Source organism: Lepidochelys olivacea (assembly GCF_965140295.1).
Source record: "Lepidochelys olivacea isolate rLepOli2 genome assembly, chromosome: 21".
NCBI lineage: Eukaryota > Metazoa > Chordata > Testudines > Cheloniidae > Lepidochelys > Lepidochelys olivacea.
Window position 1 is genome coordinate 6,272,983 of NC_140431.1, and position 127,845 is coordinate 6,400,827.

A 127,845-nucleotide genomic window follows, 5' to 3' on the forward strand; every position below is an offset into this window, starting at 1 on the left:
AAAGAGTACTTGTGGCACCTTAGAGACTAACCAATTTATTTGAGCATGAGCTTTCGTGAGCTACAGCTCACAATGACATATACTCAAGGCCTGATTCTGCTCATGCTTACATTGGTGTAAATGAGAAGTAACGCCATTCACTACAATGGAATCAGAGCCTGCATAAAACTGGCATAAGTGAGAAGAGAATCAGGCTCTCAGTTCTTTATTTATGAGTGATAGTGGGCTGGATTCCGCTCTCGGTTGCTCCAGGATACGTCTGGCGTGGAGAGAGCTCAGGCCGTTTAGTTAGGTGACTAACATCAGTCACTCAGGTTTGAACATTTTGGCTTTAATGAGCTCCCCAAGCAGCAGGGCAGTCGTCAGGAGTAGAATACAAAAAGCCAGACTCATGCTGCGCTGCTATAGCCACACTCAGTTATTGGTCTACCCAGGCTGCAAGTTCTTCTTTCCTTATTCCAAAGCCTTCTCTCTTTCTCTCTCCCCCACATTCAAGTATGTCAGGCTATGCTATGGCTCAGACCCATTGACAGGACTAGACTGAGCTTAGCGAGCTGCTGAGATTCTCTCAGTGTTTCTTGCCCAACGTCCACAGCAATGCAATGTGTTCCACCTCTGTTGGCTTCAGTGATCGTCTCTCTGTTTATGGTCACTGTCAGGTGAGGGTATTTTCAGGTCCAGAGTTCTTAGGCCTGTCAGCCTTTCGCAGTTAGGAAAGTAGGAGGGGAAAGGGATGGAAAGAGATCTCCAAGGGAAGAGAAATGAACAATGGTGAAACTTCAGGAAAATCAAGGAAAATCTGAAATGGGCTCAGCTGCAAAGCAAAGATTCCAGGTAAGCCCCTTTTCCCAAACCGCTGCAACCTCCAGACCGGCCACGTGACACTCATCTATTCTTCTGAGCTATCATTCCTGCCGACGAACTTATTAAACGTAATGCATTTTCTTTGAGAGAGACAGCAGCCTTACCCCACACTGTAACCTAGCCCCCTCAAGGACCAGGTACTAAGCTACAAGCCTGGCTCGCATGACTTCTAATCCCACCTCTTCTGCTTAGTGCTGTTAATATTTCTGTGCCCTTCACAAACCTTATTCAGCATTCGCACACTGCTACCTTAGGGGAGGCAATTATCATGCACCTATCTTACGTATAAGATAACTGAGAGAATGCACAAGGTCAATTCAGGTGCAGCTGGGAATAGAACATTGATCACGAATACAACAAATTCAAGTCGCGTCCACTTTGGAACAGACAGCCCAAATTTTGCACTTGTATAACACATGCTAATACGGTGAGGATCTTTGAGGACGTCCATACTGCAGTTAAACAGCCGGGGCTGGTAGGGGTCAGCTGGCTCAGGCTCACGAGGCTTGGGTTGCGGGGCTGTAAACTGTGGAGACATTTGGGCTTGGGCTGCAGCCCGAGCTCTGGGACCCTGCGACAGGGTTGAATCCTGTAATAATGGGCATGGTCCTTTAGCTGAAGTGTTAGACCATGTCTCTATGTACCGCAGCTGTACCAATCCAGTTGCGCCACTGCGGCGTGTCTGGTGAAGACTATCTATGCGGATGGGAGAGAGCTCTCTCCTTGGCATAAAAAACCTACCTCCGCGAGCAGCGTAAGCATAATCAGCATCAGCTTCTCCTGCCGACATAGCGCTGAGCACACGAACCCTTATGTCGGTGTCATTTATGTTGCTCAGGGAGGTGGAATATTCACGCCCCCGAGCGACATAAGTTTTGCCGACATAGGCTGTAGTGTAGACATAGCCATAGAGACGGATGGTTTTAGATCCAGACATCCCACGTCCTCTCCCTGCAGACATTCCCCACAAGGATCAAACTGTATTTGGCAATGGTGTCTCTAACTGCAAACCCACTCTCTGCTCCCAGACCCAGAAAAAGAACCCAGGAACCTTGAGCCCCAGAATGCTAGTGTGAGTTTTCAAATAGTTGTGTAAGACACTGGAAGCCTGGGTGTCCTGTCTCCCTGTATGGATCGACCCTCATGGAGCATAATGGTGTGCATTCCCACCAATTGCCCCCCGAGCTGAAGTAGATGAGGACTATCCTCCAGGACCAAAGCCCTGCATTCAAATGCTGCTGCTGACCCATGTGAGAGATGTATACATAGGATAATGTGACCACCCTGCTATAATGGATGAAATTATTTTATATTGCAAAACATATTTGGAGTCACATGTGGAGGATGTGTTCATAGCAGTCTGTTGTATTTTTAGTGTTTTATTTTGGGGAGTTGTCCCTTTAAAGAATAGGGTGGAGCACCAGTAATTATAGGGTTTGTCTGAAGGAGAAGTGTGGGAAATTTTGCCTGTGTGTGCAGAGAGTGGCAGACCCTGCCTGTAAGCTCCAAAGAGGTCAGAGCTTGATTTAATAAACATACCTTTCCAGAAAGCAAGGCTCATTCTCAAAAGGGTATCACTGGTAAAGCTAGATGCCTCGGGACATTGTTAAGGAGCAGCAGACCCTCGCACCTGTATGAATCCAGCCTAGCTCACTAGGGCTTAAAAGTTGTTCCCATCTACTAAATGTTTGGTGGCACTGATGAGATGAGTTTGATAGGTCTCACCACCACGCTTTGCATTAATTGACAGACTCAGTGGACAGGCCAGGAACTGCCCTTGTCAACAACAGAGGAAGTGCCCCTATGGATCAGGGCTGAGCCCTGCTGACAGTGTGTGTGTGGGAACTGGGAAACCTGCCCTGTAGATAAACAGAGGGCTCCCTGTACAAGGACTGTCAAGTGAATGCCTTTCACCAGCACTAAAATCCAGTCCCTTAAATAATTTGCTTCAAGCGTCCTGCTGGAGCTGCATGAAACTGGAGAGCTGGGAGCCTCTTTGCATGCTTTGCAAAGATAAATATATCTTCTTACTATATGTTTCATTCTATGCATCCGATGAAGTGAGCTGTAGCCCACGAAAGCTTATGTTCAAATAAATTTGTTAGTCTCTAACGTGCCACAAGTCCTCCTGTTCTCTTTGCATGCTGTCTTTTATTCTGGTGCTGTAAATAATCCAACTGTTTTCTCCCAGGACTTTCTGTTCCTCATTCCTACACGGGTAAAGCTTTTGACCCTTGTGCCAGCTTGCGAGATCAGACCACGCGGCACTGCAGTGAAAACAAGGTTATCTAGGACACCTTCAGCTTAAAGATTTGGGGTTCTTTGTCTGCTGGGAAAGAGAGAAGGGGTTTGATTCTCCAGTTCCCTCCATCATTGTGCCATCATTTACCCCACTGCGAAGTGAATGGCCAATGCACATCAAAGCTACCAGATCAGAATGGCAGCAATACAGCAGCCAACCTTGCCATCTTGTTGCCCTGGCAATTACATGCAAAGGTGCAGGATGGGTCCCAAGGTGAGGGATGTGGCATGGTGGGTAGGGGTATTTGGCTGTTGTTTTTCAAACTGAGATGATCAAAGCAGGAAATGGCTAGAGCATCATGAAAGATTAGATGAAATAAAAGGATAAGGAAGGACTTTCCCTGAAACAATGGGTCTTCTGTGGAGAGCTGGAACCTTCAGCCACGCTCTTGGGAAGTCTCATGTAACCAAGTCACAGACAGGCCAGTCGTTTTACAGGAGGCAGAGTATGGCCACATACCCCTGCCCTGCAGGAAGTCTGTGTGGGGAGGGAGAATATAGTGCTAGCTGCTTAACTCTTCTCTGCACTAGAAGATGGAATATACAAATTGTCCACGGGAGTCAGCAACAAATGTAGCTACAGGAGGGTCAAATGTGGTTTGTTTGCAACTGGACGCAAGGCCTAAATGGGCAACATCCTCAGCCGGTGTCAACAGCGGAGTTCCACTGAAGCCTACGGAGTGATGCTGAGGTTCTGGCCCAATGTGTTGAGTCCTGTTTCACAAAGGTCTTCATTGGCAGGTTCATCCCTCTTTTCTTTTCTCTGCAAAGGTCTGCACGGGCACATGCAATGTGACCAGGAGCTGAAAATTCACCCACCCAGTTACATCTGCGGCAGTGTATACAACCAATGCTCAAATTTACCCCCTCCTCTCCAACCCATCAATGTCCAGGGTGTGGGGCTCTGACTGGAATGTCTCCTAATCACCGGCATTAAATCACCCCATCTTCAGACTTACAAATGTTAATGCTGAAGCATCAAAATGCCTCTGTGTGTTTGTGCATAGCGTGTCAGATCCCAGAGCCCCTGCTGCATGAATGAGATAATAGCAGATACTTTGAAAGGGAGCAGCTCTGCTAAGAAAGAAAAGGAGTTTTCACAAACACTTTGGGTCACTTTGCTTTCCTGGTTCCTGTCCAAGAAGTATAATTCTTGGGCTAAAAGGAGACTACGGTAAGCAGGTGGATCACTGCAGGGTGGCTCCGAACATTAGGTGGGCAGTGGCTAGGAGAAGCAAATTAGCTTCCAGTCACAATCAATGATGAGCCTATGACAGCTTGTCCTGAGGATGCTCCTAATTTATTGACTGGTCCCTTAATGTCCTGCTGGAGGATGATGAGGGCAGAGACCTCTAGAAGCGCAGAACCTCTTCTTATAATACAGGACAAGAATTGGGTCTGAACTGATCCCCAGGATCAGACCCCTCGCCATGCAAGTTTCAGAAACCCAGTATGGAACTCATTTTGCCCCCTTCTCTTTATAATGGAATGGATTATTATAACTTTTGATCAGAGCACCCTTGCTATTTGGGGTGTCAACAACTCCCTCCAGGCATGGATCGAATTTTGGTTTGTAATGGGTCTAACCCACACCCAAATGTCAACGCTCATGAGCTTTGGCATGTTTGGAATCCAGATGTTCATTTTGCCTGGAGGAATCATCTCTGCACAACAAACCAAAATGAAACCCCAGAAGCAAAACTAGAGCTGCAGAAAGGGGAAGCATCTAGGATCCCTGGAGGCTGCAGGACACCTGCCAGGATCAGCAACTCCATACAAATAAGCCCACCATGCATCCCCATGTGCTCCTGTCCCCTCCATCCCAAGGCAGCCGTTCTCCCTCCCTTCTGTAAGTCATAGCCATGAACTCCAGGGCAGGTTTCCCATGGTTCTTAACAATAAATTAGTACTGAATTATTACCACAAAGAGTGCAATCCATCCACTAATATTAATCACTTGTAAACAAACCCACATAGCCCCTGCTTGGTGTTGTTATCACGGCAGGTGATAAAGAGCTGCAAAACATGCACAATCAGGGTCGTGAAGTTCAAGCCAGAGCAGCCCCATTTCCTCTTTCCCATCTTTTCAGTGTTCACTGACATCTTGCAAAGCTTCCTGCACACAGATTGCTCTCTCTGTCTCTCATATGCACACACACGTGAACGTGTGCACACTCTCTCTCTCTCTCTCTCCATCCCAGCCAGCTCTGAATGGAGTGGAATCTGGCAGCTGTTTCACAGCACCGCAGTGTAGGACAGGAAGTACAGGCAAAAGCAGTATCCAGCTGGGGCTGGGGAGAGGGGGAACTGAAGGCAGAATCATAGCTACTTGAGCCAGAGGTCGGCAGTGTGGCACCTACTCTTGCAAGAAGTGGCAAAAGATCTTCAGTAGCCATATGGGGCCTGATCCTGTAGGGGACTGAGCACCTCACAGGATCACGCCCACCAGGACTTCGATGTAATGCCTCATGCAGGGGGAAACAGCCATACTTCCGGAACAGAAGTTCCAATCGCTTGGAGGATTGCCTCTGCCTGTTGCTTCCTCCCTTTGAGTTTGGATCTCCACTAGCTATTGCTTCCTGGGTTCTTTCTGTGGAGACTAAGCCCCAGTTTGCAGCTTTCCACTGATGCTCTCAATAACCTGGGTTTTGTCCTTGACACCACCACCCTCATGCCACAAAGACCAGTGACTTGTTTCTGTTTAGAAAGGCTGCTCTATTGCACACCCTGCTGGGGAGATCTTGGAAGAAGCAAATGTTCCATCTACAGAGCACATCTGAGATTGCCCTCAAAGCAGATGTCCTGCAAAGCACCTAGCACCAAGAGCAGCCATGGGTAGGTTTTACAGGGTTTTGCTTCCTGTATCCTGTGTGCTGTCCTCATTCAGATTGTTCCATACCCAGAACAAGGCCGAGCGGATTGTGGCTCTGTGCATATATGACCCCTGAACTAGTGGGTCTCTAGGAAGTTACACAGGTAGAAAAGGGCTGAGGGTGCCACTGGAAAACTTCCCCTAGGGCAGGTTATTCCATACTTGTCTGCTACAAGGTTCCTTACATCTTTCTCCAAGGTACGTAGGACTGGTCATCGTTGGAGGCAGGATAACAGGCGGCTGGAGGGGCCCTTGGTTGGACTGGCACATGTGCCAATTGCTCAGAGCCCGCTAGCTTTGCTGCCGGGTCACTAAAACTGTTCAGATTTTGAATCTGAATATAATTAATCTTTAAAAAGTCTTATTCCATCTGCCAAAGCTCAGCAAAGAGGCCTCTGGGCCCGCCGTCCACTTCCTGCTATGCCCGCCGGGAGCCCGTACGAGCTCACACAGCAGCATGGCCTGACACAAAAAGCGCACCGTGCAAAGGGGCAGAAACGATGGCAGGTTCCTTGGCTGGAATCGATTAGGCTTCACGTGCTGCTGCCATTGCTTTAGTGGTGCAGTGGTGCCCTCCACTTTGCAATGAGCCAACCCTGGCTATCGGGTTCCACTTTCTGGGTACGTTGCAAACCAGCTGGATTTTTTGCCACGTCTAAACCCAGCGCAGGGGCTCCTCCTCAGTGTCCGGGTTGGCCCCACGCGTGCCGCCTATACTCCGCTCAGTGCATTCAGGAGGATCCATGGCGCTCCATTCCCTGTAAAGCAGGGGCTTTACAGGGCAGAGAGAGCATCCTAGGATTGCCAGCTTTGGTTGGATGTATCCCTGGAGGTGTCAGCCCATGACATACTCTTTAATTAAAGATTAATCTTTAATTCTGGAGACTCCAGGACAATCCTGGAGGGTTGGCAAGCCTAATGCATCCAGTTTTGCCAACTGTTGGTATGCCTCCATTGCATCACATGTCGGCATACCAACAGTTGGCAACACTGGATGCATCAGGGTTGCCAACCCTCCAGGATTGTCCGGGAGTCTCCAGAATTAAAGACAGGTTTCAGAGTAGCAGCCGTGTTAGTCTGTATTCGCAAAAAGAACAGGAGGACTTGTGGCCCCTTAGAGACGAACCAATTTATCTGAGCATAAGCTTTCATCAGATGCATCTCATGAAGTGAGCTGTAGCTCACGAAAGCTTATGCTCAGATAAATTGGTTCGTCTCTACGGTGCCAGAATTAAAGATTAATGGCATCTGCACTGCGTCACATGTTGATGTATCTGAGCGCGCGCCAAGCGCGCTACTCCAGTGACAATCGCAATGAAGTCCCAGCAGCACAGCAGCAGGGGTTGTGCAGACCTGCCTGGGACACGGGGTATACACCTGAGTGGCTGGCCCCTGCTGCTGTGGGTGGCTTCACCGCCATTCTTCTGGGAGCTGGCTAGATCAAAGCTTGCTTGGGTAGGTCTCCACATGCTGCAGTCACACCTCTAATAGACCTACTCTGCGAACGCTGGGCCCAAAAGGTTTACAAATCGAGTGGGATCATGATTAGAAGGGAGGCATGGGATGGCCAGGACTCCTGGGTCCTATTTCCGACTTGGCCACTGACCTTGGGCAAGTCATCGCCCCCCTCTGAGCCTCCGGTTCTCCTCCCACTCTTTCGTCTGTCTAGATGGCGAGCAGGGTCTTGGTGGAGACCTTTAGGTGCCACCATCACGCAAATGATACTACTCATGGATTTCAGGGGGCAAATCATCATCCCTGCTGCTGAAGGGAGCAGGGCTAGAACCACATTGAGCTGTTGAGCCTGGAATGGTTTTGCCCACGGCCCCCACGGGGTTCCTGTTTCTGAGGGCTCCCTATGCTCATTAATATCAAGCTGCCCTTTTAAAAGAAAGTGATAGAGGTAATTAATGATATTTACAGAACAATTGGGCAATGATTGCCTCTGTCTCTCAGAAGGCAATGAATCACCCCTGGCTTCCACTTATCGGCTGGACTGGCAGGATGTTTCTTTAGCTCACTTTGGACACTGTGATTAGCTTCCTGAATTAATGATGGCTAATGGTGAGAAACTGATGTTGTCTATGGGGCCTGTGATTTGGAATAAACAAGGCATCAGAATTCTTTCCCCAGGGAATCTCAGGGCAAGTTAATTGCTGGGAACTTGGCATAAAGTGTCATATCTCTTCCCTTTCTACCGGTCCTCATCCTCATCCCTCTCTCTGCTCTCTGTCACCCCAGCCCGGCTCTCTCCATCCCTCCCCATCCTCCTTGCCCCCTGCACCTCCCTTTCTTTCATCTCACTCAGTTTGTCCTCTTACCCGTTCTCTGCGTGCACCTGGGGAAACATGAGTCTTGCACGCTATTGAGCTCACAGGTGGGCAGCACATATCAGAATGGCCATCCATGTTGGGTCCCTCCTTATCTCCCGGCACCGAGCGTCCAGGCTCTGTGGGTCACGCTTGCAGAGGGCTGGGTGTGGCCGAGCACCAAAGAGCTGGGCATTGACTGCGCCAGAGTCATTTCTTGAAAAGCCTCTCAAGCTCTCATCCTGAGAGTGGGCTTTAAGAACACTCGTAAGGCTGAACTCCACTTTGAAACCTTCCTCAGCCATGATGCCTACAGGCCGTGGGCATTGGTGAGGCAGCTGGCCAGCCAGAACGTCTATTTTCCTGCTTAATTCTGTTCGTTTGGTTACCTCACCCTCCAACCCTCCCCAGCCCATCTGTCTCTTTCGTCCACCTGTCACGTCCTGCCTGGCACCTGGACTGCCAGCCCCGTGAGGCAGGCACTATCTTCATAGATTCCAGTGCCAGAAGGGACCATTGTGATCATCTAGCCCAACCTCCTGTGTAGCACAGGGCAGAGACCTGCCCCACAATAATTTCTAGAGCAGAGCATTTAGAAAAACATCCTGTCTGGATTTTAAACATCCTCCCACCCTGACCTGTGGACTGTGGACTGTCCCAGCTTTTCATTCACAAAGGGAGAAGGGGCTGCTTTTCCTTCTGATGTCCCTCATTCGTTTTACCACCAAACACTTCCCTGTGACGCCCCCCACCAGCAGCCGTGTCTCAGATGTTCATTTTGAATAAATAATCCACGAAAGGGCAGGGGAGGGAATGTCTCTCCTCTCAATGCCCAAATGCCTGAGCCTACCTGGCCTCATTTCTATGCCAACAACCACTATTGCTCCTCCCTCCCCTCAGCCCTGGAGAATCTCCATTTGCCATCAAGAGTAGGGTGCACATCACCCCATCTCCACTGGAACAAGTATATCGATTCCTTTAGCCTCAGAGACACTGAGATGTCCCCACAAAGGCACCTCCTGTTGCTCCCTTGATCTGCAGAGGCTGGTATCCCTTAGGCCGAGCAGGGCTGGGGCCAGCACAATCTCCGCTCCCCTTGCTGCTGGGGGAGGATCTGGTACTTGTCTGGACAGTGCCTCACACAATGGGGCCCGGAGCCTGGACTGGGTGTTGCTAGGGGCTACCATAATACAAAGAAATAATAATGCTCCTCATCCACTCATCCCACAACCCATCCTGAGGGAGTGCAGAGGCTGGAAGGCAAGGGAATTGCAACCACGTTTCTCCTCTGGAGAAGAGAACTCCATGAACATGCCCCAATCCCAGCTGGAGTCCTCCCCACCAACACACTCTCCACACTGGTATCTTTCTTCTGGCTTTTCAAACTTGACAACAGCTCGGCTGCAGGTGTACAGTGACTGCTGCCTCTCATGCTGACTGTTGTTTCCTGGTGCTCCCCCACCTGACGATGTCCGTGTGTTGCCTGTTGTCTGATACTTAGATTTTATGTTCCTGGAGGCAGGCTGTTCGGTGTTTCTACAGCGGCTAGCACAATGGGCTCCTGGGCTACAATAATATAAATAAGTAATAAATAATTTTTATAAATATTTTTAAAATCTTAAGGGTTGGATCCTCTGAGGTGCTGGTCACCTTCAAAGAGACATGGGAGCTTAGCACCTTACAAGATTGGACCCAACCTCTGGACCATATGGAAACAGACCAATGGATTACAGCTTGATCGCCACTCTCCATCAGTATCCCATGGTGGGTGCACTTGAGGATGTTGTAAAACTCTCCTTTTGCACTTGCGTGTGCAGTTCTGTACAATGGGAGAGTGGATGAACATTCCCTCCTGACCCTCCATGGTGATCATGCCCTGAAGCAATGAGGATTGATGGCCCTGGACAGCTTTACTGTCACAATAACATCACTCCGATGTGATTCTTACTCACACGACAGTCTCTCAATCTCTTCTCCAGGCAGAGCCCCAACAGTGTGGGGAAGCTCAGTGCTCACCGCCTAACAGACCAGCCGCAGCTTACTCTGTCCTCTCCACCCCTCTCATCCCTTTGAACATGGAAATAAGAAAGCAACCGCTTTCCCCTGCCAATCCTTAGTTCAAAGCCCAACCTCTGGGAGTCCAGGACCTGGCACAATGTACTCCATTGTCCTTGTCCGATGCTGAGAGGCAGCCAGAACACAAAGACAGGCTGGAGTCACTGTCCAGTGCGCCAGGAAACTGTAGCCTCGGTCAACAAAAGCATCTTCTCCCCACAATGGGAGTCTGAATGCTGGGGGGACCCGGGGGGACACTCAATATGTTCTATTGTCTCCGAGGGCCCAGGTGTATTGAGGGAATTGTACAATGGGATCAAACAGCCTAATTCTGAACTGGGGAGGCTAAAAAAGCTGTCCTTCTTCAGATCTCTCCTTATCTCCCTTGCTATCTCCTGGGCTTAGCCTGGGTGTACTTGCTTGCAGTCACTTCGTAACAAGCCCAGCAAGCCAATCAGAAGCCAAGCACAGCCCTCAGTCCCCTTGACTGAGGTGAGTTATAAATGACTCACTGGTTTATATTTGAGCACAGTCCTCTGCACACCTCTACCTGGGGAGCAACTCTCTGCCGGGGCTTTCTTGACACATTTGCAGCTCACCTAGCAGAATTAGCCCTTTCTTCCCTCCAGCAAAGGTGAAGGTAAGTCCCTGCTCCCAACAATAGCGCTCTTTGTCTGGGTGGGCGTGGGGGATTCGCACTGTGGTTGCACAGCCACGGGGTGTGAATTTCAATATTTGGAGACCTGGTTGTTGAATGATTTTTTCCCCCCCAAAGGTATTTACCACAGCAGATATGCCAAGGAATTAGCAACAGCAAAGATCAAGGGGCTTGAGTTATGAAGAAAGGCTACAAGAGCCAAATCTGGGAATTAATTATTATGAGATCAAACCCTGCAGTCCTTACTCAGACGAACTCCTGCTGAGATCGGTGGCAATTTGCCTGAGCATGGAGAGTTACTAGTAACTACAGAGCCTGTGGGTCTGGTCTGTTACTGGTGTTTGTGTTGCACCCATTCAGTCTATGGTGCTTTGCAGGCAAGTCCCTGCCCCAAGGAGTTTGCAACCTAAATCATACTTTGTGATGTCCCCCTCCCGCCGCCCCCTCAGTTTGTAAGGTGGAGTTTGCATAGCTTGGCTAAGGAATAAATAGCAGGAGCATGTGGGAGAGGGCATATAAAAGTCTGTCCCGGCCTAATATACCAAGGAGGAAGGGGCAATTATTTAAGGTGGGATGAAATTAAGAAGAAATTTTAGGCTAGAAATCTGAAGGTGCTTCCTACCAGAGATGTGTTAGATTGAGGGATAGTGTCCAAATGGAAGCAGTGGGATTTCCATGGCTTGGGAGTTTTAAATCTAGACTGGACCAAGCCTTAGGATCTGTGTGATAAGCAATAGTCCTGCCCTGCATGGGCCCTAATTGCGGTACCAATTCTCAATACTCTGATCAGTGGAACTCTTGTGCTGATTCTGCCTCTGTGTGCCGCTAAAATCCATCCACTTCTGACTTGTGCATCGGCTGAGAACCTTGGGACAGGTTCTCCCCTGGCATGGTCCCTGAAGAGGCTCTTACCTCCACTGTTATTTACTGGTCAGCAGAAAGTGCTTTCAAGAGCTTGCTGGTATGGGCGGAGATGGATTTTTGCCTAGGTTCAAACCCTGGATGGAGAGAAATGCCCTCCTCTGCCCTTACTGTTGGGAACGATGGACTAGGTGACCCATAAGGTGTTTTCCCTTCTCTCATATCAGATTCCCGGGGGGAGGGAATGTGTCTGTGTACATGAGAGAGCGCTAAGCAGGCAACTTGGATAAGAGTGTTCTCAGGTGCTGCAGGAATGCTGCAGTCTGCAAACTTCCTAATTCCTGAGACTTTCCTTTGCCCGTGTGCTCTTCAAAGGACAATAGTAGTCTCGGTGCTCTGGGAACATATAGCCAGAGGGGGCTATTGGGGAGCAGACTTCCCCCCTTACCTCTCTATTCTTTTCAAGTCATTTCTCAGTCCTTTCCCGCAGAGCTATGGAGATGCTGCCTCCATACGGGGATGGGGAGCTGTGATGGAAAACTTTCCAAGGGCCAAACGCTGATGTTGTTGAGATCAGTGGCAAGACTCCCATTGACTCCAGCCACATCGGGATTTGCCCCTAAAAGCGTTCCTAAACTGGGTGATTTTGTAGAATCTAGCAGCCACCCACCTGACAGCTCTTGAGAAAAGAGAGGCCCCCAGGGGTTCTTATAGCATTTCAACCCTGTAGCCTGCTGAGGGGCTGCTGACCTTGCTCCAGATCAGCTCTGACTGCACCAAGTCAAGGGGCTGGCCTGGCCCTTGGAAGCCAGGCTGATGCTGGTGGTGGAGATGTTATTTTTGGTGGTCTGGGGGAATGAGTGCATGGGCTTCCCACTGGAGACGTATCAGCCTCACCACTGTTACTGGCCCCCTAGCTGGCTGTCTCAGCAGAGAGGCTAAGGATCGTAGAGGACCTGGAGACTCCACTCCTCTCCAAGCCCTAGAGATGCCTCCTGGGGGGGTCAGGACGGAGGCCCCGTGGGATGGGGAAAGCAGCACTCTGCTGTATCTGTGTGGTGGCCACGGACAGAGGGTGTCAGTCTCCAGTGCTGGCACCCTGGCACCTGCACTGAATTGTTCTGACGCAATAAGTGTATTGTTCTTCTGCACTGGAGCAGCGCTGCATTGGAGCCGGCAGAGCTGCTCATTTTTTATTCCTTGCACCCCAAAGCTGTTCCTTCCTAACATGCCTACCAGCTTCCCCTTCTTCCCATAATTAAACTCGGACGAGAAGCAGCTGAAAAGTTGGGGCAGGGCTGAGAGCAAGTGGGTTATTTAAACAAATCAGAGAAAGACTCGGCTAAATTCTGGTCTCATTTGTAAGATAGTCAATCCAGAGTAACTCCAAGGACTCGAAAGGAGTTACTCCGGATTTACACCAGAGACCAGAATGTGGCCAAGGAAGTGAAAGCATTTTCTTTCATAACCCCCCTTGTCAACCAAATGCTTTGGCTTCACCTGCAGTAACTGGCAGATGTCTGCAGCTCTCATTATCATGGTTACCAAGTGCACAGCTAGTGTGGTTTGAAACGCCTGTGAAGTGGTGCAACAAATATTGGCACTGGCCCAAGGGTAGCAGCGAGAGTGCTGAGCCTGAGCTCCTGCCCAGTGCTTGCTCGGGTTTGTTCCCTCCACCCCCCGCCCCCCCACCCCCGCTCCGAAGGACCATCTGCCTATGGAAATCATCAATTAACACGCCCAAATATTTAAACCAAAAGAAACCATTGTTTCAAAACCTAGCTGCTGTGTAGCAAAGGGGCCAGACGATGGCCACTGGACTCCTTCCTTTGGGCTGTAGGGACTGAGAGTGAACATGTGAGAAAATACGGGCTATTGAGGGTTGAGGTGTGGAGCAGGGCATATAGATGTTCCACCTCTGCCACTGTGACCTAACCCTGTAGGGTTTTGTACCCACCACCGTGGTATCTGAGCACCTCCTACAGAAAATGAAACCCAGGGACTTCAGGGAGTGTTTGGCACCTCTTCCTTTTTTGGGGTCAAACCACTGCTTGGGATCAAGCTTTTTATCTGTAGCTGATCTATCTTCACTCCTCCTTATGGCACTTATTATATGGCCAGTTTTTCAAAGTGCGCAGCCCCTAGGGTGACCAGATAGCAAGTGTGAAAAATCAGGACAGGGAGATGAGTGTGTGTGTGTGTATGTGTGTAGGGCTAATAGTATCCCATGAGACAAAGCCCCTAATTCCAGGATGTCTAACAGCTCCCAATCACTCCCACTGGGCACTTTAAAATGTGGCCACTCATGTCTCCGTTCTGGTCTAAATGTAAGACGTTTTCCCAGCAGAATTATGTTAGTTGGGGGGTGGATTTTTACCTGTACAGCTATTCCAGTAAAAGTCCGAGCATAGGCACAGTTTTACCAGTATAAGGTGCTGTGTATTGGTATGATTGATTTGGCATGACCAAATCAAAATCAACTCTACTGTTAAAAGCACTTTTATACAGGTAAAACTATGTCTGCACTCGGGGGGTGGAGATGGGGGTTGAGGTTCTGCTTTGACTACGCTGGCATAATAAAAGCAGCAAAACTTTTAAGTGCCTAAGCACTGAAATCTCTGGGTTTCAAAAGGACTGGAGATGGAAGTGAACAAACCTGTGGATTTTAGAAAATTTCCTAGGTAAACTCATTGGGGTCGGGAGGACATGATTAGGAGAGGCTGGGGAAGTGGTCGTGGTAGGGGATACTGGGATACAAAGGTGAGTGCAGTAGAAATAGAAAAAGACTAAGTTTTTTGAGGCAGGGACTTTTTACTATGTACGTACAGCCCCTAGCATCATGGGGCCCTCATCCTGACTGAGTCCTCTAGGTGGTACTAGAATGCAAATAGTGAATACCAGCAGGAGCAGGAAGGTGGAGTGAGTTTGATCAGCATTCCTTGGAGTGAGTGAATTACACAACATTCTGAAACAACTTGCATTGGTTTAGAACAGACTCCTCTTTCCCCTGGATCCTGTGTGATCGGCTCACCAGAGGAGAGGCTAAATGAAGTGAAGGGGAAATAAAGGATGAGTAGTGTGGTATGTTGAAAACTGTGTTTAAATAACAAGCTATCCCTTTAAATGTAAGGAGTTTCCTGATCCTGGTTGCAGGCTCAGGGACCTCTGTAGGGAAGTGTGCAGTCTGGGCCTTCTGCAGAAAGTCCAATCTGCAAAAAAGCCAGTGTAGAGCAAGGTGGGGTGAGAGGTGCCTCTCTACCTTAGGGAGCAGTCTGCTTGGTCTCTGCATTTGATTGTTTGTGTGTTAGATTTCTGAATTCTAAGAAATAAAATAATGTTATGTTGCAACCTTTCAGAAAGAGTATCTAACTTTCTGTGTGCATGCCATGAACCTAACAGCTGGGTGTTAAGAGGGGTGAGATTATGTTTAATTTGGGAAAGAGAACTTGCCACTATGGGAGTGTCATAGAAATACACTTAGCACTGGATTCTCAGTTGGGGTAAACCTACATAACCCTGTTGACTTCCATGGAGTTGCACTAATTTACACCAGCTGAGGATCTGGCGCTTAGTCTTCACAAAAAATTCCCTGCCATTTCAATGGTTTCTGTTTAATTCCCACAGGGGAAAAGCAGGACGTGACCCGACATGATTTTAGCAGGTTTGGTTTGTTTAAAGTTTCTTCAGCTCCGTCACATTCCCTTCTCCAGAGTCACTCCCAAAGCACATTGAGAAAACATCACAGGGATCTCAACTGCATGACATGCTTGGTTCCCTTGTCCATCCTTGTGGCCTCCAGGGCATCCCTACAGTGCTGCTGGCTCTGACAGAGGCATTGAGGCTCATCCACTTCCATACTCCACTTGCAGCTGCGTTTGTAGCATTGCTTGCTGGGCCTCTTAAGGTATCTATATAGGAGTGACCAGAACGGCTGCAGGCAGCACTGCAAGGTGGGATGGAGAAGGGTCCAATGAGCTAGTGCAGTTGCAATGCTTGTGGTTTCCCATGTGCACTGGGAACCAACATGGTTAGAAGACAGCACTGGTTCACGTGGACTAAACCAATAGACTTAATCCTGGGTATTGCACCCAAAGCTTTACACCTGTGATGGGCATTTATGGGTACATGAGGTTTTGCAGACATTGCTTGAACAGCCTTGAATATGCAATGGTTTGTTGTAAAACTTCCTCATCTAGTGTAGACTCAGAGGCAAAAGACATTTTTAATGAAGCTTAATCTAAGGTTTGGAGACCCTGAACTTATTGAGATGTTAAGGAATCAGGGAGAAAACCACGGGAGGAGGCAGTGAGACACATCATGTGTAAAAAAGTCATCTGTAAATGATTTGCATTTTCTCCCTAAACATAACTGGCCAAATTCCTCCCTTGTGGAGTTCCACTGAAGACCCTTCACTTACTCCAGGAGTGAATTTGGCCCGATTTTAAACAAGATACAACCCAACTGCTCTCAGAGAAAGTGAATTTCCCACCCAGTTTTGCTAGTTTTGACTCATGCGCCCTGGATCTGAAGTTTCCCTCTTGCTCCAACTCTGTCAGCACCAAACAGTTGTTTCGTGCTGTTGGATCCTATCCACACTGAGCGGAAACTTCAATGTGACTTTCTCTCCCCAGACACAGCTATCAGCAGTGCCGGGACAAGAGATAAGGAGCTGGGATTCCTGGCAGTGAGGCAGGCGCTAGGAGAAAAGTTTGTGCTTGGCACACCTGGAGTGGTTTGAAACTGGCAGGACACGAGTTAACCAATCAGGAGCTCACAGGGCACCATGCAACATTGCAACTCAGCTGATACTTTGTGCTTGTCTGACCTTATGGAACAATTTATTTTGCCTGTTCCATGCCCTTGCTGTGAAACAGTTCTGCCCCAATTCTGTGTGTGCTCAGAATTCTATGCCCTGGCTTAAGGATTCGGAGCGTGCCTTTACTTTTCACTCTGTAGGCCCAGATTACCAAGTGCTCGTCACTAGTAATCAAGGCCGTATTTCCCACTGCACTGCACTTAGCACCCAGCAGTGCCCTCTGAAACACTGATGGGCCTGGCTTCTCAAAAGAGCTCTGCACTCAAGGTGTTTCCACCATGCGGAGGCTCCTGAGAAACTGGCCACTTGTTTTGGTGCCTAAACAGAAATGGAGTTCTTTGGAGAATCTGGCCTCTAGTTAAGAAAATGATCATTGGCAGCACAGCATTTCACTGGCTTTGGGATCCCATCCCTGTAGATTACTTGCATTGTCTCTGGCCAGCGTTTTGCCACTGTGACGAAGGCAAAACGCTATCTTGGGTATGTCTCCACATGCCCACCTCCATGTTACTCCTTCTCCACCACGACAGCTGGCTTACTCTTTCGTTCACTGCACAATCAAGTGACTCCTGCTCTTTACTTCTGAAATCTCAAAGGTTTAGCCTGTTGTTTGATCTAGGGCAAGGCCATTGATAAGCCAACTCAAGAACTTGACTCTCTCTGAGATGCTGACATCATCGGCCTGTTTGTTCAAGATGAATTTAATCATGAGAATATTATTTTTTTCACGTTTGCCAGCACTTTCGCTCAGCAGGAGGACTTCACTAAAGAGCTGTGGTATAGTCAGCAGATTCGGTCCCTCTGATGGCATGGCAGGCACACTGCTCAGAAACCAACCAGATTGAGAAATAAAGTTTCACATACCTGAAACTTAGGCCAGGGTCACTGGAGTTTATGATCTTTTGCTGCAACTTGATTTGGGTTTTCTAATAAGGCATAGGGGATTGAGAATCTGGAGTGAGCCCGGGTGGGGGTGACTTACAGAATCTGGAGTCAAGCCAGGAGTAACTCTGTATCCAGAACAAGCTGTAGGGGACTGAGAACTTGGAGTGAACCTGGGGTGGGAGGGAGAACTGGAAATCTGGAGGGACAGGGCTTCTGGGGTGAGCCTAGATGAGCTGGCAATCTGGAACAAGCCCAGCAGGGAGTGACTGGGAATCTCGAGTGAGTCTGGAGTGACTGGGCTTCCAGAATGAGCTATAGGAAGCTGGGAATCTGGATCAAGTCCAAGGGTGCAGGGATTAAAAATCTAGAATGAGCGTGGAGGGAATGAACTTGAAATTTGGGTCCAGTCTGGGGCTGTGTTTAGGGTGAGCCTGAGCCAAGTCTCAAATGACCCTGTCTTCATAATGGAAAAAACAAGAAAGGGGATGCCAGTCAAAGTGCTGACACCTGCAGGGTTCTGAACCCAGTGACCAATGATACCAGAAGGGAAGGTCTCCTTGCACGTGGTCACACCACTGCAGCCCCACTCCTTGCCCTGTCATGTAAGCCAGGCAGGGTCAGTTTGGATAGAGACCTACCTAGTGTCTGGGAGAAATGGTCTTGGTTATGCAGAAAGTGACACTCTTCTGAGTCAGCACTGACCCACGGCCAAGCCTGGTATTAGAGAGCCCAGCGCTGTTGGAGGTGCTGCATTTTGGATGATGGGTGCAATCTAGGTCTGGCTCCATGTGATCATTAGAATTTTTGTGGCACATGTCACCATATGAGGGTTGTCAACCTCAGGTTCTTGGCAAAATTTCCATTCGCACCATCATACTGCTGACCTATATTCCCACAGCCATTTCAGCTGCCTGCATTATCCTTCGATTCCTGCCCCGGACCTCTGTGCTATGTTACTGCACATTGTTAAAATCTTCCAGACTCCACCCCAGAGGTGGCTACCTCTCAGCTAACAGTGACATCATTCCTCTGGGCATACACTTATGGGTGAAATCCTGGCTCCAACAGGGCCAGGATTTCACCCAGTATGTTTAGGACCTGATCCTGAGCAGTGCTGAGCCTGAGGGGCGAAGGCTATAGGAGTTGAGCGTGTTTGGCACCTCTCCGGCTTAGTCCTCTGGTGTGTAACACACTTGGGATGATATTTTCGGGTTTGACTAGGCAGGTGACACCATTGCCAGGTATGTAGAAGGCGCATCTGCACAAACTAGCCCTGTTGCTGTGGTGTCAGTCACTGGTCTCCATTAGTCACTGGTCCCTCTCTATCAGAATGGAAAATGCTTTGGGGTCTAGTATAGATGGGAGCAAGCCATGGTCGATACTCATTCCAGGCAATCTGTTAGGCTCCTGGTTTTATCAGATGCGTGTTCCACAATAGTCAGTATAGGTTGGGCCAGAAGTGTCCAGAGAAAGAAAAAGTTAAATGATTGCAAAAACCCCCAACTGTACTCAATAATCGTCCTGCCTGGGGTGAAATATTTCAAAGAAAGCTGGGCTGCCTGGAAGATGCTGTCTGACTGAGATTGTCTAGTCCCATCTACACCTCCAGCTCTGTTCTTATGAGCGTGAACCTTTGTCTCTGGAGAAAGCCTGGAGGGAAAGCACAGTTTAGGAGGCTGGGACAGCAAACTCCCATAGGAGTGTGTAACTGCTCTGTACAAAGCTAGAGCCTGCAGCCATATGACCTTGGGCTCAGATCTCATCAGCTCTCAGGGCTGGACCTGGAGACCTCTAAAGATATATCTACGCTGCAATCAGAGATGCGATTGCAGCACATGGAGACATACCTGAGTGTCAGGATCCCAACAAGGGCAGTCAGGCCAAGGGTCAGAGTAGGGTCAAACCCGAGGCTGGGAGTAGCAGAGGACTTGCGTAGTCAGGTTCCAGGCTAGGGCAGATACCAAGGATCAGAGTCCAAGTCAGGGTGCAGGTCAGAAGGCAAAATGAAAATCAAACCAAGATCAAAGCCAGGATTTGCACAGGGAGCAAGGATGGTCATGGCAGCCACAAATGACCTTTGGGTTTATATCGAGTGGGGAGCCAGTGATGAGCCTTGGGGCTCCTGCCTGTCAGACCCCTTGACACAGGACTTTCCATGGGCTATGTCCACAGCAGGTCATGAGCATCAGTGTGCAAGCTAGTTACAGCTGCTACTGGGTGCCTAGTAGTCCTACAGGGCCTGGGTTCTGGATCTGTGGAGTCGTACACTCAGCTAGCTTTAATCCAGCTCGTTTAGGTACCACATATGCAGGCTCTCCTAGCCTAAACTGGGAGGGCTTCACTCCCACGTTGCCATGGCTTTACTACTATTGTTATTCCAGCTAGCTAGATCAAAGCTTTCTTGGGTACGTGTCCACATGCTGCAACCTCGCCTCTGATTACAGGGTAGACATGCACTAAAGGGAAACCACTCTTTCCCCTGAGTCACAACTGAGCCAGGGCCTGGGAATGGGGCTATACCACTGGGATTCCATCTTTCAAATAATGGAAGACCACAGTCCTCGCCTCACATAGGCCCGGTCTACGCTAGACACGTTTGCTAGTAGTAATGGCAGATGGGGCATGATTTCTTTTATGACATTCTGCTACCAGCAAACGCCCTGGTGTAGATGCAGTTGGACAGGCAGAAAAAAGTCCTTTTGCCAGTATAGCTGATTTCATTTGCACAACTGTTATAAGTTATACAGGCAGAAGAGCTCTTTTTCTGGTATAAACTGCGTCTACACTAGAAAGCTTTGACAGGATAGCCATACTGATACAGCTGTACCAGCAAACCCTTTCTAGTGTAGACAAGGCCCTCGTCCCTGAAGATCCCTTGGGGCTGTTCACAAGAGATGGGGTGTTGCTGGTTGTGCTCTGACCACATTTTGAGGGTGGTAATTAACATTCTGTCTCCCTAAAATCACCCCATGTCTTCAGCTGGATATAGTAGCCTCCGCTTCCCATCCCAGACTGGTGTGTAGTGCTGATGTGCTCTGCTGAACTGCTGCCATCTTCTGCCCTGCATTTCAGTGGTCCATGTAGCAATCCTCATATACAGCCTCTAAAGCACCTCGCAGACTCTAATGATTCCCTTTTCCTGACTAGCTTTTGCCCCAGGCCATGTGCCCTTGTGTTCAGGTATTTTAGGAACAGTGTCTCTCCAGATCTGTGGCCCGGATATCACATTGTTTTAATCCACCTCAAGACATGCCCAGACAGAAAGATTTTTCTCCTGGCCTATCAGACAGCAATCCCAGTCCTACCACCCTGATTCACCCAGATTGCTCCCTTTTGGCAGTCACATGAGATAATCTAGTTCTGTTCTGAACCCAGACTGGGCTACAATGCAGAAAATACACAGAAAGTACAAATAGCCAGATTCATCCACTGACTTCAGTGGGCTACCCCGGGGATGAATTGGGCCCAAAACATTTAACATTAACTGCATCACTCCCAGACTGAGGGTATGTCTACACTGCAATTCAAGCTGTGATGGGGCTAGCGGTATCGGCGCTGGCGTGGCTGAAAATTAGCAGTGTAGATGCGGCGGCATGAGATTCAGAGCAGGCTCGCAAGGCGATCACGTGCCCAAGTTCCCCGGTGTATTTGTACAGCCCATGCTGCCATGTCTCCACTGCTAATTTAGTGAAAGCTAGAGCAGGTATGTCAGGTTTCAGAGCAGCAGCCGTGTTAGTCTGTAGCCACAAAAAGAACAGGAGGACTTGTGGCACCTTAAAGATGAACAAATTTATTAGAGCATGAGCTTTCGTGGGCTACAGCTCACTTCATTGGATGCATAGAATGGAACATACAGTAAGAAGATATATATATACATACAGAGAAGGTGGAAGTTGCCATACAAACTGTGAGAGGCAAGCAGGTATGTCTAACCAAGCTGCAATCACGCCTCAGATTGCAGTGCTGACAATATACTCAATGCAGCCAGCACATAGCTTTTCCTCTGGAAACCTTTATTCCTTCTCTCTGACCACCCCCTTCCCTCAGGCTTTCTCCGAGGATGGGCTCAATGTCATGTCGGCCTTTGTCTACACAGGGAAATTGACTGGAAGAGCTATTGTAGCAGTTCCTTATTGCCTGCATGGCCCTATTTTCAGACGTTTTGCTTCCTGTCACCCCAGACAACATGGAAGATGCCACTTTGGAGCAAAAAATGGCATCCTCCAGGCAGCGTGACCTTGCACACACTGCACGTGTGAGGTTATGCTGAGCAGAGCAAAATGGTGTCCTCCACGCACTCAGGATAGTCGCAACTGCATCCGTTGAATTGCATGACCCTCCGAGGTGTCACGACCCATCGTACGAGAACCCCTGAGATATTTCTATCATTGCACTATTCTGGAATTGAGTGATTTTTATTCTGGAACCGCGTATTCTTATCGGGAGCTAGTCTGGAATAGTTTTTTCAGCTATTAATATTCTGTTCAATTTCCCCATGCAAACAAGGCCTTCATCCTAGTTTACACTGGAAGCTCTGGATATTCCTGGGCCCAGTAGAAAACAATTTTGAGACAGACATAAGGAGAATTTGTTATTCAAGTACTCCCAGAATTTTGGATGTAAAATGGCACTTGGTTCTAAACTAAAATGCAGCCAATGCACTATCCAAAACCAGTTTGGATTTAGCTGATACACAGATGGGTCAACTCCAGAACCTTCTACTTGATTTCCTCTAAAATTTAGAGTTCTGGTAAAACAGGATCTGGATAAAAACCTACTCTGGTTTTGGTTCCATAAGGCCAAAATATCCACTGTCAAGGTTTTGCACAATCAAAACCTGACCCTCTTGTGCCCAATCTCTTGAAACAAAGATCCGGGTGTAAATCTACGTGGCTACATTGACGTCAATGGAGCTATAGCCGAGATTCTGCAGAATTCACACCTTTCAGCGATGTGCAGTTAATTTCTTGATAACTATTCCCTGAAATCCCAGTTGCTTTCCCATCCCCGACGTGTGTGATGGGCAATGACTTTCTTAAATAAATGTCAGACAAAAATAATTATCCACATCCTTGTTTCAAATGTATGCATTCCCCCTCCTCACCCTCAGACTCATCAGCTCATAATGGTTCTCCCCTTTCCTCTGGTGGCTTTGTTTACACTAAAGTGAGCCATGGGGAGTTTATTATCTTCCCCGGGCGACACCTAGATATTGCATAGGGCTGGTCAAACAGGACTGTTCGGCATCATTTTCATACAAATAGGTCAACAACTGTTACATCTCTGTGTGAGAGAAAATTGTTCCCAGCTTCTGGCAGGAATCAAGTATTACCCCACAGCTCTGAGCAGGACAGAATAGCAACTCTAAATGCAAATATGAAACACCAAGGGTGTTATGTTTGTAGATGAATTAATGAGGCGCTGTAGCTGGAACCTCTTGGATGAAAGCTGCTCCGTACCGGTAATGTTAATATTTCCCACTGCACAATGCTTCACAGACATGCTAATTAATCCTCCCAGCAGTGCTATGATGTATCACTAACCCCATTTTATGCATGGTGAAACTGAGGCATGGAAAGATCAGGTGACTTTCCCAAGCCCAAACAGTAAGTCATTGGCAGAGCCAAGATTAGAACTGTACTTCCTGACACCCAATCCGGTGCACATTCCTTTAGATCACATTGCCTCGCTTATGAGTTTCACTATAAAACAGGTGACAAAAAATCCATTTAGTCCAAGAGGTGGTGACCCAGCCTGGAAACAGACAATCTCTTGCTGCAGAAGCCTGCTTGTGAAGTGGAAAGAAGACATTTAGGAGACAGAATACTCAGAGGAAATCCTAAATGTCTGGATGAAGGAGGCTAGACCAAGTCTCTCTTCTTCTTCTCCTAAAACTTCACTTGGTGGCCAGATCTGCTCACGCTGATTCCTTTCTTCTCCTTTGTCTTATCTCGGAAGGATTTGAAGGACACCGAGATGAACCAAGCCCGACCTCGCTATGTTGTCGACCGGGCTGCGTATTCTGTCAACTTCTTCGATGAAGAGTTTGAGAAGAAAAAGAGAAGTTATCCACTTGGGGAAAAAGTCAAGAACCTTTTCAGGTAATGTGGAATGCTACTGAGTCGCCTTCGGAGCCTGTTGCCAGGTCAGATTTGGCTCAGCAGTGCGGTGTTTGAGGGGGTGGAGACAGGGGAAGGAGCGAATGCGAACCCTGAGATCAATGCAACATTTCCATTAAAAAAAATTCCAGGGGAAACATGTTTTTAAGCAAATAAATGGTCTCCTGTGGCATTTTACAACCCGGGCATTGTAGCATGGGGGAAGCAATGACAAGCTGTTAGCAATTTTCTAGTCAATTTCATAATTAGTAGAGAGATTTTTTTCAAAAGCATGAAGGGCAGTAGGCAACCAGCTGCCCCTGAAGCAGCCCACGACTATGGAGGTTTGATTCACACACACACAAAGGCTCTATCATTCAGCTCTGGCTGCATAAAAGGACCTGGAAATAATCAGAAATGGCCCCTTGAAAATACCCCCACGTGTATGGGGGCTCCTCAGCTGGCATAGACCTAGTGTAAGGGCTCTGCCCCGCCCTGTTATCAGCTCCCAGCATAGGGAGTGAATCAGAAGCAAGGCTGGAGTGCAAGGCATTATGGCTAGTCCTTGCTTCCCGGGGTCTAGTGTAGGCCAGCCTTAAGGCTGCTTTCACTTACATTGGGTGCAGGGCCCTGCCTCAGAATATGGGGAGTGCAAAATTGGCTTAAAGCCACTTTAACACTCTTCCAACATGTATAGAGTCCTGGCCCTGCCCCCAGGACAGCAATGGACTAACTGAGAGTCAGGCCCAGCAAGCTAATAGCTAACTGAGCACAGATATTTGGAGTGGAAAGATTTCTGTACTCTGAAATCAAGATGGGCGGCTGTTTGAGGTGCTCTCTGGGCTTTGGATAGGCAAAGCCATAGGCTAGAGAGCCTTTGTTAAACTCGACACATTGATGCCTGTGAGGCTGTGGCTGTTCCCATGTTGACTTTAGTTTTGGGTGGCATCCAGGTGCTTTTTAAGTGGAGAGAGCTTTTCAATAAGCCCCAGGAATAACTGCTCTCTCTCTCTCTCACTTCGCCGAAGTACAGAACAGCACCACCCCAGGGAGAAAATGCAATCACAGCCGCTGGAGATTAATACATCTGAGATAACCAGCGCTGAGTAATGAATATATATTTGATTGGGTTTGCACTGTAATTGAAAGGTAAATGGAGTTTATGGTTTTCACTTCAAATGAATCAGTCTACAGTCAGAAATGAAGGCAGCCTGGCTGTGCTCAGAAGAATGCTTTTGCTTTGCATTTATATAGAAAGCATCTTTCACCCAAGTATCTCAAAGGGCTTTGCAGACATTAACTGAGGAAGCCTGTGCATGTGTTGTTAGATCCATAGGACTGATAGGTAAGCTGAGCTTCACTGACATGCTTAAAGCCTTATAATGAGTCAGTGGCAGAAAGGAGAACAGAACCTAGAGAAACCCTGTGTAGAGAAACCCTGAAAGTCCTATGTTCTAACCACTGAAGAAAGATACTGCCTGAGATCCCTGAACAGTTCAGGGGATGTAGATATAAGATCTTACTTTAATTTCAATAGCGGATATGTGTCTAAATCCCTGTGATTGCTTTGGAAACTTCACCTGCTCTTTCTAAAGTAGAAACCCTGTCCAACCATGCATTCTAGGGTAATATACAGATCCTAGAGATCCACTTCCCTTTTCCAACATGTGTGATGTTCAGCCTATGCTAATAACCAGTGGCATGGTTGTCCACTGAATGCATCCAATGAAGTGAGCTGTAGCTCACGAAAGCTTATGCTCAAATAAATTTGTTGGTCTCGAAGGTGTCACAAGTACTCCTTTTCTTTTCGTGTGAAACATACACAGAATGTTGCCACATCAGACTGGTGATGCTTCTCACACCCAGATTGGCTTTGTATCTGCTCCACACTAGTGTAAATGGCTTCCCAAGGCAAGAGGCAATGAAAATCAGGACCATTGTCCTTAGCATAGGAAACCTCGTAGTGAGGGGAAATGCTTCTTATCGGGACCCTCCTTCCTTACTTGTGTTCATTTCCTCTCTAGATGTTCATCATCCAGGTTCAAAGTCATCATCTACAGTCTGTTTCCAATACTCGTTTGGCTCCCTAAATATAAAATTAAAGACTACATTGTGCCCGATGTCCTTGGGGGAATCAGTGCGGGGACCATTCAAGTGCCACAAGGTGAGACCAGGTTTCCTTTCTCCAGTGGGGGTTAGGAAGTAACTTCCCCCCATGAGCAGCTGGGAGGAGAGAACATTCCCACCTTGCTCCAATTAAAGTTCGGACACGCTGTCGATGGCTGATTTTATCCCCTTCCTGGGGTTTGGCTTTATTAGTAACAAAAGAACATAAACCCTCAGCCAAAGCTTTCTCCTCAAAGCTGGCTCGTCCTGGTTTTCCCTGCAGAGCCCCCCTGGCTCTGCCCCTAGTTGCCTCTCGCCAGAGGGTCACATCTCGTATCCTGGGAGAGTTAACACGCTGCATTTACCACAAAGACCCCGCAGCACTGACACAGCAGCTTTGTGCAGATTTTTAGCTTCTGCTAACAGGATGAGTCGCTACTCGAAGAGTCCTGCACCCCTATGAAGGCTCATAGACCCTGCTGCCTTGGTGCAGTAGCCCACTCCATAAATGTCCCGTCTGGGTTTTCTTGCATCTTCCCCTGGAGCATTTAGTACATTGCCAAAGACAGGCTGCCGAACTAGCTGGGCCACTGTTCTGTGCCAGGAGGGGAATTCCCAGGGCCCGCAGCTGTAACTGAGATGGAAGATCTGAAGTCAATTTCACTTGCATTTTTCAGGGATGGCCTTTGCACTGCTTGCCAATCTGCCTCCCATCAATGGACTCTACTCCTCCTTCTTCCCTTTGATACCCTACTTCATCTTAGGTGGCGTCCACCAGATGGTCCCAGGTAAGTTCCCCTTTTTAGTTCTGAAATTTGAATGTCTGTACATTCCAACTACGTTCATTGCCCAAGGGCACATCCTCCAGCTGTACCATATCTCCTGACAGGGCGCTGTTTTACCAAGCCTCCTCTCTGGTGCATTAGTCAATGTCCTGGATCCCTGGTGCCTGCTGTATAGCATTGCGCCATGCGCTGATAAACCACTGCCGTGTTCTGCTACAGAACTGACTGCATTGCAGTGGTGGGTGATTCCCAATTTACGTTAACGCTTTTCAGGATGGGATGCTTGTATACATGTAAGTCACCTGTTACTCTTTTGTCCTGTAGGCACCTTTGCTGTCATCAGCATTATCGTTGGGAGCGTCTGCCATGATCTGGCTCCTGAGTCCGATTTCGAATACTTTAACCATACCACCAATGAGATAAACATCAACAACACAGCCATGGAGGCAGCCAGACTGGAGATTTCCGCCACATTAGCTTGTCTGACAGCCATCATACAAGTAAGGACATCTTGGCACTAACACTGCAGTGTCCACTGTCTGAGCTAAGCCTAACCCTCCCCCTTGTATGAGGTTGGATTTTGTCATTTGTACACCCTCAAGGAAGGGGATGGCAGTGCCAGCAAGTGCAACAATTGGGACTGTTTCCAAGTAGATGATACCTGGAAACAAAAGGTTTGAAAGCGTCCTGTGGTCCTGGCTCCCACTTCAGAAACACTGGACCTCAGACACTATAGTGATTCCTACACTATAATAGGGATCTGGATAGATGGACCCATCCTATATTAAAGTTTCTGAACAAGAAAGAGACACATTGAGGTCTCTGTTCTTTTTCCATGATCAGCAGCTCATAGCAATTGCAGGTGTGTTTTTACTCCAAAGACACTTTCATGGGAGCACATGGGGTAGTAGAAAATTAAGCACGTGGCAATGCCCATAGGAGGCATGGTGTGTGCTAGACACATGGTCTGTATTTCCACTGCCTATGTTCAGAGAGGGCGTCTTGCTCATGGTGCAGGGCTGGGGGGAGGACGCAGTTGCCAGCGTGGTGCAAAGCTCACCCTGTGCACTCTCCCAATCCTGTGTGCAGAGCTAGTCACTGGTTAGAGCACTCGCTAGGTGACACTAGCGGACCCAAGGGAACACAATGGCATCCCAGCCACACTTCCCCAGCCTCTATGTTGGCTCTTTGCCACCAGAGAATGCTCCCAGCCTGGCATGACTCTCCCTGGGCTAGTTAGACTGGCTCTGTGTCCAGACCGCCCCAGTGCCCCGTGCCAAGTGGCTGCCCTGCCAAGGGGCCAGCCTGGCACGTGCAGCAGTTCTCCATTAATGATCTGTGTGATGGCCCCTGCAGACGGGGTCTAGGCTGTTTCTAGTACGTTTACACTGTGATGTGTGTGTCCATCCATCCTTAGATCTGTCTGGGATTTGTGCAGTTTGGCTTTGTTGCCATCTACCTCTCGGAATCCTTCATCCGGGGCTTCATGACTGCAGCAGGGCTCCAGATCCTCATCTCGGTGCTCAAATATGTCTTTGGCTTGACGATCACAGCCTACACTGGGCCCTTGGCCATCGTTTATGTAAGTGAGCTCGCTGGGGTAGGGGCCTTCTCTCCACACCTTGGCCCAGGGGCTAGCATGCTGCAGACACTGCGTCAGCAAATACATGGGGACATTACTTAATGAATCCTAAATCAAATGAGCAGAGGGCTGAGAGAGTGTAAGCACATGGCAGTCTGCTCCATTTCCAGCACTCTCAGCTTGTACCCAGGGTGCCTTGTGCCGCTACTGTAATAAATAAAGCCACAATCAAACCTGAGCCCTGATAGTTTTTAATTATTACCATTGATGGGTCTTGAGGGAGTTTTGGAAGGAATATTAGCCCTCCTGCTTCAGGGCATGAGCCAGTCTCTAGCTGTTAGAGGTCAGGGGGAAACTACCTGTGGGTGCAGGTTATCCCATAAATATGACCTCTTGTGCCTTTGATCTATCTGGTATTGGCCACTGTCAGAGATCGGACACTGAACTAGATGGTCCCCTGGTCTGGTCCAGTCTGGCAGTTCTTCTGAGACAAGGTTCGGTTCATTGAAGGCAACACTGCTGGATTGACCTTAACCTGTTTAGGTTTGGAAACACAGAATCAGCTTAGTCAGCAGAGAGTCGGGCATGTCAGAGCGTCCCTGGGGCCAATGCAGGAAAATCCAAACCTGCAATCCCTAGAGACGCTGCTTGATTTTTAGTATTCCAATGAAGACAGGTATTCTGTTTGGGTTTAAACATTTCCCAGCATTCTTTGCAAGTCAGGCACTGCAGTACTGAGGAAGTGGATAAGAATTAGGGACTAGAAAAAAAAAAAGAGACCCATAGGGCTTGATCCACATTTCATCTCCCTCTGATTAAGGCAATGGAGTGACAATGGCATAAGACTGCTAAGAGAGGGGAATCCAGCCCTGGTGAGCCTATTTTTGCTGTCCCAGATGAGCAAAACAACACAAAAAAGGATGCAATCGGCACTAACAATGAAAAACAAATGAGCGTTTTTTCGATTGCTTTGAGTTTCAATAATCAAAGATGTAATTAGGGGTATAGGGAAGGGCACTGAATGTTTTTAAATATATAGGGCCAGATCCTCAACGGCTATGAATGGGGTAGCTGCATTGAAATCAGTGGAGATGTGCTTCTTTTCGCAAACTGAGGAGATGGCCCTGCCCCTCTATGGAGCTGATCCATAGTCCTTTCCATTGACTTCAGTGGGTCCTATGCACCTGGAAGTTTGACTGCTTAACTGAAGTAGCCAGACACAGAAGCAGGCTGTCTTGGGATTTCTGGTGCTTGTTTCATTTCCCAGTGCCTGTTTCATATGCTCAGAGCAGGGGTGCTGGAACAAGTACAGTGTGGGTCCAGAGAGCCATTGAACCAAACTATGATGGAAACCACTTCAAACCAGAGGGTGCAGCAGCATCCCCCCGGCACCGCTAGTTCCAGCACCTGTGGCTCAGAGATGTCCATGGGGAGGCCAGAGTGGGCTGGGGGGGGCGGGGTGTTCTCTGCTTTGCCCACTGGAATTCCAAGTAGCCCTTCTCAACATTTTGCCGACTGCTGTCCCTTCTCCCCCCTCTAGACATTTATTGATATTTGCAAAAATCTCCCCAAGACCAATGTGGCCTCCTTGATCTTCGCCCTGATCAGCACTGTGCTCCTGATTATTGTGAAAGAGCTCAATATGAAATACATGAAGAAGATCCGGGTGCCCATCCCCATGGAGATCGTCATAGTAAGTGACACCCGAGTTCCGTCGTCCTCTGTCCATTAGAGAGGAAACAATCATTCCCTGAAAGAGCCTTTTCCCCTCATCTCTTCCCAGCCTTTGCAGGAAGGTGCATCTTTAGGACAGGCAGGGGAAGGGCCTAGATTCCAAAGCACCCTTGCTTTGACACCTGGTGAGGCATGATGTCGGACTCAGGACACCTGCCTGGCTTGGATGCTTGGGGAAGCAGGAGGCACTGGCAGCGTCACTCTAATTAGAGTTTTTGGTTTTGGTTCAGGTGGGGCTCATACCACTGAGCCCAATGCCTGCTTCACATGGTCGTTTACACCAGGACAAAGTGGGTGTAGAGCACTACACTTCTGATTTGCCTGCATTTTACACCCACCCTGCGCTCACTTTGCCCAGCTGCACAATTCAAGGGCAACGGGAAATCGGGGCTCCTGGGTTTGGCTTCAGTTTCAGAAATGCAGCAGCTCCCAAACCTCAGAGAGAAGCTGCTGACCCCACTGAATTTCATGTCAGAATGAGGGTTGGGCCTGAGACAGAACATTTGGCTCAGGGACCCCCAAATCCCAGGTGTGTGTGTGATGGATTTAGTTATCCAGTTGTGGTTCACCTCTAAATGAAACCATGACAAACTATACATCTCCCCAGCCCACACAGAGCCACAGCGGGCTAGGTTCATATTTGCAGAGGCCTTGCCAGATGTATTCCTGCTGTGAGCTCTCTCTAAACTATATACGGGCTAAGTCTCCCCACAGACCATGTGTAGAATGGCCACAAGCTTCCATGAGGGAGCGAGTGTTAGTGAGATTTTAGGACAGGAAACTAGGGGTCAGGAACCTTGGGTTCTATTCCTCACACTATCCCAGCTCACTGCTATTACAGGGCTCTGTCTCAGTTCTCCAAAATGGGGATGACGTGACTGATCAACCTTGTCCTGTGTGACTCCAGTAATACGCATCAAGGGCTTGGATAACCTGTGATGAAAGGGGATAGGGAAGCCCAAGTATTTTTATATCCTCAAGAGGAGGAGAACCCCCCAAACCTTTGTTTCTTCCTCGTATATTGGACTGTCAGTGCATTCCTTTTAATGTCTATGGGTGGAAACTGATCTGTGACATAAATGGACATAACTCCCACTGAAGCAGATGGACGTTTCTCCCACTTGATCCAGGGCTGAATTTGGTTTTACAGGACTCGTTCTCAGCTGTAGTAGGCATTAGCCACTATCTCACCATCCTGCACAGCTAGGTCAGTGCAACGCTGCGTATGGGTCTGACAATGCTGCTTCCACTTACGGCTCCTTCACTCTCTGTGATTTCAGGTCATAGTAGCTACTGCGGTGTCCGGCTGCTTGAACATGCCTGAGAAATACAACATGCCAATCGTTGGGAAGATTAAGATGGGGTAAGTGCGCGTGCAGGCCTGATTCCATTTCCAAGTGCTGATTCTCTCTGGACCAGTGATAGTCCCCTACCCACCCATGCTGCAATCTGGGAAACAACCCCCACAGGAGTGAGGGATAATGAAGGACACTGACTGCCGAAATGGAGAACTCAGTGAAAGGGACACCATTTTATTACTGCCTTCATCTCTTCCTCTCCCCAAATCTGACCCTCGCCCCGTTTATTGAGGTTCCTCCGTAGCTCTCCCTGAGCGATTGCCTTGTCCCCAGCAAAACCTATGCCCCTAACAAACAGCCGCATGCAGAAGGGCACCACTGGGCACTACAAGAGGGTAGAGAGGGGTTCCACTGTGGCTCAGGTTCTGCACAAGGCAGGAGCTGAATGTCTCCAGTGGGGTATGTACAGTGACCGCACGAAACTTGGGTTCGCTTCCCAGCTCTACCCAGCCTCCCTGAGTGAGCTTGGGCAAATCATTTGATCTTTCCAGGCCTTGGTTTCCCATCTGTGAAATGTAAAATCGTCCCTTCCTTTGTTCGTCTGATACTTTGTGTCTGTACAGCGCCCAACACAATGGAGACACAGCTTCTGCTGGGGCCACTAGGCGTTACCATAATAAAAGTTACTTGTAACAAGTCATAACAACGACAGCAGGGAGCAACTGGTATCCAAAGAGGGCACTAATTTGCCAGAGCAATTGTCAATCCTCTTACAATATCCTAGGATAAGGACTAACCCCAGGCTGTAGCAATTGTCCTGCAGCGCTGCACTCAGATACCATTGTGCTGGGTGAGGCATAAGAACGAAAATAGAACAGAATCTAGGGCAGGTTGGAGTGGAAAATGTCTCCTAATCCTTCTTTCTTTACCTGAGTCAATGCTTAAGTGGATTATAAAGAGCAGCATATAATTACCAAGCTATAATTGTGTAAAGCATAAAATACTGCGCTGCACAATCTTATAATTACAAGGGACACACAGCACCAATCCTGTGTCAAAATAATAAACAAGGCTAGAGCCGGGATGGTATCTAGGATATTATTCAGCACGTGCAAAGCACAGTAAATTCTGTAAGCCTGGGGATCACACTGGCACTAGTGTTCTTTGTCGACATATATGCCATTTAGGTTCAACTGAAATGTTGTGTTTCAATTATTATATCAGAGAGACAAGGTGGGAGGTAATATCTTTTCTTGGACCAACTTCTGTTGGTGAGAGAGACAATTTTTGAGGCACACCGCTCCTTTTTCTTCCGTCCTGAAACAGAGCTCTGTGTAACCTTAAAGGCTTGTCTCTCTCTCTCCAACAGAAGTTGGACCAAGAAAAAATATGACCTCACCCACCTTGTCTCTCTAATATCCTGGGACCAACACAGCTACAACAACACTGCATATTGTACTATATCATATAAAATAAAAGTAAAAATGGAAAAGTTGTTTCAAAATGCGAAAGTCAAAACATTGTTTCAACCTTATCAAAACAAATCGTTCTGATCTTTTTTCAAAATGAAATTTCATCGAAATTGCCTCATTTCTGTGAAATGTTTTGATTTAGTCAAATTTTCTGACTCTTCCACTGGAAAATTTTTGATGAGCTCTAATTCTTTGGTGTTGGTGATGCAGTTCCTGGCACTCCTCCCTCGGTCGGTTCTGAGCCAATGGCTCTGCTCGGCACTAGAGGGGGCTGTGTGGCTTGGAGGTGCAATTTTTCAGATTATAGATAGAGCAAAAGATGTGGTCATAGAATATCAGGGTTGGAAGGGACCTCAGGAGGTCATCTAGTCCAACCCCCTGCTCAAAGCAGGACCAATCCCCAATTTTTGCCCCAGATTTCTAAATGGCCCCCTCAAGGATTGAACTCACAACCCAGGGTTTAGCAGGCCAATGTTCAAGCCACTGAGCTATCCCTCCCACTTGGGGTCATTTAAAATCCTCTGGCACTTTTTGCAAAAGCCCAGCAACCTGACCAAATCCATGCTGAAGTCCACTGACCTAAATTTCCCCCGCAGTTTCATTTGGATATGTCATTCTTCACTCGTCTTCCTGAACAGCTGTGCAGTGCTGCTGTGCACCATTAAACAGCTGCTGTGTTCCTCCCAGAGGTGGCTGCATTTTAGTAGTGGGTGAAGTGAATCCTGTATATATAAAGCCAAATCCTGGTCCACAGGCTCCATCTCTAAACACCTGTGTCCTGACAGCTTTCTCCTCTATTCTTTGGCTGCAGCTTCCCAGTCCCCACACTCCCACTGGTGAGCAAGTGGAAAGATATGATTGGCACTGCTTTCTCACTTGCCATTGTGGGCTATGTGATCAACCTGGCCATGGGACGGACCCTGGGAACCAAACATGGCTATGACGTGGACCCCAACCAGGTAACCTTTATTTAAAAGGATATAGTCAAGATGCTGCTGGGTATAATGGATGTGAAAGTGGAAGCCTATTTAATAAGTTGGGAGCTTTAAAACACACTCTGTTTCTTTGAAATTTGTGTCTTTCTCTCCTGCGCTCAAACTTGCCTAGTGGTAGGGGTGCTCATAGAATCATAGAATCATAGAATATCAGGGTTGGAAGGGACCCCAGAAGGTCATCTAGTCCAACCCCCTGCTCAAAGCAGGACCAATTCCCAGTTAAATCATCCCAGCCAGGGCTTTGTCAAGCCTGACCTTAAAAACCTCTAAGGAAGGAGATTCTACCACCTCCCTAGGTAACGCATTCCAGTGTTTCACCACCCTCTTAGTGAAAAAGTTTTTCCTAATATCCAATCTAAACCTCCCCCACTGCAACTTGAGTCTGGGGCTCAGTATCCTGGTTTCATAGAATATCAGGGTTGGAAGGGACCTCAGGGACCTGGTTTGTTGTTGTCGGTAGATTATCTGTGTGCTAGAGGGAGATTGTACAGGACTGGGGGGAGTTTTGGGTGTGATCCCCTGCTTTGCTTTCTCTCCACAGCAGCCCCACCTCTTTCTTTCCTTCTGCCCAACTGACCGCATTGGGAGGCCTCCTTTCCCAGGCACTCTAACATCTGTGCTCCCTGCTCTGCTCGAGACCCATGCAAGGAAACAGTTGCACATGCTACCGAAGGCAGACCCCTGATCAGCACACGGCTCTCTGTTCCAGCTGTGCGTTTCAGGCAGAGTGCGAAGGAGGGGAAGATTATGCCTGTCTGACTCATGCAGAAGGCACCCTTGTAAAGATTTTAGGGCATTTGGGATTCCAAACTTTTTTTTATTCCTCGTTTTCCCTCCTTTTTAAAATGCCTCCGCAGCTGGTCGGAGACACAAATTAAGGCAGGATCTTTGGGAACTGGGTCCAGCTATCAGCCTCAGTGCAGGACTGAATCATCCAGAAGTGGTGAAACAGCTGGGAAAGGGACCTAGGCAGACCAATGACACCAGAGGAATGGGGTTTGATCTGGAAAGGAGGACCAGCAACCTCAGTCTGTAGCACAATAAAAGAAAATGTCTTTAAGATACTGTTTTAGTGGTACCTCAAACCCATCAGGCTAAAAAATACATATAGATTGAACAGGGATAAATGTTGGGGAAACTTCAGTGAAAGAGGAGATGTTATATATATACGGTGCACATGTCCAGTCGTTAGAGAGTACTGGGATGCAAGCTGGCTCTCTGTTACCAAATGAACCTTTGGTAATTCTCCTAGGGCTTCCCAGCACAAATGGTTAAATGAGAGGAAATGAAGAATTAATCTCTCATCTGCTAATAGCTGCGTGGCTGCTGAGGCCTGCCTTGGAACCGTAGAGGAATGGTTCAAAAACTATGGGAGGTTGTGGTTATGGAAACACTTCAATTACGTACGTAGGAAATAGACAGAGGACCGATAGATACTTAGATATTTGGTTACCTTTTATTCAATATTCAAAGTACATCCACCTGCAAAAAAATACTAGCACCTGTCCAGTTTTTTGAGTATTAATAAAATCGCTAGAGACGACATGTTATAGGTGTTGTAATGATGCTCACTCTGTAATATGGTAATACCCTGTGAAACAGAAAAATCTGATGACTATATCCCTGTATAATGTCTCTTTCAACAAAAGCTACTGGCTATGATGATCGTTTTGTTTCTGATGTTTGCTTGGCAAGGATTTGCCAACTTGTTAAAACTTCCTAAAGACATAGTTTTTAAAGAGAAATCCAGCTGGTCTCTTGTTGCCAGGCACTGGCTGGAGTTGATTTGTCATCATGGGCATAACTTAGGGAATCCAGCGATGCCTCTGGGATGAGAAGGAGCAATCCTCTGGGTGAGGATGGTGGGTGGGGAGGAGGGGCAGGAATGAAGCTGTGTGCAGGGCGGAGCTAAGAGGAGGAGAATCCCTGTGACCTACTTCTCTCACCTTCCTTTAATTGTGGCTAGAAGAAACTAAGGGAGCTGGCACAAGAGTGGTGCTTCCTTCCTCCTCTGACAAACACCTTCCTCTTCTCTCCACAGGAAATGCTTGCCCTGGGCTGCAGTAACTTCTTTGGATCCTTTTTCAAAATCCATGTGATCTGCTGTGCTCTGTCTGTAACCCTAGCTGTGGACGGGGCTGGAGGAAAATCTCAGGTTATTACTTTCTTCTTCCTGGTGCCAAATTTCGCACTATCAACCCTGATGACACCTCCACGATTAACCTATAGACCCCCACAGAGGGGGCACCTGAATGTGTTGGGTGGAGCCATTCTCTGCTAAAATTCAGAGCCAGAGATTCAGACTTCACTGTTGCTAATCCAGAGTAATTCCACTGACTTTAGCAAAGTCACTCCAGATTGACACTGAGAGCAGAATTTGAACCTGACATCTGTTTTTCTGAGGGCCTAGCTGGCTCACATGATTAATGATAATCATAGAGCTGTTACTCCCCAGAGTGCCAGCTGGAATCCAGACTGGGTCTCTACCTCACGGGAAGTTGTTACCATCTGATGGATGTCTCCAATGGCCTCTGTATGGGATGAGTTTGGTGAATCTCAACCCATTTTCCAGTGAGCAAGGGTCTACATCACTAAAACTACACTCCTGATTGGCTGCCGTGATGACAGACTCAGCAGAGAGGTCAAGGACACATGGGCCACCGAGACGGAACTTCTCTCTCTCCCACAGAGGGGTGTCCCTCCTGGTCAGGGTTGGGGCACATTAGTGCTGGCACTTTTGCTGCCCATGCTGTGTAGCAAGCACCTGTTGATCTTGAAGGTTGTTCAGTGTAGGCAGCTCCCTGGGACTGCACTGGGCATTGTGGGTGCTCAGCACCTCCCAGGATCGGGCAGAAGGGAAGCACTTTGTTTCCAGTGCTGCTAATCCATGAGATTTCACTCATACTAAATGCATTCAGTTTGAAAGCTCTTCTTCTCCATGCCAGTAGTTTCACTATTTAGCTGTTTTTGTTTCATCTGGCGCCAACAACAGTAACTTTTAATGGGGGCCTGTCACAGGGACAAGTCATGGGCAAAAGCATAGAGCTCAAGTGAACTGAGGGGCAGAGAGATTAGGTATCATGCCCCAGCCCTCACTGCGAATCAGTGGCAGGACTAAGATAATACCCCAGAATCCTGAGCTCCATCCCGCTGCTCAAGCCATTAGATCTGTAATTGCTTCACTTAATTGGTCCCCAGTTTAAGGAATCACATAAGGTTTAAAATGCCAGGTTACCTCTGTAATTATTCTTTTTGTTTCCTCAGATGGCAAGTTTCTTTGTAGCACTGGTGGTTATGATAACCATGCTGGCTTTGGGAATCTACCTCGACCCCCTTCCAAAGGTAAAACCACAAGCAACCAGGAGGGTCATGGAGGGTGGGGGGCATGTAAGTAGGGACACTGGGGAATCGGTCACCCCTCTGTTCTGGACTGCTCCATTTCCTGTGTCATCTATGTCCAGTCAAACCAGGTCAGCCTTCCTTGCTGTTTGTAAATCAAAGAGCAGTCACATGAAGCTGCATGTAGCTCTAATAAACAACACTCCCCTCCCCACTCCTCCTCCCCATCCCATGAAACTCACTTGATCTGGGGTTTTCTCAAAATCAGGTCCACTGAGTGAATCTGGATCAAGTGTCAAGAGAATCTGAGCTAATTCCTGGTTTCAGCACAAATACAAGTGAAAGGCTTGGAGTGAACTTGGAGTTTAGAAATTAGGTTTATTAAAACTTGAAACCCAGAGGGAGCAAAGTGATGGGATTGGGACAGTGCTTAATTTGTGCCAGAGCTTGCCAGGGTTGAGCCCCGGCACCTCTAGGCTGGGCAGTTCATAGCCCCAGCACCTCTGGGCTTGCTGCATTAGTTATGAATGTAAAAAAATTGTTTGAGCCCTGGCACCTCTTTCATTACAAATTAAGCACTGAGTTCAGGGAAGTATTAGACAATGCTGCCTTTTTCTTCCTGTCATTTTGACTTCAGTTATGTATGTCCAGATGGGGGATGCCCTATGAATAAATTATTTACTATTGTAACATTGTGATTATTTAGTAACTAAGTATGGGCTGTGAAATCTGGCCCAAAGTTCCCCAGGCCTCTGGGGTTTTGGATTCAGAGTGTTGGTTTGGTCCATTTATTTAGACTGAAGCCAAGCTGCTCCAGTGTTGGGTGTGTTCAGAACAAGGTATTTGGATCAGGACTGTCTCTAATAATAATGACATTTTGTTGGTATTAATTATTTATGATTATTGGTACTACAATAGCACCTACCAGCCCTAATCATGTACTGGGATTCCCCTGTGCTCGGCGCTGTACAAACACAGAACAAAAAGATGGTCCCTGTCCTCTGCATAAAGCCCAGGTAAACTGAGCCATCCCATAGCATAGTTTCATAGTGTGAAGGCGCCACATCCACACTGATTCTCAGCAGGAGAAAGGGAACTGGTGGGGATAAAATAAATTATTTTGGATCCAGATTCAACCATGATCTTTGTTAGCTTCACCACCGATTGCTAAACCCTCATCCCTGCCCCCTGGGAAACTGGCAGCCAGACCTGAGAGCAGGAGATATTTGCAACAAGCAGTTTCCCCTTGAGCAATAACACTTTCATGTGTCCTGTCTTGGATACTGTCTCCTTGGCAGGCTGTGCTGGGAGCCCTGATAGCAGTCAACCTGAAAAACTCCCTCAAGCAGCTGGCTGACCCCTTCTACCTGTGGAAGAAAAGCAAGCTGGACTGTGTGAGTACCCCACTGCGAGAGACCTGGGGGAGAAGGAGCAGAATCTGATTACGTTTTTCAATGGGGGTGAAACTCACCCCCGCGTGGTGGGGGCAGCCCAAGACATAGGCACCACCACTTGAGCGCTCAAAGCAGGGCTTAAATAGGATTTAAGAAGCGCATAGGCCTCACGCTGGCCCCATGCAGAAGGGTGAGTTTCACCCTATAAGCACAATAATGCCTCCAACTCAGTGCTAGTCAGCATTTAGCTTGATGATCCCAAGTAAGGTGCAATGTAGAATGTGTCTGGTCTAGTCAAGCATGGTCGCACTTGACGCATGTAATGCAGAGATATGAACTATTACCTGCTCTAGTTAAATGCCAATCAACCTTAAGAGCCTGTTTGTCAAGAACAAGCCAAACCGGCCCTACTCAATATCTCCGAGTCATGACTTAAAAACTCAGCCAATAGCCCTCCAGGGGAAGGAGAGGCCATCATGAAAGATAAGAATCCCAGGCACTGGTTGACATATAAACCCAATCTGAGAGCATGGGGGAGACAGAAAGGAATTTGGAAATGTCTGACAATTAAAGATTTTGTTTGAACAGGACTTATGCTGGTGGGTGGTATCTGTGCAAACTGGGCCAAAATAGCCTGCCAAATCCCAAGGAAGCTGCTTTATCAGAGAAACAAGGAATCCAAAAGGACTGACTTGAGTCATCAGACAGCTTTCCTAAAATACTGTTCAAACAGGTGCTGGAGAGGAGATGGGTGATGATTCCAGGCAGGGCCTTTTAAAGCAGTGTGAATAGTTCAATCCATTACATGAATGCACCACATAACAATGCATTAACAAAGTGTCTGAGCTACAACGGGCTGATCTATATTTCAAAGCAGTCCCAGAAGACCTCTGGGTTAGGAGTGTGATTTGGTTTTGCATACTAAGGCCTGGTCTATGCCTAAAAGTTGGTTCGACCGAACCACATGGCTCAGGCCTGTGAAACACATTGCACCTTGTGCAATGTAGATGCAGCTGTAGAATGTACTCATTCTCTACACCAGTCCTGACTTGGACTCTTCATACATTCCATGGGTGGCGTACCCGAGCCCACTTATCCACTGACACTTTTAAAACTCCCACACCCCAATCTGGATCTATGCTGGTTATGTGGTATGTATGTACCTCGTGAACCTTGTAGCTGATACTTGCAATCCCCCGTAACCCAAGCCCGACCCCAGACGTACAGAACCTTCCCTCTTAACTTGTGTAAATTTGATTTTAAACATTAACTTTAATAACAATTTTAATTCTTTTGTCAACATAGCTACCACCTGTCGAGTGGATTTACTGCAGTGATGGAAAAACCCCTTCCATCATGGTAGCAACTGTCTACCCTATGGTGCATCTGTGCCGCTGTGGCACTTATAGGGTAGACATATTCATAGTTATTCCAGTAAAAGCTCTAGTGTGGATGCAGTTCTATTGGCATAAAGGTGACTTACACCTGTATAGCTTATTTAAATGCCTGAACTGAAATAAGCTATACCAGTATAAGCACTTTTTTATACTGGTATAATTGCACCCACACTATGGCATAGTTAAAACAGCAAAACCTTTAAGCACAGGCAAGCCCAAACTCTCTGTCTTGACTAGTCAAAAAGGTACGTTTCTAAACTGAGTGAGCTCACTTGACTTGAAACACCACTTTAGCAGCTAGTTTAGACACAATTTAACTCTTTTAAAATGGTGCCAGCTAGTTTTATTGTAGCCTAGAGGAGAACCCAAAGATTTGTCTTGACTATGAAAAGTATTTGAGTTTCGGTTGGCCTTAGCCAACCTGTTCACTAAACTCAATTTAAACCAGACCATTTTTCCTAGTCAAGACAAATTCGAGTCATATTACCTAACCCGGTTTTTAAAACACCTGTTTTCACCTTAGTCCATACAGACCCAAAGGTTGGATCCATCTGTGATCTTCCATAAAGTTCAAGAGGCTTGGATCCAATTTTTGAGTTCAGATCCATCTTACTGACATAGGTCCAAGATGTGATATCTTCTGGATCAGATAATAAAGCAGGGCTCTGGTCTCCTGTGGTCAAGAAAGGTTGCACTCCTCTTTTTTGTAACACAAGGAGTGTTGATCCCAGTATCCTAGCCAAATTTCAGTTAGGTTAATTGCATTCTGCTGACCTAAATTTTCCTTGGAATTTCAATTGGCTTCAGTGACCTTCTCCACTTCCTGTCCTAAACTGTTGTCACAACGTTGCTATGTGATACCAGATAGCTGTCATGCTTCACCTCAGAGCAGGCCACATGGATCACTGTTCAGGTATCACATAGTTTATAAAGGGCTTATGAGGAGGGGAAGTCACTGATAAAGTGAAAGGTTTGGGTTCTGCTTCTTTCTTCTCTCTCTTATACCAGAGTAAATCTGGGATTTGAATTCAGTGGCGTTACCCTGGTGTGAATGAAATCAGAATCAGGCCTATTATTCCTGTTGTGGGTGGGATGAGGATTCTAAAATGCGTCTCAAAGGACATTGCTTCGGCATCAGTTACATATCTAGGTCTTTTATACCAGCTGTGAAAAAATGTTTTCAAGTAGATTCACATCTCTACTAAAAGACTATCAGCAGCAGGGGCTTTCAGAAAGGCGTGAATAAGTTATACATTAGAAAAGGGCCTAAGCAGCAAAAGTCCTGTCTTGACTAGTCAGAAAGGTAGTGAGTGAAACTGAGTGAGCTAGTCTGGGTATTGAGGGGTATCTGAAGTACTGTACAAATGTTCTGACACCTTTCTAAAGCTGAGGAACTTGAGTTTATGGCATTTGTGCCTCAGTGTCCCAAGAACAGACACTGCACATGAAAACTTTTCTCGTGCACCAAACAGCAATTTATAACTAGAAAAGGGTCTAAGCTGCAAAATTTAGATTTAGGTTTTTTAATCCCCAGGCCATAGGTATTTTGGTTCTGGTCCAGCTGTCCTTGCAAACACTTCATCAGAGTGCCCACTGCCTGTGGCACAGAGCAATGACCTGCCATTCTCGTCTTCCCACAGTTGGTCTGGGTGGTGAGTTTCCTGTCAGCTTTCTTCTTGGGCCTGCCGTTCGGACTCGCTGTCGGCGTGGGATTTTCTGTGCTGGTGGTGGTTTTCCACACTCAGTTGTAAGTAGCATCTCGGTGAAAAGCTGCAATATGGCAGTGCAACTGCAGAACATTTTCCAGTTACAAAACAACCTGGGGGTTCTTTGTATCAATGGCCCTCGAGCTAGATTTTCAAAGGAGGATCTGAGAGGGGGCCCTGGGAAAATGCAGGCTCCAAACCCCAAATGCAGGCTCCAAATCTCAATGTGCAAGCAGGAATGTCAGTTGTTAATTACTGCCTGGTTTCTATTTCTGATCACAGTAACTCAGGTGCCTACTCCAAAGCGGGTGTATTTACCCGCTGCTATTTACCCTGCCCAGAAAAACACCAGCTCCATGTGCCCTTCCTTAAGGAATCCACTGCTCATAAAGGGTGAAATCCACCCCGTGCAGAGCCTGGCACAAAGCCTATGCACTACTTACTCCCCTCAGCATAGGCCTGAACTTGTGCATCGGCCTACAGCTGACCCTCCGCACAGAAGTGAATTTCAGCCAAAGAACAGAGCAGTCTTGTGAATTAACCTTGCTCTCACCAGTACTGAACACAATGAGGCACCCAGTCTTGCATGAGCCTCTAGCTGTTTCCATAATATAAATAAACAATAATCCTAGCGTGCTGCACACTTGCATGGCAGCAAGAGATGCAGCATTTTTCTTTCCCGTCTTAAATTTAATCTATCTGTTGTATTTTTTTCCCCTAGTCGTAATGGCTCTGCCCTGGGTCAGGTAACTTCCACTGACATTTACAAGAACCCCAAAACCTACAATAAGGTAAGTGTGGAAGCTAAAATCCCCCAACCAAAAATGCAAGCCCCCCCCCCGCCCCCCGTTTCTCATTCCTGCATCACTCGACGAATAAGTGATTCAAAGGGGCTGTAGGCTCTGTTACACTCTCTCCTGATTCAGCTCAGTGGGGTTATTTGCTTCTTATTTTCAGGAGCCATAACAGTAGATCTGCTCTTTCTGGTGGAGGCCTTTGTGATCATTTACTACCTGCCTGTCTCATTTTAAGCAGAAGGCCCCCATATTTGCCACCCATCTGCCTCACCTGCAGGGCTGGTTCTTTGGTTATATTATTACTCCATGGTAAAGTAGAGGGGGCTGGCAGTTGTGTCTAGAGTTGTGCAAATAACTGATTTTCAGTTCACTGGCAATTCCCGGAAATAATTGCTTTGGGTCGAGCAAAAGGTTTCCTTTCCATTTTGTCCATTTTTAAGCATTTTTGATTTTTAATAAAAACGTAAAGAAATTTTGAAACAAAAAGTCATTTGGAGTCAAAAAAATTGAAAGGTTTTGTTTTGAAAATGTCAACATGAAATGTTTTGATTTTTTTTCTGAATTTTTTGTTCTAAGTATTTGTTTGTTTTTGTCCAGCCAAAACAATTTGGCGAAATGGACATGGATTTGTGAAATGTTTTGGTGTCGCCAAATCTGGATTTATCACCAAAAAAAGACTCAGGCAAAAATTTTCAGCCAGCTCTAGTTGTGTTCCCCACAGATAAGCATTTATCGAAGGTTACCTGAGGTTTCTTTGCCAGATCTATTCACCGCACCTCTATTTTCTCTTGTTGCAAAAACCAACAAGCCCGTGCAAAGGCTTGAGTTGTTGTGCATAGTCTGAACTCTGATGTCTGTTGCAGGTCCATGAACTTGATGGGATTAAAATTGTGACCTACTGCTCCCCACTGTACTTTGCCAACTCAGAGATATTCAGGGAGAAGGTTATAGCGAAGGTAAGAAAACCCTAGCCAGCTTCTGTTTGCAGAGATGATGGAAAGCACTAATTGGTTCCAAAAATATGTGGCTTTCAGCCTCTGATCTGACTGCCCAAAGCCAGCACGGCCTGGGAGCCCCATGGGGGATTGTGTGTTCAGTTTCTGAGAGCAGAGACCATGACACTCAGCTAGGAAGGGAGCTCAGCTGAGGCCTCTGCAGATAAGAAGCATTGCAGGGTGTGGTCAACAGCAGACTACCTCCCAGCATAGCAACATGATCTCCATTTCCCTGGCTTAGCTGTCCAGTCATGTCACAAACACTCAGGAGTTTTAATTAATGTTTCCCCTGCAGGGGCCTGCTTTATTAAGTCCTTCAGGTTCCATAACATAAGCAATTCATTTGCCCTCTCAGGTACCAGCAGTTCCTTTCCCAATCAGCAGGGTTTCATAAATAATCCCTTCTACCCTTCCAGGGCATAGTCCTTTTCTTCCCTGGTCAGTGAGTCTCTCTACAGCCCTCCTCTGATGCACCCTCCTGGCTGCTGTCATGTGACTTTTGGTGTGTGCCAACTGCAATGGAATTCCACTGTTACTATCACATCTCATATACTACATGCTGGGTAACAACATGAGACGGTTCCATGCTTGTGAAACTAAACCGGCTCTTTATTAAAAGAACTATTTCCAGAGGTGCTGCAATGGCCACTAGCATTCTAGCCCTGTGCACACAGACTGACTTCCCGCTGCCTCCTCCAAACTCTTCCCTCCTCCTGCAACCTGTGCTCCTCCATCCAAGTTTTGTGCAGGTTGCTATAAGAGCTTGGGACTTTAGCCGCTATGGGTATGTCTACACTGCAGCCTTCCAGCCCAGCTGGACAGACTCACACTAGCAGGACTCAAGCTAGCATGCTAAAAGTAGCAGTGTGAACATAGCAGCTGAGGCAGAGATTCACCTTGAAACAGAGAGTGTGTAAGCTGGGGGCACAATAGGTCCCATTTCAGCCCCTCTATTCCTGCTGCCTTCATATTCTGTGCTCCTGAGAAGGGAAGTGTTGTTGGACCATGTGCTAGCATGGGCAGTGGTCAGTTTCCCCTTCCGTTTTTCATATATGGATACAAGGCTCTTGAGCTCACGACACTGACAGATGAGCTACATAAGCAAACCCAACTCACTATCTCTCCTTCTCCACAGACTGGGGTAGACCCTGGCAAAGTGTACTTAGCCAGAAAAAAATACGTGAAACACCAGGAGAAGAAGGCGGCATCACAAAAAACAACGAAGCTGCAAAAATTGTTCTTCAGGAACAAGAAGGTAACTCACTCTGGGTTCCTTTGATTGCTGTATGGCCTCATGTACGTCCTTGTGTCCAATCTCTCCGGGGCACTTCCCCCATCCCTCTCTTTCCTATAGCGCGTGCTACAGTGACCTACACAAAGGGCCAAACCATGCTCACACCAAACTTAGGGGCAAAAGTCCCACTGAGTTCAGTAGAAACAGAATTCAGCTCAATTTGCCCAGAGTGACTAGATCGGGAATGACCAGCCTGGGAGCCCATGGCTTGTAACTGTAGGGAAAGATCACCCGTTAGTGATCTGGTCTCCTCTTCATGTTGTGGCTAGTGAATCCAAAATGACATCCATGATGGAAGGGGGTGAATATGGGCACAGTGTGTCCAGTCTTGATTATTAAAATGTATGTGAATATATAAGCAAAGTAGATATAGCCCTTAGGAATTATTTGGCAAGCTGCCGAAGTGGCCTCCCCTGTTTGAACACAGCTGGTCGAGGTAATTAGTACCTGGGATGACAACTTAGAGGATCCAGGAAGGAGAGGCTGTATCAGCCCTGGCTGCGCCTCCACATTGTTCTTCTACTGACTGGATCCTGAGGGCTTTCTCCATCTCACCCCATGGCTGCTCTTTTCATGGTCAGGGAAGCTGTCAAATGTCCTGTTGCCTGCTAGGTACGAATGGGCCAAGTGGGAGTGGGGGTGGCTCGGTGGCTGGAATGCAGCCTGCAGTTTGAGACATTGACAATGTTTGACAAACTGGTTGATCCTTTGGGCGCAGTCAAAAAGAAGCTCACGCCTGCTGTAACTCCACTGAAACTAGCCTGATGGACGTCTTTCTAAAATACATGCTGTAGCTCAAACGCAAAATTTGGGCTGGATGCTGGCCTCAGGAGGTAGGTTGAGAGCACTGATAATCGCATCCTGACCTGGTTGCCTTTGTTTGGCTGCAGACCTTGTCAGTGCAAGAGCTCCAGAAAGATTTTGAAAGCACCTCTCCGACGGACACCAACAACAACCAAACGACTGCCAATGGCACCAGCATCTCCTACATCCCATTCCACCCCCCCACAAACAATGCCAGGCAGGTCAATACCTCAAGTGAGCTGGGCAGCATCTCGAGCCATCGAGGCAGCACTTGCAGCGTCAGCCCAGTTGCAAACATCGACCCGATGATCACAGCACCGCCCTACGTCAGCTTCCACACCGTTATCTTGGACATGAGTGGAGTGTGCTTTGTGGATCTGATGGGCACAAAAGCTCTGGGGAAGGTTAGTTCTCTGCCACTAATTCAGCATGTGAATCCTTGGGCAAGTCACTTCTTTGCAACTCTGTTTCCCTGCCATGCAATGGGGATAAAGATGCTTCTTTTTCAAGTGATGGTCCGTATTGTAGTCCATTGTGGGTTCATGTGTGTTAGGGTTACCAGATAGCAACTGTGAAAAAATGGGACAGAGGGTGGAGCGTAATAGGCACCTATATAAGAAAAAGTCCCAAAAAATGGGACTGTCCCTTTAAAAATGGGACATCTGGTCACCCTACCGTGTTTGCACCATGTGCCCGGAGCCAGAGAGAAGGAATACAGTGGACTACAGATATAGACCACACATACTGAAAACCTCCCGTTACAGGGCCTCACTTATTATTATCTTCCTCACTTATTATTATCTTCCTCACTTACAGCTTGTGAGGGTGTATGAATTAGCATCTGCAAAGTGGATGCAGAGCCTTAGATTAAAGGCCTTATATAAGTCCAAAGCATCTCTAAATATTATTGTTTCTTATTATCCTCTCTCTCCTTCTTCCCATCCAGCTGTGTTCCAGCTATCAGAAGATTGGGATTAAAGTCTTCCTGGCAAACGTACATGGTAAGCATCCAAGCATAGCACATTTCTTTGTGCTCTTTCCCCAGTTTCTCAGACACAGGCGTAGTGGTGATATAGTTTTTATATTGAATCAATGGAAAGGGTGGGATGAAACTGCAGAGAACCAAAGAAGTTTTCAGTTATCTAGTCCTCTCCTGTGACTAGTACAGGATTTTTCCCTACAATATATTCCCCAGTGCTACTATGAAATCTCCTAAGTGATGAGGTTTCTGGCACATGCCACTCCACACTGATTATTTTAGGAAGCGGGATTTCGTAGCTCAGGGCCGTTGAGAATAAAGCAAGCGTGTAGCAAGAAGAAAGGGTTTACAGAGCTATTTCATTCCACAAAGGCAAAATGAAAAAGGGGATGGTTTTCTTTGTGATTGAGGCTTTTGGATGTTTTCCACTTGGAAACATTTATTTCAGGCCCCATTGTGTTCTCTTTGGAGCTTAATGGCTGTGGCTAATGGTTATAAACATGCAAGTTTATTGTCCCACAATAGGACAGGATTATACTTAGACTTTCCTGGGCTTCATTGTTCTCTGTAATAATGTGTAATTGACATGTCAGAGCAAATCAGAACAGATGGGACAGAAAAAAGGGGGGGAATATAGACTGGAAAAGGTCTGCGTTTGGTGTGTATAAATGTAGGCATTTTATCTGGGATTGGATATAGACATCGTACCTCCATAGTTTGCACCTAAGAATACATATATATGCAGTAAATCTGTCTCTCTTCTCCCTTCCTTGCTCTCTTCCAACCACCCTGTCCATTGGACTACTGACCTGCCTCACCCCAGGACAAAAATTCTGCCAGAATCCTCCCATCCCAAAATCATGGAAAACTGCCTGTCCAAGTCAGACCCTTCTCCACTGCTGCCCCCATGACCCGCTGAAAACCCTCCCTGGGATGCCAGCACAATCACCTTCCTCCTGCTCAGCCCAGCAAACCATCTTATTTCAGTCACGACCTCAGAAACCAACCATAGCACAAAATTCTGCCCTCATTTACACATCTGCAAGCGCATCAGCAGCAGTGGGCCCTCCGGCTTTAAATGGGATGCCAGTAATGCACAGGCTTTGGCAGGCACTCTGCTCTGTGTAGGGGTGAATTCCCAACCATTTCCTTTCTGATCTGGTCGGCGTCTGCCCACCGGAATTGCTACAGGTTCAGGAACTCTCCGTCAGCCCCATTTACTTTCAAACAACTCCTCCTTCAGTCCGTTTCTCTTTGCTCATAGCGTCTTTTCTCCTTCTGCAGCCCAGGTGTACCATGACATTAGCACAGGCGGAGTCTTCGAAGAAGAGGGCCTGGACCCAAGTCACATCTTCTTGACCATCCACGATGCTGTTCTGTTTGCGCTGGCAAATGCCAAAGGAGTCTTCCGTCCTCCTGGTTTAGAAGAGGTACGCCTTGGGTTTTCCACCAGGTTGCAGAACCGCAGGGCTGCATTCTGCCCTCAGCTACACACATGCATACACATGAGAGGATAAGAGCCTACTACCGTTATTCCATTAGCTCAAGTGGCAGAGACCCAAGCGTATAGACCAGACACCCATATGGGGGTCACTGTCCAACCCTGTTGAAGTCAAAAGCATTGCACAGGTGTAACTGGGAGCAGGATTTTGCTCAACATTTGATTACCAACGGGGAGGCATAGATTCAAACAAGGGCCGAGATCAGCCCATAGAAACTAGAGGCAGAACATGTCCACCTCCCCAGGAAGTGACTACCAGTGGGAGGGACAAGGAAAGTGACATGCAGCAGTGTGGCACGTGCTGTAAATACAGGGGTGACATAGGTTATTTAGTAAGATACCAGCTGGTTATTGCATAGTAACTCGAATGGAAACAATGGCCAGGCTGCCGAGTTTATCTCATGATAACATGTTAAAACATCCAGACTTGCCACTATGCGTGTGCGCAAACAGCAGCTCAGCCAGGGGAAATACGCTATCGAGAGACATTCCCCTTTGGAAACCCTGCTTCCCTTTGGGTCCTTTCTCCCAGTGTATTTCTACTGCCACCCGAGGGTTGGGTGGGAGTGGGTGAGGCAGCATTCTAAAGAGCCGCAAAGGGACTGCAGGACTCCATGGGAGCCTGGAAGGAAGAAGAAGAATTAATATGATGACCCTGGGAACTCTTCTTCCCCTCACTGTCAGTCACCACAGACTCCCTTTCTGGTCATCCACGTTATTATTTACATTGCAGTAGCTGTTAGAAATCGGGTCCCCAATGTGCTAGGTGCCGTATACGCACATACTAAAAGACAGTCCCTGCCCCCAAAGAGTTAGCAACCTAAATAGACAGTCAGACACGGGGTTGGAGAGGAAACAAAGGCACAGAGAGATGAAGTGTTATGGGCACGGCAACAGTGGCAGAAAGAGAACTCAGGCCTCCTGAATCCCAGTCTAGTGCACTATCCACTAGCTTATGCTGTCTCCTGAAAAACACAAAAATTATGTGCTTTTTTAGCTCCCAGCACAAGGGCAAAACCTTCCTAAAACAATGTACGCCACTGAATCATGGATCGTGCAGTAATGAGGCATTCAGTGGGTGCGCACAATAAGTGCACCTTACACCCCAAGGGAAGTAGCAAGCAAAGCAACCGATAGGATGGGGTATGTTCGGGGAGGGGTGGGGTGCTGGAGAGTCTTTTAGGGTGACCATACATCCCGTTTTGGCCGGGACAGTTCCTTTTTTAAGCCCTGTCCCAGTCGTCCTGACTTTCTTTTCCAAAAGGCGGAATTTGTCCTGTTTGCTCTTGCTGACTTGATCCGTTGGCAAGAGCAAACAGGACAAAGGCCCACTTTGTCAACAAACTGGGGTGCGAAGGAATGGGGGGGTGGGGGGTGAAGGGGCGATGCCAGCCCTGCACAGTGTCCCATTTTACTTTGGGAAATATGGTCACCCGAGCACTGGCCTGGGGAAAGGTGCAAGGCCTGTCTGATCGGGGAAAGTGTGCTCGATATCTGTTAGCAATAGCCATATTGAAAGGGCCAAATCCTCAGCTGGTGTAAATTAGCACTGAAGTCAGTTGAGCAATGCCAGTTCACACCAGCTGAGGATCTGGCTCATACTTTATTCCTCTATTTCTGCTCCCTGACATCCCGTGATGCTTGCAGGAAGGGAATGTGTCTTTTTTTCTGGCTACTCAGCGATGTCCCAGGGAACCGCGGGGCAGTTGGAATTTTAAGTATAGCATCTGCGGTGCTGGTGAGGGCATCAGCCGCACTCATGGATAGACACTGAGCTGTGCAATCATCAGACACCACAGTGATGAATGCTTGTGTATGAACCACACAGGCAGAGTGGCGCACACAGCTTTAAGTGACCGCTTCCAAACACCAGTCTTGCAGTTCACTGTTCCCTGAACAAGGGAACTGGGGTCTGACCTCTCCCTTGCCTACACTGTAACTAGCTGCTCACAGCCCTGGGCTGCTCCCTGCCCACTTATTTGCATTGCTACACCTGATAAGACTTCTGCAGCCCCAACCTTGGGCTGACACTAGGCAAGCGCTTATCACGGCTGCACAGCAATTATTTGCTTTTTAAGAGATTTGCTGAAGGTGAAACCACCTGGATCCCACTGAGATTGAGGACAAGGAAACAACTGACTCTTTTTCAGTTTTGTTTTTTGAATCTAAATGTCGGGGCGGGCAGGGGGGTGTCTTACAGGGTCCCGGTTAACACAGTTGGGCCCCAGATTCCAGGTACTTTACTTTAAAGAGGTAGTTTCACACTGGAACAAATGTGGGTGTTTTTTTTTAAAGAAGAGCCAAAAGGCAATAGGTCTGATTCTCATTTACATTAATACCTCTTTATACCACTTTCACAGCCAAAAGGGGCCACAAAGAGGCTGTGAATGTAAATGTAATGCCAAAGTGGTGTAGTTCAGCCCTTGTGTAAATGCAAATCAGGACCAATACACTTGCCCAATCATTTTCTATATCCACTTTACTGGTTTTGGGTCTGATGTTTTGGTCCAGACCCATATCCAATAACAATTCGTGCTTCCAAATTGTACAGGGCAACTTCACAGGCTGTTCTTGGGTTAGCTACAGTTTTATCCTTTTCAGTCCTGTGCCTGCTAATCATTGATTTTGACTTCTTCCCATGCAGAGACCAAGTCAGACAGAGCTCTCCATCTATGATGAATCTGTGGATGAAAGCAGTGCAGAATTCAAGAACTTGGAGGAGGTGAGGAATAGGACCAGGAATCACTTTGTATTGTGGTAGCACCCAGCTGCCCCAACTAAGACTGATGCCCCATTATGCTGGGAGCTGTACATATACATAATAAGCCCCTGCCCCATAGAGCTTAGAACACTATAGATGAGACAGACCAAGGGTGGGTGAGAGGGAGCGGTGTTATGCAGTTTGCAGATGGGAGGCTGAGGCACAGAATGATGAAGTGAGAGGCCTAAGGTCACACAGGGAGGTCAGACTGTGGCAGCAGCAGGAACTGAGCCCGGATCTCCTGACTCCCAGTCTAGTGCTTAACTACAAGACTGTCCTTCCTCTGAAGAGAGACTCATTTGACTTTTGCTGCTGCATCTGCTGCTTTTTATCTGTCGTGTGCCTGGAGGCTGGTGGGCTATCAGTCCTCAGGCTTAAATGCAGAAGCTTGAGGGCTGGGGAGGACAGGAAGAAACCCTCACTCTGCATGGTATGGTATTACACACTGTGGTGGATGGTTTATGTCTTCCTCTGAAACATCGCGCACTGGCCAGTGTCACAGGATACTCGGTTAGATGGGCTGTTGATCGATTCCAGTACAGGGACTCCTGGGTTCATACTGGAGATGGGCCTGTGGTACAAAGTTCAGATCCTGAAGGCCTCCAAAGTTTGGAGAGTGTGGAGCATGAGGCCTATCACTAGATCTCGGTCCAAGTACTCAGCTGGTGTAGATCAGCATAGCTCCATTGACTTTTATGGGGCTGCACTGTTTGCATCCATTCAGGGCCTAGCCTGAGAAAGACAGTCATTGAAAAATTGACCCTTTCAGCCTATTAAGGAACAATGCAAAGGAAACCCTATGAACCAGGTAGCCACAATGCCAATAACCTTCCCTCTTGCGGTGTAAAGCTCAAGAGGAAATGAAGAAGGTGTAAAGCTGGATACAGAAATGGAGATCAAGTGCAGTGGCTATGCGGTTGGACACCAACATGTGAAAGTCATTGGTACCATTCTAACCAAACCCATCTTGTTGTCCCTTTAGGAGATGTTTGGAACCATGTTCCGTTCGGAGGCCCAGACAGCGCTGTAAGTGCCTGGGGGAATGTTAAAGTGCTGGCAAAGCCTCCAGAACTGACTATTCTCACGTATTCCTTTATGAAGAAGTTTCCCCTGTCTGAGTGGTGCGCAGAACAGCCTTTCTGTGCTTCCAGCCCGGGGTAGCAGTGAGGTTGTGAGGCAAGGGGCCGTCACACCTCTCCTCCTGACATCCTCTCTCCTCCTTCCCTCTGTGTGTGGAATTCAGAGCAATGGACTCTTGGAGCAGGTAGCAGAACACAACAGAAGCAGGAACTCAGGAAATAACGTTCATCTACACGTAGAAGAGCAGCAACTTAATTTAATGGCAAGTGCCTCCAGGCAGAAGGATTATTAATATCCGTCATCGCTGTCAACCCTATCTCTGTCCCTCCTCCTCAAGAACCCACTCACACACCCAGCCATAAGGGTTGCATAACACAGGCATCACCTTTGTTTTCCTTCCTTTTTCCAAGGAGGTGACATATAAGGAAATTTACAAGCCTTTCCTGGCTTTGATTCATAACCACAAGTAACCCTCTCAAGATGCAGTGACGCAGGTTTGCAAGGTGATAATATTTTAAAATGTGCACTGACCTTTTGGGAATCTGCACGCTGAATTTAAGCTTGTGAATTTCTTGGGGTTGCTGCCCAAAGCCACCTCTGTATTCTCTATTACCCTACAGGCCCTCCTGCGCTGTCCTGTCTATTACCAGGTACCATTTACTGAGCCAGTGCTGTGTTTTCTATTACCCTAAAATCCTTGGTACCACTGCATGGGAGTAATGCTGCATTCTATATTACATGCTCAGGCTATTTTTGGGTATTAGCCACCCTCAGCTCACATGACCAAGAGCTCCTGCCAGCTCTAGTGGGAGCTATATTCACACACTGGCCTTCCCAACAGTTTGGGTAGTTAAAATAAAGCTTATTCAAAGCACTGGCAGAATTAGGGCCTGATTCAAAGCCTACTGAAGTCAAGGAGAATCTTGCCTTTTACTTTAACAGGCTTTAGGTCAGGCCTTTAATCTGGGAACATCATGAGAGCAAGTATTCCTGTGGTATTTTGATGCTTCCTCTTCCTAGTCTCAGTATCTGGACATTGCTAAAAAGTTCAGTTTAGATTCAGCTCTAGAAATAGGTAAGTGTTTCAGGGTGAGCAGGTTTTCTTAACCAGTGTGCCCATCCCTAGCAAATTCAGGGACAGGGAGAGAGAGACCCTTCAGCTCAGTGCATACATCCAATGGTTCTTGATGATGCTAAAACTCAGGAGCAGTATAATTAAAGATTGAGCATATTTTGGGTATGCCAGGAGTCAACAGCTCTTGTGATACCCAGCACTAACCTCTCCAAGCTTGGAGCTTCAAGCTGAAGAGATTTTAGGTAATCACCTAAGTGACAAGAGAAAGCTCATCTGCTGAGATTGCTACGGTGTCTGGTCCCTCATGCGCTATGTGAATTTGAATAAAAATCACCACAAACTGATGCTACCAGGACAATCTACCTCTCGGGCAAACAAGCCTGACTCGATAACCGATAGACAGATGATATCTTTTAATTTTTTTTTAAAAAACCCTAATACTTTTATATATAAAAGTGTGAGTGATGCTAATAACTATTGCTATTTTAGTTTTCTGTTATAGTTCCTTCCTTTCATCTCCATATTGATTCTCTGAAGCCTATGACTAGAGGAAATGCATTTAAAGTATATGTAAACGCTGAAAAATACAGTATGTTGAGGATTAAAGGGACACTTATTCGTACATTTAGGCCCCAAATTCAGGTTTTGTGAAAAGCAATTTTGCAAAAATTATGATGAGCAGAATTTTTTCTATGACATTTTTAAAGTTCTGATGAAAGCAGTTTTTTGTCTGGATTTTAAATCTTCCGCTGTGGTGTTTCCAGCCTTGGGATAAAGCATAAGGGCCAGAAAATGAAACTGCTTAGAAGCAAATGTGAAACTGACTCGTCTGTTTTTCAGGAATAAAATATAGATAATGGCCTTAATAATGCAAAGGAAATTTGCTTTTAAAAAGTTATTTCTGTTCTAATAACCTAAAATGTCAATAACGCTTTTGTGTTTTACTATATGGTTTTAAATCTGTTTAATTCATAAAACACTCTTAAACCACCCTGATAAAAGGGTCTTTGAGATAACATTATCGGGGAAAGAAAATGCAGCTGTACTGTGGCTCCCAGATAAATGATGCCCCACTTGCAATGAAAATAGAGCTGCATGACTCATCCAGGCTCGACAAACATTCCATGTTATAACATCAGAGCTGCCTGGGTTTTGTGTGGCACCTCATTAATTAAGTCACTACTGCTCAACCTCAGTCTCTGATTACATGGTGCAGGAGAAAATTATTAAACAAATAGAAGTACAGTTTTCTTTAGTTGGGAGAACACTAAAAAAAGGTTACTTCTCACTCTGACCTTAGTGAGACAATCACAATTTTGCTGGGACTGTCATGTCCTACAAGCTAAGATCAGAATAAACAAAAAGCTTGGTGCAATGGAACAAGGGGCTTTTTCATTATAATAAAAGCTCTGTGGTGACCTCGCTTTAAATTAGTGATATTCCTAATTGCAATTCAGGAATCAGAGTGTGTCTGCTAAAAGTTCAGTTCACCGTCCCACAGGCCTGACAGCCAAAGTATCAGTTCAAATACAGGAAACCTCAGAGCAACAGATCCCTGTGCAAAGTATGTATTGTTTCCTTTGCAGTTCCCAGCAGCATGATGGATGGGATGTCAAGAATGATGCCATGAAAGTAGTGGCAATAATTACATACTCTGCCACCTTGAAGTCTCAGGTAGAGGGATACTTGGTTTCTGTAGCCCAGTGCCAATTCTGGTGACAAATGCAGCCCTCAGCAGCTGACAGATGGTATTTTTGAAGGCATAACTCCTGTCACCATTTTGCTACTGAGTAGCACAAATGTTTTAGATGCAGAACCCTGACAAGTCTATGGGTCCCAGAACATTAGTTTCAAAGGCGACATTCACTAATCTGAACAAAACAGAATGACAAGTTAGCATGACTTGCATTTCTCTTTCAAAGGTTCTATGTGGCCAGCTCAGAAAGCTTCATTTCCAGGGTATCTTGACCAGGGAACTAGAGAAACTCAGAAAGAGAGTCCATTGGGGGTGTTAAATTCTAAACTTCCAATGACCTTTTATGTCTCTGAAAGTCTAGTGATATTAATATGTAATTACTTTGAAGCCTTATTTGATACTTGCATGATGCATAACAAGCTCAAAATGTTTGTGTAATTTATTTAATTTAATATTGGTTTGGTTCTTCTTTTTTTGATAATAAACAATATGTGACAGATCATATGCTTTATCTACTGATTTGGGAGTACAGTTTCCCAGAACCCTTATGCCAATTCTACTTGGTACTATGGTGATAAAAGCTTTAGGCATGCCTACAGTTAATGTATTTTACCAGTGCTGTCCTTGTTTCTGTATGCTTCTACACCTTTGCAGAATTAATTACTCGTATAGAATCCATGCTACACCACTCTCTTATATAAATCACATGGCTATTTATCAGCAAAGGGTGCTCCTTTTCCTCAACAGTGCTCTCATTTTAGAAATAGTGTTAATGCTATTGCTGGATTTCCTGGTCTGCTGTCCCCAGCAAGAGGTACACTGCAATTGCGCTTATGTGAATGTGAACTGAGTTTTGTTAGAGAACAGATCTTGCCCTCCTGCTGCTAATGGCAGCAACAAACACAATGCATGTAATATGACTTATGCATACGAAATTTATACACTTCTATGGTGGTGTTCACTTGCAGATCCTGGTGTCTATTAAACAGTGTGATTAATTAAGCTTCAAAGCATCCTGGGGGAGTAGGTCTGATGACCATTTTACGCATGGGGATACTCAGGCGAAGTGATTTGCCTGAGGTCACAAAGGGAGCCAGCAGACACAGACCCAGCCCCTGTGGTGGGCCCCACACTCTGCCGGGGCTGGGAGCAGGCCCCAAGAGCCCGGCCTCCAGCGCCCTGCTCTGGGCACGCCACGTGAGCGGCCAAGCTGCCGGAAACAGCTGCCAGGGCCAGGGAACTGCAACTCCCAGCAGGCCTTGCAGCGAAGGCCGAACGAAGCCTCCGATTGGCCGGAGTCTCTGAGTTGGGGGCTGGTGATTGGCGGGCGGCGCGCGAGGCGAGCGGAGCGGCATGGCGGGGCGGCTGCGCGGGGCGGCCTGGGCCGCCTGCCTGGGGCTGTGCGGGGCCGCGGTGGCCCTGCTGGCCGTGGTGCTGGGGCGGGCCTACGTCCTCCGCCCGCCGCCGGGCCCGCCGCTCGGGGGGCGCCGGGCCGCGCTGGGCTTCGAGCTCAGCGCCCGCGACAGGCAGGAGCTGAAAGAGGCGCTGAGAGGTGAAGGGGCCGGGACCCCTCAGACCCCCATCCCCGGGGGAGCGCCCCGGCCCCCCAGGCCAACCCCCCATCCCTGGGACTCCCTGGCCCCCAAGTAACCCCGACCCCGGGGGTACCCCCAGCCAAACCCCCGTTATCCCCCAGCCAACCTCCACCCTCGGGGGGTACCCCCCGCCAACCCCCCCAACTAATCTCCACCTCCAGGGGGTACCCCCCCGCCAACCCCCCCAACTAATCTCCACCTCCAGGGGGTACCCCCCCGCCAACCCCCCAACTAACCTCCACCTCCAGGGGGTACCCCCCGCCAACCCCCCAACTAACCTCCACCCTCGGGGGGTACCCCCCGCCAACCCCCCAACTAACCTCCATCTCCAGGGGGTACCCCCCCCGCCAACCCCCCCAACTAACCTCCATCTCCAGGGGGTACCCCCCCGCCAACCCCCAACTAACCTCCACCTCCAGGGGGTACCCCCGCCAACCCCCCCAGCCAACCTCCACCCTCGGGGGGTACCCCCGCCAACCCCCCCAGCCAACCTCCACCCTCGGGGGGTACCCCCGCCAACCCCCCCAACTAACCTCCACCTCCAGGGGGTACCCCCCTGCAAACCCCCCCAACTAACCTCCACCTCCAGGGGGTACCCCCCCGCCAACCCCGCCAACTAACCTCCAGGGGGTACCCCCCCGCCAACCCCCCCAACTAACCTCCACCTCCAGGGGGTACCCCCCCGCCAACCCCCCCAACTAACCTCCACCTCCAGGGGGTACCCCCCCAACTAACCTCCACCCCTGGGGGGACACGCTCAAACTAATCCTTCTGATCTCCAGGGGTGACTGCCCCTGACTAACCCCACCCCACCCCGGAGGCCCTTCACCCCAGACTAATTCTCCCACTAGACAACCTCTCACTCCCAGATTAGCCCCCTCCCCTGGGATTCCCCAGACTAATACTGCTCCCAAGAACTCCTGCTCCCAGACTAAATCTTTCCACAGATACCCCCTCCCCCACTTTACACACACGCACACAAATCTGGGGCAAAACCCCAATCCCCAGCAGGTGCCCACCAACAGAACCACCTCCACCCCTTGACAAATCCTGGAGATTATAATCCCATCCTAAATAACTCCCCCCATCCCTGATTGATCCCCCTGATGACAGACCATTTTCAGCCCCTGCCCGTTCCTGGCTAAGCCTCTCCCCGCCCGGGACCCCAGAACTCCATCTCTGCTGAGGAGTACACCCCTTTGGATCCCTAAAGTTACATTCCCTAACTGCACCTCCTCTGGCCACCAAAACTCCATCATGATCCTCTCCCAAGCAACTTCTACCAGGCTGCCTCCCCCCATTTTCTTTGAGGCTAAGACCCCATCCAAGGGCCCTCTTGAGAGTGAGTGCTCTGAAACCCCCCTCCACCCAGGACTCATCCTCCAGCTGAATTCTCTAGGGACCAAACCTGTCCTGAATAAACTGAGCCCCCAGAAATCCCTTAAGTACTGATGCCTCCTCATCAGCTACTAACGCCATCCATTTACCGAGACCCCCAGAGCACTGACCTCTCTAGTCTGGTGTCCCAGGCAGAATTTCCTCAGTGGGCACTTCTCTCCCGTGTGTACCATGCACCCTCAGGCACAGACACCCACAGACAGAGTTGCTTGAGCATTAGCGCTCCCTCAGCTGACACTGCCCCCCCCCAGACTAGCATCTTCTTCCCATTGCGTCACTTTACTTTTAAGCATCTGTTCAGCCCCTTATTGCTTGCTTAGACATTGGCCTGCTCCCCTCCCAGCACCTCTTCTCAGACACTGACATGTTCCCAAGGAAACGGCTAACCCATCCTCAAGCTCTGACACCCCCCACTGGCTGCCCTCCAGCAACTGAGGCACCACCCTGAAACTGACAACCTCCCTGTATCTCCATAAGGCACATCCCTCCTGCCCTGCTTCCAGGACACTGCAGAAAGTACATGCTATGGGTGGTAGGGAAGGAAGAAAAACTGCCGAACAAAAAGATTGAAAATCATGTCTTAAAAAAAAACAAACCAGGATTTGTTTCTTCTGCTGACAAATGAAAGAAAGGAATAATATTGTTTTAATAGCTCCTCTGTATAATTCATTTCTTGTTATCAGTTAAGATTCTTTAGCACTGGATGATACTGGTGCCTGTCTCAAAATACCTGGTATATTTACATTTGCAGTCATATACTTTGACCCCAACAGATATCCTAAGCAAAACCTGGAGTTGTGTCTTGGAGATAGTGGAAGGCACATACACCTGAGTATCATATGTGTATCGGTGACATGTGCCTCTGACAATCTTGCTGAGTGGTCCAATGTAGATATTAATGAAAAAGGAGAGGATATTGAAGGATTCCACAACCAGGGGCCTGGGTGTCTCAGAGCAGTATAGCTGTTTATAAAGCACTTTGCGTTCAAAGATGGTCTGTAAATGCAAGGTGCTATTATTGTTGTTGGTTGGCCCATTCCTCATCCTTTGTTCATAAACATAATATTAAGTCTATAGAAGAGGGACAATAAGGAGTCGGTGAATCCATGCGGCTGCACCATATTTGCAGTGGATGGCAAGGAAAAACTTGCCCAGAAAGCTGTATATATGTTTTAGAGTCTGCCAAATGAATGTACTGCAAAGCTGAAATGGGTCAGTAAATGAATTATTATGCTTTCCCACAGCAGATAGACTTGTCTTAACTGGAACCAGAATTCCATACACCTGCAGTCTTTGTTTCCTCTCACTGACAGTCTTCTCCAATATCTCATCCCGCTGACATACAAAACACAGTTTGTCTGTATTCTGCAGTTGTACATCTTGAGATGTCCCTTTGCCATACTAAATAAATTAGTGCCCCCTCTTCCTTACTGGCTCAAATCAGTTAAAATGACTGTCAGACTGTTTGACATCATTGCCAAAAATCCTCTACTTCATATTTTCATTTAAGGTGCCATCAAAATTCAAACAGTTTCCTTCTCTCCAGAAGACCAAAATACAACAGCCTTGGCAGAATTTGGGAATTATATTAAAAAAGGTACAGAATTTACGTTCCTACATATTTTTAATAAAAGGGCAGGAGGTTGGCAACAAATTGAGTAGAAGGTTTAGATTCTGAATATAATGGAATAGTACTTTGTTTGGTGTAGCACTTTTTAATCTTGATTTTTCTCAAAAGAGGAATGGATTATCATAGGGGCCAAAATGGGACCTGCAGTTCAACTGTGGTGTATCTCCACTGATGGTAGAAACTGTAGCATAGACAGGGCATAGGTGTCTTTTTACTACCATGTCATGACCCTGCTCTGAAGAGAGTTAGAGAACCTTGTGATAAAAAAGCCTAAGCCTGTCTGAAGGTTCCATCGTCCAACACAGCTGCAGTGGTGGTGAGTTACAGGTCCTGTTTTTGCCAAGGGAGACAAAGCTATTGAGGGTTTCCACTGCAGATTGGGACAGTTTGGTAACGTTGTTTGAGGGAAGCTTGCACAGTTGCTGCCTGCAACGTCTCAAGCTTTGTAGTCTTATTGCCATCCTTGTTAAAATTCACTGTCGACCATGCTTCCATTAAAGTCAGTGGCAAAATTCCGCTAACAGGTTCATGTCATATTCCCAATAATTTTGGTGGTGGAATAGAAAAGACCTTGCTGATTTTCTCCTTTGTATATTTCTCTCTTCTTTTGAATTTATTTTTAAACAGTCTTTCCTGCTGTATTTTCTACCAAGTTCATTCAACATGAGATCATTGGAGGATACAGCCATCTCTTCACTGTCCAGGGTTCTGACCCACAGCTCATGCCCTACATGCTGCTTGCACACATGGATGTAGTCCCAGCTTCTCAAGAGGGGTGGCATGTCCCTCCTTTCTCTGCTGAGGAACTTGACGGTTTCATCTATGGACGAGGAACAGTAGACAACAAAAATTCTGCTATAGTATGTCTTCTCTGTTACCTCATTTCAGAAAAGCTCTAAGGAATGTTTTTGCTCAGGGTCTGATGGGTAAATAATTAACAGTCTCATAGTTTTGTGATTTGAGATCTTCTGTTTTGGAACTAGTTAGCTATTGCGAGTGGCAGTAATAATCCCAGAAACAACTACATCAAAATTAACCATTGCAATGTATGAGGCAAAATGGATGCTGGCAAGACAGCAGAAATACAAACTAACCACTGCTGATTAGACAATGACCACAGTTTAGGAAGAAAAAAAAAATAGATGAGACTGGAAAAAAACACAAGTGTTAACGGATTACAAAATTCATCCCCACTGTTCTTATTTTTCTCTTTGTTCTTCCTTAGTAATGTTTTTGTATAAAAAGTTAATTCTCATTAAAGTAATGGATTTGCTACAACTAGCGAGAGCCATACCATATGCAGTCTAGATGCAATTTAAAGGCTCAGTTAAGTGTGAGGTTTTCAGACATAGAGACCCCAATCATGCTCCCTTCGAAACGAGTTGGAGTTTGCCTTGGCCTCCAGTAAGAGTAGGATCAAGCCCATACTGTTTTATATATTTATTCTGATATTATGTAACACACTGAGTTTTAAGGATTATTAAGTCTGTTGGATTGTATTTGCAAAAGAATATGATTATCATCAACTAGGTGGAGTGAAAAAAAAACCCCTGAAATAGTTAAAAGAATGAAGCCTGCTTGAGGACTGTGAAAGTACCGGATTTCCTTTACATCTTCATGTTCTTCGCCATATGAAGTAGCTCTTCTTTTCAATCTCAGAAAGCAAAACGACACAGTGACTAACATGCTGCCTCTGTTCCACAGGGTATTCTGCAAGCTCTAGAATTCCTGCTGAGAAGAGACTACAGACCTCGCAGGTCTTTCTATATCAGCATTGGACATGACGAAGAGGTATTTCTCTCAGTCTGTCTCTCTCTCTCTTGTTTCCTCCTATAACAGCAGCTTGATTCTTGGATAGCCAGTTGCCTGCATTGTCCTTGTACTTGACTAAATCAACTTTAGAGCATTGCAGTCATAGGTATATATTGACAGTTCAGCTCTCAGTGACCTGGGTGTCAGGGTTTTGCTCAGTGGAAAGAGAGGAAAAGGGTAAATCCATACTGTTCTTTGGTATGGCTTTTCTAGGGCTGTCAGACATAAAAAGTACAGTGTATGAGTGAAATGTGAAAATCCAGGTTAAGATGTTTTTGACTGTTGCAGGTGAACAGTGTTATCTAACAGAGTCTTCTTTAATGACATAGGGCTAGAAATAGAGAATGATTGGGTAATTCTGCTACCCTTTCTTATAAAGACAAGAAGGGCGTTCAGTAAAATTGAAAGACAAGAAATGATAAAATTAAATACCTTTTTAAACAATGTCTAATTAAGATATAGAGCTCATTGCTGTGAGGTAGCATTGAGGCTTCTCATGAATAATGAGAACATCTTCAGTTATATTAGACTGGATGTAAACTCTCCTGCTTCAGAGCATAAGCAACCACTAATTGATGGGGGTTAGAAAGAAACTTCACCTTATGGACAGGTTATTTCATAATTGCTCACTCTGGGGTTTCTTGCATCTTTCTCATGTAGCACTGGTCACTGTCAGAGTCAGGATACTGTACTAGATGGACTGCTTGTGCGATTCAGCATGGCAATTCCTCTGATTTGGACTCTCATAGGTATCAGGTCGTAAGGGAGCAATGAAGATTGCAGCTCTGCTGGAAGCTAGAGGAGTGAAGCTTTCTTTCCTGCTAGATGAGGGAAGCGTTATCTTAGATGGGTTCTTGGAGGGAATAAAGAAGCCAGTAGCAGTGTAAGTAAGGAAAGAAGAGAATTTAACACAATGAGCCTGATCCCTGGCTTTATGGGTAAGTATGAGAGAGTCTTCTAGTTTGGACTAATGCAGGGGTGTCCATAATTCAACATACAGGCCCTCTATGGCATCTTAAAATGTTGCCTGCAGCTGCCCTTTTCTTCCTTGGTGAAGACACAGCTGATGAACTGCAGGGTTTTATTGCTGGTGATTTGATTGCAGTTTCTGTTCATCTCAGTGTAAATATAAATACAAGCAAATATTCGGGTTGTGTGCATATTTAAGAATTAAGTATATTTACATACTTACATACATTTGTGTGTGGCTCTTAGGCTCCTGTCAGGTTTTCATTGCAGCTCTCAGTGTTGCAAACATTGGGCATCCTTAGTTAATGCATGGAGCACTTGGCTGGGAAAACCACCCTATGGTTTTCATCCCACCAATCACTGTATCACACTTTTCTTATACCTCCTTGTTTACTTGAGTAGGTGAGTTTGGCTAGGTTGCAGCTGAGTCACAGGGCTGAGGATGGAGATGCCCATATTTATACGTAGCTGTCTTCTAGGCTGTCGTTTATAGCTGCCCATGGATTTTATTTTTTTTCTTTAGATAAAAATTTAGTAACTTTGGTGTGTAGTTGAGGTTTTGGCAGCAGAACCTGAGGCTGGTTCACCGTTGTGGCAATCAGTGTTTCAGCCTTCTGACTGCCATTTGCTACTTTGCAAATGGCAGGATGGGACATGCAATCAATAGTGTTTCTCTTTGGTCTGCTTAGATAGTGACCCTGATGTAGCTGTGAAGTGTTTAAAAACAAAAGTTTGTCTTTGGCATGCAGCTTGTAAGCTTGATTTGTACCTTTTCTGAGGAAGTGCAAGGGTGACCCTTTATCTTGAGAGGGAAAGAATGAGGAAATGGGATATCTGTTGAGTTATGAATTCTGTCCCTTTCCGTCTGTGGTAGACAATCTTCTGAAGATCTGGGATCCCTCAGCGGCCTCACTGAAATATCACCTGAAGGTTAATTTAGGAAGCCCTGTGATGAGTCAGTCTCATTTATTTGTTATAAAAAGCAGGGAAAAGACAACCTGGTGCTAACAGGATTTGGAATTGTGATATAAAGAATTTGATGATAAAACAAATGTGATGAACACGGGCACTATCAGACACTGTTGGTAGAAGGGTCAGATCTGACTGCGTATAGGTGTTTCAGTTTTACAAATCCATTTCCTTCTCCAAAGCTGCAATTTAGTTTTTGTGGGAAGCATTCTGGTTTTCATGCAGAACTGTAGTCAAAAAGAGAGCCCCATAATCTTAGTGTTGGCTGTGGGAGCATATAAAATTGACAAGTGCATGGGCCAGTCTCCCAATGGAAAATATGATACCTATATTTTGAAATATGAATGCAGTTTAGAATTAATAAGACAGCAATTGGCCCTTGACATCAAACTAGATTTAAAATGCTGTTGTTTAAGGCTAACACTGCATAGGATAAGTATTTCCTATTGTCAACCTCCACAGAGGTGTTTGTAATCATTAATTCCTTTTAATTACCATGAAACTGTCTTGTTATACTTAAATGACATTTGGTTTTAAGACACTTGGTCTGTCAACTATACTGCAGCTGTGGTTCAACACGTAAGCAAAGAGCCTTCCGAGTGCACTTGCTTTCAGTCTCTCAGCGTGCTGTCACAAGCAGGGTACTGCAGCTGTGCCAGAGCAAGTGTGTTAGTTGTATGATGTGAAATCTGGAGAAAAAGCCAAGACCCCAATGCTCCTATCACTCAGGTGTGGCTTTCAATGCTTTTTGTTGTTGCTGCTGCTCTTACAGTATTTTTATCTGGTTCTAAAAAATAAGCGTATCAGCCCCCTCTGTCTACAATCTGTGGAGGCTGAAGAACTCCAGTTATGTAATATTTGGAATCGGCTTGATGAAGTTATTTCTCGTTCATCAGAATAGCTATCACAGAGAAGGGTGCAATTACAGCGAACTTCAGCGTGGAAAAAGAGCAAGGTCACTCCTCTGCCCCTTCTAAGGAGACGAGTATTGGTATTCTTGCAGCAGCGTTGTCCAGGTGAGAGTTTACCTGGCTGTGTAACAGGCCTCAGACTGTCATGCACAATCTCCTTAAACAGACTTGACCTCAGCGCTAGATATTGTACCTCTCTGAGGATGATTAAAACTGAAGCTTATGGCTCAGATAAGTGCTGATATGCAACCCCTGGCAGAGGGGTTGTGGACAGGGGAAGAGGGCATGGCTGGAGCACCTCTGCACTCCAGCTGTTCGCAGTTCCTGGAATGGTCCCTAGGGACCTTAAAAAGCCAGGCATAAATTAGAGCATCATCGGGGCTACTCAGACTTACACCAAGGGCCTAAATGTCACTCAGTAGCGCCAGAATTTGGGTATCTGCAAAGGTGACATGAAGCTATTTTTGTTCCTTCCTTTTGTTTGTTGCCAGAATTTCTCTCCAAGAATCTTTCTTGACTGTATCTGCTGCCTACAGGTGATATCTATGCAGGCAAATAAACATGATGTGGTATCAAAATGTTATTTCCCATAGGCTCTGGTACAAGATAATGCTCCTGCTTCTCAGCCTCCCTGTCCCAGTGGATACAGAATAGATTGATGGGGGCAAGGGTGTTGTTTTATAAAGTGCCTAAAATAAAGAGAGACTTGCTATCTTTTTGGCCTACCATTTTTTTAGATTCCACATCTCCCTTACTGTCCCTTCCTTCTCATTGGGAGGCAACCTTGGCTATCTCTTCATCCTCCCCAAAATAATATCTTTGGATGAGACAGGAATGCTCTGAAATCCATGGTGAAATTGTTCTCCTTGATTTGTGAGCTAAGAAAAATGTGGCTACATTTCAAGCTCTTGGCAAAATCCATGAATAAAAATGCAACCTGTTTTCTGCAATAATGTAAAATGAGGGTTTTTTTTCACATGCTCATTTGCGTGTTGTAGGTTGGAGCAGAATCCCATGCCCAATCTGTTTGGCCATGGACCAGAAATTATGATTCTTGAGCACTTGGCTTCAGAGGTAAGGATTCAACTGTAGCTTCATTCTCAAGTTTTACATTATTAATATTAATAAATTAAAAGTAGCCCCAGACGTAAATTACGTAGGGGGGTTTCCTTGTCTCTGTTAAAATCATTTAACTCAGAAAGGAGAATTCAAAGCTTAAGTGCAATAGTTCTCCCTTTGCAGCATCCCTCTCATACTGTACATAGCAGTGATCCTTTAACCCTGTGTTCTGCACTGAGTAGTGAGATCACTTTAGTCTCTAAAGCTGGAATTTTGATAATTGGTGTATTTTTGTTTTCTCTTGCCACTTAGTTCCGTTTTCCTCTCAATCTCATCATGACCAACCTGTGGCTGTTCTCACCTATCATCAGCAGGTAAGGGAACACATCTCCTCTTCCACACTCCCAGCCTCTGCCCCCGTGAAATATGGGAACTAATATCCATTTACAAACTTTAGTCCTCTAGCTTTCTTGCTAATCAGCCTGATCTTCCGTGGAAATCAGCCATCCTATTTCTCAGTTTATCAGACTGTAAAGCATTTACCTTGCTTTAATTAATAATTGAAACATACTGTAGCTGCTCTGTTAATGCATAGAGTGGTTTAATCAATTTAATTCTCACTGTTGTCATTTATATCTTTTATAAGTACAAAACTCCTTTTAAAAACTTATTTTCATGCAGAATTTTCGAGCAGAAGCCGTCCACTAATGCCTTGATTCGGACCACCACAGCAATCACCATGTTTAATGCAGGAATCAAGGTAGCTTCATGTGTGCATTTGATGTTTCCTCTACATAGCGTGAGGAGAATGCCTGTATTATTTAGAATGGTGGTTCCCACATACTGCTAGATGTACCACTATGAATGGTTTTCTAGTCTCCTCCTACACTTAATTTTAAACTCGGCCTCTGTACTGGGCCTTCATGCTTTGCCAACCTCACTCCATCTGAAAGTGTAGCCCAGTTCAAACCTTAGGGTTTACAATAGAAAATTGTTTCATTGATGACCATATGTGTTATCCAGTTCTTTCTCAACTGGTGCTGAAAATGGTTTAAGTGCTAATGTAAACAGGATAAAAAACACTTTCAGTCCTGTTACACGAAGCGTGATTGAGACTTTGGACCACCCATTTTCAGCAACAGGACAACTTCCTACTATAGATGGGACCTTTGTCCCATGATCACAAGACTGATATCCCTAAACTCCACAGTGGGTTAGAGCAAGCACAGCAGAGTGAGAGGCAGCAGGTTCTGGCTGGTACAGTCAAGATCTTAACCTGATAAATAGGTGCAGTTACCCAGAACAGTTGAGAATTATAGCTCTGAAACACCAATGAGAGCAATTAATAGTTTGGCTACTTTGTGCATTCCTCAAAGGAAATCTTTACTGAAAAGGATCACTTGTCCAGAAAACAAGATATAATAGAAAAGTCTCCAAAGTGCCACAAGTCCTCCTTTTCTTTTTGCGGATACACACTAACAGGGCTGCTACTCTGAAACCTGTCAAGATATAATAGGTAAACAGTGACACTGAGTGGTGAGAAGAGAAATAACATGTTGTTTGCTTTGCTTTTTTACTGTGTGTGTTCAAAGACTGTGTAACTTGCATACTTAAAGTATAAAATATATTTTGTAGAAAACAGGAATTCCATACCTGTACTTATGCTGTTAAGTGATGTACATGGGTCATGTCTGGTGTGCTTTGAGGCAGTGGACTCAGCTATAAAGGAGGATTTTTTGGAAGAGTGACTTCATATAAAATGAAGTTATTATTTAAAAAGAACTATGCCAAGCCCTTTCTCACACAGAGAAAAAATTCTAAATGAAAAGTGCCTATTCCTTACATAACTACCTGTGTTGTCAATGACTAATGTTTACAACGATCAAATGGTGGAAGGTTTGGGCATTTATTTCAATGGGAGCTGGTAGAGGCCTTAAAACAGTGAGCTCTGGAACTGCATGAGCAGTAGTTTAACTTTTTTGATAGCAGGATGATGTAATATTACAGTGGCAGTTCTGTGATTTGCCTTTGACTCTGCTTATGACTTTCTCTGTATTGTTTGTACCTCCTTTTTCCCCTCTAGTCCAATGTCATCCCACCTTCCGCAAAAGCAACTGTGAATTTTCGGATCCACCCATCACAAAAGGTTGAAGAGGTAATGTCTGCATGTTACACTTTTGTTCACCTTTTTTTTTCATCATGACATTTGTCCCTGACATATCATTTACTTAACTTTCCTATACCTTTGAAATAGACAGTTGTTGACTGGTCTGGAGTTTGCAAGCTTTCCTCTCTGTTGTCGACCTTGCCTCTGCAACCTCCGGACTGCGCGGTTGTAATACACTCTACCTAAGGTTCCATAGAAGACCCCTTAGAAGGTTCATGTAGTGCAAAATTGCCTGCCTGCATTTTGCAGATGTGAGCATGTAATATCTGTGCTCTGTGCTGGCTTCCTTTATGTTTCCAGGTGCAAGTCAAGCTCCTGGTTGTCTTCTGTAAATCTCTGAGCGTAATGGCATCTGGCCAGCTGAGAATACCTTATCCCCTGTTGCAGCAGGTCTTTTCCATCAGAAAGCTATCAGTGTCTGTCCCCAAGTTTAGAGTCTAGGGGGAAGGAAGTGTTCTGCAATTCGCAGTTGCCAGAGCCAAATTTATCAAGCACATAGTATAAGATGCATGTGTCCATTGTGTCTTTTTCTTTATTTGGGCCTGTAACCAGGGAAGATTGTCCCTTTGGGCCAGTTGTTTGCTTTAGTGTTTGTTATATGTGCCAGATATCACAGTGATGAATGCAGTATAAATGAGAGAGATCCTCAGTGGCTTGTTTTACAGGACTCTTTTTGAAGACTCACTTTGGATTCTAAACACTACCTTCTAAATATGGAGGACAGGAGATAGCCTGGATTCTGAGGGATGCCCTCTATGAAATGTAGACTTGCAGCTATATTAAGCAGCCTTTGGGAGTCACTCTTGCTTCAGAGTAACCCATAGACAAGTGGCTCCCACACTTCATTGGTTCACATACCACCGCCTTAAAAAAATTGTGAAGTGAATTGATGAAACATCGAGCTCACATACTACCAGTGGTACATGGTGATCCATGGTTTGGGAATCTTGCCATGGACCATACATGCTTATGTAATAGTATTAAGGCTTATCTTCTGACAGTTGTAGCCACTAGAAGGTGACCTGATCTCTCACACTTGAGTAGGTCTAAGAGGAAAACAGACTTCCACCATGAGGCCACTACATGGTCCCTGTCCTGATTGTATGTCTTCATTTGGAGCCATAGCTGGCAATTGATTTACAAGGCAAGCCTTGAAACTGGCACCTACACAGACATCCACAAGGAAAACTCTCATTCCCTTTGCTTATTTGTTCCTCTGGGTGTGTTCGTAGGTGCTAGAGATCGTCAAAAACACTATTGCTGATGACAGAGTAAAGATACACCTACAGGAAGCCTTTGACCCACTGCCTATCAGCCCCTGGGATAATCATGCCTTTGGAGTCCAGATTTTCCGAAGAACCCTACTGGATGTTTTCCCCGATGTCAGCAACATAGCTCCAGGTAAGCGCCACTCATGATGATTATTGTTTCCTCTTATACTTCCACATTCCTATGGGCCCCCCACCATCCCCAGTTGCTTTGTTTCCATTTCTGTGTATCCCTCCACCTCAGCTGTTAACGACTGGAAACAGCTGTTGTTCCCTCTTCTGTTAGGTTCCATCTCTCTGCTTTAAAGTGTGTGTGTGTTGAGTTATGGGAGAAATAGAAAAAGCAAACAGGAAACTGGCAGAAACAATGAACTTTGAATTGAGTCTCCCTGCAAAACACCCCAGGAAATCTCTTCAGGGATGTTAGGAGTAGCAGGGGAGGTCTTCTCATTTTAGCCTTTCACTTTGCACTTCCATGACTGGCAAAACCATCTTTCATCTTCTGTGCTGTACCTGACTATCTAAAGTCCTTATACGCTGGTGCTACACAGCTTATGGGATAGGGACTTAAGTTTGAAATTTACACATAGAAGAATAAGAGCCTGATCCCGACAGGTGCTGGGCACCACAACTCCCATTGAAGCCAATGAGGTGTAGTGCTCCGCTCCTCTCGTTGCTGAAAGAGTTCCAGCAGTCTTTATTTCCCGTGCTGACATGGGAACAATAATTTGTTTTCTAAAGGTGTTTAAGTTTTCAAAGCGTAGAAATGCTACATCAGCCAAGCCTTTTTCCTTGACAGCTAATTGGTTTCACTTGTGCTGAGACAGCCTGACCCGTGGGTTTGTTTTCCAGGTATTTGTATTGGAAACACAGACAGCCGGCACTTCACTAAGCTCACAGATGCCATTTATCGATTTAACCCACTGGTCTTTAAACCGGACGATTTACCCAGGTATTATATTCTGCTTGTGGGGGGAATGCTAAAGGGACTATAGAAAGAAAATTAGCATGTGCTGGCCTAGAGAATGAAAACCAAATTTTTATGCCATGGTGTGGCCATATGGGTGCCTCAGAATCACAAAAACCACCCATTTCCTGCAGAGTTGGGTGCTGCACTCATAATGGATGAGAACTGCTGTGAAAGAGTTAGCCCCGGTTCATCTCTATTTAAAATGTAGACAGGACCTGGTTCAAACATCCCTTCCACCGGGACAGCTGAACTTGAAGGGTTGGCTGGATCAGAAATACAATTCAGGGTTCTGAAAGGTTTGGTTCTAGTGTGAAGCCCTTGTTTAATATGCATGTCCACATGCCAGCACAAACATGGTACTCCCACTTGATTAACTCTTTAAATCTGGGAGTTATGTGAATACAAAAGTATTAACCATGCTAGGAGTTGGTTCACTTGCTAGTGCATCAATTTTATTTTCCATGCGAGTGGAACTGAAATAGGAGCAGAGTGCCCAGGTAGCTGTTCTGCCCTCTGACTCAAAGGGCCTCTGGTATGTCAGTGCAGGGACCTACGGTGCCTACTATACTTCCGCTTGCCTGCCCTTTCTACCCACTCCATGGTCTTACCCACTGTGCTCTGGCCTTAAAATCAGTAAGCCATTTATGCTGGCCTCAGGAAAAGATCTTGCTTGGAGTGCATTGTTCTGTAGATTTTTATTTGTCTCACACTGTTTCCTACTTAACGTCCTGACATTCCTGAGCCTTTATAAAGAGAACTGGGGAATCAGCAGCCTGGACTGGGTTTGCAGTTCCAATGTAGGTGGCTCATGCATATTGTAATGAAAAATATTCTTCTCACTTTAACAGAGTCCATGGGTTGAATGAGAGGATCTCAATTGAGGGCTATGAGAAACAAGTGGAGTTTCTTTACCAGCTGATTCAGAACTCTGATATCAGCAAGCTCCCAGAGCCTCATGCAAACTCCCACGAGCTGTGAGACAAAAGAAATGGGGAGAGGAGCAGCTATCAAGGTGAATCATGGGATGGCAGCAACTTGGGGTATACAAAGCAGCTGCTTATTGACATTGCATTTTGTTCTGGAACTAGGTTATTGCGGATGGTAATTTGCATAGAGATGAAAAGCAATGAGGCTGCTGTCAGCAGATACAAAGCCTGCCAAAAAGTAAAGGGAAACTTGAAATGGCAGAAGAGAACTGGAGCAATAGAAAAAACCTCTGATTTCCACACCACCTCATCTCCCTACCTTCACCTGCAGCCATTAGACACATGCTAATATTAAAGGGAAATGCTGTGGGATGGAGCTTGGGGGAGAGAATGTTAAGGAGACACAGAACAAGCACAACATAGAAAAACTGGTGGAAATGGCCAGAAAATAGAGATTTATTTTCTGGATATATCCATCTCCTTTCATAACCCCCACTCCTTTACTGTACCACGAAATTCACCCCTGTGGAAAGGGCCAGTGCAAGGCCTAGGCACTACCCAGGTCCTATCTGGAAGGCTTAAGTCCCACTAAAGTAGGAATTTAATTAGGATTTAAGTGGTGCCTACACCTTGTCCCAGCCCTCTACACGGGCGAATTTCATCCAAATGGATCATTATTTGTATTCCCAAAAGACTGAAGCACTGATCTGCAAGGTACTGAGCTGAGGTCAATGGAAACTGAAGTCACTGAGCACTTTGCGAGATCAAACCCCAGAAGCCTAAAAATCCTGGTGCTGTGTAGTTTAAAGACAGCATGAAATGCGGAATGTATACCCCCCGCAGTAGTATGTCTGTGGAGCATGCTGTGTAATGCCCCTGGTACTGCAGCAAGCTTGCTTTTGCCATTAAGTAGACTTTCCCTGCTGCTCACATGCCATCCATTGTTTACATTTTTCCTGAGCTGTGGTGCATTTTACCTGTGTAATAGAGGGATATATATGCCTGAAGGGGTGCTAGTTAACATACTGGTAAGGCCACAGGAGCATATGCCCCCTTCTCAGCCCCCTCTGTACATTTACTGCCTGTTGCCATTTCAGAAAAGACTAGTGCTTTTGGGGGCCCAACCTGGTACACTTTTCAGGGGCCTGGTTTTCAGAAGGTGGGTGTTCAGCACTTTCTGAAATCCCACTTAAGAGATCTCCCAGTCACTAGACATTTGAAAATCTTGGTCATAATTTACAATAATTTTAAAAAATCTCGGTAAGATCTAATTACATAGTTCCAACTGGTGGTACACCAGATCTTGGAGGTGCTATTGCCTGCCTCTGATTTCTTTTCCTCTTTTTTTTTTTTTTTGTTGCTTTTAAGTATTTCTGTCTCTCTTTGGTAAGCCCATGAGGCACTATGTGATCGTGGTGCCAGAATTATGAATTGCAACTTAAAGGAAAAGTAAATCAAAATTGTGCGTTCGTCTATTTTCCCTTTTCACTGAATAAGTTGATACCTAGAAGATATATTCTTCTTTTTTCATCTTTAGTTTTCCATTCCTAGCTTGTTTCTGTATGGTGCAGAATGACCCCAGTTCCCTTCCAGTGCAGGGGGAGCTGAGAACACTCTGCACCTCATTGGAAAGGGCCCTAGCACACTAAAGCTGTGTCTACACTCACACTTTTCAGGAAATCACCCACTCTTGCCCTAGTAATGATGGTAGCCTTAGTGCAGACAGGCCGTTGGCATTTTAACCACCATGTTATCTAATCCTGCATGCTTTGCACTAGTGCACCCATCATTGTTACCACCCAGGGGTTTGCACGAGAGGGAGACTTCCCAGAAAGTGCTAATGTAGAGCAGGATTAAGTATCCTTCTTTTAGGCTATTGCAAAAATGTTCCCTTTCACTAAAGTTGCCATTATTAATCAAATAAACAATTGCCAAGAAGGGGCATCTGATCCAGATGCTATCCCCAAGTGCAAATAGGGTGAAAGCCACTTCATACACTACTAACACAGGAAATACAATGCTGGAAAGAAGCTAAAACCTCTTCCAGCTGCACTGTTCCACAGATGTTTGTCAAGTTGTACACTGGAATGGAAGGTTCTCTCTGTATTCTTGGTGAAGAATATATAGGAATATGGTACGGTACAATGAAATGTCATCTTGGAAAACATTAAATTATGAAACTGATTCTTGTACTTTCCTTCTTACCAAACTGTTTATGTCCACAGGTTTTTTTGCAACAGATGTACTAAAATTAAATTACTGATAAAAAATAAAACCTACTCTTGATTTGAAGCTAATAAAAATGGGATTGCAGATTCTTTCCTGGTCTTTATTTAATATTCTAACATGAATGCATAATTGCTGGGAAGACGTTCATCTCTTCCCTGCCATCAGTCATTTCCACACCTGGGTCTTCACTAGAGCTAGTCAAAAAATTTCCATCAAAACAAATTTTTGCCAAAACAGGAAAAAAACCCCACATTTTTCCAACCAGCCCTCATCTCCCCTCCCTGGTGCCCTTCTTTCTGTACAAAGCCTGTGTCAATTAACTTTGTCTATTTCCTTCCATAAACTGTTTAGGGGTCTGCTTAAATATCCAGCCGGATTTGCTACTTCAGTGACAGGAGGTTCCCCTTGAACCTGACACTCTCCAGCCCCACTGAGCTAGGTAGCAAGAAGCCTTTAATCAAGTGTATCTCTCCTCTGTGCTACCAGGTGGGTGGCTTTGAAAAGAAACCTGTCATGCTTGGAGTGCCAGCTCTCAAGGAGGGAGACTACCACCCCAAAGTCAACTTCCACAAGCTACCTGTGTGGCTTTAGAAAGCTGCAATGACATAGCTTTTTCCCTGAAACCCCCTTGTCCTTTGAAATATCAGGCTGAACCTAAAATTGAGACTTGAACCATTAGTAATTGAACCAGCCAGGAGCCCTCAGCAGTAGAAGTGTTGTATCTGTTACATCAGTGATTCCCATCCACACACACCCTTCAGCAGTAGAGACTGGCGCATTGAAGACCCACATGCACGTCTAATCCAAATGGTGATCTTATAGTTTAGGTGCTGTTGGGAGTACCTTTTTGTGGGGGAACCTAGTGGTTAACACACTAAATTCTGGGCAAAGCTGCCATTTGCACTGGTTCAGGTTGATGTGGTTTCAAGCAGAGGGTGAGCTGCACCAATGCACTGTGGCTTATTGCAGTTTTGCTTATTTACACTAGGGGTTTGCACCAATGCAGTTGCAAAAATGTCTGCAATCGCATGTAGGCAAGGCCTCAGAGATGGAGGTGGACCACGTCACTTACGGATTCAGACATGCCAACTTGCACACCATTTAACTGTGCAGGAGCTGTCATGTTTCAAAGGGGAGGATTAAGATGTGTAGAAACCATAATCACCACTTTCACAGCATTCTGCCTTAAGCCAAAGGCAACAGGTGTCCCTGTAAGGGACCAGACCCAAAATGTCCCCATTGATTTGTTTAGAAAGGAATGGAGAAAATGTTGAGGTTTAATTAAGTCTTTAGCGGCAGGGGTAGCCTTTTGTTTCTCCCCTGCATGTGCTGCTTTCTGTGGACCCCTCACCGTTTCTGAAGTGGTAGAGTACCTTTAGCTCTCCCTAGGATTTGGCCCTGTTTGCAGGAGCCATGAAACAAAGTAAGACAATGATGTGCTATGTGGAATGTTAATCAGCTTAATGTAAATTAAAGAGCAGCTCCCAGCCAGACTTCTAAGAGTGCTTAATAGAGCATGTTTCATCTTTGTTTTGTTAGCACTAAATAGGCTACAATCCTGCAGTGAGCTGTGGGTGGGCAGACCTCAGCCTCTGGGCTTAGAACCATCGTGGGATCAGAGCCTTCATTAGTTTCTGCCAGTTCCTCTTCCCCGCTCCATCCTGATCTCCTGCCACCAGCACAAATCCAAATCATTCTCTGCAGCCTTGACAAATGCAGTCTTGTCCCGGTCATATCCCTTCAATAAATAGTAGTTAGTTTGCTCAATCCAATGTCTGGTGAAGTCAATGGAGAGATTTGCACTGACATCAATGGGCTTTAGATCAAGTCCTCTGATTCTCACAAACACCCATCTGCAGTGAGATAGGTGTCATCCCACTTGACAGGGAAACAGCAACGGAGAGATGTGCAGAGGCCTGCCTCAGATAACTCTTACCTTTAAGAATTAGGTGGGTTATGCATTGACAAAAAATCCTTCAAACTGATCTTGTATCTGGAGTGCAACTTGACAGGTCCTGCTCTACCCCTTGATCCTTCTGTCTCTCTTTAATGATGGTTTAGGAGCTGTGCAACCATGAGTTCAAACCTTGAGGGGGCCATTTAGGGATCTGGGGCAAAAAAAAAAATTGGGGATTGGTCCTGCTTTGAGCAGGTGGTTGGACTAGATGATCTCCTGAGGTCCCTTCCAACTCTGATATTCTATGATTAAATGTAGGCGTATAAGTACTAGAGTTTATAGATGATTCTTTAGGATATAAATATGAATATAATAAACAGTTATTGACGCTAAGGGCTTTACACATGTATACGGAGATAAGAATAATATATTGCCTGGCACGGGGGCCATCTTTCAGCTAAGTATCTCCGGATGAGTTACAAAGAGCTAGTTTAGTCTCATAACGCCCCTTTCAAAGTTAGGTAAGGGGAGTTATTTCCCAGGGTACAGATGGGACAATTTAGATACAGAGACTAAGACTCCCGTTCAGCAATGCACTTAGGCAGTGGACTAACCCTATCCCTGCTGATGCCAGTAGAATTTCTCCTGTACTTTGAGCAGGGACTCAAGTGCTTTGCAGGATCAGGGCCTAAATGACTCACCCAAGGTTCCATGGTGAAGTGAAAATAAAGCAGTCCCATGGTCTAACAATGTGAAAACACTAGCTCCAATTCCCCTTTCCTGCTAGCACACATCAGGAGTAAATGCCCTCTACTATAAGATGATACAATGAAGTAAAGCTGGCATAATGAGGTGTGTAGATTACTTTCAAGTATTTGTTGTGTTTAGTTACGTTCACTCATTTTTAAGTGCCCCAAATTACTTGTGTCTGTGGCATGACATACTGCAATATATAAGGTTGGGTAGGAACTCATTCAAGTCGTCTGTCCTCCATGTAACTCCTGTCCATATACTATAATGTCATTAATCCTGAACCCATTGTAACAACAAAATTAATACAAGTGTAGCACACCCCATTCCCTCCCTCTTGCCCCACCCCCAAAAGTGGGCCTCTGACAGGCCCTGGCAATGACCTCTGCTCTGAAAGTTCAGCCCCTTGCCTTGGCATGGCATAAACAAAGTGAGAGCTACAGGTTTGCATAACCCTAACTCAGATTACACTGTTGTACAAGCAAATACTATGGTCTGAAAAGAGGGGTTTGCCCCCTGTTGCCAGTAGAAATCTGAGCAAAAGGGCCCTGCTGGAAGCAAGCCAGGCAAAATGTCCTTTACATTTTGTAGTGTCTGGCTACCACACAAACCTCGCTTCCCTCTGCCTTGACGCAGCGTTATGTCTTTAAATGAGATTCAGTTAAGCACATTTCACTGTGAGAAGAAGTGAAGGGCAAATAGTACGGGCAGGCAGGGTTGGTTGTGGCAGGCGCTGGGTGAACGTCTGCCACACCGTTCTGCCAGTGCACCTCAGGTCTGAGCCTCATTTTGGCCCTGCTTCTCCAGCCCAGAGCCACAGCTGGGATTGTGCGGTGTCTGTCCTGGATAAAGGTTCAGAGACACAACTTGAAACCTCCACACTCAGGTGCTTTCAGTAGGCTTTAACCTGAGGTCTGTAGTTGTACAAGCCTGCAGTATTAACCCATTGCTCCAGCTGCCCCACTTCCTAACTGAGCTGCTTTTTATGGTGAGCGAGGGGTTTCCCCCATCAGTCAGGGCTCCCCTGCACCTATTCTCCTTTCCCCTAGTGCCACTGTTGGCTGTCATGTCTCGCTAACCTGTCTAGGTTTTTACAGGGTTACACATCACCCTGATAGCTATACATCTCTCCCTACGGAATCACTCCATCCCATCCCATACTTATCAATCACTCCATCCCAATCCCATACTTATCAATCACTCCGTCCCATACAGTCTTTCCCATAGGCTCGTTATGTCTCCTAAAATGCCTCCCATTTAAATGGTATTTAAGATCGAAGGTAATGCATAAACTGCCGTGTGAGGATGATGCATTGGCCTTCTTTGTAAAGATCAAATGTAGCCTGACATGGGTAAGTAATTTTTTTTATGACACGGAACGAAGTATAGAAACCTAGCCAGATCATATGGCTTCATTCTCTTACATGCTCCACTGAAGTACTATGTTCTGTTTCTGCAGAGCAACAGACTATCATCCAGTAGAGAAATGGGCCTAAGCCAGAACTCCTGATCCAAGTACACATGAACTTTGGGAAACTTCTGCTCTGGATCTGAACTTCGTAGCTTGGACTCAGTTTCACTACATCAAGAACTACTATGATCCTCTTATGTATGTGGAGAAGTTTTCCTCTCCCTATTGTATTCAGCTTTGCTCTGTCCTTCCTCCCTATCCCCCACCCCTGTGCATGAAGCTCACAATCCTCTGACAATAGTTACGAAAGTGAACATGAACATGCCTATGGTTGACTAACCCCACCAGCCATCAGGTAGGCAGCAGCCAAGCAGGGCCTGGATCATACCAGAGCATACAGGGCTGACTGCAGCACCGCAAAGGAAAGGCCAAATTCCACATCTGCATTTTCTAAAGAAAGCTCTGTTACCGGCTTCTGTTTAAAGGGGCCGGGTTTATTTTGAGCCCTCGATGATTGTTCATGACTGTCAAGCGTTGAGTGAGAGGAGCAGCAGGAACAGAGTATTTACAAAAGCATTTCCTCCAGCCATCTTGCATTCTTCGCTCCTCTTTTGCCTTCTCTTGCCTTTTCTTTTTTCTTTTAAGATTGTAGAGCTTGTGAAACCATTTTTTCATGCAGATAGTGTGGGAACTTCCCCTCTCAGCTTAGCCAAGGCCCCTCAATCCCAGCATGCAGCATCCCTGGCTATCTTAGAGCTGGGTTCGCCTCACAGCTCTGCCAGGTATCCTCAATTCTGACATGCAGCATCCCTGCCATTCTAGAGAAGGGTTCCACACACACAGCTCTGCTAGTGCCCTTCAGTTCTGGTCTTTGACACTCCTGTTCTAGAGCATGGGGCCTGTGGAAAAGTTGCCAGCCCAACGTGCCCCCTCCTGGATGGCTGTGGTGCTGCAGCAACTTTTGCCTCAGTTTCCCCAGCTGTCTTTTGGCCTACTCCAACTGTAGGAGAATCCTGGTCCTCTGGCCAGTCCACTTTGCAGAGTCCTGCCCCTTCCAGGGCCACAGCGTCATAGAAATATTTTCAGAGAACTATCCACTACTCCAAGATCTCTTTCTTGAGTGGTAACAGCTAACTTAGACCCCATCATTTTTTATGTATAGTTGGGATTATGTTTTCCAATGTGCATTACTTTGCATTTATCAACACTGAATTTCATCTGCCATTTTGTTGCCCAGTCACCCAGTTTGGTGAGATCCCTCTGTAGCTCTTTGCCATCAGAGTTGGATTTAACTACCTTGAATCATTTTGTACCAGCTGCAAACTTTGCCACCTCACAGTTTACCCCCTTTTCCTTTTCCTTATCATTTATCAGTATATTAAACAACACAGGTCCCAGTACAGATCTTTGGGGAACCCTGCTATTTACCTCTCTCCACTGTGAAAACTTAACATTTATTCCTACCCTTTTTTCCTAGCCAGCTATTGACCCACGTGAGGGCCTTCCCTCTGTGAAAGGGTTCACTCACCATAGGTGGCACCTCCTTGTCGTGCTCTGGGGATCAGCTTTCACCAGGTCTTCAGCCAGTTACTCAAGCTGTGACCCCTTTCTCTTTCTTCACGGCTTGGGGTGCTCCCTCTTCATGACTCAGCACTCCGGCCAGGTCAAAGATAGTCCTCCCCTTCTGGGGTGTAGTGAGGCAGAGTGACCTCCCTCCAAGCCTGAGCCAAGGGACCACTACACAGGGTAACATTATCTCTCCAGACCAGCTGTCCAGTTGGCGTCTCCGAATCAGCCCCCGTGCCGGAAGCAGAGGGGCGTGGTAGGAAGTATAAAGGGCTGGCCCTGCAGCTCACTTGGGCTGTTACCACAGGACGAGGCCCGTGTCTCCAGCCTGCTGCAGGGCTCCGGAGCTGACACTGTGCGGTGCAGGGCCTGGCCCCCAGAGACCACCGACCCGTGCGAGGAATTGCCCAGACTGCCGTCAGCCGCGTACGCTGAGACGACGGCGGACCCTGGGAATACAGAGCCCCACACCCAGACTGTGGTAGGAAGTAGCCCAGGGAAACCAGACTCTAGTCCGGTTTTGCTGCCAGAGCATGACACCGCGTATTCTGGTGGGATCCCTGCTGACCCAGTGGCAGAACCGTCTGCCAGAACCGTCTGCCACTGTCAGGGCTCTGGGCTGAGACCGGTGGAATCGGGGCGGCCTGGGTCCCCCTGTTGCCAACACCACCCCTGGGGTAGTGGCCTATTCACCCCTAGGCCAGAGGCCTGTGCTTTATTTGTGGCTTGCCCCAGCCGGGAGACTGTGGGCCCAGACTGTGTTTGCTGGCTGCCTTAGCCAGGAGGCTTAGGCAAAAGTCTGCTCCCTGCCCTGAGGGCCAGAGCCCATGACTGCGATTGCCACCTGCCCTGGCCCAGAAGCTTGGCCTAGGGACGGCTTCCTGCTCTGCCTGCCAGAGCCACTGACTGCCAGTAGGCTGTTTGTTACCAGACGCAGCCATACAAAGTGGCCTCCCTCCGAGAGCGGAGGGATCACTACATGGGGTAACATGGTCTCTCCAGACCAGTGTCCAGTTGGCATCTCCAATGCTCCTGCGATTCCCAGCAGCTGATAGAGAACCCAGGCCCACTTTCTACAGTGAGCTGCGGCACAGGGACCCTATAACAAGCAGCCACAGTCTGCACAGTCCTACCGCTTACTGCTATTTCCCTCAGCTTCCTCCTACCTAGCCCCCTCAGGCTTCCTTTTCGTAAGACACCTCTGAGGCTTTCTTCTAGGGTTAGAACCTTGGGGCTTATTTTCCCTCTTGGGTTTTCTCCTCCCCTCCTCTCTGCTCCCAGAAATGGACTGCAAAATCTCTCCAGGCAGCCCCTTTCTCCTGCAAACTTCCTAGATTTATAATCCTGCCTATTCCTGCCCAGCTGGGATTCTTGTTCACTTAGGCCTGGCTCTCCAGATCCATGGAGGTACCCTAATTGTCCTCTCGGGCTCACATTAACCCCTTCAGGGCCTGTGTGAGGGTACACCCCCATCACACCCTCTTATCCCATGACTCCTTATTTGCTTAAGAGCCTCATCAAAGGCTTCCTCAAAGTCCAGGTACACTATATTCACTGGATCATCCGTGTCCACATGCCTGTTGATGCCCCCGCAAAGAAATTTAACAAATTGGTGAGGCCTGATTTCCCTTTACAAAAGCCGTGTTGACTCTTCCCCAATAAATCATGTTCATCTCTGTGTCTGATAATTCTGTTCTTTACTATAGCTCCAACCAACGTGCCTGGTATTGAAGTTAGGCTTATCGGCCAGTAGTTGTCAGGATTGCATATGGTGCCCTTTTAAAAAATCAGCATCACATTAGCTATGTGCCAGTCATCTGGTACAGGTTCAGCCTGGCCTATCCTCCATGTGCAAACAGGCAGCTTAATTGACTTCTTAGATCCATATTAACCTTTCTCACTGTGTGTGGGGTAAACACCCCATCACAGCTCCCCATATGAATTCTTGCCAATGCACTTCAGTCCTGATCTGTACTCCTTCCTGCTATGCCAGTTCTGCCATTCAGGGATATAGCTGAGCTAGAAATCTGAAATGTTTATAGCCACTAACTGATCCATTGTCCCTGCTACTCACGCTCTACATATAATCTCCCAAAGTAACCATGCTGTCGTGTCCGCTAGGCTTTCTTCTGCAGTGCGGTCAGTGAGATGCCGAGAGCTAGCAGGGTGTTAAGAACAGGGCTTCCTATGGAGCAGAAATCCTGCTAATGGCCATCAGAAATACTCTCCCAGGGAAATTTTTTCAATTACACAGCCAGGCATATGCCCCGCCTGCACCACGCTGCTGTGTGGGAGACTTGGGTTCAGTTTCCAGTCTCATGGCTTCCCCGGGACAGCAGGGGCTGCAGAGATAATGAGCTCAGCGTGGTGGGGAAGGGAGTGCCCTGCGTTATTTAATAGAGACCCCTATGACTGATTTAAGAGCGGTGATGACGGGCTCCAGAGGAAGCTATGTCAAGTTCTCAGCAGGAAGGAAAATGACCGCATTCAGGGGCGGTTAAAGCAGGGAGGAGTAGAAAGAATAAGCACTCTTCAGCAATGATGGATTGCCTGGGGCGATGGAACGTGAGAGTCAACATCCAAGCCACCAAATACGACACTGGCAGCTTTTCATACAGTTTCCATCGTGCTTTTTCTCCAACTCCGTTGTGCTTTCTTACAGCCCAGGGGATGCTCACAAACATCTCTTGGAGACAGTGTCCCAGATTTGCATTATACATAGAAGCATGTCAAGGAACCTGGTGATAATCTGGTCACATGCCACCCTGGCATCTAACAAGCCAGCTCCAGCTTGTAGTGCAGACCGGTCCTTGGCTGCTCCACAAGCGAGAGCATGACTAAGTGGTAACCGTGTGGCTAACTGGATGCTAGCTACCCATTTGGCTCATGATGCAAAGGGTGGGACAGGTTATTTGCATACCTTGCTCTTATGTGGAGCAGACCAAAGAAGGAGAGCAGAACAAGCACAAAGAAATTTCTATACCAGATCACACTATGCAATCCAGCCTCCTGTCTCTGACAGTGGTCAGCACCAGCTGCTTCAGAGGAAGATGCGCAAAGCCCAGGAGATAGCTATGGGATAACCTGCACTCAGGGGAAGTTTCATCCTGACCCCCATTTGTGGGCTTTTACTCTGAAGCAGGAGAGTTTATATCCTTTCCAAAGCTCGTGGGTTCTTCATCCTTATTATTACCGTTCTGGGGGCTCTCATTATCTACATCCTTAGTGCTGACCCAGGGCATCACAAAAGGTTAATCCAGCACTGCTCCTTGGGGCCTTTGTGGGGAGGCAGCAGCCCCATCCAGTGGGTGGGATAAGAGGGATTGAACAGCACTGCTGTTATTTCCAGGCTCATTAATATCAGCTCCCCCACCCAGTCATCCCCGATCAGGCCTGTGAGTTCTCCTGTGATAACATTCTGTTTCCAGCCCATTTTATGAATCTAAACAAGCTCTCAGGCTGTATCCAGAATGAGGTGAAAAAATGTTAAGCATGTCCTCAATTTCTACGCGACAGGTGGCCACTTGGTCGCCAAGTCAGCAGCTGTTGACACAGGAACCCCTGGCTTCACGGAACACAGGAAGTGAGGGCCCGTCCCGCTGTGCTCTGCCCAGATGCTTCAGTGCAGGGGAAAGCACTGGACAATTGCGTGGGAGATGCTTAACTGTATTCGTCACGCCCTGCGCAGCACATGCGTCAAAGCTGGATACACCAGCGCTGGGCAGTCACATCCCAACCTACCCCTCTGTAAAGAAAAGTTGCTTGGTGCTCCCCTTTGCGTTGAGAGCTGGTGAACCCAGCCCCCAGGTCCAGTGTTTTTCTGCAGAATAGGGCACACATCATACTATGCTTCCTGCCCATGTGAATTGACCCTGTCCTGGAGTGACCCATCTAGGGGTAATTCAGGCTCCATGGCCCATTTAGCCCTGCTGAGACTGCCAGTTTGTGCTAACCACAGTGGGGTTTGTTCGTGATATAGACACCTGGCCCACAAAGATTTAGACTGAGCTCTAGCACCCTCCTTCCACACCCAGTTCTCGATTGACCAGAATTCTCAGTCACTGTCAGCCCAGGCTGTATTCAGTCTGGTGACTTGGAACTGTAGGAGGGTCTTGTGACTACGGCCCTGAACTAAGACACAAGAGATGCAGGTTTAAACCATCTCTCTGCTACAGGTTTCCTGTGTGACCCTGGTCAACTCACTAAATCTTTCTGTCCCAAATCTTCAAAGACCTGGGAATTGCACACCTCAGAGGCCTGGGAATTAGGTACCTTTGAGCATCTGAGCCTCAGTTCCCCATCTGTGAAATGGGGATAATTACACTTCCTTTCTGCTACCTAGCCTTTGTCCATCTTGTTTATTTAGTCTTTTAGATCTTCACAGCAGGGACTTTCTTTCTGTTTGTTCGTAAAGCATCCAGCATAATGGACCCTCCATTTTGATCCAATTAGTAGCTAATGAATCCATAGGCCATTACTAAGCTCCTGCACAATGCAGTTCTCCAGTGTCAACAGTTTAGTACTGATAAAAATTATGTGGCTGGTGTAAAATGCACGGGCTTAATCTTCTGAGATCCAGTGTGGCCAGATTGTAAATTGTTTCCTTTCCAAAGCATTTTGCTGCCTTTTGTACCTGCTGCCCTGCAATTGAAAACCCATTTCCTGCCCTTTCATCCTCCTGCCTGTGTGATCTCTGCACGTCAGTGCAGCCGTTTTGGACTTTATCTATTTCTGTTTTCTCATCTCAGTGGTTTTTTCCTTCATGCTTCCACTTCCTGAGCATGCAGCTGGCCTGGCTGTTAATAAACAAGGTCACACTTCTGTGTGTGTTGTTTTTGTGTTCGGTGGGGAGGGCAAGCATTCAGAGCACATGGATTTTCAAAACCTGTAATGCCTAGATAAGGGGTAAACAAAGAGAGTCCTAAAAGTCAGGTTCTCTTGAACAAAAGAAATAAGATGATCTTGTGGCCAAGGCATCAAAGCAGGAGTCAGGACTCCTGGGTTCTATTCCCAATTCTAGGATGAATTTATGATGTGGCTTTGGGGACGACTTGGCCTGTCTGTGCCTCACTTTCCCCAGTTGTACAATGGGATTCATACTCCCCTCCCTCACAGCGGGGTGGAGGGGTTGTGAGGATTAACTAATTGGCCTGATCTTGCACTTCTATGCATTGTGATTTTGAGTGCAATGGCAGGGTGGTGAGTGAGCACCCACGGCCCCCGTTGAAGTCAATGGGAACTGGTTATTGAAGGATTACTACTGAGCCAGGGCTCTGGTGATTTACACCTGCTGAGGATTTGGCTCTAGCACTTGCAGGCCCCAAGGTGTGAAGTCTTTGCCAAGGCCCTCAGTGCTTTGCTATAGAAGGTTAGAAAATCTGGCATAGTGTCATTTTAGCTGAAATAAATCCAGACGGTTTGATATTTTCATTTTCTTTTTATTGTTCCATTAAACACTGATTCATTTTGTAACATGACTGCGAAGGAAACAATTCTGAATCAGTTCCCTAAGGGAGGGAGCATAAAATAGAACTCAGCTTTGTCTTACACAGAGAGGGGGCTGGAAAGTGGACCTGCATCCCCTCCCATCCAGAGTTTAGAGCTGGAGGTTTGATGTGGCTGGCTGACAAGACAAGACAAGGGAGGAAGAGGAAGTAGCCGGTCACTCTACACAGGAAACCTAGGTTCAAGTTCCTGTTCCGCCACAGACCTCCTGTGTCGCTTCGACCCAGATCCTCAAAGGTGCTGAAGCTCCTGACTTCCATTGATCTCAATGGAAATTAAGCGTCTAAATACTTGGGAGGGCCTGGGCCTTAGTTCCTCTGTGTTTCTGTTCCCACATCAACAAAAATGGGAATAATACTTCCCTACCTCTGATGTGTGTGGAGAGATTATTAGGGTAATGGTGCTCAGATAAGTACATAGAGAGAACTCTGATTCCAGTGTATTTAAAGGCAAAATTCCCTTTGACTTCAGTGGACACATGGGGCTCACCTGTGAAGTTTGGCTCCAATGTATGGCATTCCCAGTGTTCAGGGATATTTGGATGTAGGGTTTTGATTCTGTCCTGTGTCTAAGACATGGGGCAAATTCCCCCTTCAGTGGCACCAGCAATGCTGTATTTTCCTCCTCACTGTCAATGAGAGCAGGATTGTAAATGCCACCAGCTGTCTTTGCCACCTCCAGGATCAGCTGCTGAGTTCCTTCCCCGCTCCTCATTTGGTCATTCAAGCTCTGCATGGAAAAGAAATGTATACGCTGTACATGTACTGCTAGCTCCCCAAGCCACACACACCTCTTGGCAGCGACATGCTTCCCAAATCTCGGGCACAGAGCAAAGCAAGGCGGGTGCATTCTCAGCCAATATAGGTTTATATTAACATTTACATTAACTGCCATGTTGATAGATTACACTGTTTCCATGAGTCATGCAGCTGATTTTCAAAATGACAGTGTACACTCACTCTTCCACTACTCTTTCCAGATTAACAAAGCAAATATAAATCCTATGTGGATCTTTGTAAAGCTGGGGCAAACACATGTGCAAAGTTTAAACCGCAGACTTCATTTTTCATGCAGTGCGGGAGTGGCACTTTCCTAAAATGGTGGGGTGGGCCCAAACTGCACAACCAGATCTGAATCCAGGGCTGAACCTCCCCACAGCTCATGGATATTGGGATCCAGGTTTTTATTCAATGCCATTGCTCTTTTAAAAAAAAAAAAAAAAAAGAGAGGGCAGATCACCACTTCACATGAGTCTGGCAGAGCAATCAAGAAAACAGGAGTTGACCGGGGACAGCAAGTTTGGAGATCAGCAAAGAGCTAATGGGTGAGATCCTCATCTGGTGTAAATCGGTGTAGTTCTACTGTGATCACTCCATTGTGATCAACGGAGCTATGCCGATTTATACCAACTAAAGATCTGACCTTCCAAAGTCTCCTCGGCCTTCATATCAGATTCCAGATATTATGAGGATGAGCACTATAAAAAAAGTAGATAGGTAGATTAGGTGGCTATCTAGGGCCCACAGTAACTGCCAACTTACCACAGGTTAGACTAAAAAATATATATATATATAGGCAAGGCATCCGTTGTATGTTTTCTGACCTGATCAGAATCCATTGTTCTCTGTTCAGACCATGGGTGCATCAGCAGAGCTGTGTGCAGGAACCCCCACTGGAATAACAGTAGGTGTTAAAAATTGGAATTGAGGTACACTGGCAGAGTTGCGAGCGAGGCTTCAGTAGCAATGTGAATTAAGTGCTCGGACCGACGTGCATGGGTGAAGCAGTGCATAGGTACCTGTATCAAGATCAGGAGTACTTGTGGCACCTTAGAGACTAACCAATTTATTAGTCTCTAAGGTGCCACAAGTCCTCCTTTTCTTTTTGCGAATACAGACTAACACGGCTGTTACTCTGAAACCTGTATCAAGATCGACCTTCATCAGTGGAGCGCTATGGGAAAAGCTTACCTGACACCGGACAGCATGGTGCTTAATTAATGCCAATCTCGCTTTCAAGTGTGTCCGATTCACTGTGCCCTTCCAAAACAACCATCCCAAATACTAAAAGAAAAACAACTCCTTGTAATTCTCTGAGCACAGAGGGGTTAAATAACACAAAACATAACTCTTTAGAGGTCTCCATCAGAACGCCTCTCCTTGCTCCACAACCTTGACGGCCTTGTTTTCTTTATTTTAAGAGATGAGGTCACTAGCTTCAATAATATTTGACTCACACTGTGTGTGGTGGGGAAGCAGACCAGAAGCAGTTCCTGTGTTGCACCCCTGCCCCCGTCCTTTCCTCTCCCTCGCCCTTGCACTAGCGTGCTGCAGAAGCCATTGGTTCAGGACCTGTCTCTAAGGCACCAAGCCTGGGATCACGTAATCAGTTCTAGGTAGTAACTTGCCGTTGACCATTTCCTGGGAGGAAAGGAAAGGCAGGAAGGAAAAATAACAGCTGGTCAAAAGTTCCACTGGTGAGTTTAAAAAAAACCAAAACCCTGTCTGAATCAGAGAAGCTGGTTTCATTCAGAGAAATTGAATCCTACAGAGCAGCGAGTAATGAGTTCTCAGCAGCAGGAATTACTGCATTTGGTGTATTTTTGTCAGGGGGAGGAGGGAGTTTGCCGTAAACAGGATTTGGATCCTTGTTTCATGTTCTCTATGTACATAAATCTCCCCACTGTATTTTCCACTGAATGCATCTGAAGAAGAGAGCTGTAGCTTACGAAAGCTTATACTCAAATAAATGTGTTAGTCTCTAAGGTGCCACAAGTACTCCTTTCCTTTTTGCAAATACAGACTAACAGGCTGCTACTCTTAATCCTGCAATAAAATTCTCAATTACCTTCAAAACGTCACCTCAGTCCCTCGGGTCTAGAAATCTAAAGGGATGCTGCCAAGAATTTTTCTATCAGTGGCAGAACCAGACTAGAACCCAGGAGTCCCAGCTTCCAGCACTAACCCCCAGACTTCACCTCACTCTCTAAACTGGGAATACAACCAGGAGACAGGCCTCCCAGGCCCCCTGCTTTTACCACTAGATCTCATACCTGTCCCAGCACTGGGACTATAACCCACGAGTCCGGGCTCCCAAATCCCCCACATTGGGGCTCGGAACAGAACCCAGGCGTCCGGGCTCCCAAATCCCCCCACCCGCTGGGGCTGGGAAGAGAACCCAGGCGTCCGGGCTCCCAAATCCCCCCACCCGCTGGGGCTGGGAAGAGAACCCAGGAGTCCGGGCTCCCAAATCTGCCCAACCCGCTCAAGCTGGGAAAAGCACCCAGGCATCCGGGCTCCCAAATCCCCTCGCTGGGGCTGGGAAAAGAACCCAGGCGTCCGGGCTCCTAGCCCCCACCCCCGGAGACCAGACCACACTACTCGGGGAAGCGACAGCCAGACACGTGCGCACCCGCAGCCACCAGCCAGGCCCAGCGAGCTTTGCAGGCAGCCCGTGATTGGCTCCTTCCGCCATGAAGCCCCGCCTCCCTGCGACGGGGCAGGCCCCCCCTCGCTCCGCCTCCCCGGCCTCTTTCCCCATTTTGATTGGCTAGCGCTGCTGCCCATCGAGCCCTCCGCCGGCCCGGGGGCGGGCTGCCTGTTGCGTCAGCAGGCGGCGTCCAGTGACGAGGCGGCAGAGCCGCAGGCGCCGAGCCCCCATTGGCGGCTGGTGATGTCAAGCTCCCTGCTCCGGCCGCGGCGGCTCCGCGGGAGCGCAGGCTGGGCCAGTGGCGATGTAGCGGCGGGCGCGCCGGGGCAGGGACGGAGGCCGGGGTCGGACGGGTCCCGGCAGCAGCAGCAGCAGCTCCCGCTCCCAGGGCAGGTCAGGTCAGTGCAGTGCTCGGCGCGGGGGTCCCTGCAGCCGGCCGGGAGCCTGGCGCAATCCGGGGGGGGCGCGGGGTGCAACTTGCTGGCGGGTCACCCGCGGGGGGATGTGCCCTGCCCTGTTCCAGGGTCCGTCCCTGTCACCCCCCCCTTCCGCCCCCGCTCCTGCTGGCACTGGGGACTCTTATTTGGGTGGGGGGACCTGCCGCCTCCGCGGGGTTTACGCAGTTCGCTGGCGGGGGTGGTGTGTGAAGGAGCCGCCCCTCGATGCAGCCTCCTTGCGGGTATGTCAGGCTCCTCGTCAGGCTGTTGCGAGCGCCGGGGGCGCCCACAGGTGCTGGACCTGGGGGGTGCTGCAGCAGCCCCCCCCCGGCTTGAAGTGGTTTCCGTGAGATACAGGGTTTGGTTTCATTCAGTGGCTCTCAGCGTCCCCCCTGTACAGATTGCCCCGGCACCCCTGGGGGTGCCCCAATAATAGGACCCCCCCGCGGTGGGACTCCGCATGGGTGGTGCTGGGGTGCGTTCTCCTTCCCACGGTTGCCAAGGCATGTACGGTAAGGATAGCGTGCCTCGGAGAGGTGAACGTGACATGGGAATACATTTGTTTTTCCTTAGGGAAGGAGGCTTATGGGTCAGTCTCCAGCTTTCCCTCTAAATCCCCTGGATGCACCCTTTCCCCGTAGGGGCCTTGTGGGTGATTGGGTCGGGGGGGTAGGCTGTGGGGGTGATGGACTGGGGGTGGGCAAGTCCCTTTTAAAATTCTGTATCTGAATGGGATATAGCTGGGGTGGATATTAGATGGTACTTGACTCAAAAGGCATTTCTTCTGGGCAGGAGGGTTTTGCCGATGCCATTGGGGGTGTTATCGGTGGGGTGCGCTAGGTATTACCTAGAGAGAGGCAGGAGATTAATTCATGGAAAACTTGACGCCCAGTGAAGGTGAACAGTGTGTGTGTGTGTGAAGGTTCCTGTTCCACTCTTAGACTGGAGGTTGTGGGTAATAGATGTCGTCAATCCAAACAGCCAGGGTGGTGAGTGGGGAGAAGTTGAGTTTTTTGAGGTGTGACTCAAACATGTATTTGGACTGGAGCTGGCTGGATTACTCAGATTCCTGAATCAGAGGCTGGCCGACCTGTGTACAGTGACATGGCTAGTAATGATAATAAATCATCTGTTGCCTGAATCAGTCTGTCCGAGGGAGTGTGAAAAGGAAGCACTAAACGGCAGTGGTTAACGAAGCAGCAGTGTCCGCTGCTTAGTGTATTGACACTATTCCTGGGGGGGTGGTTTTTAGAATGTACCACAATGAGCTTTCCTCCACCCCCAGTAAAGATTCCTGCAGCGGAAGGGAAGGAAGACTTGTCAAGGTAGCAGGTTGAAACTTTGTAGTTTCATGTGGGGTTTTTCCTCTTGGGGGCTTAGGGTCCCACGAGCTTTGCACTCAGCACTGTACCCTGTGTTCAGGGTATGCCTTACAAGCAGAGTGGCTTGTCATAGCACTGTCGTTGCAAGATCCGTTCAGCAAAGCTGGGATTCACCTTCCAAACTTAGTGATGGTTCAGTGTGGTAAAATGCCTTCGCTCATTACATGCTCCCCCTTCCGCGTATGATACCTAATGGATTGTGTCTTGGGAGGAGGGCGGGTGTTCGGTTTGTATTTGAGCTCCCAGCCAGCGCTGAGTAGAACTTGGTACTCGCTAGGGGTTTTTGTACAACAGCGAAGTTACTTAGCTGTCCCTCAGTAGCGGGGAGAGAACCCTGACCTTCCAGCTCTCCAGCAATCCAAGGCCTATCTTGTCCATGAAGCACTTGTGATTCTGTCCAGCAGAGGGCAGCAGTACGCACACCCCGGCCTGCTCAGGACTGTGCCCATTAACCATGGTATCCTGCTATGGCAGGGATGGGCAATAATTTTCACAGGGGAGCCACTCCACGAATTTTTGTAAGTCGTCAGGGCCCCACATTTCTACTATATTAATGGAGGGGGTGTGGGGTCTGGGAGGGAGTTTGGGTGCAGGAGGGCTGTGGCGGGGGGTTGGGGTGCAGGAGAGGGTGAGGGCTCTGGGAGGGAGTTTGGGTACAGGGGGTGGTTCTGACCTGGTGCGGGAAGGGGTGCGAGGTGTAGGCGCTTACCACAGGAGGCGCTCACCACAGGCAGCTCCCAGCTGGCAGCGCAGCAGGGCTCAGGCAGGCTGCTTGCATGCCATGGCCCCACGCCGCTCCCAGAAGCAGCTGCAGCCAGCTGCTGCTGGCACGTCTCTGCGTGCCCCTTTGTGGGGAAGGAGGGCAGCGGGGTCTCTGTGTGCTGCCCGCACCCCCAAACACCACCCCCTATAGCTCCCATTGGCTGGTTTCTGGTGTGAGGATGGTGCTGGGGGCAGGGGCAGCATGTGGAGCTGCCTCTTCCTCCGCCCACACACACGCTCCTGGGGTGCGCAGAGTTGTGTCAGCAGTAGCCGGCTGCTTCCGGGAGAGATGTGGGGCCACAGCAGGCAGGCAGCCTGCCTGAGTGCTCGCTACACCGTGGGACTTCTAGCGGCTCGGACTCTGAGATCGCGAGGGGCAGAGGAGGCTGGACAGCCATGTTAGATGGGCCGGGTCTGGCCTGCGGGCTGTATTTTGCCCACGCCTGCTCTATGGCTTGCTCTTATGTTTATTGCAAATGATCAGGGAAATTCGGCTCTTGAACTCGGAGACTGCTGACCCGCATGTCGGCTGGGGAAATGTTCCACTCTGCTGTCAGGCCTGTCTGGAGCCTGCAACCGGCCATCTGGGGATGTGTGCGCGTCCGCTGCCTGGCGTTGCAACAGTGGCTCTCAATGGCTGAACAATGGTATTTGTCCTCTGGACTGAGCACATCTGTTCACCCTGTCTCGTGACTTTGGTGCATGAGCATCCCAAGCAGGACTTTACAGGTTGGGAGGAGGTGATGGGAGATGTCTGGGCTGGGTGTGGGGAACAGAACAGGGCAGACCATCCACCACACATAAGCTGTGTGAGTTGTGCCTCCTCCCCATTTCTCCTCTCTTCTTCTCCCCTCCCTCCCCCCCATTTGACACTGTCCCATTGCTGTGTGTGCCAGGAGTTGTGAGGGAGGGTTAACTAGCTCAGCAGCATAGTTCTGGAGAGCAGAATAGTAAAGCCATTGAAGGCCAGTGCATGGGAGGGAAGCATTGCTGAATGAATGTGCCATTGTGCTGACTGCAGAAAGGTTAGATCAAATATTTGTATCGCTTGTTTCTCTCCTGTTTTAAGGTGAAAGCGCGCAGCAGTCCCTGGAGCGTGGGTGTGAGCCAGGCCATCTCTCAATGCCAGCATCCCTGCCAGCGCAAGCTAGGCTCACCAAGTAACCCTATCTGGGAACTTCCTGTTCCTTTAGTTAAGAGTCATCTTTGCCACGTGGTGTTAGGTGAGAGATTCCCTTACACAGGAGGACAGCCGGGAGGACAGCCGAGGCTCACTGCTGTAGTTGGAGCTGACTGGTGACCCAGCTGTTCTGCAGAGAGCAGGGAAAAGAGGCTGTAAGGCATGAAAAGGCCAGTGCTGTCAGCTGCCAGACACCAACCAAGACTTCTCTGCACTGTCTCCCCCTGAAAGCAAGGTCCCCGGGAAGAAGAAAGCAGATCTGTAGCTCCAAAGAAGAGAACTCATTCAAGTGGTCCTTTATTTTTAAACTCTGATCCTCCCAGTTCCTTGCCTGGTTAAGTAATTAACCTGGAATGACGCAAGGAGCTGAAATCAGGGGAATTTCCTTTATTCTTTTAAAAGGATAGAACCCAAATTTCCCCCCACCCACCCGAACTTTTTTTTTATAAAATCCTGCTTTATAACACCCTGGTTTGAAAGACTTTGTTTCATGTTTTTATGTTTTCCCTGCTTCCCCTTAAAAGCAACTGAATACAAGTCCAGCTGCTGGAGCCAGGGCTGAGTGGGGGATGTGGAGTGTTGGAAGAAGAGGTACTAAAGTGTGAAGAACCAAAGAAGAGAATCTGGGAGACTGCGTGTGCTTCTACAGCCCCTTCTTCTGGGAACAGGAGAACTAGAGCCAAAGGATTGTATCTGGAATCTCCTTCTTCTCCGCCGGTTTGGCGGTTGGTGTCTCCCGTTTCTGGATTGTGCTTGATGGGGATCTCTGCTAGGGGATCAGCCTCTGCAGTCGAGGGCAGGCACACAAGAACAAAGGAGGTGGCATCTAGATGCAAGAAGGGGCATTGGCTTGAGCCCTGGGCAGAAGGTCTTTTCTGGGACAGCTGCCTGCTGTAGCCCTGCCAAGTTGAGGGTTGGGGGGGACATCCGCCCTTCAGCATGTCCTCCAAGCTGGAGCAGAAGGAGGCTCACCAGACCAATGGGGTGGTGCTGCCAATCCTGGCTGTGCCCGTAGACTGCCTGACCAGTCCGGACCGGCAGCAGCTCGTGGAGCCCTCCGAGTTCTTGGAGCCCGACGGAGAAGGAGTGGAGGTGGTGGTGCTGGAGTCCCATGCAAACGCCAAAGGGGTGCGAGAAGAGGACGCCCTGTTGGAGAACGGCAGCCAGAGCAACGAGAGCGATGACGCAAGTACAGATCAGGGCCCTGAGCCTGCCTCCCCTCTCAAGGAGACCTCCTTCTCCATCGGGTTGCAGGTCCTCTTCCCTTTCCTGCTGGCCGGGTTTGGGATGGTAGCTGCTGGCATGGTGCTGGACATAGTACAGGTAAGGCTAAAACCCGCTCTTAGTTTGGGGACACTGCATGGCTTGGGCTCCGAATCCCATTACCTGGCTTGATTCTGTCCCAAGACAGTGATGACTCAAAAGCTGGGACCATGGCGTGTGGTGGTGGCGGCCTGTGTGAAATGAGGCATTGCTGTCCAGTTGCTGGGCAGAGTACTCCGCAGTGCTAGTTGGGCTGGGCATGTGGGCTAGCGAATGAATTGGCCCAAGTTGCCTAACAGGGGTCTGTCCCTAGTCAAGACAAGAGCTTGCTGGCAAAGGAGGATGTGAGAAGCTTTCCCTTACCCAGGGCATGCTTCTCTGTGTACAAAGAGAAGGTTCAGTGGTTAGGGTGTTAGCCTGGGACTTGGGAGACGCAGGCTCAATTCCCACCTCTGCCACAGACTTCCTGTGAGGGTTTGGGCAAGTCACTTAGCCTCTCTGTGCCTCATTTTCCTATCTTTACAAAGGAAGTAAGAGCACTGCCCTGCCTCACAGGAAGGGATAAATGCATGGGACTGTGAGATGGTTGGTGTCCTAAAAATAAAGGGAAGGATAACCGCCTTTCTGTATACAGTGCTAAAAAATCCCTCTGGCCAGAGGCAAAACCCTTTCCCTTGTAAAGGGTTAAGAAGCTAAAATAACCTCACTGGCACCTGACCAAATGATCAATGAAGAGACCAGATACTTTCAAATCTGGAAGGGGCGGGGGGAAACAAAGGGTTTTTCTGTCTGTGTGATGCTTTTGCCAGGTACAGATCAGGAACACCGTCTCAGAAACTCTGTTAAATTAGTAAGTAATCTAGCTAGAAATGCGTTAGATTTCCTTTTGTTTAATGGCTGGTAAAATACGCTGTGCTGAATGGAATGTATATTCCTGTTTTTGTGTTTTTGTAACTTAAGGCTCTGCCACGAGGGATTCTCTATTTTTTGAATCTGATTACCTTCTAAGGTATTTACCATCCTGATTTTACAGAGGTGGTTCTTTTACCTTTTCTTGAATTAAAATTCTTCTTTTAAGAACCTGATTGATTTTTCATTGTTCTTAAGATCCAAGGGTTTGGGTCTGTGCTCACCTATACAAATTGGTGAGGATTTTTGTCAAGCCTTCCCCAGGAAGATGTCTCCAAGTGGGCTCTTTCCCTGTTCTTTGTTTAACACGCTTGGTGGTGGCAGCATAGGGTTCAAGGACAAAGCAAAGTTTGTACCTTGGGGAAGTTTTTAACCTAAGCTGGTAAGAATAAGCTTAGGGGGTCTTTCATGCGGGTCCCCACATCTGTACCCTAGAGTTCAGAGTGGGGAAGGAACCTTGACAGTTGGTTACCGTGGTGATGGGCGCTAGAGAAGTACCAATGGCAAACTTCTTTCTCCAGTGCTTTAAGGTAAACTCATCACTTGGGGAGGGTTGGAATTTAGGCATCTGCTTCCATTTCTGGGGATGGTAGGTCTAGACACAGCCACCTCTCATTCTGTTCTGAATCTGGAATTGTTAGAACCAAAGAGCAATGCTATTCGAGAGCCCTAATGTGTATTGGAAGGCTGGGGGCTAGGGTCAGTGTAACAGTGACTACGTGTGCAGCTGTTGTGGAGTTCACTCTCTGCTGTGCTTGAATGTGCTTTTTCAAGAGCTCCCATGGTTTGGCACGTGGTTACTTAGGGCTCTCGTTAGCGGCTGCACCATGTTGCTGGATCTCTCATCAGAGTTGGACGTCAGAGACTTGAGTCACTCGTTGCAGTTTGTGGGGGATTATTCTTTGCCTTAGCACTTAGGTCTGTGTGCGCAGCCTGGTGGAAGTATGATTTCTCCAGTCATGGTCCACACACAACAAGTTAGACAAGGGGTCATGCTGAAGGCCCCGTTCTGCCCTTGGTCACTTGTCTGCCGCTCTACTTGGAGTTAGCTGTGCAGCTCCAGGCGTGCTGTTTAGCCCCCACATCACTGACTCATGGCTCCTGTAGAAGAGGCCGGGCATGCTTTAGTTAACGGTGGGACATTTTCCATGAGGTGGCCCTTCAGAAGGGATGGTGGGGTGGTCGGCTACCTGATCCGCATTAAAACTGGGACGACTTCGGGGGCTGTGGGCAGGCAGAGAGCCCCCTCATTGTCCAAGGAGACTGGCTCAGTCCTGAGGTTGCCCCAAGGGCTGGTTGGAGCCCAAACTGATCTGAGCAGAGTTGAAATATAAAATCAATCTTTCCCTGAAAAATGCTCAAGGGCTGAGTTGGAAACAGCTTTCTGGGAATGTGACTGGGGGGACCCTAGTTCTAAAACTCGGCAACTCTGGATGCTGCGTTTTGTGTGTGGGTGGGTTTGCCCTGCGTGATTTTGGCGATGCATATTGGAGTCCTCTGACCATTCAGTATTGACTCCAGCAGAGCAGGGGGAAGGCTTCCCTGAGGAAGCTAGAGCATCTGATTTTATTGTAGTGTGCTATCAGCTACCTGAACCTCTTGGACTTGTATCATAACAGCCCCTGAGAGTGGTGACTTGCATTGCAGGGGGTGCAACCAAAATGAACAAGCTGTGCAGTTCGCTTGGATTTTATGTGGGGAAGGTGACCTAGCTGACCACAGATCTGGTGCCAAAGTCACACACTCTGACCCTGGTGTTCCTAGCACTTGTGTCCTTGGCAGCTGATCAGCAGCTTAACCATTTCCCAGCTGTCCTGAAGGGCTGTGGTTGTGAACCAGCTTCCAGAACAAAATAGAAAAGGGACTTCTTTGATCTGTGTTTTGCTGTAATGTCACACAGCAAAAACGTGCATCAGTTGAAGGGAAGTAAAAACTGATGCAGGGAATAAGGCACCAGTTTGTTGTGTGTATGTGAGGTTATTTATCTGAGCAAAATACAGCAATCCTAATGAAGAGCTGCTGTCAAAATAAAAATCCGGCTTTGAAAATCCCCACACAGATGTCCTGAGCTGTGGTGTGCAACGCTGCTTGTTCAGGGAAAGCCCCTGGCAGGCAGGACCAGTTTGTTTACCTGCCGCATCTGCAGGTTCGGCCGATCGCGGCTGTCACTGGCCACGGTTCGCTGTGCCCGGCCAATGGTGGCTGCGGGAAACATCGGCCAGTATGTCCCTCGGCCCGCACCGCTTCCCGCAGCCCCCGTTGGCCGGGCAGAGCGAACCACGGCCAGTGGGAGCCGCAATCGGCCGAACCTGCGGATGCGGCAGGTAAACAAACCGGCCTGGCCCGCCAGGGGCTTTCCCTGAACAAGCGGTGTCCCAAGTTTGGGAAACGCTGCTCTAAATCATTCAACGTGAAAATACTTTAACCGCAGTCACTTATTGCTATGGCACAGCATGGAGACAACACCCGGTAGTTTCAGTCTTGGGTTTAGTGTACTAGCTCTACCATGTCTGAGCTGCTGGGGAATGTTTAAATCAAAAGAGAAATCTTGGTTTTGTGAGCCTCACCTACCTGGGGTTAGAACGATATTTCTCCTTCCTGCTCTCCCTCCAGTTCACTGCAGACCTGTCCCTTAAAGCCATTTGTGGGCCTCCCTTCGAAGCAGCTAGTACTGCCCACTGGACGGACCCTCGGTCTCATCTGGTGTGGCAATTCCTATGGCTTTACTGGGACATTTATTTTTAAAATAGCCCCACCCCTTAGTCACCGGTTTTGAGTCCCTGCTCTTTTTGAAGACCTAAATCAACCTGAAGGTTCCTCTAAACAAAGATCTGCCCTAAAGACAGTGGGGGTGGAGGTGGGAGTAACACAGTGCAGGGGGGAAGCGGTAACACGGCAGCTTACTGGATCGGTAGCCCTCTTTTATTTCTGAAGTCAAACTTCATCATTCCTCAGTCACCTGGCTTCTCAACACATAACTATGCAGGGTGTGCTGCCACCTTCTCAGTAGGTGCCTTTAGCCTTGGTATTAAATGATTGATCGAAAGGCCATGGGACAAAAACCCAGGCGGTCTGTCTTTTTGACGTGCGCTCCTGCAAGATCTGGGGGTGGCCCTCTTGGTAAAGGGCAGTGCCTTTGTTGTCTTGACCAAACTGCCCGCGGTGCAGAGGGATTGCTCACCCATTGCACAGGGCAGTTCTGGAGGGGGCCGTTGGGGAGGAAAGCTTCTTCCCTGCTGGGTGTATTGGTCTCTGCCCAGTGAAAGCTAGCGCTGCGGGCTAGCCCTGTCTTGCCCCATTGAGCTGTTCCTGTTGCTAACAAGAAAGCGTGCTGAGAATTTGTCATTCAGCAAGGGGAGCCCTCTCTGGGATCAGAGAGGCCTCTACCCCTTTGTGCTCCTGGAGGGCAGGGTTCTGACCAGTGGGCAAAGCCTGTGGCACTCCTACAACAGGAAGCCACTGGGACAGCCCCCTTCCATCCGCAGAGCCCTGGCTTGTTGACCATGTCATCTGGGCGTGCTGCAAGGCTTGTCTGCTCCCCCTTGGGGGTGGGCTGAATGGGGAGGGTCGTGTCTTTCTGGGGGTGGACGTCTGTTACGTTGCTTTTGATGTACACAGCATGACTGGCTGTAGTCCGGTGAGAGCATCTCCGAAGCCCGTTGTTCCAGAGGTTGAGGTACTACCGTAATTGGCATGAGGGAGGGTATGTAGCTGGTGGCCCTAGATGTGGCATGGCCAGTATGTTGTATAATAGGAGAAATACATAAGAACTAACCCGCTCTTTGGTGGAGCATCGAGTTTGGGAGCTGGTGGATCACGATCTGCCCATGTGGCTTATAACATGATCTAAGCACAGCTTGACTCTGCCAGTGGGGATTGAGCTGAAGAGGGGGTGTGAAGGAGAGAGGGAAGGAGCTAGGATGGGCATCTCATGTTTACTCTCTTTGATCATTGTCCAGCCCATAGAAAGTTATGTCAGATATGGAATGGGGCCATGGTCCCTGCACATGCCTGTAATTCACGAGGAGAACCGTACATGACATGAAATCTCCTTGTCACCTGCATTTTGCGCACACATACCCTGATTTTTGGGGTCAAATGACTCAAAGTGAAGTGGTGTTGGAACAATTGTGTTTTTCCAGGTTGCAGGTGGCACCAAGTATTTACTGGCAACCAGGGCCTGACTTCTGGGTTTGGTTTGTAGAGGGTGGGGCCCAGTCCCTGGACCTAACACTCCAGGGGTGGCATGGGGACGGAAGGCAGAATATGCCAAGTGTCTTTACTAAGGTGCTCTCTGGCCTTGTGTCCTCCCCAGGGTGCTTCACCCCTTCCTTTCAAGGGATCACTAAACATCATGCTGCTGGAGTCTCCTCTGAATGAGGAGACCCTGCTCCTGCTTAGAACTGTGCTGCTCTGAAACACCCAAATATGGTTACCCAAAACACACGACGGAGTTTTAGATGCAGCTGTTGTCCTTGAAGTAACAGCACTTTTGCACAGGCCTGGGTCATCTCTTGTTCAGCAAGACTGTTGCAAAAGCTCCACTTGGCAGGTGGGTGACTGTTGATGGCATGTGCTAGCTCTTGAACTTTACAAGTATAGTCCGTGACCTTAAAGTGCGGCTACCGTTGGAAGTTTGTGTGACTTGAAAATTTAAAAAAGTTTGATGTGGTTCCATATTTATTTTCAAGGGGTGGAAATTCAGTCTCCAGGCACTCCTACTTTCCTAACTGCTAGGGCTGCAAATACATCCTGTGGTCTGACCATGAAGCAATTTATCCTTTGTGTCTTCTATGACTGATCACCCATAATACTCTCTGCTGTGGAGCTTAACTGACAGTGTAGCATGTGAAGTGGAAAGAGTCCACGTCTCACTCTCATGTATTTTTAGCCCTTGTTACTACCAAGAATTTAAAAGCTTGACTTGGTAAAACTTTCAAAGCACCTTACTTCCAAAGGTGCTTTTCAAAATGAGACTTTATTTTCAATGAAAGTTAATGGGATTTAAGAACATAAGTCTCACTGACTTTCATTTAAAGTTGGGTTCTGAAGTGCCTAAGTCATGTTTGAAAAGGGATTTAGCTTCTTGTGCTTCTGAAAGTTTTACTCCAAGTTCAGTGTTTAATTTGTAATGAAAGAGGTGCCAGGGCTCAAGCAATTATTTTGCATTCAGAATTGATGCAGGAAGCCCAGCGGTGCCGGGGCTATGAACTGCCAAGCCCTGGCACAGATCAAGTACTGCCCAAATTTCAAGTCAGTAGATGTGTCAGCAGACAGCTGAGACTGCCAGGATTTGTTAGGTCTTTCTGTTGACTGTCTGATTCCCCTCTTCAGCCTTAGAAACACTTTCTCCTCATGCTGTTGACAGGGGCTGTCAAGGTTCCTCCCCCACTCTGAACTCTAGGGTACAGATGTGGGGACCTGCATGAAAAACCTCCTAAGCTTATCTTTACCAGCTTAGGTCAAAACTTCCCCAAGGTAACAAATATTACCCCCGTTATCCTTGGAATGGCCGCTACCACCACCAAACTAATACTGGTTACTGGGGAAGAGCTGTTTGGACGCGTCCTTCCCCCCAAAATACTTCACAAAACCTTGCACCCCACTTCCTGGACAAGGTTTGGTAAAAAGCCTCACCAATTTGCATAGGTGACCACAGACCCAGACCCTTGGATCTTAAGAACAATGAACAATCCTCCCAACACTTGCACCCCCCCTTTCCTGGGAAATGTTGGATAAAAAGCCTCACCAATTTACATAGGTGACCACAAACCCAAACCCTTGGATCTGAGAACAATGAAAAAGCATTCAGTGTTTTACAAGAAGACTTTTAATAAAAAAATAGAAGTAAATAGAAATAAAGAAATCCCCCCTGTAAAATCAGGATGGTAGATATCTTACAGGGTAATTAGATTCAAAAACATAGAGAACCCCTCTAGGCAAAACCTTAAGTTACAAAAAAGATACACAGACAGAAATAGTTATTCTATTCAGCACAATTCTTTTCTCAGCCATTTAAAGAAATCATAATCTAACACATACCTAGCTAGATTACTTACTAAAAGTTCTAAGACTCCATTCCTGTTCTGTCCCTGGCCAAGACGACTACAGACAGACACACAAACCCTTTGTTTCTCTCCCTCCTCCCAGCTTTTGAAAGTATCTTGTCTCCTCATTGGTCATTTTGGTCAGGTGCCAGCGAGGTTACCTTTAGCTTCTTAACCCTTTACAGGTGAGAGGAGCTTTCCCCTGGCCAGGAGGGATTTCAAAGGGGTTTACCCTTCCCTTTATATTTATGACACGCCCCCCAAATCTCAGCTAGGGTGAAACACTGGCTGGGATTTCTTCCTGGAGCTCTAGGAAAACAGAGTTAATAAGACACATGCATCTCTAAATATACTACCAAGTACATAAAGACTAACAATATTTTCCACATCTCAAGGATGATTTTAACCAGTTGATTCTGGGAAACTTTCACGGGAGAGTGCATCAGCCACTTTGTTAGAAGCTCCTGAGATGTGTTGGATGTCGAAATCAAAATCTTGGAGAGCTAAACTCCACCGAAGAAGTTTTCTGTTAGTTTCTTTGACGGTGTGAAGCCACTTTAGTGCAGCATGGTCGGTTTGCAGGTGGAAACGCCGTCCCCAAACATATGGGCGTAGCTTTTCCAGAGCGTAGACAATGGCATAACATTCTTTTTCAGTGACTGACCAGTTGCTTTCCCTCTCAGACAGTTTTTTGCTGAGAAACACTACAGGGTGGAATTCTTGATCAGGTCCTTTCTGCATTAAAACTGCTCCCACACCACGCTCGGATGCATCTGTGGTTACTAGGAACGGTTTGTCAAAGTCTGGGGCCCTTAGTACAGGGTCAGACATGAGTGTCGCTTTAAGCTTGTTAAAGGCCTTCTGACACTTTCCGGTCCACTGAACAGCATTTGGCTGTTTCTTTTTGGTTAGGTCTGTCAGTGGGGCAGCGATTTGGCTGTAGTGCGGTACAAATCGTCTGTAATAACCGGCCAAGCCTAAGAAGGATTGAACCTGTTTCTTTGACTTTGGGACAGGCCACTTTTGGATAGCATCCACTTTGGCCTGTAGGGGGCTGATAGTTCCTTGACCCACCTGGTGTCCAAGGTAAGTCACTCTGTTTAGGCCTATTTGACACTTCTTAGCCTTAACAGTTAGTCCTGCCTCCCTTATGCGCTCAAGGACTTTTTGTAGATGTTCCAGGTGGTCTGCCCAGGAATCCGAAAATATGGCCACATCGTCAAGGTAGGCGACTGCATATTCTCCTAATCCCGCTAGGAGACCATCTACAAGTCTTTGGAAAGTGGCGGGTGCATTTCGCAGCCCGAAAGGGAGTACATTAAATTCATACAGCCCGAGATGTGTGATGAAGGCTGACCTTTCCTTGGCAGATTCATCTAGCGGTACCTGCCAGTACCCCTTGGTTAAGTCCAAGGTAGAGATGAACTGGGCCCTTCCCAGTTTCTCTAATAGTTCATCTGTGCGTGGCATGGGATAGTTGTCTGGGCGAGTTACAGCATTTAGCTTACGGTAGTCCACGCAAAAACGTATTTCCCCATCTGGTTTGGGAACTAGAACCACTGGAGATGCCCATGCACTTTCAGAGGGGCGGATTACACCCATCTGTAACATATCCTGGATCTCCCGTTCTATAGCAGTTTTAGCTTGAGGAGACACCCGGTAAGGTTGGACCCTAATTGGGTGAGCATTACCTGTGTCAATGGAGTGGTATGCCCGTTCAGTCAGTCCTGGGGTGGCTGAGAACGTTGGCGCGTAGCTAGTGCACAGCTCCTGGATCTGCTGTCGCTGCATACGCCCAAGGGTCATGGAGAGGTTCACCTCTTCCACACCACCAGCACATTTCCCTTCGTAGTAGACACCTTCAGGCCACTCAGCGTCGTCTCCTCCCTGGGCTGTAAACTGACAAACTTTTAATTCTTTGGAATAAAAGGGCTTTAGAGAATTAATATGATACACCTTAGGCTTTCGGTTGGAGGTGGGGAATGCTATGAGATAATTAACAGCTCCCAGGCGCTCCTGGACCACGAATGGCCCTTCCCACGATGCTTCCATTTTATGGGCCTGGAGCGCCTTTAAGACCATGACCTGGTCTCCTACTTTGAAGGAACGCTCTCTGGCATGTTTATCATACCAGGCTTTTTGCTCTTTTTGAGCATCCTGTAAGTTTTCTCTAGCAAGGGCTAAAGAAGTTCGGAGGGTGTTTTGTAGGTTGGTTACAAAGTCCAGAATGTTAGTTCCTGGAGAAGGTGTAAATCCCTCCCATTGCTGCTTCACCAACTGCAATGGCCCCTTAACCTCACGGCCATATACAAGTTCAAATGGGGAAAACCCTAAACTGGGATGTGGTACAGCTCTGTAGGCAAAGAGCAACTGCTGCAATACTAGGTCCCAATCATTGGAGTGCTCATTTACGAATTTACGTATCATGGCCCCCAAAGTTCCATTAAACTTCTCCACCATGCCATTTGTTTGATGATGGTAAGGAGTGGCAACCAAGTGATTTACCCCATGAGCTTCCCAAAGGTTTTTCATAGTTCCTGCCAGGAAATTAGTCCCTGCATCTGTGAGGATGTCGGAGGGCAAACCTACCCTGGCAAAAATGTCTGCTAGTGCCTGGCACACACTTTTAGCCCTGGTGTTGCTTAGAGCTACTGCTTCCGGCCATCGGGTGGCAAAATCCATGAAAGTCAGTATGTACTGCTTTCCTCTGGGTGTCTTTTTCGGAAAAGGACCCAGAATATCCACAGCTACTCGCTGAAATGGAACTTCAATGATGGGGAGTGGCTGGAGAGGAGCTTTGACCTGGTCTTGGGGTTTTCCCACTCTTTGGCACACCTCACAAGACTGGACATAGGTAGAAACATCCTTGCCCATTCCCTCCCAGTGGAATGACCCCCCCAAACGGTCTTTGGTCCTGTTCACCCCAGCATGGCCACTAGGGTGATCATGGGCTAAGCTCAAGAGCTTGGCCCGGTATTTAGTTGGAACTACCAACTGTCTCTGAGGATGCCAGTCTTCCTGGTGTCCCCCAGAAAGAGTTTCCTTGTATAAAAGTCCTCTTTCTACAACAAACCTGGATCGATTAGAAGAGCTGAGAGGCGGTGGGTTGCTCCGTGCCGCCGTCCAAGCTCTCTGGAGGCTTTCATCTGCTTCCTGTTCGGTCTGGAACTGTTCCCTTGATGCTGGAGACATCAGTTCCTCATGGGATTGTGGACCTAGGCTTGGTCCCTCTGGAAGCGATATAGGGGATGGAGCTGTTTCTGTTGACTGTGAACCGCTCTCCGCTGGTGCACTATGTTGGGATTCAGGCTCCGGCTGAGCCTCTTGTGTAGGGTTATCAGCTGCTGCCAGTTCAGGTTCGGTGGGGCCCTCTGGTGTTGAGGTTGCAAGTACTGGATTCAGTGCTGACACGGGGTCTGGTGTTGGTTGTTCGGCTGGTTCCGGTTCTGGGACTGGTTCCGTCTGGGTCTCTGGGACTGGATCCACTACTGCTGTTGCAGACATTGGCCTGGGGTCCAGGTCCATCACCTCTGACTGGGTCCTGATAGAAGTTTCCAGAACAGAGCTAGGCCTCACGGCTTGTTTAGCCTGGTTGCGGGTGACCATTCCCACCCTCTTGGCCTGCTTCACATGATTGGCCAAGTCTTCCCCCAACAGCATGGGGATGGGATAATCATCATAGACTGCAAAAGTCCACATTCCTGACCAGCCCTTGTACTGGACAGGCAACTTGGCTGTAGGCAAATTGAAAGAGTTGGACTTGAAGGGTTGAATCGTCACTTGGATCTCTGGGTTGATTAAATTGGGGTCCACTAAGGAAGCATGGATAGCTGACACTTGTGCTCCGGTGTCCCTCCACGCGGTGACCTTCTTCCCACCCACACTCACAGTTTCCCTCCGCTCCAAGGGTATCTGGGAGGTATCTGGGCCTGTGGACCTCTGGTGTGATTCCGGTGCAATGAACTGTAATCTGTTGGGGTTCTTGGGGCAGTTGGCCTTTACATGCCCCAGCTTGTTACACTTAAAACATCGTCCAGCTGACGGGTCACTGGGGCGAGGAGGGTTGCTGGAGAATGGGGTGGTGGGACGATAAGGGGTCTGGAGGGTTCTTTGGGAGGTAGGTGGGGCTTTGGGCGGCCCCCGGTAATAGGGTGTGGTCTGGGGTGGTCCCTTCTGGTCTCCGCTCCAACTGCGACCAGTTTTCTTCTTCTCTGCCACCTCCACCCATCTGGCTCCAATCTCTCCTGCCTCAATTACAGTTTTGGGTTTCCCATCTAGGATGTATCTTTCTATTTCCTCAGGAACACCCTCTAAGAATTGTTCCATTTGCATTAGGAAGGGCAAATTTACTGGAGATTCAACACTTGCTCCTGATATCCAGGCATCCCAATGTTTTACAATGTGGTAGGCATGTCGGGTAAATGACATGTCTGGTTTCCACCTTAGGGCTCTGAACCTCCGACGAGACTGCTCGGGTGTTATCCCCATTCTGACTCTCGCCTTGGATTTAAACAGTTCATACTTGTTCATGTGTTCTTTAGGCATTTCAGCTGCCACCTCAGCTAAGGGTCCACTGAGCTGCGGCCTCAGCTCTACCATGTATTGGTCAGTAGAGATGTTGTACCCAAGGCAGGCCCTTTCGAAGTTTTCTAAGAAGGCCTCAGTATCATCACCTGCCTTGTAGGTGGGGAACTTTCTGGGATGGGAAGTGGTACCTGGAGAAGGATTGCTAGGGTTTGTTGGTATATTCTGCTGGGCCTTTATCCTCTCCATCTCCTCCACATGCTTCCTCTCTTTTTCCTTCTCCTCCTCCTTCAGCCGCATGAGTTCTATCTGTCTTTCATGTTCCCTTTGTTTTTCCTCAGCCTGAAATTTGGCTAATTCCAGCTGTAGTCGAGCTGAGGATTTGCCCATTCTAACCTCTCTGTTTTTAACTAACTTTACACCCGAGGTTCAGAAATAAACAAACAAAACTTGGCTGTAAAATTTTGCTGTGCTGGAATAGAATACCTATTCTCTGATAGTGATTGTCAGCCTACAGAAAAAGACAATTCCCTTGTCTCTGCTCTGGGCCCAAATTAAAGCAAAAAACCTCCAACTACTTGGAAAACTGCTTACCCAGCCCAAAGAAAAAAAAAAATTCTTTTCAAACCTGTGCTCCTTGTAAAACAAAAAAAAAATCAAAATCCTAAAAAAACCCTGCCACTTTTGTCTCCAGGCAAATGGGTAGAGCACACACCCCCTATTTACTTTTAGGAAGAAAAGAAAAAAAAACCTCTGGGTTGGAAGACTGTGAATTTCCCTGCAGGAGTTAAGTACCCTGCCTCTAGGCAAAGAAAACCTGCAATTCACAAGATAATCCCCTTTTGTCTCTGCTTGGCCACAAAGCAGAGAGAAACCAAGCTGCTTTCAGTTTCAAAGCTGCCTTCTGGACTTCCTAAAAATTCCTTTTTAAAATCTGTATTTCTAGTTCAAAAAATCTCAACTGGATCTCAAAATGATTTCAGGTTAATCCCACCACTGTGCCACCATGTCAGGGTTCCTCCCCCACTCTGAACTCTAGGGTACAGATGTGGGGACCTGCATGAAAAACCTCCTAAGCTTATCTTTACCAGCTTAGGTCAAAACTTCCCCAAGGTAACAAATATTACCCCCGTTATCCTTGGAATGGCCGCTACCACCACCAAACTAATACTGGTTACTGGGGAAGAGCTGTTTGGACGCGTCCTTCCCCCCAAAATACTTCACAAAACCTTGCACCCCACTTCCTGGACAAGGTTTGGTAAAAAGCCTCACCAATTTGCATAGGTGACCACAGACCCAGACCCTTGGATCTTAAGAACAATGAACAATCCTCCCAACACTTGCACCCCCCCTTTCCTGGGAAATGTTGGATAAAAAGCCTCACCAATTTACATAGGTGACCACAAACCCAAACCCTTGGATCTGAGAACAATGAAAAAGCATTCAGTGTTTTACAAGAAGACTTTTAATAAAAAAATAGAAGTAAATAGAAATAAAGAAATCCCCCCTGTAAAATCAGGATGGTAGATATCTTACAGGGTAATTAGATTCAAAAACATAGAGAACCCCTCTAGGCAAAACCTTAAGTTACAAAAAAGATACACAGACAGAAATAGTTATTCTATTCAGCACAATTCTTTTCTCAGCCATTTAAAGAAATCATAATCTAACACATACCTAGCTAGATTACTTACTAAAAGTTCTAAGACTCCATTCCTGTTCTGTCCCTGGCCAAGACGACTACAGACAGACACACAAACCCTTTGTTTCTCTCCCTCCTCCCAGCTTTTGAAAGTATCTTGTCTCCTCATTGGTCATTTTGGTCAGGTGCCAGCGAGGTTACCTTTAGCTTCTTAACCCTTTACAGGTGAGAGGAGCTTTCCCCTGGCCAGGAGGGATTTCAAAGGGGTTTACCCTTCCCTTTATATTTATGACAGGGGCGAGAGGGAATTTGAATGACTCTGTCAATGGCATGGGTCTCTGCTGAAGTTCTGTGCACAATAGCACTTAAGTGGGGGCGGGGGAGTTGATTTATCCCCTAAAGGCCTGTTCATTGGGCACGCTCCACTGCTGTGAGCTTTGTGCCCCATAGGAGGCATTGGGGCTGATATAAATATGCCTGTATGTTGGGCTTATGTAACATCTTATAAGAAGAAAGTTGGCAGGAGCCCATGGGTCCTGCCCTCTGCAGCAAGCAAGCTGCTGATGCAGGTGAAAAGTCTTGTTTTCCCTCCTTGGAAGTGGCTCCCCCCCCCCCGCCCCTTCTAGGAACATTCCTGGCTTGGCACAGTGTCTGCCCTGCTGAGGGAACGTGCTGTAGCAGGTTCTGGTTACAAGTTACAGCCGCTCTCTTGGCACTAGCATACTGTGCAGACTTTTAAAGGTCAATGTACAATGGCGATATATGTGGTCAAGAGAGGGGGAGGGCTGGAGGTTCCTTTTGCTGCCGCCTGGACCTCCCGCTGTCGTGTCCCTTGTGGCAAAGGCAGGGCTCTTGTATAATTAATACGAAGGGGCTGCTGGATACAGACTGACCCTGTGGCCCTCCCTTGTTCTCTAGCTCCCAGGCTAATACTTGCTCTGCCTACTGTTTCCACATGTCCTGGCTTGGACTTGGTCGATGGGGGAGATTTTTAAAAGCCCTGGAGCTCTCCCAGAGCAAAAGTCCCCTTGGCCACACTGAGCCCCAGATGAAATAATAAATAGCTGAGCTCATTTTCCAAAGTGCTTGATGTGGGAGGCCAAGCGTGACTACTTGACCTTGTTGCCTCTCTAAAGATCCTTTTGTCAGAGTGTGAAGTGCCCAGATGTCTCGGTGTATCCATAGACTTATTTTTTAAGCCCAGAAGGGACCCTTCAGATGATCTAGTCTGACCTGAGTAACACAGACCATGGAACTTTGCCCAATGAGTCCTCCTCCTGGTCCAACTTGTGATTGAACAAGAGCATGTCATCTTCCCTGAGCAGCCCCACTGACTCCAGTCACTGCAGTGCTGAGAACCTGGTGGAGAACCTGTCCTCCCTGACTCCTGTTGTCCCAGCACTGAAGGTAGAGGACACAAAAATTGGAAAAATAAACAAGGTGATTGAAATCCTTCCCCGCGGGAAGGGGTTACTAATGCAGGTAAAGAGCTGTCTATTTGCAGTAAGTTTTAAGTGTGCAGGGCTCCTTGTAATAGACGAGAGCACACATCTGGCCAGCTGTTGGGATCTCTGCCAATCTAGAGCTGCACCAACGGCAGTGCAGCTGTGGGAGATCTAAACAGCCCGTCGTAGTCAAGGCCTTAGTGGATATCATGAGAGCAGCAGGAGCCGTAGTTGCAAATACGTTAATTGTGGGAACATCTGGTGGCAGCCTTTCTAGAGAGCACGGTCATCCTGGTGCCGTTGCACCTGTCTGAGTCTTGCCCAGCCTTTGCTGTTACTAATTTGTGTTACCATAGCACCCGGAAGCCCTAGCTATGGACCAGGACCCCCCTGTGCTAGGTTCTGTACAAACAGAACACAAAAACACTTCTTGCCCCCAAAGAACTTACAGTCCAGGTATTAGACTTGAGACAACAGGTAGATACAGCTTGATGGGGGAGTGCCAGGACACAATGAAACGGCCTTCCATTCAGACTCGGTTTTGACCCGTGCCCCCGTCTTTTGAGATACCAGCGTGTGCCACCATGGGAAGGGAAAAGCGTCCTGTCTGTGTCCCCACCATCCTGTCAGGAGAGAGGCAACTCATGGTGTTCTCTGTAGTGTTGCCTAAGGGAAGCTGCATAAGGTACGTATTGTTGGGAAGGCAGATGGGCCTTTCTCAAAGAGACTGAGACACCACCATCGCCATGCAGATCTATTCCGATGGTGCTTAGCTCCCCTTGCGGGCAGGCAGGAACTGAGCAATAGAGGGGGCAAAAAAGCCTTTTGCTCAGCGCTTATGAAAGTAAAGCATCGACCCCTTGTGGTTTTTCCAGGCCTTCTGTTTTTCAGCTGTGGTCTGGGTGGTTTGTTTCCCATCCTGCCTTAGGAAGCCAGCTGCTCTGCTGTTGGTCTCTTTACCCTGCAATTACTCTTCATCTCTTTCCTGAACAGTCCAGTGTTTAGCTCTGTCTTGAGCACAAGGAAACCGACTTGGCTGTGGGGGCGGAGTAGGCAGCAGCATGTCTCCTAGCAGTGCAGGTTCCAGAGCGAGCAAGGGCGGACTCCCTCCCTTAGCGGGATAAATCAGTCTGTCCTGCTCCGGCAGAAGCCAAGAGCATGTGATGCTGTCTTTTTCTGGGGTTGGCGGAGGAGGAAGGCAGTGGAAATTTTGGCAGCATGACGTCTGTGTTTGCACCCCATACGCGGAGGGGATGGTCTTGTGGGTCGGGCACTGGACTGGGACCGAGACCTGGGTTCAATTCCTGGCTCTGCCAAACACTTCAAGTGACTGTCCAACACTGGATCTGTCTGTGCCTCGGTTTCCATGTTTGTAAAGTGTCTTGTCTGTTTAGACCGTGAGCTTTCCAGGGCAGGGACCCTCTCTTACGAGGTGTATATATATGCAGCCCCTCGCATAATGGGGCTGTGATCTCTGCTGGGCCTGCAGAGGCTACTGTCAAGCAAATGAAACATCAGAATAACGCTGCAACGTCCCAGGGAAGGTTTGTTCTAGTTTTGTGTATTCACGGGCCACACGGAGTCAAAATGTCCAACTGTGAAAATAATGAAATTCACTTCCAAATGAACATGTAGCACAGGTAGGTGATAACTGTGTAATATGTCTGCATCCGTTCATAAGAGCAGGGCCTGTTGGTGTCAGTAGATAGACGCTTGATCAACAATAAAACAGGCTCCTACCATTGACAAAAAGAGGCACAGTGTTTGGATCCTGCCCCTGCCTTTCATGCTCCAGTAGGAGGTGGAGGATGACTCCAGTCATTGCTCTAGGAAAACAGCGGCCTTCCAACATTTGGATGCACTTTGTAAAGAGCTTGGCTGTCCCGTGGTCTCGAAACAGGGAAGGAATGGAGCCACGGCTGGGGGTAGAGCCAAAGTATTTGGGGTTGGGGAATTACAGTTATGACCAGTTCCGTGTTTCACTTGCCACAGATGTACTTCTGAAGGAAGGAGAGCTAGAAATTAAGCTCCTCTACAGTCTGGCTGGTATTGTATTGTAGTGTCTGGTAACTCCAGTTATGGAGCAGGAACCCATTTGCGTTAGGTGCTGTCCAAACAGAACAAAAAGGCGGGGGGGGAGAGAGCGAGAGAGAGCAAATATGAATGAATACATAAACACTTTTTGTCTTGCAGCACTGGGACGTTTTCAAATATGTGACTGAAGTGTTTATCCTGGTTCCTGCATTGCTGGGACTGAAGGGGAACCTAGAGATGACACTGGCATCTCGTCTTTCTACAGCTGTGAGTATCTAGGACGGGATGGGGAGGGATGTTCCATGTCTGCTTGTGTTTGTCTATGGAGAGGAGGGGTAAAAGAGAGCTGTTGTGGGGAAGGCCTGCCATGTAGCCCCTGCCCGTGGACTCCTTTGCGCCTTCCACTGACTTTGTGGTGGCTTAAATCACTGATGGATTTGCCTAGATATAGACACTTCATTTTGCAGTTGCTCTGAACTGTATCATTGTGGGCTTGCCAGTCTCAAAGGCTCCACCAGTTTCCCCTCTCTATCCCAGGCTGCACCAGCTCTCCCCTGGCCAATGCCACTGCCAGTCCATTCATTTGGTTTGCCCTCCGAGGTCAGGACTCGCTGTGCTTCTCAGTGAGTTTTCAGTATTACACAGTAGCGAGTGTTCCTGAAATCCGGATAAATGTTACCCTTCCTCTTCGTGATTCCATCCAGTCAGAGCAGTCGAGACGTTTCCTGTCTGCCCCCGCCCCGTCCCTTCTCTTCCCCCTCTCTCTCTGTCCCTGAACTATCTTCATGGGTGTCCTGTGTCCAGGACGCCCGCTCACACAGCTATTGCACCTGCCCTGGTTCGATTAGCAGCGTACTGAGTCATGAGAGAGAACCACCCCTTTTTGGGGTGAGTGGGTGGAAGAGAAGAACCTGTTTTTAAGCATCTCCCATAAGCAGGGGGACTTCAGGATCAAGTCAGATAAGCAGTCGGCAAAAGAGGTGCCTGTCACAGTTCATGGCAACTACACCTGTATTTCCCCTCAATGGTCCAGCAAGGGCACACACAGGCTGTTGCCATGTGTGGATGGAGACACACGTCTCTCCCTTCTGACTGGGGTATCTTCAGGCTGAAGGGTTGTAAGCAGATCCCAGCACAGAGACTAATAACAGAGTAACTGACACAGTTAGGCTACTACCCAGCTCTTTCCATGCACTTATTTATTTTTAGGGTAAAAACATTACAAAGAGAACCTATTAAAAACAATAAAAGAACCTACACGCATGGTAATAAGCTTCCCAGGGATCACCCCACCTCTCTAATGGCCTCTCTAATACCTCCTATGAAGCCTATTTCACACACATTGTCACAAATGTTTTTTTTTTTAAGTTCCTTACATTTCCCCAGGGTTTACATTAGTCAGTCTCCTGGAAAAGTTACATGCAGTCCTAAAATGATACATCAACAATTGCATGTTTAATATGATGGACCCTGAAGGTATTCAACTTAATTTGATAGGGCATGTCCAGCATATTGCGGGAAATTGCCCTCGATCACCGTGGCCACTTTGTCAAGAGCCTGGCAATTCAGGAAGGGGTTTTGAATATGAGTCGAGCAGGAAGACTGTTTAAAGTCCTAACGCCTGGTGCACGGCTCTCCCCTGCCCTGAGTGCTGCTCTGCGCTGGATCCAGAAAAGGGGTGGGTGTGTTTTGCTGGGAGAGTTCTGATCTAGTTGAAGGGGATCTGATTTGTGCTTCAGGAAACTGATTACAGAAATGGCCCAAAAGCAGGCTGGGGAAAGCCTGTGTGTGGCAGAGGCTGCAGGGCTTTGAGAGAATCGTGCTGCAGGGGCCTGTCCAGTAGAATCCTGCAGAGAGCATTGGCATCCTAGCTGAAAACCTCTAGGAGTCAATAGAACGGCAAGATCGGGCACGGCCTCTGTGTGAGTGCAATGGCCAGATCCATAAAATAGTGAGCTTCCCAACTGAGATGGGGGCAGGCGCACCAGACAGCTCAGACCGGACTAGGCTAGGTGCCTGAATACCAAGCTAACGCAGTTAAAACCGAACTGCTTCTGGTCAGTGCTCGGGCACTACTATAGCGGTCTGTCCCTGTAGCCGAGCCACGCAGGAGGCCTGGAATCCTTTCCTGTTCGGGATTGGAAATTCTCCTCCCTTTCCGTAAAGCGCATTCCTCCAGGGTGTGACAACAGGTGACTGCTGAATGTTTCCATGCCTCACAGCACACCCCACAACGGGTCCGCAGCTGTGATTCTTAAAGCACAAAAGTACCAGCTGCCTGCAGCTCAACTCTTAATTCTCTCCACCCCCTGAATTAACACATTCAGCCCGGACCTGGTCTTCAGGGGACAGAGGCGCAGGAACCTGTGCTCAGAAATTGCTGACTCAGACTGCTAGCCAGGGAGGATTTTGGGACAATGCACGGGCAGGACTTCCTGGACACGGTCAGATTGGAGGGGAGCAGTGAGCACAGCTGGCAGAAAGCTTGGGGAGAGTTGCGTGTCTCTCTATCTCGGCCATGCCTCTTTAGTACCTCTGAGCCCTGAGCCAGGGGAATAATGCCAGCTGTGGTTCTGAGAGCGGCTCCCTCTCCTCTGCCTGCTGCCCAGCATGTGTCCTGCGGGGCCCTGCTCCGGTGCACAGTGAGGCTTGGGTTGCCATGTCACGCTGGCTCAGTGTTTTGGAGGCGTCTAGTTTGCAGAGAGGTGGGTTGCTTAGTCTCTAGCCCCTGCATCAGAATCGGGGCTCCCTGGCCAACATCAGGGTGGGGAGCGAGGAAGTGGCTCTATCTGGATTAGCTCTTGGTTCAGCTCTGCATGTACGGTGAAGCACAGAGGGCATCCTACCGCTACAATCCCCCAGCTGGTTACCGCTGACTTGAACAACTCCTCTTCCTCCTTGAATCCAGCCTCTGCAGCTCTTGGCCCTGGTTCCCTTGCTCCTGAGAAGCAAGCAGAGATCTGGCCGGGAAATGACATTGCCAACTACCAGCTGGCAGGCTGCGCCTGCTGCTGAGGCTGACAAGCCTCCTTGTCTCCAGCTGATGGTGGGAACAAGCTTTCCCCTCCTCATTGTGCCAGGTGGGAGCAGAAGCCAGCTGCAATTCTGCCAGAAGCAAAGGCTGAGTGGTGAAGCTAATGTCAGTGCAGGCCAGACTTTGTTTGCTCTTCCACTTCGGGAAACAAATCCCTTTGTTTCATCCTTATTGTTTGGAGCACGTAAGGGCTGTGAGGTCTCTTGGGGGGCTGGGCTGGGGTGGAGGAGCAAGCAGTTTCCTCGGTGGGATGGCTTGGCTCTGTCCAGCCAAGCACTAAGCTTGCACCCCCCCCCCCCGCATCGCTGGGATCAGAGCTTAGCTCTTCTGGGGCAAAGGCAGAGTGGCACCGCTTCCTCCATCCCCCTCCTTCCCAGCAGTGGTGCTGGCCCAGGGCTGGGGCCTTGGCGGGGAACCGAGACTGCCCATGCTGTGCAGAAAGTCACGGGAATGCCAAACTTTTCTATCTCCCTCTGTGTCCACAGCAGGGCCACAAGAGAACCAGGGCACAGAGAGAGCAATGACCTGGCCTATCTGCCTCCCGCTGATGCTCTGTGCCTGAGAGCAGCCCTGCCCGTGCCAGCTGGGTCTCCTTGTGCCGCCTGCTGACATGCCATGACCTTGATCTGACTAGTGTGGAGAAATTAGCTTGGCTTCTGGGCCATAAAGGGATCTGTTCTAGCTTGGTGTATGGTGCGGGGGGATGACACGCTGCCTTTTAAACTACTAAACTCCCTTCTGGCCTCCTCGGGGTCCACGTGTGATGGGATCTGATGACCCGTCTGGCTTGCTTTTTATTCCCCTCTTGCTCTGCTCCTTCCTAGGCATAAGAGACCACCTGTAGAGTGGCAGCGGAGAGCCCTTCTCAAAGGAATTGCTTGGGACAACATGATCACTGTGCTGGCTCTGCAGGACAGCAGCCTGGAATGGCTTCCACAGGCTGCACGTTCCTCATTAACGCTGCATTAAGGCTCCCCAGCCAGTTCCTTCACCATTAGGAAGCAAAACTTTCCTGTTAGGGGATTAAAATCTTGTTGCTACTGACTACAGCCAGGTTATGGTAATCCAGACCTGATGGTAGGAATTTAAGATCCAGCTTCATACTGAGCTAGAATACCTGTGGGGTATGTGCTGAATGTCCCTGGAGTTGTCTCTTTCTCCCCCTCTAACCCCGCTGAACTTGCCAGACTGCAGAAATTCCTGAGAATGCCCCTTAAACCCAGGCTCTCTTTGCGTCTGAAGACTTCTTTTCAGGCATAGATGCTCTTCCTTCCTGAAGAGAATGGTCCTGTATCCTTCTACCCATCTGCCTTGTGCCCTGTAACCTTGAGGCCTGGGGATAGAATTCAAATGAGACACAAGACTTCTTCGACACTGTAGGTCGAATGCCGCAAGAGGAGGGGTGTTACCCTGGAGTCACGGCCACATTCCAATGAGGGCAGCTGTTCTGTTTGACTTGGTTGGCCATGTTGTTTTTCTTCCCTTCCTGTCCTGAACAGTTTAGAGTTGCCGTGCTCCACCCCAGAAATGGCTGCACTTCAGTAGATGAAGTACTTTGTCAGAGCCTCTGCAGTTGCTGGCTTGGAAGGTGCTCTGGAAATGTACAAGAAGTGGCAGGGACTGGGCAGTTGGGAAAGCATGCTGATTTGAGCTGCTTGACCATGATTTCTCTCTGGCACAGAAACTGGAGGGGAGGAAACTGCCACCACATCCCTTCTACCTGTTAATGGCCTTGCTTGTGCTTTAGGGAATCCTTTCCACACTGTACTGCCGGATCTGCATAGGCTCATGGCTTGAAACGGGGCCTGGCAGTCAGGACACTGGGTTCTATTTCTGACACTCGGTCACTCTGTCCTTTGGCTTGTCGCTTCCCCTCTCTGTGCATCTGTTTCTGTTATGAGAGACAGACATGTCTCTACACCATCAGCACCGTGCGGGGCGGGCACACCATGCTCACCCTGATCTTCATAGTCACTGGGGGTGCTGTGATACCTAATGTCTCTACATCGCATAGAGACCTGCAAGGGACAGGATGGCAGGGCCTTCTGCAGTAACTCCGCTCCAATGTTGCAAAATAGCAAACTTGTCTGCTGCCAGATTAAAGCAACTTTCAGTCCGTTCTGTTTAAGCTGATTAGTGCTTAAACAGCCATGCTGGTGCCAAAAGAACCCCATATGCTGTGGCTGCTTCCCACCACTCACCAGGCTTCCACAGGGCATTAGCTTTGTTTACCTAACGTTGTTTAAAAGGAAAAACTCTCATTGCCATCACCCTGGCCTTCTTTATCAGAGCTTAGGGTCCAATGTGATAGCAGAGCTGGGGTACTGAGCCCTTTGGCCAGCTGCAGGAGCAGTGTGACCCAGATGGGTGTGAGCCAGAATTGGTCGTGAGACGTGGTATTAGGAGCTCCATTGGGAAAGCATCAGCAATGCCTCATTCCCCGTTCCAGCGTGTGTTAAAGGGGAAGGGAGAAGGTTCTGCCGCCATCCCAGATTCGCTAGCAAAGCCTTTGTAGACCCTGGTCTCCAGAGCACTTGGCAAACGCTGAATCTTTGCTCTTCCCTTGTGGCATACATGTTAACCCTGCTTCTGCAGCTAGGAGAATGGAGGCAATTAAGGGGGACTGGAGTGTGGCTCTGGGCTTAGAACTTGAGCATTCCTGCCACCCGGTCTTATGCTCAGGGCAGTAGACCAAGACAGCTCCTCCTTCACTGATCTGTCAGATGTTGGGTGCTGGATTCTTTTTTGTCTGCAAGAGTTGAGGACCTTGGGAACCCCGAAAGCAATAGAGGAAGCCATCTTGACTCTGCAGCTCATTCCCCCCTCAGCTGGAGATGGGAGGTGACTGGCCACCTTGCTAGTGTCCACATTCTGCTGCTCTGTTCCTGTCACGCGGGTGACACATGGGGCTGTTAGGAATGTTGCAGAATGGGGAGCCTTCACGAAAGGCAATGGAATGCTCATTTTTTTTTCTTCCCGAGCCACCATCCCAGAGGGCTTGTGTCTCGAATTGTTCTCCCCTGCTCCACGACAAATGTACCGCCACTGTGATCAAGTTCCCTGAGCACTAGCCATCTGAGAGGGGTTCAGTGTAACCGATACCATGGTCTCTTCCTACAGGCTAATATCGGGCACATGGACACACCCAAGGAGCTCTGGAGGATGATAATGGGGAACATGGCTCTGATTCAGGTAAACTGGGGGAAATGGAGGGGGGTGGGGGTGTGTGTGTGTGTGTGTGTGTGTGTGTGTGTGTGCCCAGCAGTGACACTGGAAGGAGAGTTTAAATACTGATGCTGAATGTCTGGTGGAAAAGCAAACGGTGACTTCTTGTGCCCTAATCAGTCCTCCCTAAAAGTCCCTTTTCTCTCCCGCCTTTCCCCGCAGGTAAATTGCAGTCTCTTCTTCCTCCCAACTAATCTAGGTGGGACTGGGACTGTGGTTTCTCTCTCTCTTCCCAACCCGTGTCTGGTTTAACCCCTAGTGTGTGCGTTTGCTAGGTTCAAGCTACAGTGGTGGGTTTCCTGGCTTCCATTGCTGCCGTGATATTTGGCTGGATCCCAGACGGGCACTTCAGCATTGGCCATGCCATCCTGCTCTGTGCCAGTAGTGTGGCCACCGCCTTCATAGCATCACTCGTGCTGGGTAAGCCTGAACCCTCGGCCGCGCTCGCTCCGCCTGAGCAGCGGTGCCCTTCGGCTCATGCCGTTTCTTCCTCTCGGCCTAGGAATGATCATGATTGGCGTCATCATTGGATCCAGAAAGATAGGGATCAACCCGGATAACGTGGCCACACCCATTGCCGCCAGCCTGGGGGACCTCATCACCTTGGCGCTGCTTTCGGGGATCAGCTGGGGCCTCTACATAGAGCTGGGTGAGATGTGAGAGATGCCTACCTGCTCTGCAGCATTTCCTTTGCGTCTTGCCCTCCATTCTAGTTGTGAGGGAGATCTACTTAATGCCTGACCTTGAGGCTGCCTCTCTAAGGCACATTCAGAGATGACTGGCGGGAAGGGAGAGAAATGTAAAGGATCTTCATAGACCACACAGGTGCGGAGAGGCTTGCGGGTGTGCTCTGGGTGCACCCTCCCAGTCAGATAAGCAAGGGGTGCTTTTTGGCAAGTGCCAGAAGCTAGAGCGTCATTGCCGTAAGGCTTGGGAGGGTCCCTAGTAGCAGAGCTGTGGCTGTCTCCTTGGTTGGGGCATGTCTTCAACTGCATTCCAAGGAGAGGGCAGGTGTGGCTGCTAGGTTTTGCCCAGCAGTGAAGGCTGGACAGGGTGAGAGGCTGGAAACGGGGCTTTTCCTAGAGGGCACGTCATCAGCAGCGGTCAGAGCTGATCCAGAGAAGGCAGCCTGGACAAGAGCGTACCTCCTGAAGGCAGGGTGGCCATATCTGGCTCTCGCAGACTCCCAGGGCCTGAGGTCAGAGGGGAAATGGGACAAGGTCTGCTGTCCAACACTGCTGGACCCCATGACATCCTGGTGGGAGGACTTGTTGACCTGTTGCCTCTCTTTTCAGAGGACAAAGCATACGTGAATCCTTTGGTGTGTGCCTTCTTCATAGCCCTGCTACCGCTCTGGATCATCATTGCCAAGAGGAATCCAGTAACCCGGGAGGTGCTGTACTCTGGGTGGGAGCCAGTCATCATTGCTATGGCTATTAGCAGGTAGGAAGGCATGAAATGACTGTTTTGCTCCAGCCCCACCAGAAAGGGACACCCTGGCTTCCCTTCAGGCGCTCGCCCAAGTGGTGCATGCTGGGCAGAAGAAACAGAGGTGGTGGAACTGAACCCCTTCAAATGTTAGAGTTCAGATCTACAGCCCAGGCCCCTCTCCAGTAACAGACCAACAATGGCACGTCCCTCCAGCAGAAGTGAGCTAATTCTGCTCCTAAACCTATGCAACTGTCAGAGGGTGGAACCGAGAGCACGATTTCACCCGCTGTATGTCAAACAGATTTTAATGTGCACCAAACAAGTATCCCCTAAAACAGGGTCCCCAAGTACCTGTCTGTTTGCTGTCATCTTAGCATCTAAGGGTCCCACCTGGGTTCAGGGCCCCCCCAGGCTGGGCATTCTACAAACCCATAGTGAGACAGTCCCTGTCTCAAAGAGTGGGGGGGAGGAAGTATTGTTATCCCTGTTCTACAGGTGGGGAACTGAGGGACAGTGACTTGCCCAGAATCACATAGAGAGTCTGTGGCACAGCCAGAAAATAAACCCAGACCTCCTGAGTCCCAGTCTAGTGCCTTCACCACAAGAGCCATCTTTGGAAAGTGACTGCCCCAGACACGTTCGTGACAAAGGCTCTTTCTACACCACATACACAAGGATTTACCGTCTCTGTTCCTGTTGGGGAATTTTATCTGACTGAAACTTACATACCAGCTGGTGTGACGTGTGCCAAAATGCAACTTGCATCATGAGAAAGCACCCCTGCCTGACTCTGCGGCTCCAGCCAAAACTGTCTTTTAATCTGACACATGAGTAACTCTTTTCCCTCGATGCTCTGATATTATGCACCAGCTTTAAGAGGCCCCAGTGTCCATGTGCATCTGCTGCTATGGTGTAAATGGGTAGAGATGGCTGTGAAGTGTGTACAGTTGCAGTAATCAGCCTCACAAACAGTGGGCACTGCTTCTCATGCCGAAATAAGTTTGACCCTTGGAATCACTTGGGAGTCTCTGGATCTTTTGAGTAGTGGTTTTCTCTTGGGCATCAACTCCTTCAATATCTTCCTTTGCAGTGTTGGAGGGTTAATATTGGACAAAACTGTGTCGGATCCAAACTTTGCGGGGATGGCCGTCTTTACGCCAGTGATTAATGGTGAGTTCCCTTCTGCTCTGCCAGTGAGCTTCTCGGCAGTCCCTGCCAGACAGTGGGTAGAATCTTCAAAAGTGCCCAAGGCCCATTTTCAAAAGTGACTTAGGAGCCTGCACATGTTGCTGCCAATGGGGTTTGGGCTCCTGGGCTTGAGATAGGGTGTTAGAGCAACTCAGCTGCTCTGTAGGGTGGTTGCTTCTCCTGGTGATAGATTAAGATGAGGGAAGCATCTCAAGTGATCTACCCTTGAGTTGATACTTCAGTGAAGATGCACCTATGGACGTAAGTGTCTTTGAATATTTTATCCAGTCTGCCCCTCCCTGTTCCTTGAGCTTGGGTCTGAAACATCTAGTGTCTTAGGCTCCTTTGCTAATAGAACTGTGGGGTCTGCTCATTATGTGTATGTTGCACACTTTTTAAAAAATGCTATGATCTCTTGCTCTTGTGGCAATGAGTTCCGCAGGTTATGCGCTGTGTTTCAAACAAAATTCTTAGCAGTTTTAAACTTACTGCAGTGACTGGCCCATTGTTTTTGTGCCCCTTGCACAGCACTTATGGCTCTACAATAATGCAGTTGCAGCAGGGGTCACAAAGGGAGGTCCTTTCTCTCTGGCTTTTTGCATCCGGCAAAAGTGGAGTGTGGGCCAGAAATACTGTCGGGGTGCTGACAGCTTGGTCTGTAACTGAGCCAGCTGCAGCTGCTTTCTGACAACGCAGCAAAAGAATTCTGCCTGTGAGGAGCAAGAGAGGACTCGTTCACCTGCTGGTCTGAATGTTCTGTAGGCATGAAAAGGGTTCAAGTTCAAAGGTCGATAGAGTGGCACTTGGCCCCAGAAGTCTCAAGTGCACCCGAGTTCTGCAGCGGGTGGGTTAGGTACTCGCTCTCACTGCTCCCCTTCTGGCCTGCAGGTGTCGGTGGCAACCTGGTGGCTGTCCAGGCTAGTCGCATCTCCACTTACCTCCACATGAGCGGAATGCCGGGCGAGAGCTCAGAGATGGCCCCGCGCAAATGCCCCACCCCCTGCAACACGTTCTTCAGCTCAGGTATCTGTTCCTTTTACCCAGCACCGTGCCCTGGGGCTTTCCGAGCTAGGGGATTTCCAGTTCACTTCACCAGCGTCATGAAATGGCTTGACGATTAGCTGGCTCAGCCTTCACTGCGGGAGGGGTCACTAAGCAGCAAGGAAGGGAAATGGGAGCTGAGATCTGTTGGGAGGCAGACAGACCAGGCGCTGGCCCGGCCTGCACTCTTGCTTACAGAGACCGTGTTAGTGCTGTTTTGGTGAGGTGGAATGTCCCCGTTGGGCTGGGAAAACAAGGCTGCCTTATTGGCAGGTGTGTCTCTGCGTCCCCAGCATTGGAATGGTTTCTTCCCCGCTTGCCTCGAGGCTGCCAGCCAGTGGCTCGGCTTGGACTGGCCGGCAGAACTGAAGCTGCAGAAAAGGTTCTTGTTAATAGAGGCTCTGTAATGTTTCCATTATTTAGCTACAGACCCGGATGTTTCAAGTGAGGATGGACATGGTGGGGGGAACATTGCAGCAGGAAGCCTGATTTGCATTTTATGCAGTGCATGTGCTGAGATTTTATTCTCTACCATGCCTGGGGCAGCCCGTAGCCTGGGAGCGGATCAGCCTGGCCTCTGAGGGCAGGGCAGCCCCCAGAAGAGTGGCCTTGTGGCGCTGAGTAGGGTGCTTTATGGTCTCGGATGTCACATTATCTGTTGCAGTGTGTGTGTTGGGAGATGTCCGGTGAGGCTGTGCTGGACAGAGAGTTGGAAAAATGAGCCCCAAAAGGGGGCAGGTGCAGCCCTTGGGAGCACCAAGCACCTTGCTTTAGTTGCTCTTATAAATTCCCCTTAGTAAATTCAGCCTCCCAGTGAATTATGGAAAGCAGTGTACTGAGCACCTGCCGAAAGGTACCACTTCTATAGCCACAGGGATCTGTGTAGAGCCTCTTCGTTCGCCTGTCCCTTTTGACCCTGTCTATGCTAGGAGCAGAAGTGTGTTATCTCTAGCTGATCCCAGGACGGGTGGGTCTCTAAGCCAGTGTTTGGCGCTATGGGGCGTTTCTGTTACTCTCCTTACACTTAGCACATAGAGGTGTGGATCCAGTATGCTGTGGCATGTGATCAACTAGAACGTAGTCTGCTGATTAGTGGACACATCCATGCTGGCACCCAGGGAGCTGGCTGCAGAGTTTTATTATCTGTTTAAATCCTGAGCTCCATCCTCTCAATTTCCTTCCAGATGTGAATTCCCGCTCAGCCCGCGTGCTCTTTCTCCTAGTAGTTCCTGGGCACTTAGTTTTCCTCTACACCATAAGCTCCATGCAGGGAGGGCATACCACGCTCACCCTGATCTTCATAGTCTTCTACATGACCGCTGCACTTCTGCAGGTAAGAGCTGGCTTTGCCTGACCCCCCTCTGCGTGAATCGTTGTGTGGATTGTGATCCCCATGCTAGAATAATGGACACTAATTCACCACCTGCAGTAGAAAACTGGCCCATGGCTGTGATGGGTCACCCTCCCATGCTCCTGAAAATGGGTTTTGTCTCATTTAGAGTCGCAGAGAAAACGGTTTCAGCACCAGGTCAGTGGGACCCATTGGCAGCCGCTCCTCAGTGTAGACAAACCTCACAAGTGGGATGGAGTGAGGCACTTTCTCCTAAGTAAGGGGAATCTGCACGGTGCAGAGCTACAAGTACAGATGACAGGATTCTTGCACCTGGGACAAATGCAAAATATCCCTTTATTATTGGCACTTAGTATAATGCCTGATAGCCTCAGTCATGATCCAGGACCCCATTGTGCTAGGTGCTGTATATAGCCGCAGCACAAAGACTGTCCCTACTCCAGGGAGCTTACACAACATACCCCTTTCCTTGACTAGAGAGAGAGCATGAAATGGGCATCTCCTGGCCCCAATCTAGCGCTCTTCGTGCATCCCAAATGCCCCACAGAGAACAGAGAAGTTTGGGATGCGCAGCGTGCTCCTTACTGTTCCAACCACTCCACTGGCCACGCCGCTCTCCCTCGAGAGGAGGCAAGAGTGAGCCGCGTGTGACAGATGTCCGTCACCTCACTTAATGCGCGACTGGGTGGCCTTTGGATACTACAGTGCTGCGGGCAGCCTAAGAGCCTTTGTAGCTGGAACAGTCAGGTGGGGCTGGCTGGTTCAGGGTCCCCCGCTCAGTCCTCGTCAGTTGTTACATTCCTCACTACAGCACCTTCCCTGCAGGGGACCCACTGTCTCACAAATGGCTGTCACAGGAGTCGAATTAAAATTCCCATAGAACAGAGCAGCACATGATAAACCGGGGTGCTTCTGTCTGCTTCGGTGACCCTGTGAAGATGAGTGCATTAGACTCCCTTCTGTGCTCAGGGTACTTATTCCACTTTCCGTAGCTTTGCAGCCTACGCTTGGCTTTTAAAATCCTCAGGAGCAGGAAACTCACTTCCTTGGCTGTAAAGAGCCATGAGTGCCAAGTGGGGCCGGAACAGTGTCTAAGCGGCTTGGCAGCGAAAACAGGGTGTGAAATGTGCAGCATCTCCCATGACTCATGGGGCTCTTCCTCCCTTTGCTGGGCCTTTCTCACACAGGAGACATCTGGCTAGGCTCCCATGCTCCTCACCGATTCTGTGTAAAATAACCCTCAGTGCTTGAGGTGAGGAGCGTGCACTCAGGGATGTAAGGGGTGATTTTTGGCATTTCAGGAAACTCAGGCAGTCAATAGATCCCTCCCCTACTACACAGGCAGACAGAGGGGAGACTGTGGCCAAAGAGTTATCCTACTGAACACAGCCACCTCCTGGTGCTGGTGGAAGTTGTTCCTGGTTTTAGCATCCCCCTAAAATCAACAACCAAGCTGAGCTCCAGGAAATGAGTCAGAGCATCCACAAGAAAGAAAAACAGCGCGCACTGGACAAGGCTGCTACTCTAAGTCGCGAGCCCCTGCTCTGTGCTGGACATGTGAAGGGAAGCTTCCTTTAGCCACCACTTTCTAAAGTCCCTGGTGCTCTTCCCCCTGCAGAGAGCTAGCTGCGTTGTGGGAAGCTACAGGCTTGCGAGCAGAGTGGGGGCTCATGGGTAATTAAATGGATTGTAGTGAAGGAGGGGGCCTTGGCCTGATCCTTCCAGCCCTCACTCCGGTAACAAGTTGATGGCTTTAAATGTCTGTACCTGATCTGCTGCTAGATGCATTTGTGAGCATTTCTCCTGGCTTTGCTTAGGACTCAGTGTGAACTACTGACTTGGGATACCCTCAGTGTTATCCTAGAGCAAAGGTGAGAACCTGACCATCTGGGGATTCATGTCACTGCTCTGAGACTGCTGTCCTGCCCCCAGGAACCCAGGACTCTGCTGCTCCAACTCTGCTCCCCTTTCGCTGGGCTTTCTGCTCACCTCTGAGTCACCCCAGTGTGAACCGTGGATTGGATCCTGCCTTTACTTCCCTGGCTCTGGGTCCACTAGCTCCTTTCTCTTATTTTGGTTAGATTTGTGACCTGAGCTGCAAAACTTGGATCTGGGTCAGAGCCTCCTCATTTTGGAGGCTTTCAGCCCACATGCAGTGAACTCTCTCATACACCTAAAATAAACTGATGGTGATGCATTGGGCATAGAGCAGTAGGGAGGTTTTCAAAGGCACATTGGGGAATTAGAAACCCAACTCACATCTTGTGCCCCCTAAATGCTCGCCTGCAGGCATGCCCCTCTCCCACATGCCTACAATCTGAAATGTGCCCACCGTCAAATCTTCAGTTTTCCCTTGTTTGAGGATGTTCCTCTTAACAACCAGCCCCATCTCTTTTTAGTGTTCTGAGCTATTCCGTAGGCTTGAATGGGATTAATAGGGGCTCGCTCTTCAATCAGGCTGAATTGCAAATGCCTGAGTATACAGGAACTTGAAGAACCCAGGTGGAAAGCTTTGTTCTGGGGAAGAAAGGGGCGTGAAAGTCTGCGTTAGTAGCTAACCTGGCTCTTTCCTCTTGTCTGTTTTCCAGGTTCTCATTCTACTCTACATTGCCGACTGGATGGTGCATTGGATGTGGGGTAGGGGCCTGGATCCTGACAACTTTTCCATCCCTTACTTAACGGCACTGGGTGACCTGCTTGGGACAGGTCTCTTGGCTCTCAGTTTCCACATTCTCTGGCTCATCGGTGACCGGGACACAGACGTGGGAGACTAGCTGTCCCCATCATCCCCTTCTTTCCTCCTTCCCTTTCTTCTGTCTCTCTTGGGACTTCAGCTTTGATACTGGATTCTCATTATTTTCAATGGGAATTTTACGTGGTTTATATTTCAAGCCAAGTTTGTACAGAGAAATCTAGTTTTAGGAAGGACAAAAAAAAAGTGTAAGAGACAATCACCAAGTGCAATTTCCTAGCCACAGCATCTGAACCAAGGTTATATTGGAAATGTTGATTGAGTAGTCGGATCATAAAGGAAGCCCACACCCGTCACAAGAGGTAAAGTGTCACTCTTTTGGTTCATAAGCATTCAATGTTCAGGATACAATTCAGGTTTGTTTTAATTATAAACTGAATAGGCATCTCCCAGGAGGGAACACCCTATAAACTAGGATTTGGGGCATCCCCAGATCCTCCCCCAAAGCCCTACTTTATGCCTGGGTTCTAAATCAAACAAGATTCTGGTTAGGGAACTAGCCTGAGTGTGCCGGAAAGATCCCTTTTAAACCTCCATTCCCACCCCCAGATGCTTATAAGGCATGCTCACCTGGTTTATTTGAGGCTTTACAACATAACCCTAAAGTTGCTGGATTTTTAATTGTATGTAGGACTTCAGTTTCTCTCCCCCCCCCCCCCTTTAAGTCTGAAATGCATTCCTCGTTCCAGAACACACACCCTGCACCCTTGTAGTGGCTCTTATTTTCTGATACTGGGTCAACGTCTGTGTCTCTCCCACAAGCTCCTTAAAACAATGCTGTTTTTCTCCTTTTGGCTCTTCCCAGAGAGCTAGGTGTTACGTTCAACAAGTGGGAAGTGATCCTCAATGTGTTGTGTAGAATTTTGACCTTCTTCACCCTAAGTGAGGCTCGGTTTCAGGGGGTGATTGTTGCTGCTCTGAGCAACCCCAGTATATCGGCTAGCTGCACTCTACCACAGCCACGTAAGTATGGCTGTCTTGACTGCCTTGGGAGGGAGTGATTTGCTTGGAAGACCACACCACCTTGCCCTTACCGTGGGCTGAGCAAGGCAGCAACAGCCCAGCCAAGTGTATCTGTCATGACCATCAATAGTCCCATGCTGCAAAATTCCAGTCTGGAATCGGCTTGGCACTTTCCATGCAGTTCAGAGCTAGAGACCTGGTTTAAGGCCAGGCATGTTGACAGGTTTGAAACTAAAAGGGGAGTTCCATCATGGACTGATGGGGAAACAATACCAAAAAATACAGGAACCTATATAGATGTTGAAACCAAACCACATTTAGTGTCTTGCATGCCAGAAAGATAAGAGCTGAGGGACCACTGTCTAAAGGTACTTGTAGAAAAACAGTTTCCTATTTCACACTGTTTGAGGGACGCCTCTTTTTTTATGGCCTTAACTGTACAGAGTATTTGGGAGACCTGGCTTACGTAAAGATTGCCTTAAATCACAGAATTGCAGTTCTTAGTAGAGTGTGGTCTCGCAGACTCTGCGCTAGTAAGGAGTGTGTTTTCAGAGGGCTTTCATTCCTATGTTAAAAGGCCTCGGAACTGCTCTCTTCAAATGTCACTTGTGATCGTAGCTCTGAAATTCACATCTCTTCACCCCAGCGACGTCTCACAAATCTAATTTGTCCAGGGCTTCTGTCGAAATTTTGCTGCACTGAAGTCCCAATTTCTTGGAGACCTTCTCCTGCACCTCAACGTTAACCGACACAAAAAACGGGTCACTTGCTTCCATGCCCAGTATTGAGGGATACATTGGAGATTTCCCTTCCCTAACACTTAAGCTTTTAGTAGACCCCCCTCTTACTATTTTACGTGCCTCATCAGTTCCGTATCTAAAGACTTGTGCCAATGAAAGAGAGAAACTCTCCATGGCCTCAGCTGAAAAACTGAGGGAGGTAGAGGCGATTGTTTTAAGAGCGATAGCTCTACTTGGGTGAGGTACCTAAAGTTTTACCAGGCAGAGGGAAGGGAGGATGGGCGGGGAGGGTAAGAACTTAATTTACATTTAAATTTTAAAACGCTTTGAAGGACAACTTCTTTTTTTTATTTTTCACCAGTTGAACTTGAATGCGTGTATACTTTAGACCTGGCTGCAAATGAAGAGAATGTTGGGTTCCTCTTTGTATGAAAATTAAAAAAGACTGTCTTAAATATTTATAGTTGATATAACTGAATTGACAAATGTCAACTTAACTGATTTTTAAATTATATTTGGTAAAATAAAGATGGCATTTATTTATGTGGATTGTGACCCTCTTTTTTTTTCCTTCAAGCCACCATTTCTGAACACTGCTCACCTTGTCTATTAGTTGAAAACCCTCCTCCTGAACTAGGATGCTGTGTGCTTTCAGCTAAGGGGCCTGAATTTGTTCACACCCCTACCAATTCTACCCTGATACATCTTCAGTGGAGATATTTACACTCTTCTGTAAACAGGGAGTGAGAGAGAAATCTAGTTCAGAGGCTATTGCTAGCCCAAGGTTACAGGTTTGACGCTGACCTGTACAGTCTTGTCTGATAAGGAATTGGCCATTGAATAACACTAGTATATGCTCTCCTGCAGCATAAAACTAGAATAGATCCCCTTTCGTATGAATTAGTTGTGAGGCAAATTAGTGCAGTTGTGGAAAAGCAGCTCAATCACCGAGAAAGCGCCCTGCATAGCTATATAAGCTTTGCATGCTGGATTGGGTACAGACAAAATCCCTGAAAGTTGGGAAAAGGGAAATGTAAGATGAATATCGAGGAAGATTTCCCCTGCGCGGGAGACTTTTTAGAGTGGTGTACTCTCCCAAGTGAAGTGGTGGGAACCCCATTGTCTGAGGCACTTAAAACCAGACTCCATCGTAGAAAATGCAGGGGACATCTTTGTGTTGGTAGGGAACTGAACTGGATGGTCCAGTCTTAACACTCTTCATCCTATGAAACTCTCCAAAGAAAGAGACTGAATCGCAAACTGGGTTATGCTCCCTTACTTTGACAAGGGTATTGGGAAGTTAAAATTAAATACTTCAAGCATGCTGTGGCCTAACCATGTAAAAGCTTAGTGATGCAAGGCTTCCCTACAGCACTGGTTCGGCAGGAGAGGAAAGGCGAGGCTGCAGATAGACCACTTGGATCTGCAGGCTAGCAGATGGAGGTCTGGGGAAATTCTGTTGCAGTTTCTATAGCAGAGTCCATCCTCAAGGATCCCAAAGAATTTACACCATTACTTCACATTCAGCTACCACAGGGCTGAAGGAAGACACCAAACCAGCACACGCAGGACCTCTTGGAATGCCAGGACAAGCCCCTACTCTTACAGATCATGCCAAGATGCTCTCTGATAGTTATGTAATGCAGACAGAAGGCCGGCTGAAAATTCCCCACAGGACTAGATCCTACGAGCTCCTGATATCCTTGAGGAAGGGAGCTGCCTGGCCCTGCTGGAGCAAGGTCCCATACCGGCAACAGTCTGGATCCCTACCTCTGTTTCAGAAGGGAGAAGCATGCAGCTGTCCCTGCTTCCACCGGAGACGCACATAACTGGTCGAAACATTTTCATGTTTTAAATAGAAATGGCTTTTCAACAAAATGGGAACTTTCTCACACACACAAAAAATCCCACTTTTTAAAATTCCGGAGGGGTTGTTGAAAAAACAAATGCTTGTGGGAGGGAGACGGGGGCATACTCCATTGAGGGCGGGGGAGGGAGTATATGTGCAAGACAGCTTGCCAATCAGCTTTAAGGATAACCTTTTGGTTCATGGATTATAAACTTGAACGAGGAAGTGTTGACAGCTTAGCCACTTCGCTATCCCTGTGGCAGGGTCACTGAGTGGACAGCCAGGAAGCTGATGTCTGTTCTCAGTGGATTTCAAAAGGCAGGAGTTCACCCGGTTGGTCGAAGGTTGCTCTCTTGTATCACTCTGAAACCTGTCTCTGGTCCTTGTTTATGCTAAGGGGTTTGCATGAGTCTTATTCATGCGGCACATCTGGCTTAATAATTGATTTGGAACACGATACATGGTCTGAATTAATAATATCTTGTCTAGTACATTGTGCTTTAATGTATGTCAAGTCCAGCAGCCTCTTGATTAAAGATCTTTCTCTGGGCTCATCTTGGCTCTCGCTAAAGCTCTCCAGCAACTCAGTGTTGTAACGATCAATGGAATATATGTAAACATTTGTATGCATAGCAAGCAACACGTGTCCCATGAAAAAGATAGATTGTAGTCCACCAGCTCTACCCTCCCAGCCATAGCTCTGTGTTCAGATGGCTCCCTGTAAATTCAGCGGGAGTTCTAGGCGGAGAATGCCAGGTTTTTTTTAGCCACTTGATGTGCGTCAGAACCCTTTGCTGTTTTTGTAATCACAATCTCTGATGGCAGGGCATCTCTATTAACATGTATCTCCTCTTCTCCCATCATCTGTTTGTCAAGGTCTATGCCAGCTGAAGACTCTCAGGCCCATGCACAGTGAATGCTAAGCAACCTCCCAGACCCGCTGGTACTGGAGCCCGCAACCAGCACCACGTTCCCTGCAGCTGCAGCCTTTTTCCTTTTTTTAAGACCATGGACCATTTATTATCCTGCATGGATGTGCTTTTTTACTGCTCGTCTGAGCAAGGGTCACCTTGTGTTGTCTGAAACCAACCCAAGCTGTCTCGCTGCATTAAGGACAAGTGAACACCAGTGCGATCTCATTTACTCCCACAGTCTCTCATCTGAATCTGTGTCCTGCTGCATAGCTTGTCATGCTGGGTTCTGATTCTCCCCTGTGTAAGTGAGTGAGAGAAATTTTACATTTTGCGGCAGGCATTCGCAGGTGAGAAGTAACTTTGCTTTGCAAAGTCCCCTTTAATTGGAAGTACCCATCACTCTGCTTCCTCTAACAAACAGCCCAATATGAATAAAAGCCTAAGCGATTTCTTGCCACTGTCTATTTATTCACTGGAATCTGTGGGAAGATTTCTTAATGGCTGTTTTTTCAGACAGAACCTTGCTTTTGGTTCCCCTCGCCAGCTTTGAGTGTTCAAAAATCTTGGGTGAAATCGTGCCCTTGAGCCAGACTCCTAAAAATCATGATTTTTTTTCTAATGTTATTTTTATTTGCCTTCTAGTTTTTCAGCCATTAGGGTATTTTTTAATTTTTCTATACAACTGCAGGGGTACAACTTCAGATTTCATTTTTTTTTAAAGTGAGATTCTATGATCACAAGACTCCAGAACCTGGAGCCAGA

The 127,845-nt window shown here is 47.9% G+C and overlaps 3 protein-coding genes and 1 long non-coding RNA gene across 8 annotated transcripts; 3 read left to right on the forward strand and 1 right to left on the reverse strand.

Moving 5' to 3' along the window:
- Positions 1-23,582: 23,582 nt before the first annotated feature.
- On the forward strand, positions 23,583-54,936 carry SLC26A9 (solute carrier family 26 member 9). The gene is made up of 20 exons (XM_084611464.1): positions 23,583-23,722; positions 25,744-25,883; positions 26,503-26,613; positions 26,935-27,110; positions 28,028-28,192; positions 29,733-29,885; positions 31,207-31,289; positions 33,508-33,655; positions 35,733-35,846; positions 36,956-37,033; positions 38,329-38,424; positions 41,462-41,568; positions 42,249-42,318; positions 43,188-43,280; positions 44,455-44,574; positions 45,504-45,821; positions 46,364-46,418; positions 47,681-47,826; positions 50,542-50,619; positions 51,641-54,936. Exons 1-20 carry the CDS (start codon positions 23,598-23,600, stop codon positions 51,686-51,688), a joined length of 2,424 nt encoding a protein of 807 aa, XP_084467590.1. The 5' UTR covers positions 23,583-23,597; the 3' UTR covers positions 51,689-54,936.
- A 904-nt stretch (positions 54,937-55,840) lies between these two features.
- Positions 55,841-70,928, forward strand: PM20D1 (peptidase M20 domain containing 1). 2 transcript variants are annotated; one of them, XM_084611549.1, is made up of 13 exons: positions 55,841-56,061; positions 59,013-59,099; positions 59,760-59,992; positions 60,837-60,923; positions 61,694-61,827; positions 63,779-63,898; positions 64,792-64,867; positions 65,165-65,226; positions 65,534-65,612; positions 66,936-67,007; positions 68,252-68,420; positions 69,140-69,239; positions 70,106-70,928. In XM_084611549.1, the coding sequence occupies exons 1-13, from the start codon at positions 55,863-55,865 to the stop codon at positions 70,233-70,235; spliced, it is 1,548 nt and encodes a 515-aa protein (XP_084467675.1). In that variant the 5' UTR covers positions 55,841-55,862; the 3' UTR covers positions 70,236-70,928. The 2 variants fall into 2 exon arrangements, with proteins under 2 accessions (XP_084467675.1, XP_084467676.1); XM_084611550.1 differs by lacking the exon at positions 63,779-63,898.
- A 12,557-nt stretch (positions 70,929-83,485) lies between these two features.
- On the reverse strand, positions 83,486-87,023 carry LOC311511158. The gene is made up of 4 exons (XR_014709209.1): positions 86,953-87,023; positions 85,778-85,961; positions 85,512-85,604; positions 83,486-84,270 (listed from the first exon to the last, which is right to left on the reverse strand). It is a non-coding gene; the product is annotated as an uncharacterized lncRNA (long non-coding RNA).
- A 165-nt stretch (positions 87,024-87,188) lies between these two features.
- SLC41A1 (solute carrier family 41 member 1) lies at positions 87,189-124,863 on the forward strand. Of its 4 annotated transcripts, none has more exons than XR_014709204.1 (12): positions 87,189-87,368; positions 90,621-92,054; positions 108,755-108,862; positions 114,750-114,821; positions 115,130-115,274; positions 115,357-115,503; positions 116,150-116,297; positions 117,376-117,455; positions 118,362-118,496; positions 119,699-119,847; positions 122,454-122,919; positions 124,682-124,863. XR_014709204.1 is itself a non-coding variant. In XM_084611467.1 (12 exons), the coding sequence occupies exons 3-12, from the start codon at positions 91,671-91,673 to the stop codon at positions 122,637-122,639; spliced, it is 1,554 nt and encodes a 517-aa protein (XP_084467593.1). In that variant the 5' UTR covers positions 87,189-87,368; positions 90,036-90,198; positions 90,621-91,670; the 3' UTR covers positions 122,640-124,863. The 4 variants fall into 4 exon arrangements, 3 of the variants coding, with proteins under 3 accessions (XP_084467593.1, XP_084467591.1, XP_084467592.1); XM_084611467.1 differs by adding an exon at positions 90,036-90,198 and having other exon boundaries at positions 122,454-124,863; XM_084611465.1 differs by having other exon boundaries at positions 122,454-124,863.
- Positions 124,864-127,845: the final 2,982 nt, after the last annotated feature.

Coding starts and splice junctions, on each gene's coding strand:
- SLC26A9 (XM_084611464.1), top strand. CDS start 23,598: ATGAACCAAGCCCGACCTCGCTATGTTGTCGACCGGGCTGCGTATTCT. Junction 46,419..47,680: donor CTTCCTGGCAAACGTACATG/GTAAGCATCCAA, acceptor CTCCTTCTGCAG/CCCAGGTGTACCATGACATT. Junction 50,620..51,640: donor AATTCAAGAACTTGGAGGAG/GTGAGGAATAGG, acceptor TTGTCCCTTTAG/GAGATGTTTGGAACCATGTT.
- PM20D1 (XM_084611549.1), top strand. CDS start 55,863: ATGGCGGGGCGGCTGCGCGGGGCGGCCTGGGCCGCCTGCCTGGGGCTG. Junction 60,924..61,693: donor GCATTGGACATGACGAAGAG/GTATTTCTCTCA, acceptor GGACTCTCATAG/GTATCAGGTCGTAAGGGAGC. Junction 68,421..69,139: donor TGTCAGCAACATAGCTCCAG/GTAAGCGCCACT, acceptor TTTGTTTTCCAG/GTATTTGTATTGGAAACACA.
- SLC41A1 (XM_084611467.1), top strand. CDS start 91,671: ATGTCCTCCAAGCTGGAGCAGAAGGAGGCTCACCAGACCAATGGGGTG. Junction 114,822..115,129: donor GGAACATGGCTCTGATTCAG/GTAAACTGGGGG, acceptor TGCGTTTGCTAG/GTTCAAGCTACAGTGGTGGG. Junction 118,497..119,698: donor CAACACGTTCTTCAGCTCAG/GTATCTGTTCCT, acceptor ATTTCCTTCCAG/ATGTGAATTCCCGCTCAGCC.